This window comes from Musa acuminata, chromosome BXJ1-6 (genome assembly GCF_036884655.1).
Source record: "Musa acuminata AAA Group cultivar baxijiao chromosome BXJ1-6, Cavendish_Baxijiao_AAA, whole genome shotgun sequence".
NCBI classification, from domain to species: domain Eukaryota; kingdom Viridiplantae; phylum Streptophyta; class Magnoliopsida; order Zingiberales; family Musaceae; genus Musa; species Musa acuminata.
The window spans coordinates 4,543,807-4,677,500 of record NC_088332.1 but is presented as its reverse complement, the minus strand read 5'-3'; the positions used below and the strand labels follow the sequence as shown (position 1 = coordinate 4,677,500).

General features: G+C 40.3%; 16 protein-coding genes, 3 long non-coding RNA genes and 1 pseudogene across 33 annotated transcripts in view; 11 read left to right on the top strand and 9 right to left on the bottom strand.

The window, feature by feature from the left end:
* Positions 1–180, bottom strand: part of LOC135677641 (uncharacterized) — a 1,321-nt gene extending 1,141 nt beyond the window's left edge. The window contains exon 1 of one of the 2 annotated variants that reach the window (XM_065190013.1): positions 61–180. In XM_065190013.1, the coding sequence (XP_065046085.1) occupies positions 61–150 (90 nt within the window). In that variant the 5' untranslated portion in view covers positions 151–180. The other variant, XM_065190012.1, reaches the window with a different exon arrangement.
* Positions 181–6,149: 5,969 nt separating this feature from the next.
* Positions 6,150–6,858, top strand: LOC103988215 (auxin-responsive protein SAUR71-like). Its single transcript, XM_009406770.3, has one exon. It carries the CDS (start codon positions 6,214–6,216, stop codon positions 6,673–6,675), a length of 462 nt encoding a protein of 153 aa, XP_009405045.2. The 5' UTR covers positions 6,150–6,213; the 3' UTR covers positions 6,676–6,858.
* A 1,226-nt stretch (positions 6,859–8,084) lies between these two features.
* Positions 8,085–16,967, bottom strand: LOC135675751 (uncharacterized). Its single transcript, XR_010513986.1, has 3 exons — positions 16,254–16,967; positions 10,094–10,199; positions 8,085–8,554 (listed from the first exon to the last, which is right to left on the bottom strand). It is a non-coding gene; the product is annotated as an uncharacterized LOC135675751 (long non-coding RNA).
* A 556-nt stretch (positions 16,968–17,523) lies between these two features.
* Positions 17,524–18,299, top strand: LOC135675750 (large ribosomal subunit protein uL11x-like). Its single transcript, XM_065186217.1, has one exon. The coding sequence runs from the start codon at positions 17,592–17,594 to the stop codon at positions 18,090–18,092; it is 501 nt and encodes a 166-aa protein (XP_065042289.1). The 5' UTR covers positions 17,524–17,591; the 3' UTR covers positions 18,093–18,299.
* A 3,486-nt stretch (positions 18,300–21,785) lies between these two features.
* LOC103986882 (serine/threonine-protein kinase STY13) lies at positions 21,786–28,295 on the top strand. The gene is made up of 3 exons (XM_009405022.3): positions 21,786–21,955; positions 22,131–23,223; positions 27,491–28,295. Exons 2-3 carry the CDS (start codon positions 22,304–22,306, stop codon positions 27,825–27,827), a joined length of 1,257 nt encoding a protein of 418 aa, XP_009403297.2. The 5' UTR covers positions 21,786–21,955; positions 22,131–22,303; the 3' UTR covers positions 27,828–28,295.
* A 2,887-nt stretch (positions 28,296–31,182) lies between these two features.
* On the bottom strand, positions 31,183–37,720 carry LOC135675748 (KH domain-containing protein At4g18375-like). Of its 2 annotated transcripts, XM_065186216.1 has the most exons (8): positions 37,632–37,720; positions 36,429–36,495; positions 34,012–34,506; positions 33,681–33,920; positions 33,315–33,596; positions 33,090–33,145; positions 32,739–32,829; positions 31,183–31,554 (listed from the first exon to the last, which is right to left on the bottom strand). In XM_065186216.1, the coding sequence occupies exons 2-5, from the start codon at positions 36,438–36,440 to the stop codon at positions 33,333–33,335; spliced, it is 1,011 nt and encodes a 336-aa protein (XP_065042288.1). In that variant the 5' UTR covers positions 36,441–36,495; positions 37,632–37,720; the 3' UTR covers positions 31,183–31,554; positions 32,739–32,829; positions 33,090–33,145; positions 33,315–33,332. The 2 variants fall into 2 exon arrangements, with proteins under 2 accessions (XP_065042288.1, XP_065042286.1); XM_065186214.1 differs by lacking the exon at positions 37,632–37,720 and having other exon boundaries at positions 35,905–36,490.
* A 58-nt stretch (positions 37,721–37,778) lies between these two features.
* Positions 37,779–40,497, top strand: LOC135675749 (uncharacterized). Of its 2 annotated transcripts, none has more exons than XR_010513985.1 (4): positions 37,779–38,184; positions 38,519–39,561; positions 39,669–39,754; positions 39,953–40,497. It is a non-coding gene; the product is annotated as an uncharacterized LOC135675749 (long non-coding RNA). The 2 variants fall into 2 exon arrangements; XR_010513984.1 differs by having other exon boundaries at positions 37,797–38,184; positions 39,474–39,561.
* Positions 40,498–40,715: 218 nt separating this feature from the next.
* On the bottom strand, positions 40,716–47,752 carry LOC135675746 (uncharacterized). Its single transcript, XM_065186212.1, has 10 exons — positions 46,525–47,752; positions 45,591–45,752; positions 44,727–45,074; positions 44,024–44,087; positions 43,249–43,466; positions 43,033–43,146; positions 42,850–42,955; positions 42,563–42,774; positions 42,340–42,443; positions 40,716–41,277 (listed from the first exon to the last, which is right to left on the bottom strand). The coding sequence occupies exons 1-10, from the start codon at positions 47,380–47,382 to the stop codon at positions 41,127–41,129; spliced, it is 2,337 nt and encodes a 778-aa protein (XP_065042284.1). The 5' UTR covers positions 47,383–47,752; the 3' UTR covers positions 40,716–41,126.
* Positions 47,753–50,383: 2,631 nt separating this feature from the next.
* On the bottom strand, positions 50,384–53,051 carry LOC135675747 (subtilisin-like protease SBT1.4). The gene has a single exon (XM_065186213.1). The coding sequence runs from the start codon at positions 52,971–52,973 to the stop codon at positions 50,652–50,654; it is 2,322 nt and encodes a 773-aa protein (XP_065042285.1). The 5' UTR covers positions 52,974–53,051; the 3' UTR covers positions 50,384–50,651.
* Positions 53,052–56,401: 3,350 nt separating this feature from the next.
* LOC135677640 (uncharacterized) lies at positions 56,402–57,522 on the top strand. The gene is made up of 2 exons (XR_010514720.1): positions 56,402–56,858; positions 57,155–57,522. It is a non-coding gene; the product is annotated as an uncharacterized LOC135677640 (long non-coding RNA).
* A 9,495-nt stretch (positions 57,523–67,017) lies between these two features.
* LOC135675744 (uncharacterized) lies at positions 67,018–71,466 on the top strand. Of its 3 annotated transcripts, none has more exons than XM_065186211.1 (2): positions 67,018–68,506; positions 69,296–71,466. In XM_065186211.1, exon 1 carries the CDS (start codon positions 67,058–67,060, stop codon positions 68,081–68,083), a length of 1,026 nt encoding a protein of 341 aa, XP_065042283.1. In that variant the 5' UTR covers positions 67,018–67,057; the 3' UTR covers positions 68,084–68,506; positions 69,296–71,466. The 3 variants fall into 3 exon arrangements, with proteins under 3 accessions (XP_065042283.1, XP_065042282.1, XP_065042281.1); XM_065186210.1 differs by having other exon boundaries at positions 67,018–68,562; XM_065186209.1 differs by having other exon boundaries at positions 67,018–68,605.
* A 6,187-nt stretch (positions 71,467–77,653) lies between these two features.
* On the top strand, positions 77,654–85,662 carry LOC135675743 (uncharacterized). Of its 4 annotated transcripts, none has more exons than XM_065186204.1 (4): positions 77,654–78,243; positions 80,309–80,677; positions 80,792–85,389; positions 85,480–85,662. In XM_065186204.1, the coding sequence occupies exons 1-3, from the start codon at positions 78,061–78,063 to the stop codon at positions 85,346–85,348; spliced, it is 5,109 nt and encodes a 1,702-aa protein (XP_065042276.1). In that variant the 5' UTR covers positions 77,654–78,060; the 3' UTR covers positions 85,349–85,389; positions 85,480–85,662. The 4 variants fall into 4 exon arrangements, with proteins under 4 accessions (XP_065042276.1, XP_065042275.1, XP_065042277.1 ...); XM_065186205.1 differs by having other exon boundaries at positions 77,658–78,243; positions 85,467–85,662; XM_065186203.1 differs by having other exon boundaries at positions 80,792–85,662.
* Positions 85,663–88,340: 2,678 nt separating this feature from the next.
* Positions 88,341–92,758, bottom strand: LOC135675741 (uncharacterized). Of its 3 annotated transcripts, XR_010513983.1 has the most exons (4): positions 91,951–92,758; positions 90,324–90,373; positions 88,918–88,996; positions 88,341–88,661 (listed from the first exon to the last, which is right to left on the bottom strand). XR_010513983.1 is itself a non-coding variant. In XM_065186202.1 (2 exons), exon 1 carries the CDS (start codon positions 92,615–92,617, stop codon positions 91,952–91,954), a length of 666 nt encoding a protein of 221 aa, XP_065042274.1. In that variant the 5' UTR covers positions 92,618–92,746; the 3' UTR covers positions 88,341–88,661; position 91,951. The 3 variants fall into 3 exon arrangements, 1 of the variants encoding a protein (XP_065042274.1); XR_010513982.1 differs by lacking the exon at positions 90,324–90,373; XM_065186202.1 differs by lacking the exons at positions 88,918–88,996; positions 90,324–90,373 and having other exon boundaries at positions 91,951–92,746.
* A 566-nt stretch (positions 92,759–93,324) lies between these two features.
* LOC103988213 (uncharacterized) lies at positions 93,325–94,272 on the bottom strand. The gene has a single exon (XM_009406767.3). The coding sequence runs from the start codon at positions 94,068–94,070 to the stop codon at positions 93,639–93,641; it is 432 nt and encodes a 143-aa protein (XP_009405042.2). The 5' UTR covers positions 94,071–94,272; the 3' UTR covers positions 93,325–93,638.
* A 361-nt stretch (positions 94,273–94,633) lies between these two features.
* Positions 94,634–97,510, top strand: LOC135675740 (cytochrome P450 71A1-like). Of its 2 annotated transcripts, XM_065186201.1 has the most exons (3): positions 94,634–94,844; positions 95,841–96,646; positions 96,743–97,510. In XM_065186201.1, the coding sequence occupies exons 2-3, from the start codon at positions 95,981–95,983 to the stop codon at positions 97,379–97,381; spliced, it is 1,305 nt and encodes a 434-aa protein (XP_065042273.1). In that variant the 5' UTR covers positions 94,634–94,844; positions 95,841–95,980; the 3' UTR covers positions 97,382–97,510. The 2 variants fall into 2 exon arrangements, with proteins under 2 accessions (XP_065042273.1, XP_065042272.1); XM_065186200.1 differs by lacking the exon at positions 94,634–94,844 and having other exon boundaries at positions 94,880–96,646.
* A 4,051-nt stretch (positions 97,511–101,561) lies between these two features.
* LOC135675739 (cytochrome P450 71A1-like) lies at positions 101,562–103,372 on the top strand. Its single transcript, XM_065186199.1, has 2 exons — positions 101,562–102,516; positions 102,613–103,372. Exons 1-2 carry the CDS (start codon positions 101,647–101,649, stop codon positions 103,249–103,251), a joined length of 1,509 nt encoding a protein of 502 aa, XP_065042271.1. The 5' UTR covers positions 101,562–101,646; the 3' UTR covers positions 103,252–103,372.
* An 8,307-nt stretch (positions 103,373–111,679) lies between these two features.
* Positions 111,680–113,718, top strand: LOC135586903 (cytochrome P450 71A1-like; annotated as a pseudogene).
* Positions 113,719–113,922: 204 nt separating this feature from the next.
* Positions 113,923–115,843, bottom strand: LOC103986872 (flavonol 3-O-glucosyltransferase UGT89B1). The gene has a single exon (XM_009404995.3). The coding sequence runs from the start codon at positions 115,573–115,575 to the stop codon at positions 114,142–114,144; it is 1,434 nt and encodes a 477-aa protein (XP_009403270.2). The 5' UTR covers positions 115,576–115,843; the 3' UTR covers positions 113,923–114,141.
* A 737-nt stretch (positions 115,844–116,580) lies between these two features.
* Positions 116,581–120,503, bottom strand: LOC135675738 (uncharacterized). Its single transcript, XM_065186198.1, has 6 exons — positions 120,060–120,503; positions 119,401–119,501; positions 118,999–119,096; positions 118,110–118,312; positions 117,862–117,914; positions 116,581–116,966 (listed from the first exon to the last, which is right to left on the bottom strand). Exons 1-6 carry the CDS (start codon positions 120,427–120,429, stop codon positions 116,937–116,939), a joined length of 855 nt encoding a protein of 284 aa, XP_065042270.1. The 5' UTR covers positions 120,430–120,503; the 3' UTR covers positions 116,581–116,936.
* A 3,423-nt stretch (positions 120,504–123,926) lies between these two features.
* On the top strand, positions 123,927–132,518 carry LOC135675735 (C2 and GRAM domain-containing protein At1g03370-like). 4 transcript variants are annotated; one of them, XM_065186192.1, is made up of 10 exons: positions 123,929–124,110; positions 124,275–125,612; positions 126,558–127,814; positions 128,648–128,830; positions 129,619–129,902; positions 129,992–130,108; positions 130,409–130,671; positions 131,022–131,190; positions 131,271–131,543; positions 131,662–132,518. In XM_065186192.1, exons 2-10 carry the CDS (start codon positions 125,264–125,266, stop codon positions 131,854–131,856), a joined length of 3,090 nt encoding a protein of 1,029 aa, XP_065042264.1. In that variant the 5' UTR covers positions 123,929–124,110; positions 124,275–125,263; the 3' UTR covers positions 131,857–132,518. The 4 variants fall into 4 exon arrangements, with proteins under 4 accessions (XP_065042265.1, XP_065042264.1, XP_065042263.1 ...); XM_065186191.1 differs by having other exon boundaries at positions 123,929–124,188; XM_065186193.1 differs by having other exon boundaries at positions 123,927–125,612; positions 131,271–131,517; positions 131,662–131,824.
* The last annotated feature ends 1,176 nt before the right edge of the window (positions 132,519–133,694 follow it).

The window sequence follows — 133,694 nt, the reverse complement described above, 5'->3', positions numbered from 1 at the left end:
CCAGAAACGCCGGCCGGCGGAGTTTATCCCTATTATAGTGCTTAGCGGCTGCGACCGGACCTTGTGCCACAGCCACAAATGGTAGATGAGGGGGAAGAGAAGGCCGACGGGCACCAGCACAGCATCCAAATAGCTCTTCCTCCACTCCATGTTAGCTTCTGCCCCCACCCTCCGCCTCTCTGCCGCTTCTGCTTCGACGAAGGCATGTGTTTATAGAAGAGGCCGATGGAGCAAATGCAAGTTAACGTGGCGACACTTCCACACCACCGAGACGTCATCGTCATGGCCGACAGCAGCAAAATTAGTCAAGACCGATCTTTATCGAGCAAGCATGCATCCGAAAAGAAGCCATTAAAGGCTTTTGTTTTCCCTGTCACGTAATGCTCTACAACTCTTTGCCCTATTAGCCTTTCCTCATCAGATCACAAGAGTCGGACACAACTTTTCCTTTCTCTAATCACAAAGAAACTCGGAAGCAAAAATCTGCATTTTTCACATGGAGGATGCTGGAAAATCCTAAAAATAATCATTCAATCTAAAACATATATTGTGAGTGGATCATGTGTTCTATTTGTGGTCAACCGAAGAACCAAGAACACTAGAAATAATCATTATACTTTGCATTTAATTTTGTTTTCTTCAAAAGAAAACTTCATTAAAGTCACCTTCTCATGGCATTTGCAAATATATATCCTTTTAAGAACATAATAAGACTAATATAGTTTCAATATCTTCATATAAAAGAACCCAACAGTTCCACCATGAAAATGGTTGGCTTTATTAAGGTGGTTTAATATGCACAAACATCTACTTAATCTTCCTTCATGGAAGATGATGATGCCATTGCTCTCCACTAGTGTGAGGTTGGTGTCCTTTTCATTTAGCATTGTTTTTAGGGTTCAAAGTCTAGAAAAGGGAATCCACTATGGATTCCCTCAAGCAAAGCTAATGCTCGACACCCAAATCAAAAGAGTGATCTTGTTGAGTCACCAAGACACCTTATGGGGGTATATGTGATCATAATACTAAAAGTATTCTTCTTTCAAGTAGGTTTATAACTTTTACATGCACCCTTAACCCTCATTGGTATACAAATTTAATGGGACTTTGCCTTTAATGAAGTCCCCAATGGTTTGTCACTACAAGAATATATTCTAAACACTTGAATTAGTTTTTACATCATTATTTACTTTTACAAAGCTTGAAATAGTAACATCCACCTAAGGTTTCTAGATACATCTAGAAGTTTATTTCATGCCACCTATTATGTCATGCTCCTAAAATGATTTTTATACAAGCAAGCAACTACATGTAAACATGTATGCATGGTTTCTAAAGCTTAAACTTCACCCTCTCTCTCTCTCTCTCTCTGTTGATGAGCATATAAAATTAAAGAACTTTTCCACCATTGTTCTTCAAAGTTAGGCCACTAGGCAGATATAATCCTTAGCTTATTGCCTTGTGTTCTTATTAATATGACATCAAAACGGAAGATCTTATGCTAAAATCATCTCTAAATCACAAACAAGGTGGAAATTAGTGGTGACTAATAGAATTCTAGTGGTGTACATCACCAAATGCTAAAGAGTGGACTCTATCCCAAATAGCCAAACTAAAAGTATGTCTCACCTAATTAAAGTAAATATAAAATGATCATTTCCCATCTTCTTTCTTGACCTAAAATATTTAGTTAATTTGCTAGCTTATCAACCAACCAAAGATGATCGATCAAGAAAACATTAGTTCAGTTAATATAATACCATTTTGGACATGTCGATGCTTAATCAAGTGCTTCGTAGGCAATACTTTGGATGTTCCTTTGGATCAGCCACTGAGACCGACAACAAATAGCATCAAAAGACTGTACTTCAAAAAGTAGATTGAATCATATCAGAGTTAAGACCTTAAAATGGACACTAAAATCACTATAAACAAGTCAAAATTATTATTATTATTATTATTATTATATATATATATATATATATATATATATATATATATATATATATATATATATAAGTTTAACTTATTATGATCCAATCTTATTTTATACTTTTAATTCAACAAAGTTAATGTTTACATACCCACTCAATTCCAAAAGGTTTGGAATGCACGAAGACAAAAAGGAGAATGGGATTGGTAGACACTATGACATCGATTTTGGCCACTTAAACACTCGATCTGCAAAAGAGAGCAAACATTTGACCTAAAAATTGGTCGATCTTCTATGTTTAGGTAGCAAGAACAAAGACATGGCTATGTCAACGAGCATATGCCAATCGAATTGGCTAGTCTTTTTGTTCCATGAAGTAGTGCCGTGCCATTGGTGGGAAAGAAGCTAACTCTTTTATATGCCTAGAGGTGGTATTCATGTATGTTTATGTTTTGGTGATATGGAATGATGATTCGAGAAGTAGCTTTATCTCCTAGTGGTGAAGTGTGATTCCCACAATGTGATGTAGTGGTGTAGGGGAAGGACACCTTTTATGAGCCAAGGAAAACACATGGTAACCTAATTTATTGGTTGCATGATGTGTCAAGCATGAAGTTTGTGGAAGTACACATACTACTAGACCACAACTATATTTTCTTAGGGATAGAAGTGTCAAATTCAAACAATAAATTATACGTGCAATTCAAATTAAAAAAAATATATATTTATCTCTCTCTCTCTCTCTAACATCTATCTAATGGTTCGAGTTAAGCCATTGAATTACAAAGTGAGAGACTTGGTATTGCTAACATGATGAATTGACCTCTATCTATTATTTCACTAGCTTTGAATCATTAACTCAAAATACATAAATTTAGATTTATAATAATACATATATGAGATTCTTATTAGTCAATCTAAGTCTTTAGACACTCCCGACGTAGGACTAAACTGATATGTTAACTTGGATAAATTTTGACTCAATATAATACATATCGCTAACATACATCAAATTTAAATACATAACCTCCACCATCTTTATTTTTTTTTATTAATGCCATTGAATCTAAGAATTTAAATATGTAAATTATGTATAATTTGATTTATATTTTTTAAGAAAGCAAGTAAAATGTAGAGCTTGTACTATATAAATACACACCATCATATATGGATCTGGCTTCACATTTAGCTTGGATTGGGTTTTGGGTCAGGAGTAATCTTCATCTACTGTGGTTCTTCTTCTTCTTCATGTTCTCATTATACTCTTCTACCTGCAACTCCTGGCATGTCAGGCAATACACTACCTTTTTCCGCAGAATCACAACACTTGAATGATAGGAAGCACATCAAACTAATTGTTTGAAAGGTGCTGTGTGCAGTCTGACAACTCAAAGAATATAGAGTGGCTTGTTAATCCTGCAGATGAACCATCCTTGGGCTCAAGTTCTTGCAGTTGACAACATAGAACAATGAGGGTTGGCCACTGAGATGATGACTGCCGCTTTGAGCTTTTGTACATGGCTTCATGGATTGAACTCTTCCTTGTTCTTGACACCAAAATGTTGATGTGATTGGAGGAAGAAGAAGAGGTGGTGGGTTGGTGTGGCTTCTCATTGGACTTATGATCGAATTTGAATTGCCTGATTCTAGCTGATGATTGGTGGGTATGATGACTGTCAGGTTGCAAATGATTTATGTCAGTTCCATTGAATCAAGAGGGAAGAACAAAAAGTTGTTCATGATCATCTGAGGTGCCTCAAAAGTATCAATGGTGTAGCAACTCAAGATGGCCTGCATGGAAGAGTGGATATCAGAAAAGTTTCAGTTCATGTCACATGACCCACCTTCTGCTTCACATTTTCTGCAGAAATCTGAAACTTCTTCTGATCAGTAGCTACCAAATCAGCTTTTAGCCTTCATCATGCAGCAAAATTCCTAGATGATTCTTTGCATGAGGATACCATTTACGGTAAAAGAAGTCAGTAGCAACAGTAGAACATTCAACCTTTGGCTGAGAGAGAAAAGAAAGATCAAAGAGGCCAAAATGTTGCAGTGCCCAAGAAAAGCTATCAGTGATAAACAACACCAGGAGATGATAGTTCAGATGATGTGCTCAGAACACTTGAGATGTGCAGCAAGCAGAAACAAAATATGGACACTGAAATCTTAGAGAGGTGTGTATGGAGGTGTCCACTTCTCTGACTCCTTTCACATGCAATCATACTGGCCGAGAAAGACCACTTGGCCTGTTATTATATTACCAAGATCTAATAAGGACATGTGCAGCAGAATCACTGATGCATATAAATGCTTGAGACCTATCTCATTGTAGTTTTCTCTTTATTTTTCTTGTTAAGTTGTCATTTCAAGCCATCTGTTCATTGACATGACTGCAACAACCATCCATAACAGTAGAGAAAAATGAAAAAGGAAAGAAGAAGTTGCAGGTTTTAATGTGTTCAGAGATTAGCAACTGTTTCTTTCCACAACAAAAAGGAGAAGTTCTTGATCCCCTGTTAATTTCTTAGGCAGGACTCCATGACAATCTCTGCTGAGAAGAATACTCTGTGTAGGAAATCCAACTGAAATTAGATGAAGCCTTTGCTGTGTTTCTGAACCATAGAGAACTCCTTAGAATCCAAATGTCCTTGCCAAGATCTTGTTCTTGATCAGAACTAAATACAATACTTCAATTGGATTCAAATGAACCCTGTTCAGGTGTGTGATCCATATGCCAAACTGCATCCATCTCTCTTCTTTGTGCCCAATGACTCGATTCTGTTTTCCAACACATGGTAGATGATGAACACTAAGGTGTGTGATCCATATTCCTACTTTTCTCTTGAACTAAAATCCACAGTTTCAGGTTCTCTCAAAGGACAAATGATAAATGAGTTTTGAAATTGAGATAATTAACTACATGCTTTGATTGTAGCGCGTATGATGTTTAACTTATGAAGAGTTAGAACAACATGCTGAATAGAAACAGATAAACAATCAGCATATATTCAATTCCCAATCAGCTCAGACCAGTCAACATCCACAGAAAGTCCATTTTCATGTGCACCAAAAGTTCTAAAATAATGAAGAACTCAGATTGTTAGGTAAGGAACTGCCCATCATGTAGACTCATGGCTTGGATAAAATTGATCTCAATGGTGTTCTAAGACTGCAGATTTGGTCCCATAAATATATGTAACTTATTTCACACACTCTGTTGATTCAAAAGGCATGAGATATTTGAATAGATCAGAATCTAATTGATCCACTATCAATCTGAAAAAGTCAATAATGACAGCTCTTTTCTAAGCCATTTCCAGTAGAATAATAAGGTTGTTGTAGATTTGATCATTAGCGGCAATGATTAGTGAGCACAAAATTCCAAATTCAGCTTTGTCTGCTTCCACCACTTTGTATCCTACTTAGAGAGTGTGTATTCCATCTCGGACATTGAGCTAATGTAAGAATCATGAACTTCATGATTAATATTTTCGCATGTTCAATCTATCTATATAGCCGATCCAAAATAATTAGGACTTACGACTTTATTGTTGTTGTTGTTGGTGTAGCACAAATGGATGAGAAGATGAAAGGAAAGTAATTAAAATGAGAAGATTGAGAAGCTAAATTATCTCATCAAATTAATTGCTGGACATGAAGCTGTATATGATAGACACATTCTTCCTAAACTTAATCAAATGATTGATATTTTTATCAGCATTAGCATACACTTCACATGCAACTTGACTCTGCTATAACTATCATATTCCTCAAGCGTTCAAACCCATTCAGAAAAGAATAAAAAATGGTACTAATTATCAGAACAAGTTTAGCCTCATAGGAGACAGCAATTAGCTTTGATGAAGGCAGATGTAAAAGCAAACTGAGCACAAACAAAAAATGATGAGCCAAAAGATCAAACTAGCTAAAATTCAATTCCCACTAAGACAGCAAACTAATTAATTGTTCACCAAAGATCATTTAGATCTTCTCTTTTGTTCAAGGATCAGAACAGCTAAAGATCATTGTTAGTTCTGACTATTTTACAGAATCATGGGCTAACAGTTGCTTCAGCAAAAACAATTACTTGAAAGTATAAATGTTTGCAGCATGTGAAGAACAGAAGAAGTATAGATTAAGAAGTACTGATTAAATGTTCCCAACTTGTATATATTGTCGAGTCATTGCCATTGCTGTCACCACCTCCTTCAGAGAAGAAAGGCAAGCTCTTGCTGTCATTTCCCCTTCCAAACATCCCTGAGCCACCAAAGAAGTATTCCATGGATCAAAGTAAGGAAGGTTCCAAGACAACCGAGGGTGCAACACTGCAGCAGGTGCTAAAGAAGTGGAAGAAGCTCGCTGCTGCACCGAAGGACAACAGCAAGAAGAGCATTAAGTTCCTGAAGAAGACGCTCTCCTTCTCCAACGCCTGGGCGCAGTCCACCGGTGTCCCCAAGGGGTTCCTTGCAGTATGCGTGGGAGAGGAGATGAAGAGGTTCGTCATCCCGACCGACTTCCTGCATCACAAGGCCTTCCAAGTCCTGCTTAGAGAAGCGGAGGAGGAGTACGGGTTCCGACAGGAAGGTGTGCTGAGGATACCGTGCCAGGTTGCTGCATTCGAGAGGATACTGGAGATGGTGCAGAAGAAGAAGAAGGAAGGGTTCTGCTACATCAGTCCGGAGGTTGAGGCTGAGATGGCGATGTACCATCTCCATCTCCCTCACAAAATGATGTGCAGATGAACAGTAGAATTCACAGGAAACAAGATCTCATTTGCTTGTTTTCTTGAACTCCTCCATGGAGCTTGTATTTGAGTAGCTTGAGTTGTAATAATCATGGAGAGCGTTGTAGTTTCCGAACAAGATAGAGGTTGGCACAAAGGAAGCGATGTGTGTATCATATGATGCTTTGCTGAGAGAACATGAATCATAATAGCACTAAATTTCTGCTCTTGAGCTCTTCATCATTACAGTATGTGTGTGTGAAGTTGCAGCTGTAGATTTGTTTACAAGGCATGTCCTCGAGACATGATGAACACTTTACAACACCACTTGGGACATCAATATACTGCTCCAGTGAGATCACTCCTTGTCATTATTCTTGGCAAAAAGAAGAAGAAGAAGACCAAAGAAATGTTCTTGCTGTCAATTTGAAGAACTTGGACTTCATAAAGGTGGATGAAGAATGCTCGACATGGGGATGAAGAGATCAAGAGTCGGATTTGGTCTAACAGAAGCTCTCCAACACTCCCCCCTCCTCTGGTCTACAGTTGGTGGTGGTATTGTTTGGCTTCAAACAAGTACTGTTCAAGGTTCTTTCTGTGGATGTTCTCAGGATACAATGGACCATCATCTGATGATGCTTTTGTCTGTATTAACGAGTTTGTGATGTTTAATCTGCTAATTTTGTGGTCTCTATTCACTTTTCTGCATCATATTATTGTGCTAAAATAGGATTAGTTTGTTGCTTTGCAGTCGGACTGATCGATTAAGATTCGAGTCACGAAAATAATTTTATTGTGCTAAAATAGGATTAGTTTGTTGCTTTGCAGTCCGACTGATCGATTAAGATTCGAGTCACGAAAACAATTGAATGCTCACAAGAACCAAAATTGACTGGAGCCTCCTGCATTATTGAATCGTGGCTTGTTGCCAAGTAAATAGATGATATATAAGTCTCCAGTGACTACCCAAAATGCTCTCTGCACTGACAAAGGAATGTATGGAACACATGGAAACTGCATCTTCAAGAATTAAGGAAAGATTACTCTCTGTAAGAAGTAGAGCTTCTCGGAGAACCCTGGTGCAGACCATCATATATGTAGGAAAACCTGCAGCATCCAAATTGCACACACAGAGAACCATCCAATCTATAAACAGTGTCATAGCAGTTTATCCAATCAATAGAGACAGATTATTAGTCTTTAATTGGAAATGCAATTATTTTGATACTCCTGTTAAATTGCCGACAACCAAAGGCCAAGTTGACTGGCTTAGGGCTTGTGCAATCATAAAGTTGTAAGTTTTCAACTCTTGCACAATTGGAAGGGGAGGGGAAAAGAAACAGTCATGGGGTGTGTAGACCTTCAAACTGTTCATGGGAAAAACTGAACATGTAAACCAGGAGCCAAATTTTGGCAAAGATCATCCACTCCAATACAACACGATGAATGTTTATAAGCATCACGATTCGACAAATTAAGCTGCTCTGATTCCGCATCAGAATAAAAAATACTTGGAAAACCTTCTTGTTTTCCAGAGTCCTCGACCAGATCTAGGTACGAAAAGAATGAACAAATGGGATCTCACATCTCCATGACGACAGACACAAAGATTCCTGTATAACTAAACAAAATGGTGGAAACCATCATCCTCAAGGAAATCTTATAAGCTTCCAGTTGGGAAAAACTTTACACTGACGACATCTACAAGGGGCCGAGAGTTCTGGCCCTCCTTCAGAGTTCGTACGACAGCTCTAACAGCCAGCAGCCTTCAGGAAGTGGTCATATGGGCTTGAAGCCGGAAGCCTGAGGCACTGGGACTGGTATAATATCATATTGTTGCCACCAAACTGATTCTGTACGTCTAAATTCAATTTCTCATCAAGGAAAGGATTGTCACTCTGCACCAATAAGCTCGACCTTTTAGTTTGACAGGCCAAAGTATAAACGTTTATTTTCTCAAAAAACAGATAAGAGCTATTAAAACATAGACCGAACAAGACAGAAAAAGAAGTGAACAAAGTAATGGTCATAGATTATGCATAACAAAGCATGCAAAATTATCTAAGATGAATCTAAGATGAATCATGATATCAAATCTGCAGCTCCAGCATTGCCATTAGCTAATGTATTTGCTCACACTGACTGATGGGAAGTTGTTGGTCACAAGCATGGTCTGCCATACCGAAGTGTACCGCCTATATCGGGCGGTACGTACCTGTCTAATGGGTTTTTGGTATGCGGACCGCATGCTACCGGGCGGTACGTCCCAAAAACCCCCGTATCGGATGATACGAGGCAAAATCGGGCGGTAACGGTCGAAATTTCGACCGTTACCATCCGACACCACTCGGTACCGCCCGGTACCACTCGGTAATGGTCGATTTCGACCGTTACCGTCCAGCACCACTCGGTAACGGTGGTGCTACAGTGCTATAGTGTTCCAACGGTCAAATTGACCGTTGGAGCTTTTTCTCCTCCTATTTAAACCATTCTTCTCTCCCCTATTTCATTATACTCTCTTAAACTCTCTCTCAAACTTTCTTTTTCTCTCCTAAACTCTATAAAACAACGATTTGTGAATTCAATCGAGAACAACACCAATATATACCTCAAGAGCTGCCTCGGACAAATATGATTCATGACGATCAGTCTACGATCAACACCACATTGATGCATCAATGGCACACGGTGTATCAATACACTATATCATGGGATCAATTTCATGATTGGGTCCAACAAACGTATCATATTGATATGTATCGGATCGAGGACCCCGATCCACCACCCGTGGAAGCCCGTCGTTCGTTTTGGTGGTAGAACAACAATCAGGTATATCTAGATATGTGATAATTTATTTTATTTGAATTTTAGAGTTTATATTGTAACAAAATAGTCTAACAATTCAACTGATTTTTCTGTAGATATTTCAATCTATAACGAGCTGAAATACAAACCTCGAACAAGACTACCTCAAAGCCTGAAAAAGATATGTGATATTATTTTTACCTAATTTATATTGATTTTGCTAAACTTATACTATTACTATATTTATTTGTAACTTGAAAACCCTATCCTAACTTTTTTTTCTTTTAATTTTCAGGTATTTTGGAGGGATAAATCGATAAAATCGGGTGTACCGCTTGGTACACCTCGGTATACCGGTCGGTACACCCGTATCGTACCGTACCGAGCCCGGGTCGAAACTCCGATACGGTACGGTATGGCGGACCTTGGTCACAAGTATTACCATGATCTCATATTACAACAAGATTGTTTGTTTAAATGCATATTTTGCTAATCTTTTTTAAACAAATTAGTAATCAGGGTGAATATATATGCCTTGCACCGAGGCATCACACCCCTGATCAAAGATACATATATACTGCTCCTTTAGCTCTCAATAAGAAGCTTGAAAGCAGAGGAGAAAGAAAGCTTACCCTCACGAAGCAGTCATGGAACTGCATTCGGATGAGCCCGGCGGCGAGGCCAGGGTTCACAGCCACCGCCATTTGAACGGTTGCCCGCACGATGGACTCCGTGGACCTACAAAAGATCATACACAAAATCAAAATCAACAAGTGGATTTTGCTAACAGAATACCATAAAAAGTACTATAAGATGGCTATTCAAAACCATGTACAGTTCATGTACCTAGACTAAATTACCTACAGTTCAAAACCAACAAGAACCAAATACAACAACCAGAATAGGTTCTCATTTCGTGCACTCTGAAGTCTAACACAAGAAAATAGGCATCATAGTCCCATCAAAATGAACTATACTTGCCACATGAACATCCATAACAACTTAACTTCGCCGCATGTCTATTTGAACAAGAAAGTGGCAATTTTATCCAGATGATCATAGATTATAAATGAATCAAAGATGCATCTTCTCAATTCAATAGCTAAGAACCAAAAGTCAACTAAAAGTGTAGCAATCAAGTCCTGAAAACCACTACTTATAATGGTCCAAGAACTCCTCAAAGCACTCAGACTCGACGGAATGGCCATAAAAATAAATTCACCCACATGCACTACTTTGAGTGGATGGATGCTAGACAACCACTTAATTTCTTGTGTGAAGACACTTCATAGTTGTAGATGAATCAAACTATTTTTGGTTACTGGTCTTGGTATATGTAACATGACACCACCATATAATTTGTTTTAAGACCTTGATTTCTCCACTGGCACCTTCCTCTAAACCTGAAACTTTCAAATCAGCAATTGAATAACTAATTAAAGGTGGTAGCTCTCTCAACCACCGCAAGTTCAAGATTGTTTTCTTCTGGTTTTTCTTCTTTAGTACTTGCATTTTGTTGTTTAATTTTCCTACAATAGTAGGTTTGTTTACTTAATCAGAGTTGGCAAATGAAGCTACAGCAGATACTTCAGTAGATTTGATTCTGGCTGTCCCTGCATTAATTACAATGGGTAGACAACCTGGAACTCTAACTAGCCACATAGTGCTAGATGACTAATGAGACTTGGGTCCAGTTATTCTTCGCGAGCAAAGGAAGTGCAATTCGGAGCGCCAACGGAAAAAAAAAGGTCATGAGAGGCTTCTAGCTGCGGAAACCCACCTAGATGTCCTTGAAGCGAATCTAGACGAACTTTACCAAGGCCAGATAAGGCTCTTTAGGTAGAAAACTCGCAAGAGGAGGCGGAATCTCGGATCGACAAGGTCGAGTCCCGAGTCGATCAATTGATAAAAGATGCCAAAGACTCCGTGCAGCATCTAGACGATATTGTGGTAGATCTCACAGACAAGATCATGTTGCTTACGAGGGCTCTTAATACGGGAGGGAACAACACTCGTATTGCTCCGCCACAAAACTTGAGGGCACCTGAGCCGCATTGCCTAGGGGGTGCCAGGGATGCAAAGGAGCTCGAGAATTTTCTGTTTGATATGGAACAGTACTTCTGAGCAACGAGACCCAATTCTAAAGAAAAAAGAGTTTTGATAGCAACTATGTATTTGGCTCTAGTGGTGAACACGGTGAGAAGAGATCTAACAAGGTCGATGCTTAGTTGACTAATGGGATGACTTGAAGTTGAGATCTCAGTTCCTACCTAAGAATACTGAGTTTGTTATAAGAATAAAGCTAAGACAACTTCGCCAAAGCACTTCCAATTGAGACTACATAAAATAATTTTTAGCATTGATGTTGGACATACAAGACATGTCTAAAAAGGGCAAGTCATTCAACTTCCTCGATGGCTTGAAGCCATGGGCACAACAGGAACTGAATCGAAGGAATGTTATTGATTTGGTCGAGACAATCGCAACTACAGAAAGACTCACAGACTTTGTTTCTACGGAAGACTCTAGGAAGAAGAAACAATCTTCGGGAAATCGCCCATCTAAGTATTTCCCGAGGGAAGGAATCTATAACCGAGCAAAAGAAAAAGAGTTTTTGGGAAGGAATCTATAACTGAGCAAAAGAAAAAGAGTTTTTTACAAAGGGCTAAGTTAAAAAGACAAGGTCCTAAAACTTGGTGAATGCTTCTTGTGCAGAGAACCGCATATGGTGAGGGAGTGCCCATAAAAGCATGCACTCAATGTGACAACTTCAATCCATTGTCGAAGACCAGACAAGGGCAAGGTTGTCGCCCTTAGTTTGAGTGGTTTAAAATCCAACAGCGATAATGAGGAGTCACAAGAACCTCGAATGGGAGCAATGCATTGAGTGCCCACAAAAGCAAGCACTTAATGCATTGACAACTTCAATCCATTGTCCAAGACCAGATAAGGGCAAGGCCTTCGCCTTAGTTCGAGTAGTTTAAAATCCAATAGCGACGATGAGTCGCAAGAACCTCGAATGGGAGTAATGCATTTGTTGAATACATTACGGGGTCAAGTGAGGGAGAATATGGAGACGAAGCAATGAAAAACAAAGAGCAGTGAGCTGATGTATGTGGACATCAAGCTCAATGGCTGAACTCATGCCATGGTAGACACTAGCACTAACCACAACTTCATCACCGATCGTGAAGCAAGGCGACTAGGGACAATGAGGAATCGCAAGGACCTCGAATGGGAGCAATGCGTTTGTTGGATGCATTGCGGGGCCAAGTGAGGGAGACTATAAAGATGAAGCAACGAAAAGCAAGAAGCGGTGAATTGATGTATATGGACATCAAGCTCAATGGTCGAACTCGTGCCATGGTGGACACTAGCGTTAACCACAACTTCATCACCGATCGTGAAGCAAGGCGACTCGGGTTGAACCTAGAGAAGAGCCCAAGTCGGAATAAGGCTATAAACTTGGAGGCCAAGCAGATCTCCGAGTTGGCAAGGGGGGTCCCTATCAAAATGGAGACATGGAGCAAGGTTTTTAATTTTGAATAATACCGTCCCTACCGAGCGATACGTACCGGTCCGCCAACGGACCAATACACGGACCGCCCACTACCGGGCAGTACCGTCAATTGGGGACTGAGGGAGAAGAAAGAAGAGAAGAAAGAAGAGGAAGAAGGGGAAGAAAGAATACAGAGAAGAAGAGAACCTGGAGATCAACGCTGCTCTCCCTCCTCGTCTGTTGGCAACTTCTCATCCGTGCGGGAGAAGAGTCCTCGGCGTCACAAGGAGAAGAAAGGCGACATCGCGACGAAAACGATTTTTTTATCGTTTTTCTACGACATCACCTCGGCGACGTCGCACCGCGTGGGGAGAAGAGAGGCAACGTCGCCTCGTTTTTGTGCGACATTGCCTCGGCGACATCACCCCGCATGGGGAGAAGAGAAGCGACGTTGCAAAAAAAAAAAGATTTTTTGTACTTATATATATATATATATATATATATATATATATACTGAGCGATATACCAAAATATACCGCTCGGTATATAGTACCGTATCGTACCGAGCGAATCTCAAAACTCCAGTACGATACGAAATTTCAATCCTTGACGTGGAGCGAAAGCACAAACATGATAGCAATGTCATTGGACGACTTCCAAGTAATCCTCGGAATGGAGTTCATGCACGCGGTGAAGGTGCCAATGTCATTCCTAAACTCCACCCCTAGACGAAAGGTCATGTTATTCAAAATGTTGGGATCCAAGTGATACTTCTCCACAAGCCTCCACCCGTAGACGAAAGACCAAATTGAAAAAATAAATTCGCTCATTGAGCAATATTTTCAGCAGTACATGAGTGCCAACCAATGAGATTGAGTGAAGTTATAAGACATAACCCAATTCTCCTATAACTTGCAGCGGAGCTTTGCATCCAACAAAAGCCCCTTTGAGATCATTACAGGACAGTAGTTGTGAACTCCACACACATTGGCATTCAATTATACTAGAAGTAGCCTATCGGCATATCACTTTGCAAAAGAATAGCATCGAAATACAAATATTACACGGGTATACTTGAAGAAGGTGGCAAAAATGATGAAGAAGTGAGCTGATATGGGAAGGCGACCACAGGAGTTCAAAGTTGGCGACTTAATGTTAGTAAAGCTCCAACCAGCATCACTTCAGTTCTTTAAGCACAAGGTGCACAAGAGACTGGTGCACAAGTATAGGGGGGTCATTCCCAATCATCAGTAGGGTAGGCAATGTCTCATACAAGTTACAGCTACCGGCATAGCTCAAGATTCACAATGTATTCTATGCGAGCAACTTGAAAGCATACCACTCAGATCCGCAAAATGCCTCCAAAGCCTTGTATGAAAAGTGAGTTGAAGTCATTTTAGCGGATTGCAAGACAAAGTTACCCAGTGAAGTGGAGCAGATTGAGTACTTGGTGAAGTAACGAAATCTTATCAAAACAAAAGCCAATTGGGAGCTCGAAGACGCCCTGCGACATGAAAAAGCAGTCATCAAAGCCTATCAGCAAGCATAGATGAGGGAATCAATTGTTTATACAGAGGAGAATGTCACGGACAATCGTCGTGCACTGCAACACCTTCAACAACAGACCATTCGTCACTTTAGTTTACTTATACACATGTTTGGCAGTGTGTTTTGCCTTTGTATTTGTGTGTTCTTGTTTAAAAACTATGAGCAAGAATAGTTTGCAGGGCTGCAAAGCTACCGCTTACCAGAATAGGCAAAACTAACCCAAAATGCCTAGTTTCACATGCCATGACATATTTTCTACATGCTCCGATGGGGTACGGTGTGAAACATCAACCATCTCAGTACCATAGAACCACCCGGGTGACATAGGGCTGGATAGGGGTTTCGGGTAGTATTGGGAGTTAATTGGACTCGCAAGTTCAAACCTAAAGTCTACGGGAACTTGCCAATGCGCTCAATGCTAGTCATAGGTGTCCAACAAGCCAATCACGTGAGTGATGGCACGTGTGACTTGACACGGAATCTTTTTACTTATTATATTTTGACATTTATCACTTTATATTAACTATTGCATATATGCATGTATATATTGTGATGTCCTTGGATCTGTGCAATGAGAATCGGATCGTGATGAGATCACGATAATGAGATCGATTCACCTTTAAACACAGATCCTAAATAATCCCGGTCATAGGTTCCTCGAGAGGGACATCGTGATAACCGGACAGACTGGTGTACTGTATACCCGTCCATATAACAAAATATGTGATCCCTATCAACCAAGAAACGAATTTACCTGGCTATTGACAAAGTCAAAAAGTGTATGGCATCCTATTATTTGCATTTCATCATGTCTTGATTGATCAAAAAGAGTGTGTATGATGCTCAATAAGCTACTTGCAAACAGTGGCCTGTAAGACATTATCTTCAGATTATAGGTCATACTTCAAACTCAATGTCCTTGATGCTTAACAAGATTATTTAAAACCAATGTAGATAAGATTCTCTAAAGTGAATCACATGACATAGTATCAGACAGATAACCAGTAGTAAAGGTTATAAAGGTTATAAGAATAAATTCAGTGGATTAAGTTCTCTTTGAGAGAATAAAACTAGAGAAAGTAGCAAACATTTATATGCAAACGTTATATATAAAAGATTAAAATCATTCAAGACTTTTGTAACTAATTTCAGAAAAGTGGAATAACAAAGGGTTTAAATCAACTGCAGGAACTTTACAAAATTTACTTAAGAAAATTCCAGAAAATTGTGAGTGCAAATATAGTGAATTCAAATGGTTAATGACTAATGAAAATATGAAATAAAAGATCTTCAAAACAGTGATCAGATACAGTGTAGGTACAATACCTAGAAAAAATTGGTGAAACCCTATTTAAGCAGCACAACACTTTTGGTAGCACAAACATTAATTTAGATTTATATCTATGTTCGTCAGAAGAAGAGATTAAGTAATCGCAATTTCACAATAAAAATCATTCTCTATTCTCTGGGTTTTGACAGAATGTGACATCACATTTTCTAAAATTGTTTACAAAATCCTTCGTTATACATTTTAAAGGCAATCATTCATGATAGACTCATAGTGAGGAGCACTACACTTACCCTAACTGTAATATTTTAACAGTTCTATTACCAATGTTAAGATTACTTTTAATGTACAACTCAAATATTAAACAGGAAACATCCAAAGTGTCACTTCACAAGTTCGAATTTCAAAATTCAGGATCAAATCAAATGAGATGAAATGTGAAGGCCACAAGAATAACCTGAGAGTGGGGAAAAATATCAGCTAGCAACTTCTTGTACCGCTTCACTGGTTGTCTAGATCTGCTCTCAGTGAGGGGCAGAAAAAGCACAGATTCCCGCATGCAGGCAAAACCTTCCTTGACAGCACCCCCATCTTGTACACTATAAGCGATAGACGATAATTTCAAGGTCGTGCCTTTCCAATTCTTCAACTCAGTGAAGATCAAACTTTTTCACTATCCGAAATCACAGGTTCTGGTTTTCCAACTTAAACGGCATTGTCTAACCGCATTGTCTACCTAGATAGAAATCCAGTTTTTGACCAACGAAGATGAAACCAACACATTCGTTCCCGAATAATAGCCAGGACAAATCGAGCTAAAATTAAATAGTCAAGACATTGAAATGCCCATGTTAGAGTCAAAGAAAAATGAGTGTTCTCCAGAAATTTGAGACAAAGATAATGCAGAAAGAACATTGGTCTCCGGAAGCAAATTAGGGTTTTGTTTTTCCTCGATCTAAAAGAACCATTCTGTACCTCATAAAAGGGAACAGATTAGGATAGAATCACAATATTCGACCACGATTGAGAGGAGAAGATCGCGGAAGATGGCGGAAACCCTTAAAGGAATCTGACTACGAAGACGCCGGATCTCTGATCTCCTCCTCCTGACTCCTCGAGAGACGAAAAGAGAAGGCAGCGATCCCCCCCCTCTCTCTCTCTCTCTCTCTCTCTCTCTACCCGGGAGTACGTTTCCGTCCAATAATAACGATCGCAATAGAGAGAAAGTCGCGGACTCGGTCCGCACAGGTCCAGCGGCACGAGCCGAGCTGTCGTGGCCTTCTCTATGTGGATTCAGTAACCGGGCCCCACCCGCTCACGAGAGCCTTGCATGATTGGGTAATCATTTTTGAGTCGATTTTATTTTCCACAAAAGTCTTATATTATAGACTGCTCATTAAAATTACTTGGATAATTCTCCATTGACAAGCTACTAAACTATAATTAAGTTGCTGCTTGATCTCTCTGGTGATAGAGAGATTAGCCCTGCAGATGATTAATTAATTGGTTGAATCTTGGATTAGCTGCCTTAATACTTAGTAAATGATAGATTCTTGATTGATTTAGCTTAGTCAAAATGGTACTAATCATTGACGACTAGTCTACTGGGTTCGATTGCCAGGTGTACAAATCACTATCTACTGGGCTCGATTGGCTTCATATATTGCTTATCGGGCCAAAATACAATGGCCCCAATTAGACTGTCTCTATATATACTGCTGCGTGCTTTCGCTCGGCCTCGAAACCCTAATCGAAGCCGTGTTTCCACTCTCGGAGCTCTTCTTCCGCCGCTGCAATGCCGCCCAAGTTCGATCCGACACAGGTTGTCGACGTCTACGTCCGGGTCACCGGAGGCGAGGTCGGCGCTGCCAGCTCCCTGGCGCCTAAGATCGGGCCACTTGGGCTCTCCCCGAAGAAGATCGGCGAGGACATTGCCAAGGAGACAGCGAAGGAGTGGAAGGGTCTCCGCGTCACCGTCAAGCTAACCGTCCAGAACCGGCAGGCCAAGGTCACCGTCGTCCCCTCCGCGGCCGCCCTCGTCATCAAGGCTCTCAAGGAGCCCGAGCGCGACCGGAAGAAAACCAAGAACATTAAGCACAACGGCAACATCTCCCTCGACGACGTCGTCGAGATCGCCCGGGTTATGCGGCCCAGGTCCATGGCCAAGGATCTATCTGGCACCATCAAGGAGATCCTCGGCACCTGCGTCTCCGTCGGTTGTACCGTCGACGGGAAGGACCCCAAAGACCTGCAGACGGAGATTAGCGACGGCGATGTCGAGGTTCCTCTCGAGTGAGCTCCGTGACCGTCACTATTATCAGTTTAGGTTTTCTCTGCGTCAAAACTTCTCTTTTTTGCTTCAGTTGGTAACTTTCTTGTTCTGAGACTCTGGATTTGTGGGTGGAGTTCGAATGCGATATAATAGCTTTATGAATCGTGGATCTGTTTATGTATGGGTAAACATCCGCTCTTTTTGCAATCAAAATTTGATTTTGGTAAAGAATTCTGGGAATTGTTCGTCGCTTTGGCTGATTTGAGATGAAGTATGATATTTGCTTAAAGGGAAAATATCTTATCTGTCTCTTTTATCGGCATTTCCTGCTTAATTAAATCTGCAAAATTTCAACTTTTGTTCTGCTGTGTTGCAGTCTGCTCTTTAGGAAACTGCAGTGTGACATTGCTTCACCACTAGTTAGACACAACTGAAATGCAGTGTTTTGAGGAGGGTTAGAAGATCATTTTGGATAACTTAAACTCATTTGGTTTTGCATAGGCTTGAGTTTTATGTTTCTTCCCTGTTGCCCTTGCAAAAGTTGCTTCCCAAATCCAGTTAATGGTGTTTAAGATTTCTATCCATTTTATTGAGCCTAGATTGCATATTAAAAAAATTTTAATCTATTGGTATCTTGAATCCTGGTCACCCAGGTTGCAAAAGGAGCAATCTTACCCTTCTTTTGAAAGGGGAAGTAGTCTAGTTTTAGAAATTGTACCAATGAAAAGAGAATATTTTATGTTAATTTAGCTTTTGCACACAGTATATCAAAAGTTGTTGATGAACCTGCTCCCTCTAGCAACAGGCTAAGGATTGGTTAATGCTCCTTTCTCTGTGAACTCTTCAACATCTTTCCTACCTACACCACTCATGACACCACTTCACATTTGGGATAATCAACAAAGTGGCCTTATTTGAATTCTCAGTTTTCCCTGCCCAAGACCACAGCCCAGCTGAAGCATAACAGATCCTTCATCCCAAAACTCTCCCCATCTTGCCTCACAATGACCACACAATGACCAGCCCCCTTCCTTTTTCTTTGTGCATGAGGGACATGTTGAACATCACAAGTATGTTTACTAGCGCTGGTGTCAAAAAGGTTTATGAAATGAAAGGGCCTGGGATTAATAGACATTCCGATTAGTCAAAGTGGGCAAAACTTAGAGGAACTTATAAAGATATGATGAGTGAATTACTATCAATTTTAGTTTAATCATTTTGATCAATTGTTGATCAAATAATGTTGATGGGTTAGTTAGCCTATTAGGGTCTGGTAGAGGGTTCAAATAAGAAAAGATTACTCGTTAATGGAGTCAAAGGACTTATCACACCATATTAGGGTTTGATCTGAGTTATATTGGATCTTGACGATAACGTCAAGTAGTGAAAATTATAATACTTTTGATTATTTTCACATCGAAAATGGATAATTTTAAGATTGATTTATAAGGATCGGATAGATATATTATTGTTAAGTTTAAGTATTTTGATTGATGATTTAATTGGCGATCATCAAATGACACTATCCTGAAGCTCATCAGTTCGAGCCTTGACAATCTAAACTAAAACTGATTCTTCTGCCAGTCCACTCATGTTTACTTCTAAGGCATCTGCACCTAGGGCTATTACTGGAAAGCTAAAAACTTGCATCCAATGGTAAACTTCCATCTTTCACATACTTCCACTTGCCAGGGAACCCATCAAACAATGTATCATGATTGGATGCAAATTCTTTCTAATATTTGAGTTTTATTTCCTCCCAAAACATGATCTTCTCTTTTCTTAATTTAACTATGATACAAGTGCTGCTAACCTTAAACAACACAAAGTACTGCTTAATGACCCAAAAACTCATAAAAAATCATTGACAAAAGAGTACATGTACAACAGAGTAGAGGAACTTCACCATCCTGACAGGAAAACTTGAACAGAAGCAGATGTTACTGAACCAAATAACATATGGAAGTCAACAAACCAATACTTTGGGGTGCAATGCTTTAAACATGCTGAAAGAAGTTTGTCCACCAACTGCTGTCTAGATATTGATGTACAAACTCAGAGAAATTTAGGCTTGTGTTCTATTTCTTCAGACAAAGTTAGCAAGACATCAACTGCTGCACTGACAAGCTTTTTCTCTTCTATATGCAGATATCTACTATAGACTTGTTAAATTGGTATAGAATTTGAAACCTTCAGTAAACAAAGCCATATATTGGTTTTTGGTAGTGAATGACATAATAAACCTTCATGTATCTTTCTAGATCCTTTACTGATAGGAGTCTACTAGTGAATGACATTATACTAAAGAAAACAATTAAATATATGAGAACACCAAGAAATCTATTATTGACCCTGACTTTTAGTGTTAGAATGACATGGATTTAGAAATTGCAGTAGTAAGAAAGGAACAAAAGTTGTAATTCATGGGAGAGGTTGGAAAGTTGCTTTCTTCTGCAAGGCATGCCTTTTGTATTTACTCATGTCGGCAGTAATAGCACCCAAGTTTGACAAGATTGAGGTGACTGATTTATGCAAGAAAGTTTACTCATGCCTAGCAAAAGAACAAAAGATGGGAGTTGGAAGAAGCCATCCAATGATGACCCATTCAAGTTGGAGGCAGACCTCCACAAGAAGTTTGATCCATCTGGTGACTAAAGTATCTTCTTGATCTGGTCAGAAGTCCTTAGTGGATGACCTCAACTCATCATCATATGTGAATAAGTTGACATGTTCATGCCAAGCATCTCCAAGTCCTTTTGACACAGGAACTTGTCCTCAGCATCAGCTCTTCACAGGACAAAATTGTGGGAAATTGAATGGGAAAAGTATAATTTTGTTTGGACTAGTACTACATCAACATATTATTCAACTCATACAAAGGGTTACTGGTCAAGAAGAATTTAACTCTCCTTTTGTAATTATTGTGAGTTACAAAGTAATTGCATGGTCGTATATCCTTCCTAAATCAACTCTACATGCTTTGATTTTTATTGAAATCAAAGCATGAAGACATGTCTCATTTCAATCCTACATCCTCAATGCATAACAATGTCAATTAATTTATATTGTTGCGTGTTGATTGGGTTTTCAGTTGCCAATTTTCAAATAATATGAGAGTGACTAATGCTTGCTTGCAATGTCAACTCTCTACCTATTGCCAGTTTATCCAAGTCAAATATATAACTAAGGTTAGCTCAATGTCATATCAATCCGATCCAAGTCATTCATTAAAATCGTGCGTAGACTGAGATACAGAGTCAACATCATATGGAGCAAATAAGAACAAATTTGACCAGTGTGTGGATTAAGAAAACTACAACCTTAGAGAATCCATAATAATAGCCTAATTGTTCGATCCATCAAGTCGATCCAAACCTGATTTGTGTTAAGTTATATCGATCAAGTCGGATTCGATACATGAAATTGAGGAGTTGAGAGCATAAAATTTCCCAGAAGATAATGAATAATAAATTTAAATATTTCGATTAATACACTCATCTAATACTGAAAGTATCGACCGTTACATTAAGCAAAGCCATTTGTAACAGGCGGTATATTTACATAACAGCACCGCTAATTAGTGATCGTAGCAGTGTCATATAACGGTGATGAGTAGGGACAAAAAGCAGGAAATAAGTATTATTATTATTATTATTATTATTATTATTATTATTATTATTATTATTATTATTATTAAGCTGGAAAATAAAGCGAAAGGGAAAGCAGGCGACGACTTGCTCTCCGACCCAGTGGTCCTCGTCTCCCACCACTCTCTTCTCCTCCTCTTAATCTCTACATAAAAGGCGACCCATTTCTCCTCCACCTTGCAGCCGATCGCGTCTCCTCTTTGGCGATCTCGTGCGCTGCACGATTCCCTCTCGATCGAGGTACGTGTTGCTCGAATCGGTGCTGTTTTGCTCAGATCGAGCTTCCTCGTTCCTGTTTTTAGGTTTTCGGAATCGCTTGGTTCTTTGGCGACTATTTTGTCGCAGATATCGTAAAAGTCGCGTCTTTATTCTTTCTGTGAAGTAGATTGATGTCTATTTCTTATTCTTGTTTCAGATTGGATATTATAGGTGTCGACGAGCTGCTAGTGATGGATTCTTAAGAGTGTTTTGAGGGGCTTTTAGTTTGCTTGGGATGGTTGAGAAGTCCAGTTTTTAGAGGTAAGATCGAGTGGTTTATAGCATTTTTTGAAGATAAGTTGGGCCGTTTGATCGTTGGTTCGGAAATAGATGGCTGATGGTTCTAAATTTGCTGGGTTTATGGTTGGTGGTGGCGGTGGCGGTGGCGCAAATGGTGTCGGAAATGGGTTCTATGACATGGGATTCTACCGGAAGCTCGATGAAGGCTCCAACATGTCTATTGACAGTGTTGGAAGCCTGCAAACGAGCACCGGTGGTGGGTCCGCTCCCATGTCTGTTGAGAATAGCAGTGTGGGATCAAACTCGAGAACTGGAATACTGCGTCATACTGCACTCCGCCTGTTCCCAGGTGCCAACTTCTCGGTGGGGCACAGTGTGCTTCGACATGGCAGAGTGTCTCATGCTATGAATGAGGATGCGTTGGCTCAGGCCTTGATGGACCCCCGGTACACTACGGAATCTCTCGAGAACTATGATGAGTGGACCATTGATCTCAGGAAGCTAAATATGGGGGTGGCCTTTGCACAGGGTGCTTTTGGTAAGCTTTACAGAGGAACTTATGATGGAGAAGATGTTGCTATTAAGTTGTTAGAAAGGCCTGAGAATGACCCTGAGAGGGTGCAGTTAATGGAGCAACAATTCGGGCAAGAGGTTATGATGCTGGCAAATCTCAAGCACCTGAATATTGTCAGGTTCATTGGAGCATGCAGAAAGCCCATGGTGTGGTGTATTGTGACGGAATATGCAAAAGGTGGATCGGTGCGGCAATTTCTCATGAAAAGGCATAACAGATCGGTGCCTCTGAAGCTGGCTGTCAAACAAGCACTGGACATTGCTAGGGGTATGGAGTATGTGCATGGGTTGGGATTCATACATAGAGATCTGAAGTCTGACAACCTTCTTATATCTGCGGACAAATCAATTAAGATTGCTGATTTTGGAGTTGCACGTATTGAGGTCAAGACCGAGGGGATGACACCAGAAACTGGAACTTATCGTTGGATGGCTCCGTATGTGAACTTGTGTCCTTTATGCTTTTAACAACTTGAAATTTCTTGAAGTGCTTATTATAAGACAGTTTTATTCTAGTAATTCATTCATATCCTAGGCTGCTGACACTTAATTTGTCAGGTCATTTTTTGTGTAGATGCACTGTCAAGAAATTGCCCTTCATCTTTTAGAGTGTCTGACTTTGCTATCACCCAAAATTAGTTCAACCATATAGTCATTATACATTTTAGAGAAAATATTGAACTTTGTATGTTTCTATAGAAAAGGTCATACCACCTCCAAGAGATGAAGCATACTAACATAAGAAAAAATTCTATTGAAGTAGGCAACTTCTATATTATGCTTTTGTGAATGATTCCTGACTTTGTGACAAATGTTTCTCTTAGCTCAGTCATGGACAATACATAGCTATGTTTCATATCCAGTGGTTATTGATTATACTTATCGTCAGTTTCCAACATGCAAAAGTCATATTAACGATTAATGATGTAATATAGGGCTGCTAAGCATGTCTCCTCTTGTCATGTCAAGTAAATGTGTGGAAACAATGTTTCAGTGTCGCAAGAATCTGCTATATGAATGAAGTCCTATTGAACTCATACCCGAATTGGTTAAATAAAATAATAGTTCTAAAGCTTAGACCATGGTCTAGTAGTATTAACATGCCATTGGGATGTAGATGGATCAACAATGAAGACAACACATGAACCATAGCAGATTAATAAAGCTTCTATATTAATTATGATATATTGACCCATTTAAATAATTGCTTTGTTGCATATTTATTATTGGACCATTAGCAAGTTTATGATTCAATTATGCTTGCACATATTAATCATTTGCCGCTTGGTTCACTGTTGAGGTGCACGGGCCTCGCTTCACCTCGCCTCGCCCGAGTGCGTAGGTGAGTCCGAGCGCCCATTTAAATCATTGCTTTGTTGCATATTTATTATTGGACCATTAGCAAGTTTATGATTCAATTATACTTGCACATATTAATCATTTGCTAGCTCCTGGTTTTTGGATGGTATATATACATACATGTACCTACATACATATAGATACACACAAAATTTTGTTGAAGCATCTGATTGTTAATTTTATAGATGTAGCCATCATGTGTCCTTGCATGTTCATATGAACTGTCATTACAATGGGGATTGTTTTATACTTATTGATTAATAATTCATGTACTCTTTCCTCTGATGAGCTTGCTCATTGCTTTTATGTGGTGCTTTCATGTGATCAGTGAAGTTTATTTGGATTCATCGTAGTCTGCAGACACATTTATTACACATGAATGCTTATAGGCATCTTTGTTAGATTAAATATGTTGTTTGAATTTCCCTTCCATGTTTTATCACTGATATGTGTAAATAGATTGGAAGTTGTAGATTGGTGCTCTTTCATTTTGTTTGGTTGCCTTTTCATTCAGAATTCCATTTTGTATAGTAAAGTCAGAGTCTTGGTGTTGGTGACAGCTCATTGTAATTCTTATAAAATATTTGTCTGATGATCAATTTGTTTTAAGTGTTTGAGAATTTGGATTCTATTTCGACTCCCAACCTGGTCACACTTATAAAATTATTTGTTTTCATGAAGTATGCAAATACTTGCATGGGTTTAAGCTTTTTTCTTCTCATGCTACTGCTAATGTTGTGCAGAAAATTTGAAAATTTAATGCAGCGACTATCTTTGCTGTTTATATTATTGTTCTTTTACTGCACTTGCATCTTTTAAAGGATCACTGAGAATATTTTTGCTTAAGGTCATTCTTTCTTTTCATTAATTTTCTTGATTGTCCGTAAGCAATTTATCAGGTGGTGTAATGGTTTCTTGGTTGGTCAAAAGATGTGTAGAGGTTGTCCCTCTGAAATTAAGATTTTTTAATAGCAGGAATAGCATCTTTTTAATAACAGAACTGAGTTCGAGCATGTCCTAAGCTGTCCTATCATAGCATATCCTGATAAATTGACATCACAAGTTGTTGTAGACAACAAAGTGAAAGTAAAAGGGAGTGATAGGCATTAAGTGTTTACCCCATAACAGTGGATGTGCTTTAGCAGATTGAAAAGGCTGCATATTGCAACATTATGGATGTTTTTTATCACCTACTGCTTAATACCTGGAAAACCTTGAAATGGGGAAAAGAAACATTTGGTCTTTTATTAGATCTGAATCATAGGGATCTTTGTCTGAACTGAAGGTCTCTTTATGATCTTGTAGGTCCATCTAAGAGGTCTTACCTTGACTTCATAGTTCTCACGATTTCTAGTATTATAAAAATTATTATGCTGTCTTCATGGCAACAATGCTTTATGCTAATCATTTATATGTTAAACACTTCAAATTTTTAGAGTAGTCCAAGGGTGTTCTGGTGTTAAAAATCCATGTGAGCAAGGTTTTAAGTATCATTGTGGTGCCAGTTTTAACAATGCGTCAGATAGGTAAGGTACCAGGATATCAGGCAGTATACTTGGTCTATACTTCTCAATATTGTTGAAGAAAATAAAAATGAGTGGTATACTTAGTTGTATCGAGATGTATGATCCATTGTCTAGTTGGACAGGTATCTGGTTGGTATATAACAGTCCAATTGTGTTTAAACCATGCAGGAAAGTATGTCATGCCCGTAGAGATCAACAATGAGGATTTTGTTTTGTTGAGAATGATTTCACTGCCAATAGAATTGAATGAGGAAAAATGGAGGCAATGCTTAGCTTCCTGCAAGATAATTTGCCAAAGTTGGGGTTTGCTTGCAGAACAACACAGAGAAACCAGAATCATCTGCTAGTATTTTAGATGCAAACATTTCAACAATTGATCTCTGTTGGAGGATCAAGTAGGCTTAGACGGTACAACCGTTAGAAGAAAACTTTTGAATGGCCAGCTTATTAAAAGAGCATTTGAACACATTTTGATAGAATATCCATTTTGATTGTTTGATACTCATCTTCAGAAAATGATTTTCTCTAGGATCACTGACAGATCAATTTCATATAGTCTGAGCCGTCCTGTATGGGACTTCACAATTCTAAGAAATAAAAGCAACATCTGAAAAACTAAGATTGTACACATGGCTTGTCACTAATTGATTGATCATAACTTAATTCTATTACTTGTTTAAAATTTCATTAAAAGAACCAGACACAATATTTACTTTGCCTAGACCTGGACCTGGACCTCCCTTGTCAAGGATGTCGGGGTCTGGATAATAAACAGAACCCATAATCGCTTTTGGATCTGTCTGCTGTGAATGTTATCCTTATGTAATCAAATCTTAAGCTCTACTAGATAGAGGGAATTACATCAGGAGATATTGAAAAAGTTTGAGAAGTTCTCTAGAGATACAGATGAATCTCAAAAGATACCTGAGCCAGTTTTGATTTGGAGATAACAAAAATAGTCAAAGGGGACAATTGAGTTTATGGACAGTTCTGAAATAAACTGCACAGGAATTGTTTAGGGGTGTCCAGTAGCTGACAAGATGGTTTAAGGGTTTTAATCGGGTTGTTCTATGGTTCTTTGGGGTGAATGATGATTAATTGGTGAGATGAAAGAGTATAAATTTGATAGTGAGGACAACTTTTTCTTTCAACTTATCCTTTTGCTAGCAGAAAGGAGAATATCTCTTTCCTTATTTCTGGCTAACTATGCTCCGTGTATATATATACTCCTAGAAAGTCTACCTATTGCCATTGTTCAAACTTCAAACCAGCCAAAACTTTGGATTTTTCCAGGACCACAACAGTCAAAGTTGTATAGTAGTAAAGCACTGAAATACTACCACAGATATGATGGTCTTCTTGTATTAACACTGGTGTGATTCTATTGGCTTCATAACAAGGATATGCATCTCATACCTAAGCTAGTATTTGGTCAAATTTTTTTTAAATAATCCAAATATATGATGATCCGAAGATAAATACTTTGTCTAGAATATTTGGGGGATAATTTTAAGGTAACTATGAATCTCGGTTAATACCTTAAGGATATGTACTAATTACATTGATCTTATTGTAGATCCAATTTACTAATTACATTGATCTTATTGTAGATCCAATTTACTAATTACATTGATCTGGTTCTCATACTAATTACATTGATCTTATTGTAGATCCAATTTAGTAATTGTTAAAAGCTACCTTTTATATTTCCATCTCGTTGTTTCTTTCAACTAATTTGTTTCTATTTTTTTTCTTTTAGTGCTTGCACATAATTGTTTGCTGCTGAATTTGTCTGTTGACCACACCTTTTTGTTCTCAGAGAGATGATCCAGCACAGACCTTACAATCAGAAGGTTGACGTTTATAGCTTTGGCATAGTTCTCTGGGAGCTTATAACAGGGATGCTTCCATTTCAGAATATGACAGCTGTTCAGGCAGCATTTGCTGTTGTGAACAGGGGAGTACGACCAATTATACCACAAGATTGCCTCCCTGCACTCGGCGAGATCATGACCCGCTGCTGGGATGCTAACCCCGACGTGCGTCCTTCCTTCACCGAAATCATCAGTCTGCTTGAAGGTGCCCAAGAAGATATCGTGCATACTGTTCGTAAAGCACGCTTCCGATGTTGCATACAACCAATGACCACTGACTGAGAAGGGTAGCCAGGGAAGGTGACTAGTGCTTGCTTCATGCATGGAAGGTACCCTCTGGACTACAGTTGAATGAATCATAGGAAGTCGTCGAAATGTTGGTTTTGGTTGATTCACCGTTATAACGCTACCAAGTACAATAGGTGATCTCCATCTTGGTCTGATCATGATAGTTCACCTTTCTTTTTGTATAGGCACAAAATGAAAGTATTAGTTTAAGGTGCACGTCACGTCTAGATTGCCTGCTTGACTCGGTGTTGTGACTTCTAAATCAGGTTAGTTTCCATATGCTGTACTGTTGAAACAAGAAACAAGATTGTCCTTATGTGTATTCTCTAGTTTTACCAACAATGTATCTTTGGTTTGTGTGAGCCATAAAAGATGCAATAGGCTGAGGCTTTTAGGATCGTAATTGATGTATTCCTCCGATGGAATGCAATGAAAACCAATATGGAGACTCTGTATTTGCCATTGTTTGTTCTATCTTTAACCAGGCAAAGTAAGAAATCTATGCAGGGAAGGTTTTGGAGATGTGTGCATACGCATTCATTTTTATTACCACGGCAAAGTGGATTGGGACAAATGAAACGCCATAGTAGGGATAAAACAGTGTGGTAGTAACACAGGGATAAGACGAATGCACGTTGCTGTGTGTGTCGTTAATGCCTCTCGAGAGATGCTCACTGGAAGAATGCTGAATCCCATGGAATAATCTCTTTTGGGTGCGATGCGTCATGGACGATGTCGATGGTGGCAAATGATGATGTCGCTGTGAATGAGGAAGAGCAACGTCGATAGAGCTATTGTGAATGAGGAGGAAGAGAGACAATGAGAGGTGAGATAAATAGAGAGGAGAAAGAGGATAATGCCAATGCTTTGTATTTGCGTCGGTGCCATTGCGCAACTCTACATTTACGTTGGCATCGATGCAGTTGTCGAGCGACACCAGTGTAGATGTAGAGCAACGTCGCCCTTCCCCACATCGTTGTTGACGTTGGCACAAATGCAAAGAGACGCTACTTTGCATATGTAACGGCACCGATGCATATGTCGAGCGACACTTTGCATTTAAGTCGACGTCAACACTGACAAAAATACAAAGTATCGACGTCGACGTAGATGTAGATGTCGACATTTACATTATTCTCTTTCTCCTCTCATTTTGCCTCACTTCTCATCGTCGTTCTCCCTCCTCATCCACAACACTTACTTGCAACCTCCAACAACATTATTATTTATCATCATCGAAGACGTAAGTTGAACATTGAAATTATTTTTCTACCTATCATTTTCATACTTTCATCGATAAAATCGACAGCATTAGGGTAAATAGAATTAGATATTTCACTTTCATAACTATAAAGATTAAAATATAAAATTTTTAAATCTAAAAATTGAAATACTAAAAAGATCTAATAACAAAAAATAATGTATAATTACCCCTCTCGAAAGCCGCCGAAATGACAACAACAGCAACAACTAAAAGAAAGCGTTTTCCTTGAGTGGAAGAGCGTCAAATCTCGAATTGCTGCACTCAACCGACGTGGTACGCTCTTTTACATGGATGCTGAGTTCACAAGTGGCTGATGACTCAGTGGCACGTGTGAGACAGCAAAGCGAACACCAAGCTTCGCAACCACTGTCCTATTATGGCGCCATGATTCAGATTTTAATTGGACTCTTACATGAAAGCAGGAGAATGACAACACAGAGAACCCATTGAGGATAAAAAAGGAAAAAAGTGAGAAAGGTTGCCACTAAGGCTATTTTGAGACCTCGTCATGATCAAATGAGTCATACAGAACCCACTACATTTTTATATTTAACCCTACTTTTAATTGGCATTCTGTCTTGTTTGTTACAATTATTATTCTCTTTTGCATGCAAAGTCAAGATTGAGACAGATGAAGCTACAAGCAATGAGGTACCTATCATTTTTGCTATGATGGAAACATTAATGGTTGAAATCAAATGCAACATGACGGAGAAGAACAGTGATGGCCGTGCATTATTACATTACTGGTGGTGCAACGCAGTGGGAATATGAGGTGCTATCATTCATGGCCAGCACAAAAAGAAAAAAAACAAAAAGTGTCAGGCAACTGATCCAACGAGAACATCAACAGAATCGTACCTGTAATCTGCAGATTTCAGAACCCACATGGTAGAACTCTAATCCATCTCAAACAACAGCATAGAACAATGCCAACTGCAGAACCCCAGGGAAAATGACGTGCTCATCAATAAAGTATATGCAAAGAATAAGACGCATCCAACATGCGTGAGACATGATGCTATCCACCAGAGACATTATGCTCATCAGACAACAAATTTTCTTTTCAGGACATTGATTGAGACAAAATTATCATAAATATAAATATATCATTTGCAAACAATTAAGCAACCATCTAAAACGATAAGCTCACAACATCAACTTTTCAACCATCTAAAATGAAAAGTTCATAACAACAACTTTCCAACTTTTTAGCTCTTTTACCTTCTAAGAAACAACAGTTCATTTGTCATCTGAGGTATCAATCCAATAGCCATGCTCGATCAGCATGTACAACATTTATTATTTACATGACTGTCAGTAAAAGAATTCTTCATTATTAATTAGACGACTTCAGCCAACCAATTAGGTTAGTGCTCCTGTCGATGGAACTAGGTTAGCACCAAAGAGACCGCATGAACTCATGGAACAAATTGGGCACTTGTCTAAATTCATTGTAGGCATATTGATGGGTGGAGAATAATGACCTCACCACATGAATAACCACTAGTTTCTACCAGATTTTTTGTTTAGGATACATGAATGACCAATTTGGGAGAACATGAAACCAAGATTAAAGAACAGATAGCAAGAGAAACAATACAATGTACAAAGAAAGAAGAGAACAGGGGGAAGACATAAATGCTATATACAATTCAGAACTGACGCTACAAGAGGATCCTTTGAGAAAAAGAAAATGATAGTTTTGTGATGCAACAAGTATAAAGGAACAATAACATACACACTAACTTATGAACAAGGTTCAGGCGCTGAAGCAGTCAGTAGAACTAAATTTATATCAGTCTCATATGAGAAACATCAAAGAGATTTCGGAAATAAATGATTTTTGAGTTTTAGCACTCAGTTCACTGTTTCAGTGATGAATACCAACAAAGTTCAGTTCAGCAGTGAATAACGTATCAAATTTGACCATTATATTAGCGGATAGACAGTATCTGATGAGGGAAAAGAGACAAATTTGGTAATAAGCATAACTATGCAAGCACGAGAAGTCACCAAAGACTTGTCAGACAAAGGACATTGGCATTGTGCCAATTAAGGACTCGCAAGAATTTAACATCAGAGTAAATCAAGGATTCGAGAAATTTTATGATATAAGATAGGTTCATGACAGGGAACAGTTCTCATGAAGGACAGTTGGCAGTAGACTTTGCAAGAAACGAGTGGACTCTGTTTGGTACAAAAGACAGGAGGAGGAGGAATTGTACCATTGTTCTTCATAATAGACCTAAGGGAATTATGAAAAGCTTGAAGCATCACAAAAGGAGTTCAAAAATTCACCAACTCTGGAAATTGACCGTCATCTTAGGTAGACATTATAAAGGCCTGAATTAAGTTCTCTGCTGACCGCTTCTGATCGGGGGTACCAGATATCCGGGCAATGCGTTCAAAACGGGATGCCTTTGAGTCAACAATTTCTATATGAGCTCCTGATATCTGCAACGATAAAATAAAACAGAATCTAATCAAACAATTCAAGCCACAAGGCATTACAGTTTCTCTATGTAAAAAAATGACTTTTCATATTAAAATGTTTCACAATTTCACTAGTTATAGGCAAGAAAAACATAACCATTATGTCAGACCATGCAATTACATATATATTATATGATTTTCACAGTCCATGAACTAAATCTTTCAAAATTTCATCTAACATATGCCATAAGTATCAACACTGAGCTCACAGAATATAATTTTTGTCTATCATACCAGCTAACATGTTGCACAAGCAAAGACAAACCATATGCCACAAGTACCAACTCTTACGGTTCACAGAATGTAATCATCATCTGACATACCAGCTATCATGTCGTGCAAGCAATATCAAACTATGCAACCATAATTTCCCGTTGGCTGGACATACAACAGCATGCCACATTGTGGAAACAGATATATATATATATATATATATATATATAAATATAAATATATTATTTTCTACTCTGTAACAAGAATAGGAACCTTTTTTTTTGAGGGACAGAGAACTTAGGTACAAATAGAATAAAACTTTAAAGGAGTCAAACTGAGCCACTTGGGTCAGTCTGTTCCACCTTTTAAAATATAACTTACAGCAAAATACTCATATTCTGCAAAAGGTTTAACTCTTGTATCACTTTCTTGTGGGCCAATCACCAAAAGACAAAGTGCAGTAACTAGAAATTCATTCCTACAGTGCCAAACTTACTTTCCTATATATAGTTCTTCAGATGTATGCCGGTATAGAATTGAGCAAACAACAATGAAAATTGAAGTTCACATATCAGAACTGAATGTTAATAGATAAGGGAATCTAACCCGAGGTTTTAAAGATCAGTCTTGTATTGGTGTCTGTAATCGATCAGACTAATAAGATAACGGAATATCAAGTAGCACACCAACCTATACTGCTCGGTACCATGATAAAAATTAAAATGAACTATATATCAAAATGATATCAAAATATATGTTATCAAACACGTAAATATCACCTGGTATGTATCAATATGACTGGAATTTAAAAAAATTGTACTGACCAAGGAAAAACTAAACCATCATATGACCTGTAAAGTGATGATGAACTTCTAAACAATCTAGTAACACAAAGCACAGCTATCATAGTGACCGAAACTTTCAAAACCTACCTTTCTGATGTTGTCAACATTTGTGCCACCTTTACCCATAACTTTAGCCAAGGCATTTGCAGGAATCACTACCTCAATATAAGTTGGAAATCTACAGCAAAAGAAAAGGTCAGCAAAAAACTAAATAACAAACAAGACACCTTGCATATGTATAAAAAATCGGTGCATCATTTTCATAAAAAAATCTTTAATTACAAGAATATAATAGGACAAATGAATTACTAGTTCTGAATCATAGTGAAATTAAATGGAAAGTATATTCCTTAGAAGACTTCATAACTGTCATACAATTTTACAGATGATAAACACCAAAGTTAAAGTTGAGAATTCCAATGGATAAAAAAAACTTACCCTCCGTACGTATTCGATGAAAATGAAGAAAGAGGCCCAAAAGCATTCTCTCCAGCCTTGACAAAGAACATAAAATGTCATCAGAATATAACTCTAGCAAAAACATTAAAATCCATAATGATGTTACTTATCATGGTTAAGGGTAGAAAACTCCATAATAACTTCACCAGTTACGATGAAGGTAAACTAGTTCATAGCAACACTGTGCAAAGAAACAACCTGTACCTGCAACGAGCTGTAATATTACAAATTATTGCCAGAGAATATTCCCATCCCACTCTCAGTTTCAGCTCTTTGGCCATAGTTCAAAGGTGCAAGTGGTGGAATAGTAGGCAATACTGGAGGCACAGACAAACTGCTAGAATGAAGAGTATCAACAGGAGGAACCTTCTGATTGCTGTCCTTTTGAGCATTCTGATTACCATCCTTGTCTTTTAAAGCGTCTTCTCTAAGCCTTAAAATAATCTGCACGAGTGCATCACGCAACTTACCTACCTCTCCAGATACCTGAATGCCCATTTAAAGAGAAGAAAAAGGCATGAGAACAAATAACAAATCTAGTGAAACTTAATTTTAAGGACATGAATGAACCTCCACAAGCTCTTCATCAGATGCAGCACGTTTGGGTTTTTCACCCTTTGAGATATAAATATTCGCCTTTGTACTTTTGCGCATATCATTTATAATTGAACCACTCTTGCCAATAAGACAGCCAATGACTTTTGAAGGAACAAGAAGGCGAATATTAACACTGTCATCATCTTGATCATTAATCTTTTCTTGAAGCAGCAAAACAGCTTCAACTGCAGCGGACTTCACATCATTGGAAGACTGCACAGTTATAATTCATACATCACATACAATAGATAACTATTAGCCATAACAACCAAGAGAACCATGAAAATAAAAGGACAGTTCTAACCTCTTTAGATGTGATGGTGATAGTACACTCATCAGTATCATCCCTAGTATCATCAACGTTGATTTTTGCTCCAGTGGATTGCCTTATGCTCTTTATAGTATTTCCTTGCTTGCCGATGACACGTCCAACTTTGTCAAATGGGCACAGAACTCGTAAGACCAGGTCCTCTGAACGTGCTGGACCACCATATCCAGGGACAACAGGAAGAGTAGATGGATACATTGGCCACACATTAGAAGCATCTATAAATCCAGGAATCTCAGATGCTTGATGAGTTGCAGCTATGACTGGTGGAAAAGATCCAGGAGGTAATATGGTGTCTGCAGTGGGATAGATACTACCAGCTGGAATTATGGGAACATCTGAGGGAATCAATATGTGGGGAAGATCAGGAACTGAGCTATCGAGGGGTATCTCTTCTTTTGGTGAAAATTTATACATGATAGCAGAAACTGTAGTTAGCGCTCTTTTAATTGCTTCAGCATCACCAGTAATCTGCACATACACATAGATGAAAAGATCCTGCCACAGTAAGCATGTATATTCTTGAAAAAATGCACAATAACATGAAATATAGTCACTGCAAACATCCAAGCCTTCTCATCAGTTGGTGGATCAGGCTTGATAACACTCAAAATTAAGAATACTACATTAGAACTTTGACAAAAATCATGATAAGAAAAAACAGGACTTATAAAGTCGATGTAAGTTCTTATTCATGTTGTGTTCAAGGATAAGAAAGATGTCCAAAGCCATGCAGGCAGAAGGATATTTCTTATTGGTCGCAATTGAAGCTCATGCAACTATGACCAGCCTTCTGGATAGAATCTTGAATGAACATGGACAGATTTAAATTGGGCTTAATCAAAGTTAAAATTAAACGAATAAAGGTACAGAGGATAAAATTATTTGGATAGAAAAACAAAATGTTAAGGCTTCCAATTAACAGAACATGAAATATTGAAAGATCATCTTGTAAGAAACCTGAAAACCTAAAAATTCAGTGTCACCATCAAAATGTGGATATCGGTGAGACTGTCTTCTAGCTGACATACAAAACTCAAACTACAACCATAGTCCTATTTGTGAATATTTGTTCAACACAGATCCTCGACAGATGCAAGAATTCAGGCTACATAGGTCCTAGATTCCATTAAAATGGAAATAACTAGAGGCAGGAAGCTGACAAGCTTTTGTGGTTGCAGATAAAAAAAAATCATAAACATAGATAAGTCGACGAGAAATATCACTACCTTTAAAAAAATAAACATGGTTTTGTTAAAACTCAAGCACATTAGTTTGCCATTAATAAATGCTAAGTTTATATCTCAATCTGCTTGTAACAGAAGTCCAGAAGAAACTTAAAATTTGAAAACATTGCAAGTACAATTAGCCTGGTGACTGAACTTCCTAAATGGAACAGAGGCCAAAATGATGTTATCATGCTTCCTAGATGTTCACTGCCAAAAAGAGATGGATGCACACAGGAGTGATGGCAGACTAATAAGTTCAACAAAATGCCAAGTGTTGACACTTCTACAAGAGGATAATGTTTGGAGAAGGTCAGCACTAGTACAATTAACTTTTATCTGATGCTTCCACATCATTTGACATAGAGTTGATTAACAAATAGCTGGCCAACTCTGCTGCAATTTTAGGCCAGACATAAATGATAATTGCATTGATACAACATGTACTGTGCTACTGAAGGGGAGGCAACATAATGTTACAGATTCAACAACATAGTTTAACAAAAAAGGTACATTCAAAATATAATTCTAGTAGCAAACAACATTGCACTACCCTCAAGGAACAAATCACTTGTAATTTTTCAGAAGACAAAACCATCTTAAGGTCACTACTCAACCTCCCATAGCTAGTTGTATTAATTACCTGAAGAAAGTTGTCAAAACTCATTGCACAAGAATGCGTGGCATCAGAGGGATCCTTTGGAGTAATTTTGATGTTTGCATTGGTCTTGGATCTCAGTTTCTTGATGATAGACCCAGACTTACCTATGATATTTGCAGCTTGGCTTGCTGGCACTAGGATATAAACCCCTTCCTTCTGTTTATTTTCAAACTCATTAGAGTTATCTAAAGCATTTACTATAGCATCATGAATCTTAAGCAAGGCATCCTGGGCAGGGCAAAGTGGTCGCAGGATATCTTCATCAACATCAACAGGATTCTTGTCCTTAACATAGCAGTAAATAGTAATAACCCTCTTATCAGCACCAGGAAAAGGATCAACAATTTTGATTTTAGCATTTGTCTCTTGTCTAATGGAGTTTATAATTTTACCACTCTTTCCAATCACACTCCCGATAACACCAAGTGGGCATAGGATACGATATACAACCAATTCACTGTCCCTGGTACCATCATTGTTGATCAATCTTTTCTTCTGCTGCTTACCTTCACTGTCATTATCCCTCTGCTGACGCTTTCCAATATCAACCATGACTTGGAAACAGAAATCAGTCTGTGAACATACAAGATCTTGAGTTTGCATTATAAACCATAAGACTATGAAGATACTTTACCAATGGAATAGCACACAAGATTAAAAGACTACAAAGAGAAAGAACCACCAAGCAGTGCAGAAAAAGATAACCAACTATACAACTGAAAGAGACTAAAAAGTTGAAAAGATGAAAATTCACAAAGCGTTTAAAGAAAATTAGAAAAAGCACATTGTTCAAACATGCTCAGTACTCAAGTGGTCAGCAAGCAACAGACAAATTTGAATAGTTTGATAAACAGCGATCAAATTACATGATTAATTGGAAGATAGTTATCCACATGACAAAAAAACATATATTAACCAATCTACTACTGTATTTAATAAACAAATGCAATAACAGATCAAAAACAGAGGTGAACTTCGTTAATATTGACACCCTCATGAAAAATGAACTATTGCAACTCAAGAAATGAAGTTAACCAGCACACTGACGTTTCTATATGCATTTAGCCTTCGCTAATATTGTGACATGCTATTTGTTGAATTAAAACACTATTCCAGTAAATTAAAATATCGAATGGACAAAACAGAGGCAAAATGTCCATCAGTGTTCGGGATCTCAAATATTACATGAATGTGGTTAATAGATATAGAAGTAGGAAACGTTGACATTCATGATTCTAAAATATCATGCATGTGTTCAGTACATACAGAAGTAGGAATTGAAGGAAAGAGGATAATATAAGAATCAAGAATGGTGGTGATATAAATAAAAAAAAGGATGTTCATCCCGAGAGAAAATGAGAAAACATATAAAAAATCTCAAGACTTCTGCACCATAAAGTAAGGCCAATTCTCAATAAAATCAAAATCGATATTCGCTCGCAGAAGAGATGTCTGAAATATGACGACTAAATAGCTTCCACCAACGTTCTGATAACCAGAAAAAGGCCCCGAATCGAGCAATAAAGATCAACAAAAACCAAGATAAAAACATCTAGGATCGGTAACAAGAACAGAAGAGGAAATCACACGATGAAAGCACACCGTAATCTGGAACGAAAACCCTAACCGTGGGCATCGATGAATCGTCGTCAGCATGAACTAAAATATCCTAACCCTAGGTGATGATTCGGGCGAAGGGGTTGGCGTACCTGCGAATGGAAGAAACCCTAACCCTTGGCAGCGGCGGGAGAAGGGACAGCGCGCGATTGACCGGGTTCGGGATGACTTAAACCGGTGAGGGGTAGCGCATGTTCTTGTGGCTGTAGGTGGTGTGCCGGTATATTCTATTATGTCATCAAACTGTGGAAAGCATGTATCGGCAATCTTCCGTTATTATACGAAATAACTGTCACGTGGGTACGATACAATGACTGTTACTTCCGTTCTCATACAAAATAACGGTTACTATCGGAGCGTTGCAATGACTGTTAGTTGCTCTAAAAAGACCTTGCAGTGGTGGGACCCGCTCTCCCGTGTGGGCAGCCGAGCCGAGCCGCGGTTACTCGTCAGCGCTCCGCCCACGTAACAGAGCTCGACGGACTCCGGTCGCTCCACGCCCCGCCTGTGTCCGTCGATGGGGCGGCGAACCCCGCAACCCTACCAAGAAGTGGACGAATCTCGACCAAACACCACGGTGGTGGCGAAGGGATTGGAGAAGATGAAGATGAAGAAGACGACGGCCGTCCCTATCCCGACCCTCCGGTACTTCACTTTCCCCTCGTCCGCCCCTTCTGCCTTCCACTTCCCCCTTTAGATTGGTAGTACTTGAAACCCTGATTCCCTGCCATATTCACCCGTCTTGACGTGTCAAAATTGAATCTTTACTGTTCTTTGCTGGTAAAAATCGAATCTTTAGTATACCTCCGTTTTTATACTGTTTCTGTGCCCTTCCTCCGACTATATTATTCTATCTGCAAGAATGATCGGTGGGGTTAGAAATATTTTAGATCCATTTACTTTAATGATGTTAGTTTTATCAATAAAAATATGAAAATAAAAAGATAAAATAATAAATTTAATATTCCGATGGTGACAGATGTCGTCGAAGGTGACGGACAAGGTGAGCGCGAGGGGGAGAGAAGGTGGATGGGGCAGAGGCGACCGTGAGGGCTCTGGTTGATGATGACAGAAGGAGGGGTGAGCGCGAGGGGGAGAGAAGGTGGATGGGGCGGAGGCGATTATGAGGGATATGGACAACGATGATAGCAGTGACAACGATAGGGGTGAGCACGAGGGGGAGAGGAGGTGGACGGGGTGGAGGTGATCGTGAGGGCTTTGGCTGGCAACGATAGCAGCAACAGTGAGAGAGGTGAGCATGAGGGGGAGAGGAGGCGACGACTAGAGCCCTCACGGTCGCCTTTGCCCCGTCCACCTCCCTGACATCCCCCACGCTTATCTCCGTCGCTCTTTACTAGGTTAAGCAGTGGCGACAATGAGATGAGCACGAGGGGGAAGAGCAAGGCGGAGGCATTGCTGTAAAGGGTTACAACAACGTGCTAGGCGGCAATAGGGGAGAGGAGGCGGAGGGCGAAGCGAAGGCGTCGAGAGGGAAAAGGCAACTCCACAACTATATCGACGTTAGCTCCAGCATCATCACCGTCTAGTACCATCGGAATGTTAAATTTACTTTTTGTTGATAAAAGTTGATATCGTTAAGGTAAATAGACCTAGATGTTTCACCTTCATAATTATAAGGATGTCAATATAACTTTTTAAAATATAAATACAGAGATACTAAAGGTGGCTAACTAGAGGAGATAATTTGTAATTAACTCCGATCAGTGAGATAGGTAATCTTATTGAATGCTTCCTACTTGAGTTATTTTTGTTGGATTAAATAATTTTAGTTAGTCAATAGTTATGGGTTGTGGTTTGCCAGTCTTGTGTATTAGGGCTTCCTCCGAGCCATGGTAATTGACCAAGGTAAAGCCCTAGTGGAAGCTGTAGCCCAAGTGTTCTCATGCTTCTCTGGTCGTTAATGCCTCTGACAGATTATGAAGAGGATTCAATCTACGGCATACTTCTTCCTGATTACTTGAAGAAAATAACTGGTCAATTATAAGCACTTGGCTACTGAAGGTGAGGATTTGTATGAGATGCTAGATCTTAATGTCCTTGTATGACTTTTTCCTGAATGAGAGGACGTTTTAGCTCTATATGATTTTACCAAGTTCTCTTTTTAGCAGACTGCAGTTATCGGGATGCTTACAATTTTGACAATGGATCACCAACCAGCATTGCCCTGTGGTCACGAATGTATCCAATCTTGTAGGTATGACAATTTTTTCATGCAATTTAAGTGTAACCTCTATATGAGGAAGAACCAAGTGGAAGCTGATCTCTGTTGATCATGAAAATGATATCTTACTTGGTGATGAACTTGGGAGAAAGCTCACACTCTAATGACCTCATCTAATGGTTTGATGACAGTTTTTGTAGTCAACTAACTTCCTTTTCTATATGATTACAGCGAATCTGTTAGCTGTTTTCAGAGCATTCAAATATTATCGGCCGCATTGATCCACCAGACAATCTTGGAAATGGCAATGCCTGGAGAGGCCAATTTGACGAGGTCTCATTTACATTCTTGCATCACAGAAATGTCAGTCTAGTATCAATAAGTGATGACATCATTCCAATTAACCAAGGTTACTCTTGCAACTGTGACCGTTTTCAAGTCACAAAAACAACACATTGATTTATATCGAAGTCTCATGCAATGAATCAATCTTCATCCTTGGATGCGAACAGTTGGGCTTTTTTGCAGTCACTTTTGGAGAGGTTTCAGATTTTCTTCTCATACAGGTGATCCTTATCACAATCTTGTTTTTGTTATGATGCAAACCATATGTTGTAATCTTAGAAAAAATGACCAAAATTGAATAAATATATCATATTTGTAGCCAAGAACCTTTGTCTACAATGTTTGATAGAATTGTTATTTTTAATAAAATATGTTTATATCTTTTTCTACATTTTCTCATATCATTAAATACTAATTGTCTCACATCTTCTAATTTTTCATGAATAAAATCACCACTCTTTTTTCTTAACTAGAAGCACAGTGTCTCTGAATCTAAAATTTTCAACATCTTCATTCCCAAGTTTCCATCTACTTCCAGTGAAACCAAACAGAAACTCAGTCATGTCTCAGTGATGATTTCTTCTCAGTGATGATTTCTTCATCAATATATTATGTATTATGACTTAATAACGAAGGAACTATCAGTTACATCTCCCCACAATAATACACATGTCCTACTAGAAGGAATGATTAGTGATTAGCACATGAGGATCATGACTCATGCCAAGCAATCGGCCATCATATGCTCATGAAATTCCATGTACTACGATATACAACTTCGCCAACTAAGGCTGACTGAGGTCAAGATCAACAATACAAGTCTAGTACTGTATTGAATCTTCAACCCTTGTGCAATCAACTCAACTTTTCATTGAATGATGACTGAGGACTTTGACATCAAGGCAATGTCTTAACATTCATCTTCCAGGATCTTTTTGCTGACATATCCAGGTTGCAGCTCCATTGCATTCAGCTTCTGGTTCTTTTCCCCTTCTGCAACATGCATTCTCCAGTACAAGTCATGAACTATGATGGCCAGATAGGTTATAAACTGTTGACCTTATGATTCTGACATGAGCAATGCAATCATGGCATTAGCAGACTCTGGACCATCATTATTTACACTTGGAATTATATGTTCCGGAGTGACCAATCTAACAAACTCTTTCAGCTCTGTGAAGCTGCAGTGTTCACTGTATGGAACTTCATACCTGCAAAGAGGCAAGACCACCAAAAAAATGTTACATAGACTACACTTTATATACATATTTTACCTTTATGGAATCCTTTTATGGAAAGTGTTTCTACATGTGAACTTTGTGGCAAGTGTGCTAAAACAATGTTGGAATCAAATTTGATGCGCTGAACATGAGACATGATATCCAAGACTTAAAACCTTCTAGTGTTGATTCAAGTTAATGGTGGCACACACAAGTTTGCTCAACCTCTAGATTTCTAGTACAAGAAAATAATGAAACCCATCTGCAGAGTAAAAGGAAAACCCATCATCCAAAACCAACTCATTTGTATGGATTAAGACAATTCCATAATCTTGTCATGCCTGGCCTTAATCTCTTCTCAGTAGCAATTCTTATTGCACATAAGGATCCTTCTTAGTGTATAATAGCAAGAAACAGAAGTTGCATCTCTAAGACCTCTTTTTTAACAATACTAGTCACACAGGTAGAACAAATTTGCTGGTTTGTACACCCAAAGAGCCTAAATACATTCCACTAGCTTGAACAAATAATTAGATTTCTAGAAATTAAGATGTGGATATCTTCAGTTCAGTAGTAATGCAAAGTTGGGGAGTTCCAGAGAGATCATTTCTAATATAGTAATATTCTAACATGTCAACTAGTTAAATTTTTAGTGTCAAACAATGAAGCTCCTATCAAGTAGCCAAACGTTTAACAGTTATACTATATCTTAAAGTCTTACCAACTTTTCCTCATGCAAAAAACATTTTCTGGGGCTCAAGTATTGACATCAGTTGAAGTTTTGACTAATTGAACAAGCATTATAAGGTTCTAAATGGTAGAGAAATCTTGGTACAAGCTTTTTAGCAGCTTTCAGAGAAAAGATTACAAAGTTATCCTGATGGTTTGAAAATAATTTTGTCAATAGGAGCTTTCTTTTCACAAAATTGCTTGTACCTATTATTTCATTTTCTTTTTACGCTTCATGTTCTTAGATTCCCTCATCTCTTCCACTGTCGCTGATATATTATCCAAGCATAAAAGAATTGACACTCACGGTTCAGAAAATATTACCTGATCATGGTACCCTGCTGCCACCTTTTCCCAGGAGTCCTTTTTTTGCCTTTGCCACATGCCCAACCAGTAGGTGAGAAAGCAACTATGAGATCATAGCGAGCCTGGGAAGCAACGAGAGACACTTATGTCAAACCATAAAACATTTCTCATTTTTCTGGTTTGACTTCATTAATATTTCTTCAGTATTCTAGCAGGCACAAATGAAAAAATTATGCCTTACAGAGTATTGATTGGATATGTATCTCATTCGTTTGAAGCTTGCTAGAGTCCACAAAGGAACAACATGAATGTGGCTCTCCATTTCGTTTGCTGTAAACCATTGCATTTCCTCCTCAGCGAGCTCCAAATGCCTCAACAATTGTAGCTTTGCAGCCCCAACGTATATCTTCTGTCTCAATATTTGAGCAACTTCTAGGTACAACCTCTCTTTTCCTGTTGCAGAGAAAAATTATGTTCCGAATAGCATCACCCACATTGGAAATCATGAAAGACTGAGTGAGGCATTACCAATCGTGTAGCTACCAATTAAGAAGAGAGTTTTTGGATTGAAAGCCTCTGCTTGAATTGCCTCAATTACAAACTGTGCAACTGCCTCTTGTTTTGGAAAGTCATACTGCACCATTTGAAATTTAGTCAAGTTATATGATATCGTAATGTATAAAACCAAAAAGAACCAAGCACATGACATACTCGAGGGTTACAGTAGGTGGTGTCAAGGATAAGCGTATGAATATGACATGACTGCAATACAGCATTGTTGGCCATCTCTCTGGAAAAGCGGAAATCTCCCGTGTGTAAAACTGCCTAATCAAGGTTTCATTAAATTGCCAAGCATCATATAACTTTCAAGAAGACAAGCTAAAGCTTCTACTTGAAATATCACTCGAATAGTTGAATATTTCATACCTTGCCATTAGGTGGTTCAAAAAGGATTATTATTGACCCAGGACAGTGGTTTGCATCGAAGCATGTCAAACCAACACCTGCAACAGTGATCTTTTGGTTCAGAGGTAAAATTTGCAGTCTGTCCCATGGCACACCAATCTTCATGTTGACCAAGTGTGCAGTGATTGAGGAGCAATAGATCTTTCCATGGTAGAAGTTTTTGTTGAGACCCTGGTAATCTGTTAGAAGTTTCTGATAAGTATCATACAAATAATAAGATATACAATTTGCTAGAATTTTAGCAAGCTGGATCAGCTCTTTGGCATACAATTGCTCGGTTAATAAAAACTGGTTTGAACCACCTAAGACAGTTTACTTTTAACTAATCTAGTATGCTTAGCAATGCATTTGTGTGTGCACTGAAAAGCATCAGTGACCATTACCAGATTTCATCATCATAGCATGTAATCCCATTTTGGTCAAATATTCTACAAGTTACCAACACACAACACAGAATCGGTTGATTAAGTAAACATATAACTGATGTAATCTATACCTTTTCCTTTTCTATTTCGAACTTTTTACAATGATTAGATGCATCAAACTTCCACTTGAACCATTAATTTGGCAAGGGGAAGCAAATATCTGAAGAAGATAAGAGAAGGTAACTGACAAGCTACTAACTATTAACCAAACAAGCACTCCAGAAATATCTGCAAACAGCAGATTATTAGGCTGATGTACAATCAACATGTATCAACTACACAAAGAGGCTAAAGGATTATAACCAACTCACGATCCATATGGAAGTGTGTTAAAAACCAATGGGAACAATCTCCTCTTAAATATCGAAATGCATCCTGCAAATGAAATAGTCAAATAGTTAGCATTCAGCATACTAGAACACAATGGAAGAAGATTCAAGCACATTATATGCATTAAAAGGCAGGACTAATGAATAATCCATAAATTTTCAATTCTTTTATTAAAAAACTGTACCTTGACAATCGAGCATAATGGTAATACTCCATGTTATTATTAGATTGTAAAGTATGGACCCACTATTAAGAAATTGGACAATGATTAATAGAAAGCAACAATTAGCAAAGAAAACATAACTTCAAGCTCATCAGCAAATGACATGATGGGATTAAAAAAGAGGAAGAGGAAATGCAAAGACAACCAAATTCACCAAGGATATTCTTATATATACCTATTTGTATCATTTATTACATCAGTTGTATAATTTCTCAAAAGTTCATTTTGTGTCACTTATTTCTCATGCTGATATCTTATTGAACTTGTTTATCATATCCTGAGTCCTAATGCCAAAGGAGATGAGATTATTTTGAATACAAGCATGTCTTTCAAACGTCAAAAATTCAATCCATAAACAAAAATATCTACCCGGCATCCACATGCAAGACTACATGATGCAGACAGACCATGAAAACAAGACTATTTAAGAGTATTTACAAAAGTGTAAAAATATATCATACCACTCGAAAAGGTGTCCCAGGTATGCAACACCATGGTGGAATCTCTCTAACTTTTCCCTTACTGACAGTGTTTCTAGTGGGCTTTCTCTTAGGAATTGAATCCTTTGTGATCCTCCCATTTAGTGGTTTGTTGTGATTACGAACACTATGCCTATCAACAACAGAACCATGAAAGTACTCCGTAATCAACTTATTTCCAGAAAAATGTGGTTTTATGTTCTCTACAATTGCTGCACTGGAAATATTTTTGTCTGTGTCTGGAAGATGGTTCCTTCTTCGAAGCTCATTGAGTGCATGGACTATCTTCTTTCTAGGTCCAAGTGCATCTATACCTATGCTGAGCAGATCCTGCAATAAAAAAAATAAGCAAAAAAAATCACTATATTGTGTTTTCACTACAATTAGGACAAGCCAGCGTGAGTTGTATCAGAACTTTACATAGACTGCAAAATTTTTAGAGCTGTAAACTAATTAATAAGTTGCTTGCCTAATGAACTTCAACAGTAATTTGATTTGTTCTGAGAAAAAAGCTGAAAAGTAGCTGTTTTTGCAACTTGGAATATTGATGAGCTTTATGTCCTGCCAAGATTATGTCTTGGCAAGATCTCAATTCATCTAATAGTTTAGCATCATTCAAGTGACTCATTGAACATGAATATTGGTCATTCTTATAATTCAATTACATAAGTAATATAGCTAACCTAACCAGAAAAAAGCAGCATTTGGGTTGATTAAGTAAACTATCATATTAGAAGAGTATCACATCATATTAGAAGAGTATTACATTCTTTAAAAGTACAAGCAGCTTGATAAGAATATGCAAACTATGGAAAGGAGAAATTCAAGTGAATATACATCTCGTACCTCTTCCGTTAAACACTGAAGTGTTTCCCAATTAATTTCTTCCTTTACAAAAATATCTTTATACTTGGACAGCCCCAGAGATTGTAACCATTGAGTAACAAGGCTGATATCAACAACTCCTTCAGATGCATTTGACTTCATCTCAGAAATAGGATCAGCCACCTACATCATGACTTCTTGATCACTGACCACATATTTTAGACATACATACATACATATATATACATACACACACATGAGGAGATCTTCTATCTTATACCTTGAAGAGTTGACACAGATATATGATTTTATATCTTCTTCATGAAAACATGTTTTTATTTAATTCTTCATAAATATGTTATATACCAAACCAAGACAGGTAAATATGGAAGAACTCCATAATGAACATCAAACTGAAAGCTTTATGTTTTGTAGAGAACGTATAGAACAGAGAAAAAGGATAATATTGGAGCAACAGTGAGCCCTTTTAGATCTTTTCTATGTGCCACTAACAAAATCACAGCACAGGAATCATGACTATCCTCCAGAGGAAGAAAATGTTTATGAGAAATCTCCAACTTAGTTTTCTAATAAAAGGCCATAACAGCAAACAACTAAAAATAACAATAACATTCATTGTCCTCAAACCTTTTTATCACTAGGTTAGCATGCAGTAAATTCTGACATGAGAAACATGTACTTGAGGTATTCATGTTCTAAGAACACAACAATAATACCACCTGAAAGAGGTTATTACCCTAGGAGCAAAAAACTTATATGTTCTTAATACATGCTTAATAGCACAATTCTGATAAGACTAGAACAGAAATCATAGACAACTTAATGAGACCAAAGAACAACTACTTTCCAATTTCATCTAGTTCTCTCTCCATGAAAACAGAACACAAAGAGAAAAAAAATTGAAGACTAAATAACGAAGTAATTAAAGATTTACCTCCAAAGTTTCAGCTTTATCTAGGCAATTATTAGTGTGAATCTGTCGCAGTTCATCACTTATATCAGTAATGTCTATCCCACATAGTGGACACTCCACTAAGCCACCTTGTTTCAATTCCGCCGTCTCACCATCAACCTCATTTGCTTCTAGTGAGGCTCCACCGTGTGAGGAACCTCCATCGTCCATCTCGCAGCAGAGATTCATCAGTTCATTAAGCTGGGTGCCTGCATCGAAATCCTCCCAATCATCCACTCTCAAGCAACCACCTTCATCTATGTTAGAGACTGGCTTCGCTCTTGATTCCAACAGCCTTGATTCTATCGATCTGGAATAGTAAGTGCCCTCAGAAATTCTTGAACCGTCACCTTCATTTCCCCCACTTTTCACCACTTTCGGATCAACATACGTCAGAAGAAAAGATTTTTCTTTCTCAACGCCACTTACACCATCAAAATGCACCACAGGGTCGCGCTCAAAATGAATACGGCAATCAGATGTAGAGATAGAAGCTTTCTCCAGTGACCCAGGACCAGAATCCAAGGAAGAGTTCCTCCTTTCCGCTCTCATGCGCTCCTCCCCCACGCACAACGTGCTGGGAACGCTAGTACAGACAGCGATGTATTCCGCGTCTTCAAGATTCTCCTTACCTTCGGCGGAGGCGAGCTTCCGCGGCCGCTTCCTTGGGCGGGCGCCAGTGGAGGACGTCAGTGTTCGCAAGCAAGGATCTTTCCTGGAAGACACGATCCGATTCTGGGCGATGGAGAATGCCTCGCTAGGGTTCTGAAAATCGTCGTCGTCTTCCTCTGACATCGCCATGGTTAGGGTTAGGGTTCGGAGGTTGGGCTTGGAGGCCATGTTGAGAGATCGAAAGAGGCGCCTTTGAGCTCCGATCTAATTTTAGATTTGAAAGGGAGGGAAAAGCGATGAAAGAGGGTCGCCGACTGCCATCAGCGACCGTCCATTAAAAGATGGACGGATTGAAATTGATCAAGCTGTATGGGCTTTTTAGGCCCAACAACCAAATACATGAAGTTAAACTCGGAAGCCCATTAAGACTAGTCTTTCTTCTTTTGAGGGAAACGGTCCTAAGCTCCAAGCAGAAGAAGCGTCGGCGATTTCTCCCGAGGTACGCTTCGCAACCCTAATTTCTCCATCGAAACCAACATCCTCCCTCCCCCAGATTCCAATATCCTTCTATTACTTGCGACGAATCCGATCCCTCGATCTCTCTTTTGCGAATCGAGAAACCGGGTTCTTCGCGGGGCGCTCGTCGAGATAGTGGAGACATCGATACGCCATGGCGGATTTCGCGCCCTGTTGAATGGTTCTTGCTCCTTAATCTGCTTCTTTTATTCTGTGATCGATAATAGTTAGCTACTTTAACGTCATGGTCCCATAATTTAGAAAGTTACATGTGCATCCTTACATTACAAAAGTGAAATATTTTGGTTCATTTACTAACGTTATCAGTTTTACCAATAAAAATACGAAAATAAAGATCAAAAAAATAATTTTTACGTTCCAGTCAGTGGTGACGGATGGCACTGGTGGTGGCAAATGACGTCGTCGTTGGAGGCCACGAGTGATTGTTATAGATGAGGAGCGCAGCAACGCGAGGTGAGAGTCGCTTTGTATTTGCGTCGATGCCAATATAGTTGTCGAGCGACTCTTTCGTCGCACAACATCTATATCAGTGATCCTTTCGTTACTTGACAACTGCATCAACGCCGACACAGATGCAGAGTGGCGTTGCTTGGTAACTATGTTGGCTTCGACGCAGTTGTCGAGCAGCGCCGCTTTGTATTTGTGTCGACACTGATGTATATGTCGAGCGGCTCTCACCTCTCACCGTCACTCGCCTCATCCATAATAATTACCCACGGCCCCCAACAACGTCGTCGTTTGCCACCACTGATGCTGTCCCCCAACACTAATTGGAATGTTAAAATTGTCTTCTTACTTTTTGTTTTCGTGTTTTCGTTGATAAAACCGAACCGATGACATTAAGATAAATGGATCCAGATGTTTCACTTTCGTAACTATATGGATGTCAATGTAACTTTTTAAAATGTAAGGACTAAGATACTAAAGGTAGCTAACTACAATGGGTAATATGTAATTGGTTGAATTGTTATAGCTAAGTGATTGTGGGGAGAATATAAAGTTTCTTTTGCTACAACCTATATAGATTATACAAACTAGAAGATACATATAGATAAGAAATGCATTTGATCTCTTGCTGACATACTGACGTGTTGATAACCTTATCATGTGATACAAATATATTGTCCTGGAAACTGAATGAAGGAATCATCAAATCCAGCCTTATTAGCTTGTCATGAGGAATATAAAATGGTATTTTCTTTTGAACTTGTGATCCTTAGTATATTTTGCTTTGCTTTATCACTTGTGTGTCTCTTGATAGCTCTTTGCATTTTCTGACGGTTGGATCTCTTGATAGCTCACTTGTGTGTCTCTTCATAAAAGGCAACTTCTTGTCTGACATTACATAATAGAGAATTTTTATTGCTGGCCATCTCTCAACATGTAGTTGGATAGACAGTGTGTTCTCTTTCTTTTTCAGCAAATCTTCATTTCTCAATTTTGGCAGGCCTTTAATGCCCTCAACTGGAGAAGTGCAAGGCATGAATAGGTTATGCTGGTTTCAGACAGAAAATTCTAATTTAAAATGTTAACAAATCATTCTGATGTTGTGCAAGTGTGGTTGTGAAATGGCTAACATGAATATTAGTTGTTTGAACAAGTGACGTCAACTTTCTACAATGAAAAAGATGATTGTGATCATTGTTCATTTATCATGTGGTACCCACTTTTATTTTATGGATATAAAAGGTGGGGAGCTTAAGAAATTGTCACAGAAGAATGTCTTTCTTGAAATAGTTCTACAGAAAATTTCACTTGTAATTAGTTGTAGCATTGTTCAACGAGTTAAAGAGATTGTCCAGACAGCACAAGATTTGGAAGACAGAAATATTGACCATTATGAAGTTGTAATAAAAATCATTTGACTTGGAATATTGATATAATGACCAGTGTAACCTCTTAAATGGTTTCAGGATGACCCTGTGATTGCTATGTTAACTTTTAAGAACATTGCTTTTCGATTTAGAGATGGATATTTTCTTTTATTCAACAACTTTTTTTCTTTCATCTTCCTTGCTAGTTTATTTTTTCCTTGGAATTTCTTTCTTGAACTTCAGTAGATGAAATTACTGGTTGCTTTGTTGGAACTCATCAAATGTATAACTGTTACGAGGTACCTTGTAACAAAAAAATGGAGCCTCTGTTGTTTTCTTCTCTTTTCATTGTGGTACAAAGAAATGCATACTGCATATTGGCAGCTACAGAGTAACATATCTTTTGCACTTTGTTGTCTGGTAGATATAATCCAGCATATATTTGCATCTGATAAGTAGAAAAGAAGTGGAATTGTGGCAGGCTCTCTCTTATTTGTTCAATGATAGATTGTGCACCACTTGACTCGGATATGATCTAACCAATGGTCTTTTAGGGGCCTTTCTCAACTGATGTGGGACATGTTCCAGTGCTGATTGGCATGCATGGTATAGTTCTTGCATCAAGCATCCTGAAAGCTACTCCATTATGGTTTAGAATGCTACAATGGTTTAGTTTTTTCCATGTTAATTATCCAAATGCTCATTTTTCAGTGTGTCATTTCCATGTTAATAATCTTATATCACTTTTACCACTCGAGGCAGAACATCTTTTTCTTTCACATGCCGACTTGAATCAGCTTCAAAATTGTCATATCTGTCTCTGCTGCACTATAAGTGAGTTGTGGATTTCATGGCATACTGCTCACTGCTCATCTGTCTGCCACAAGAAACAGTCTGATTTATAGCAACAGAGCAAATAGAACTCGTGGATCCAATTACAGTGTTCATCTCATGCATTTAGCGACAAGCATTTATTTGATGTAAAGATACAGGTTCAGATTCAGATCCTTAAGCTTCTATTTGACTGTAAATTGTTGCAGAGCTTAAGCAGCTTCTTAATGTAACATAATTCCTTTCCATAGAGCTGAACAAGTTTTTTCTGCTTCCTTGATCAAATGCTTCTCAGCTTGCAGAGGAATCTCCTGCTCAAATGGAGGAAACCAGGCTTTGGTCCCATGTAACTGCAATGGGACTCCTCACGTCATGATCACCGTCGCTCCATGAGATGGAGCCGTAGGCATAAGATCCGGCCACTGCTTGACTCGCCAAAGAGGTGAACGTGATCTCGTACGACAAGCTCACGTTGACGGCGTCGAACACGAGCGTGCTCGGGGTGACGGTAACGTCCACGCCGGGCGGGCTGGAGACCCGCGCTTCGTATGCTGCCGCCGCAGAGGTTCCGACGTTGCGGACTACTCTTTTGTAGGTCACGACATCGCTGTTCGACGAGAAGATGACGGAGAAGGCTGGGTAGTTGAGGTCGCCGGGGCTATCCAATGCGGCAGTTGAACAGTTAACGCTTATCTCGTTCCTGGTGAAGACAGCGATCTGCGCCGGGCTGTATTCCATCGCGCAGAGGAAGGCGAGGTAGTCGTCGACGTTCGAGTCGTACACTAGACCGGGGTCGAGCGCGCGGTTCGGATCCACGTGGCCGGCACCGCGAACGAAAGGTGTGGACTCCGCTTCGGTTGCCAAGTCCTTGATGGTCTCGCCGGAGTCGTCTGAGTTGTAGGCCGTGGTCATCAGGGCGGATTTGATGGCAGCTGGGCTCCAATCTGGATAGGCACGGCGGAGCAGGGCGGCGATGCCGCTAACATGGGGGCACGCCATGGAGGTGCCGGAGATTATGTTGAACTCGACCCGCCTCGGATCGATGTCGAGGTCCGTTGGCCCGTTCATCCCCGTCCACCCGGCCAAGATGTTGACGCCGGGGGCGATGACGTCGGGCTTGAGAATCTCCGCGACGCGGAAGTTTGGCCCCCTGCTCGAGAAAGCGGCCACCTTGGGGGCGGCGGGGGACGCTCCGATGGCCGTGCCTCGGAAGACGATGGTGGCGGTGGGCGAAGGCTGCGACTTGATGTAGTCCGTTATCTTGCTGCCGGACGTGTGACTGACCATCGTGGCCGGAATGAGGTGGGAATCAGCGACGAGTTCCCCGCCGCTAGCAGCGTCGTTGGCCAGAATCATCCCGGCCCCTCCGGCCAATTTCACCGCGCTCCCCTTCTCGACACGTGCATTGGTGCCGCGCTCACAGAGGACGATCTTTCCGGCTACTACGGCAGCGTCGAGGAAGCCCGGAATACAGAGACGAGACCCGCTGTCTCCGGCATACACCAGCGGAAGATAGGTCGAGTTTATTGGGTCTCCGGCGTAAAGAGAGGCGCCGCCGTATGTGCTGCCATCTCCGAGAACCACGTCGGCCGGGAACTCCCGGTCAATGGTTGAAGCGCCCACGGTGAGGATCCACGGGGCGATGTTGACCGCGGTGCGCTGTCCGGGGCCCGAATTACCGGCGGAGCATGAGACCACCACCCCGTGGCGCGCGGCACCGAACGCCCCAATGGCTATCGAGTCGCGGTAGAACGAAGGAGCATATCCGCCGGCGCCGACGGACAGTGAGATGACGTCGACTCCGTCGGCAATGGCCGCGTCCATCGCGGCGAGTATGTCCGAGTCGTAACACCCTCCGGCCCAGCAGATCTTGTAGGCGGCGACGCGCGCCTTGGTGGCCATCCCCCGGGCCTCTCCACGGGCGTATTGGTAGAACCCGGCATCGGAAACCACGGCGCCGGCGGCAGTAGAAGCTGTGTGGGTGCCATGGCCCTCGGTGTCTAGCGGCGACTTCGACTCCTTGGTCTCGTCGATCGGGTGGCCCATGGCGGCCTCATAGCCCTGGTAGAAGAACCGGGCGCCGATCAGCTTGCGGTTGCAGGAGGAGGCGTTGAAGCCGTTCCCCGATTCGCAGTAGCCCCGCCACGTGGAGGGGGGCGGGGGGAGGGAGTCATCAGCGAAGCTAGCGCGGGAGGGGTAGATGCCGGTGTCGAGCACGCCGACGACGACGTCGGAGGCGAAGGAAGAGAAGGGCCAGAGGCCGGTGGAGGTGGAGAGACGGAGGAAGACAGGGGAGCGGGTGGTATGGGGGTGGCAGAGGCGGTCTGGGAGGACAGCGAGGACGGAAGGGAGGCGTCGGATGGCTGCGGCCTGGGCGGGGGTGAGGCGGGCGGCGAAACCGGACGCGGCCCGAGAATAGGCGTAGAGGAGTCGGGCGGGTTGCCGGCCGGGTAGGGAGCGGAGGGTGCGCGCGTACCAGTGGGCGTGGGACGGGGACGAGGCCGGCTTGCGGGAGGGGGACAAGTGGACGATGTAGGTAGCCTGCGCGTCGGTGTCTACCTGCGCCGTTCCCAGCAGCGGCAAGATGAGGAGGATGGACACGGCGGGGAAGAAGGACAGGCGAAACGACTTCCCCATGGATCACGGAAACGGGTCCGAGAGAGGCAGAGGACACAGAAGATGGAGGAGGAAGAAGAGGGGAAAGGTGGGGGGTGGCGAAGACAGATCGGCCAATGGGATAAAATGGGAATATATGGACAGATGGGTGGTTTTCGGGTCGGGTAATGAACCTTATTTACGGTATGGACCATTCGGAAGAGCGAACGCAACGGCAACGTGGCGTGGCGGTTCGGTAGTTTCTTGATGGAATAAGGGCTATTTGGGGTAGTGGCGAAAGGACCGCAAAGATTCCACGAGGAAGGGGGGGTGAGGCGGAGTGGGTTTGGGAGATCATCCACGTAGGATGTCAATTATGGAGCTTTTAAGAATTGTGGGGTCCATGTACTTTTAATGCTGCAAAGGAAAACCATCCACAGCCGTCCATTGCATCTCATCTTGTCATCTCAACCGTCCGCATGATTTCTTAACATCATAGTGACAGTTGATCGACGGTGATGGATCGTCCCTTTGACGCTGACTCATGCAGGACAGGGTGCACAGGATCGGGATGCGGGGGTACGTGGCAGTGGATCGCGTGACCGTTCATTTAAAACGTTCTCAAGGAGGCGACCGACGGAGGGGTCCACCGCGTGCATGATTGAGCTGGCGTAGCGATCCTACTCGCGACTTATCGCACGATGATGGCGTGGGGACATCGATTAGAACACGACATGGATTAGTTTATGACACATACGGCACATTCACCGCTTAAATAAACAGCTCGTGAATACATGAGGGATTAAAGATAAATTGAAGTTATATTAAATACATTAGTATGTCAACGTAGAGTAAGTAGAGATTGTCTCGATCAGGATTCAACGTGGAGTAGCCCAGTCGCCCAACGAGCACTCTTTGCGATGATGCTCTACCCTGATGCATCGAACGATCCAAGACATTTGAAGCATGTTTTTTCTTTTTTTTTTAGACAAAAGCATCTTATATATATTTTACGAATAAAAATATTTAAAGCGTATGATGCATTCTACGTAGATATAAGCGTCCACGTTACATGATATATCTTACATAGACAAAAATATCTGAAGTGCCACGTACATCCTTTATAAAAAAACATATTTTAACATCTCGTATATCTTTCACGAATAAAAGCATCTGAAACGTCTGATATATCATTCATGGATAAAAGCATTCAAAGTGTCTTATGTGTCATTTGCGAGCATAAACGTCTTCATTGCGTACTGCATCCTTCGCATATAGAAGCGTTGGAAGTGTTTGATGCATTCATGGACAAAAGCATTCAAATCATATGATGTATCTTCCGTGGATATCCTAATGTGATACATCCTCCACAAATGTAAGCATCTTCACGTGATATGTCCTTCGTAGATAAAAGCACTCAAAATATTCAATACATCAAAGTATCCAAAGTCTATGCTGATTCCTTTATGAATATAAACGTAAGCATTTTATACATCTTTCATGGACAAAAGCATTCCGACGTCGATGCATCCTCCATGGATAAAAGTATTTGAAGCGTATGATGTGTCCTTAGTGGATATAAGCATCGTTGACATGTGATGCATCCTTCGTAAATAAAAAGCATATAAAGTGTTTGATGTATCCTTCGAAAACAAAAGTATCCAAAGCAAGCGTCTGATGCATCCTTCTTAGATAAAAACATCTAAAGCATAAAATGCATCCTTCATGGACAAAAGCATCCAATGTGTCCATCGTGGGTTAAGCATTGAAGATTGTATGATAAGTCCTTTTTGTGTAGACATCGAAAGTTTTTCTCGGGCTAAGCATCGAAAGTTGCTCGATGTGCTCTTTTCGGGCTTTGCATTGAAAATCGCCTGATGTGTCCGTCCCAAGTTAAACGTGAGAGGTTGTCTGATGTGCTGATGACTAATATGTTATGACAACACATGATTTGTCACGACCCGAGCCTGATGGGCTAACTGGCCTATCAACTTCGTTTGATCTAAACCACTGACCAAAATGCTTAAGCTGAAATGTTTAATATTGTCCACTTTCTTTTGTTTCTCAAAATATTTTCTCTAATTAAATCGACTATAAAAATCCTTTGCACCATAATAATCGAGATCGGTTATTATTTGTTTAAAATTCTCTATTCTATTCTAGGATCGAGTTGCGTGAGACCCTATTCGACCTCGATCTTTATGCATATTAACATTCGGACCCTATTCGACATCGATCTTTAGCATATTAGCATCCAAATAGCTTTTGAATTTGTCTCAATCCGTCTAGGCTTCTTGTGCATACAGGGTCAAACCAAATTGGCTTGATCCATGTGAAGATCACCTTACTCGTATCCATCGCATCACAATCTAACCTAGATAGCATCATGATCCCGTGCTAGAAGCAACTCTTGCGTGCAAGTCCCATCGTAGGTTATGAGACAGCACTCAACCGTGAAATAAAGTGCAGTTATGTTAGAGACAGAAGGAATCATTATATTCTTTATCGGTAGTTGACATCTTCACAGATTTAGTACACATTAGTGAACTAAAATTGATTTGAATGGCAATCAGCAACTTAGAAGGATAATTTCTAGTTCTGATGGATAGACGGCGCCATTTGGGCCCACCGCTTCCGTCCTCGTCGATTGGATCTTTTAAGTGTGTTCTAAGAGTACTCAGATAATGCCTACAGCCAAAAAAACTAAAACTTGAAGTAAGTGTCCAACTTTGGTATATAAATCGGTTCATTGATAATAAATTAGAGATTAAAAAAGGGTATTATACCCACATAGCCTCTCATATATGCTAAAAGAATGGGAAGCTCAGAGAAGAAAAGGAGAGCAAAAAAACTATTTCTTCTTTCTTGGTAAAAATTATTCTTTTTGTATTTGATTTGAGAAATCATATGGTGTCTTATCTTATCATAGTTGATGGAATTGGATGGCATTTATTTAATTGGATAAGCAGTTTTGGAAGATACAATTTTCTTTAGATATGTTTGGGGATAATCTGATATCACATCACACCCCATCAGCTATCACATCAGGTTGACATTATGTATGTCGTGCTAACTTGATATCTAACATTTTAAACATCCGATCATCTTGACACATTGGTAGGAATCATTTTACATGTCTCATTAATATGAGTCCGCTTCAATAAATATACTAAATAATGATCATGAATTAGTTACGATCGTTAAAAAAGTAATCCAACGAATTAGCTCTCCGATTAAAAATAATAATAATAATCCAAGTTAGGTAAACTATATAATCTCTCTTGAGTAAGTCGAGTTTATGATTGAAATATTAAAAAAAATTATTGAATATGCCTTCGCAATAGATTTTTGTATAATCATTACTAAATCCTCTTATCTTCATGTACCAAATTTATGGTAAGCTTAGACGTTGAATTCAAGTATGACTTTAAATCCTCGACGTATTAGAGGATCAAAATATAATTGCCTGAAGTATTGTTATTGTTGTTAGGGCTTCTTTGTCTTCTGAACAAACGTTATTCAGCTAATAAAACAGTAAATTTTACGTCCAATGCCTTAATGGAGATTAAAATGTTTGCCTTTTTCTCAAGGAAATAAGCTAATCAGTATCACTGCCATTACGTGCCATGCAAATTCCACGGCCACGTTTGCTGACTTCCGAACGCTCTCCCCTTCTTCTTCGTATCCACGTGCAGTGCAGACCTTCGTTCATCGGGTAAGCAAGCATTGGATTCTTTCGATCTCCTCCTCCCCCTCTTTAACGCGTTGAGCGCATCGTATCGATAGGTATGTGAGCAGAGAAACGAGGAGATCAGCCTTGGAAGGAAGATGAGCAGCCTTCTTGCCCGTGGATGCCGATCCTCCACCTTGAAGTCGACGACGTCCGCTGCGCTGCCTGCTTTGGGCGACTACGGACGCGGTCGCAGGGTAAGTTTCCGCCGCCTGCTGCGTGGTTCCATCTTGCAAGATCTGATGAAAGGGTACCGCGTACAGTAGTTGTTTGGGATGGGATTTGATGCTGGATTCTGCTCTCATCTCAGTTGCATGAGATATGATTTTAGTTTGAATCTGTTGATCCATCTGATCTGGTTACCTGATACCTGCCACGGAAAAAGATGTGGTAGATCTGATGGTGTAGCGAGAAGGGAAGAAGATGATCGACTCCGTATTACGTTACGAATTTGTTTAATCATGTACGTCCCCCCCTCTTCCGCCGTTTGCAGTACTGCGCGGAGAAGAAGGATGAACCGCAAAGAGTGGTGGAGAAGGCGACGTCGACGGCCGAAGAGTTCCTGCGGCAAGCCAGGGAGAAGTCCGAAGCAGTCGGCGAGAGCGCCAGGGAAGTCGTGGAGGACGCCAAGGAAGCAGTTCTCGGCGAGTCAGAGGAGAGGAAGCAGCAGAAGGTGGAGAAGGGAAACTACGATAAGATCGTGAGGGACTAATCGGGATGTGTGAACAGTGCTTGTTCGAGGTGGCACGTCCATCCAAATAAAACCGCGCTGCATCTCATGGTTTCATCTGATGTTTGGGTGCCCGGAAATATTATTACACTTGTTTTTATTGAATATAATGGATAGTATTAAATCGGATAGGAATTAATTGAGGCTGTTGCGGTCAGATCGGAATCAAACCGGAAATCAGAAAAATTCCGTCGGATCTCTTAATATTTTGTCCTCCTCTCTATTTCTTGTAAAATGTATAAAAGGCTTCTTTACTATAGGAGAAGGAAACCTAAAATATTGTCTTGGCAGCCCCTCTTTTAAGCCATTGTTCGGCATGGTTGATAAGAATTATTTGGATCACTTTCTTAAATGGGTACCATATATAACCTACAAAAGTCGAAGGAAACCTGTAATTCCAACTACTGATTGCTTCTGTTTCATAGCTGTATATATATATATATATATATATATATATATATATATATATATAATATATATATATAATATTCAATTAAATGTATAATCCAATCGGTAAACCAACAATTCAACTAGTGATGCAGTGACATGAGGCTAAGATGGACGATGGTTGAGTCCAGATTAGATAACTATGCATAAAGTTGGTCAAATCAAAGCCTCTCTAGTGATAGTAGAGAATGCAGAGGCCTTACGATGCACAATGAACACAAGGTTACAAGCATTGCTATGTTAGACTTGTCTAAAACTTCATAACATATTTGATCTAAGGTATCAAAGTATTAACCAACACACTTTCCAAGAAAATGCACCGAAAAACTGTACCACAACAATTTCAAAACAAAAGAAGAAATTGTACCAATTAGCAGAATATGGTCTTCATTTTGAGAATATAAAAAGACGAGCTACCAAAATAAAAGAAACTTTGGATGGGATATATATATATATATATATATATATATTACCCCACCAAGGTAGGGTTTGTTCACCAAAATGCCAAATGCCGGCCTGTGCGCATGCCTCACCTATATGCATCCACCTGGTTTAAAGACTATCATGCAGCAACAGTTAGAAACCCTAAATGATCAATCAAATATACATGATAGCAAATGTTAGTTCTGACGAACACTGCCCATAAAAAAAACACAAAAGTTGGAAACCCTAAAAGATCAATCAAGATACATGAAAGCAAATGGTTCTGACAGCCACTGTCGTAAAAAAAAACCAAAAGAAAAAGAGCATATAGAAACCAGGTTAAAATTGGAGTATTTGTGCACATTAATCCTATGAAGGAACCACCATACCTTGTGAACTTAGTGTGCCCTTAATTTTTGTGCAGATATACAACATACGAGTAATAGCAAAAAGTATAATGAACATCTCCTACCTTTGTCCCTTGAAAAAAACTCTTATACAAGTTCATCATCTGTGACTCTTGGGCAACTCTTGAGGAATCTGATCTCTCTTGGACCCAAATATTCCGAGAGCCTTGTGGCATATAATGACTGCTTGCCAAGACCTTCACTTAGTACCATAACATGTGGGTTGAATCACTTGACACCAACAGATGTCATGAGATCTTCGTACTCTGCATCTGTTTCTGTTTTCCTCATGTTAGTATGATTTTCTTCTGCCTTTCTAGGTGCGGATGAAACTGACGTTGGTGAGAAAGGATCATAAATCTGATTCCCTCCGGCATTTGATGAGGCTACACCAGCCATATAACCAGGATGGTTAGCACCCAACTGTTGCATCGGAACGGCTGGACTGTTTGGTCTGTTCACAGGTCGCAACTGATTCTGAGATGTTTGTATGATGGGCATAGACCAGGCAGGCATGCGAGGTGGATTAGATGATTGGGCAGCCGAGGAAAAGCCTGGTCCCATTTGACTTGATGGACCAGTTAATCGAATGGAGTTTGTATCTGAGAATGCTGGAAGGTTTGGAGGAGGCCGTACCATGGTCAGATCAACTGAAAAAGGAACACCCGAGGAAGGTGGCAGGCGAATAGGAGCTTGAGATGGATTTGTTTGATTGACAGCTAAAGGCCTAGGAAACCCTTGAGTGTTGATGGATGAAGCTGAATTTTGCAAAGCTGGTCTGAAAGATGGGGGCTGAGGTGCAGCAACAGCAGTCATCTGTTGTGCAGTCTGAACATTGGGCCTTCGAGGTGTCGGAGATGCAGGAACTTGTGCACCAAGTGGCCGAAACGTAAAATCAGCAGAAATTGGGCGTGGAGGTTTTGGGACTGCAACGGGTGGTGTGGTGATGACTGTATTTGGTGGGTGGGTTACATGTGAGAAACCAGGCATGACTCCAGAAAGGGAGATGGGTGTTACAGGTGCTAGCTGAGGCAATGATCCTGGTGGCTGCACTGGCATTGAAGATTGTACAGGAGCTTTCGACGGAAGCGGTATTTGAGCTTGCCCCAGTATAGTTAACAAAGGATGGGAAGGAGCAGATGCTTGAGTCATGGCAGGGTTAGATCCACCAAGTGGAGCTGCACTTTGAAAAACAGCAGGTGGACGTGGCACTGGAGCTGGTATGCCTGGAAGCATCGGCATTGGTCTAGGTGCAGGTGAAGGCATATGTGGAGGTACTGGAGTCGATGAAGGCATAGGAGTCGACAATGGGGCTCCAGTTTGCAGAACTGAAGTAAACTGTGAGGCACTTGGTCTGAATGGGAAAGCAGTTGGAGCAAAATTTGTCGCTAAAGGCCTATTGGTTTCATTTGTAGGCATATTTGGTTGTAAAGGTAGAGTGCCAATGGCTGCTGGAGGCCTGCTGACATTAGAAGGCACATTAGAAGCTGTAGCAATAGCTGGTGATGAAACAACCAGTGGAGGCCTCATCAGTGGAGCTGATGAGGGAAGCAAGGCAGGCCTTTGTAACAATGGGACAATCTGAGGTGCAGTAGACCATCCAGAATTTCCAGCAGGAGGTAGTGTAGTTAATGGCCTGCTGGTCAATGATGCGTCTGGAGCGATGGCCATTGGTTGTGGACTCAAGGATGCTACATGGCTTGAAGCATGCACAGCTCCTGAGAAAAGTGGTTGTGAAGCAGCAAAAGAAGGCACATTGGAAAGCATATTAGGATAAGCTGGAGGCTGCTGACCAGTAAGATTATTACGTGGTGGAGCTTGATTCAAAGGTTGCTGCATAGCTTGCATAGGAAACTGAGATCCGGAGTTTACAGCTGATGAGCTACTTTGCATTGTGCCAAAGGTATGATGTAGTCCACCAAAAGGACGCGGAGGAAATCGGACAGAGTTGTTGGGCAAAGATGGTACAAATCCAGAAGACAGATGTGACTGAAGATTAGGTGGGGCAATTGGGAGCCAAGGAGCAGTAAATGGCTGATACTGCAGTGGACTAGGCTGAGCAGTCAGTAATATGGGCGGTGCAACACCTTGATTAACATCAGCTGTAGTCATGATCATGTAGCTCGAAGACATCTCCTTCAAATTCACATCAGCATTATCTAAATTGCTGGCGACGAGAGAAGTCGAACTGGTGGAAGACACAGCAGCGGTACCCTATAAAGCCATGAAAGTGTAGGCTGAGCCTATAGAACTGGTCCGAAAGACAAAGGAGAATTCTGTTAAAAATATTTAAAGCAGCAAACTCACAGATACTGGAGTGAACAGCAATTCAATCAGTGCAACTGCTGTGTCAACTTTCTCATATGTATCTGCTGAGATATTAACATGTAACTCCTCATAAGCATCCACGGCTTCGCTTTTGTCTGAGTGAGTAATTTCATGCTGAAAATTATCATAGCAAGTATAAGGGCAGTCTTTCGATATAATGAAATACAGTTGCAATTCTATCATCCTTAAATGAAAACGAACATAAATTTCAAAGAGTAATCACAATTAAGTTCAAGCAATAGTAATGATACATAAAGATTATTCACTGAGCATAATGATTGACGTAAATTAATTACTAAATGACTCAAACAAACATGTTAAGCTGGGGAATGACAAAGAAAGATCAAGTATGGTTTGTCACAGAGATCCAAATAAAAGTCTCAAAAGTTCCTTTTCTGATATAAATCACATTACAGAAGTTGTAAAAGTTAGAAACATATACTAGGGAAATTTTTCAAACATGACAAGCATCATAAAATTTAATCAGCATGTGGCGCAGGATTTGTGAATCACTAGATGGACAAAAATGATGAAACAAAAAGGAACAAAGTCAGAAAAGAAAGCTGATTTATCAATTACTAATGAAATGGCAGGTTACCAATAATGACAAGAGTGCAAGGGATTTACTCTTACCTGGCATCAAGTTGAAACAAGAATGATCTCAGACATGTAAATAAGAAAAGATGTAACAACTAAAATAAAATTTTGAAAATATAAGGTGGAAAATATAAATTGCAAGACTTCTTTTGTAAGGTCTAATGAGATGCTGAAATTATCATTGAAGAAAGAAAAGTGAGGCCAGTATGAAAGCACAACAGTTCTAAGATTGCGAATTCAGGAACAGAGAACTTTTCAGAAATCAACATATAGATGATATACTACAGAATATAAATTGGTTAGCAAATTTAAAATTAAATGTGCTTGTTCTTAAAAAAATAATAGCTTCAATTCACCTTCTCCCCTGTGTCCTTTTTAGTTCCATAAACTCGTACTTTAGCTCCTGTTTCCTGGATTCAAATAAATAAAGGCATTACAGACAAGTACTATATGCATAATTTGATGCTTCAGATGCCAAAAGGAAAAAAAAACACACAAATGCCAAAGGAATCTATACTTCTTCCAGTCGCTTCTGAGTATTGCTTTCAGGTCCCAACAGTAGTCCAACAAAATTGTATCCAGGATGCACCTTGATCTGCAAATGCCATAAAAAGAAAACAGAGGAATTAGGTAACATGGAGAGACATACCTAATTATATCCCCACCTCCTTTTTTCTCCAATACCCTCTCTCTCTTCCAAAAAAGAAACAAAAAAAGAAACGAAAAGATTGCCAAGAAAAGATAGCTATGATGCTTAGATTAGCAACGATATAGGTACCACTTTGCACCTTAAGAAGCAAACAGCTGCACTGACAAAATAAGGGGCAATGACATTACCACTGTCACCTTCATGGCTTAAAATATTAATTTTTTGCACTTTCAAACATTTCCATAATTGGCTTTTACACACCTTGAATCTCAATAAGAAAAGAGAATATCACCAATCTGATCGACAATTTGTCACCCTTTTGTGCTAGAGATAATATTTTTACTTGATCAGCAAAAGATAAGCTAGACTTAGCTAAACATAGAAAGTCACAATATGATGATGCTTTAATAAATTGCATTTATCAATGTGATATGAACAAATTCACGTGAAGAGAGGGATCAAATAAACTATAAGAGAAAACATTTTTACTTTAGGTTGTCCACTTGTTTTGCTGTATGGACTGTAATCCAACATATCTTCTGTCTTAACTCTGCATCTAAAATTTCTAACTTAAAAGATTCCTTTTACATCATCATAAATATTGTATATTAAATTCCAAATATCCAAAGTAATATTTCTACAGAAGCAGGGGACTGCACTGCACATTTGTTGTATACAGGTACATATGCAGAAAGTTATCATTACATAACACAAAAAATAAGTAACGAATTTGACACAAATCAAGAAAATTAAAAGGGAGTATAAACTAATAAACATTTAACATACCAGAAAAAGCTAATAGCTTTTCAATAGTATGACAGAAATGAAAAGTTGTAATAAAAATATGTAGTAGTCTGAGGAGTTGCACGAGGAGACAACTTGAGGGAGCAATTCCAAAATAAGATGAAGAGAGCCGAAATGAAAAAGAGAGAAGAAATAAAAAAAAATTAAGACAATATTTACCTTTACCAGACATAGGAAATCACCACATATGCAGTAGTCCACATGGAACATTAGGTGGATACTGTCAAAAGCACCCAAAGCAAACACATGCAGACACAAAAGCAAACCCTGATGGTTGCTTTTTAAGATGCTAGCATTCATTTGGTAGATTTATATTGACTGCTGTGCACATGAAGAAAGAACCAGACATGCACAGTGCATACTGAACATGGATAATTTAGCAGCACATCTACTCATGTTTTGATCCTGAGCCTTCTCTCCATCATATCAAGAACAAGATACATTCACATTCGGAAACATTTTTGCAACATGCATAAAGCATACTTTGAAGCATAATTTAGCACAACATCAAATGTTTTGCAACATGCATAAAGCATATTTTGAAGCATGATCTGGCACAACATCAAACATTTTGCAGCATGCATAAAACATTTTCGAACATGATTTGGCACAACATCATCAAAGAGAGGCCATAGCATGTAAGCATTAATCCTAAATAAATTTGCCTCATAAGTACTAAGAACAATTAAGATGACAGCAGCACAGAGCAAAAAATGTATGATGGAATGAACTTACAGGAATGGGGATGTCTGCTTCTTTCAGTAATGGCTTATAATCAGCAGGAGGTTTGTATGAAGGATTCAGACGTAATATTTCACCTGCAAATAAAAATAATCATATATGAAAGATGCAACTTACAACTCTAAAACAAAGGAAAAGAAAACAAATTGGGAAACATAAAATAATTACCAATAACTTCTCGCCTTTCCAACTCCAAAAGCTCTAGCTTTGAGGTCAGCATATTCCACGCTAAAGGTTTAGACTTAAGAATCAACAAGATAGAAAGGAAAATCAATACAGTTGTCAAATATAGAGAGCCCCTAAATGGAATAAGCAGAAACCAAATTATGGCATCCTCTACACATCAGCAATTACAATTAGCAGAAATTCGACCAAGAGAATAGGGAACAGCAACTGCTACAGGATTGGCAAAGTAACTCATAGCAATTTGCCCCTATAAAAAGGCCAGAAAAATTCTTTATTTCAGTACCTCTTTGTCAATCTGGTGGCTATCTGAATCATCATCCAAATTCTGCTTTATTGAAAGAGGGCTTTGATTATCTTTTATCTCCAAATGCCCGTGCTTCAGCTGCTGGGTAATTTGCTCCAGTCGAGTCTGCTCAGGAAGTAATATCACTTAATGTAACCTGGAAGTTCAAGCTTCCTATGAGAATTTTTTTTCCATCTAATGCCTGAAGAAAACAGTTAGAAGTCTCCCCTAAACAAAAGGTGAGTGGGGATTTCTTTCATTTGAAGCTGAACTATAACAGTTGCATCTCAATATTTGCAAATCTTGACAAGTAGTATAATGTTGAATATCTCATAATAACAAATACATTAGTATGGAATTGCATGTCAGCTCAATCAAACAGATTTATAGACTAGTAGAACTTGATACATGTTCACAGAAGCATTACTATGAAACAAGAATCACAGTCATTGTAAGACGACAGGAGTTACCAAACAAAATATTTTACAACCTTAAACAACTTACCTGATATGCTAAGGCTCTTCCTTTTCTGACAGCAGCATCCAGTGTAAGATCAGGTCCCCACTTTGTTTTTCTCTGAACTTGTTTAGTTGTTTCTTCCTTAACAGAATTACCACCTTCCAATTTCCCCCCCCTTTGGAAGATAGGAACCAATGAACCAGACAGTTTATTTTTTGGTATAACAAATCCAGATTTTGCTCCAAACATGGAGATTTTAGGACTGTTTGCTGATGTAGACATAGATCCAGTATATTGCACACGGCGAGATTCAGCAGAAGCTGATGGATCAACTTTTGCAGCCATGGATGAGAGTAATTCCAATGTAGCTAATTACCCTGCAGAGTCACAGAGGAGGATAAACTCAAAAACGGTTAAAATATTCAACCACAGACAGAATACATACTTGAGACAATTCACGAGTGTTGAAATAGCGATGGGAACTTCAGGAATTAAGACGTGTACAAAATTATTGAAGTCATTAAGAATGTGGTTACACAAGCTCTTCATAAAACTTTGGACAAGTGTACTCTCATTTTTCCACTAATCTGAACTATTGTAATACTTAGCAACATCACATTGTTCATCCAGGCTACTTCCTTCCATACCTAGTTTCATACAGCTAAAATCATCATATGAAATCCTTGAGAGTTTCAAAGAAAAGAGAAGCCCAATAGAAAAGGTAATGATACAAAGAATATTCATATCCTAAACCACCCGGCTCCAAAATGCCTTAAAATCCTAAAGACAAAGGATGGGAATCTCCAGAAAAGGCTCCCAGTTCAATTTTTTACATAAATGTTATTATCAGAATGTCGAGAATCTAAGCTCCACATAGATTTTACTTCTCCTAGTCCTGGAGACTTCAAAGATCATAAAGACAATTTTCCTTTAGACACCATACTCCATTCTGTGTATACTGGTTTTGTTAAACTTGATTCTGTTAAAAATGGTCTTGATAACATGATGCTCTACGAACGTTTCAAAATCAAATATTAAACAAAAATTCTACCCTGTCATCTATGCAAAGAAATATTAAGAAATTAAAGGGAATGCGTAGATCCCCTTAACAACTATGTAAAAGAACAAATTCTTTTATTCCACACTCTGGATTTCGAGTTATAGTAGGTATTTTACCCTGATATCTTTGGGTTAAAGGAAATATTGGACCTGAAAAAATTCATTGAAATTAACTGAAGTTTACCAAGTACAAGTGAAAAACCACAGATCTAGGATACCTCTTCCAATTGCATAACTAGGATACCTCTCGCACGCATCAACAAGAGGGAAGAGAGATCAGAGGTGGGCCGCCCCTAAACGTGAAATCAACAACAAATAACAACCAGTTTGGTGAAGGCGTATGATCGATCGAAGAGCAGGAATGTGGCGATGGAGCACGCTCAGCCAACGCAGAATGCTTGGTACTGAAGGATGATCGGGCTGACGAAAACCCCGATCCAGAGCGGTAAAGAGAAAACGGTGGTGGGCGGGAGGCTGGTGACTCTACAAAAGATTACCGATAGTCAACGCGTACAAATCCTCTACAAAAGCATAAAAGATACAGAGAAACAATCGAACAACATGAAAGAACATTTGAAAACCTAGGGTTCTCTGTCGTCACGAAGGATCCTTCCCCTATTACTTACTTCACATTCCCCGAGATCCTCCACCGCCAGATCGGTCCAGGGAAAGATCGAGAAGAGGAGGAGAGCGACGCAAAGCCGAGGAGAGGAGAGGCGGCGAGGCAGCGAAGAATATAGGGTTAGGGCTAACTGAGTACAGGCATAGCAAAATAAGTTCTCGGGTATGGATTGCTACACGTAAATACATATTCAATTAACGCAATAATTAATTTTATTGTATTTAACTGCATCAAGAAAATGATTTTTACTTGTCTATCCTCTCAAAAGCTTGAAAATAATAATGCATTTGCGCCAATAATTAAGATATGGTTCATACAACACCAATAAATCATGTTCTAAGAATCTCTACCATCACAACAATAAGTCGTCATAAGCTAATCTATTTCTATATAAACTTCACACCTTCATTTTTAAGATTCAAATAGTTTATAAAATTAAAATAAAATATAGAATATTTATTTTAATTAAGAATATTATTTTTTTGATAGCTCTTCGTTATTTTATTTATCCCAAAATCTTTTTTCTTTTCTTTTTTTTGCGTATTTAGCTTATGTAGCTAAATCGAAATGTGTGGTCGGTAGCGCGACGTGGCTATATAAATGGACCGGACCCGAGTCCCGATTCGTGGGTCGGATCGAAAAGCATTGAGCACGGGAAAGGATGGCGTTCTCCCCGTGCCGCCTCCTCCGTCTCGTTCGCCGTCACCGGACCCTCGCCACCGCTGCTTCCTCCTCCCGGGCCGTCGCCGTGTTCTGGGACCTCGATAACAAGCCGCCCAACACCATCCCGCCCTACGACGCTGCCGTCCGCCTCCACCTCGCCGCCGCCTCCTTCGGCCCCCTACGCTTCTCCGTCGCCTACGCCAACCACCACGCCTTTCGCCACCTCCCTGCCCCCGTCCGTGCCGCTCGCGCCGAACGCCGTGCTGCCGACCACCTCGAGGCTGCGAAACCCTCCCGTGTCCCCTCCTACCTCTGCCGCGTCTGCGGCCGCCGCTTCTTCGCCCACGCCAAGCTCGTCAACCACTTCAGGCAGATCCACGAGCGCGAGCAGGAGAAGCGCCTCCGCCGCATCGACTCGGTCACCGGCGGCCGCAGGGTCCGGCTCGTGGCCGCGCTGTCGCTGAAGATGGAGAAGTACAAGAAGGCCGCGAGGGAACTGTTGACCCCCGAAGTCGGGTACGGACTCGCCGACGAGCTCCGCCGGGCTGGGGTTGTGGTCCGGACTGTCGATGACCGACCGGAGGCGGCCGACCGGGCGCTGAGAGAGCACATGGTGGAGACGATGGATCGGGGGAAGGTTGGATGCTTGGTGTTGGTCTCGGACGATTCCGGGTTTCTTGGAGTGATGAGAGAGGCCAGGATGAGGTGTTTGAAGACGGTTGTGGTGGGGGACGAGGGCGACGGGGCATTGAAGAGGTACGCAGATTCAGCGCTGTCATGGAAGGATGTAGTCTCGGGCAAGGCAAAGGAGGAGGCGGCCAGTGCAGTGGGCAGGTGGAAAGATCGGGATTTACTGAAGAAATTAGAGTGGAGGCATATGCCAGAGGAAGAGGAAGGCGAAAGTGATATTTTTGATGATGACAGTGACGCTGGGGATGAGGAAGATGGGTGCCTGGGCTTGGTGGGAGAGAGAGATAAGAAACCTTGGTGGAAGTTGAATTCAGATTCAAATGATCTACATTAATAAATCATCTTGAGAGGGGTTATCATTCATACAAGAAAAGCACTAATGTAGTGTATGAGAACTGATTTCTGTCGAGGAATATGCACTTCTCAAGTTCTCCAACAAAGAGATCATTTAGAAATACTGGATAATTGGGGTAAGGATGCAATAAGGATCATCCTGAAACGGGTTGCCATCTGTAAAGAGAAACACTGATGTAGAATGTGGGAACTTAATTGCTGTGGAGAAAGATGCAATTCTTGAGTTTTTTAGCAAAGATATATCCTTCCAGAAAGACTGGGGGGAGGTTCGGATTTCATATTTGTGAGTAGGTTGCAAATGCGGACTTCTCTGGATGTAGTTTGTTGATAATTTGTTTCAATGATGCAACTTGACCTGTTCATCGGATTACCATCTTGTGGTAAAGGGGGGAGAAAACTGCAGGTTTGATAATCTAATTCTATTGGAGGAGTTGATTTCAGCCAGCAATGTGTTCACTGGTGCTGACCAGCTTTTGCACATAAACTTCCTCTTTCTCTTCAGGTCACTTAGGTTCTTCTTGAACTATATGAGAAAATCAACCAAATGATGTGTATCTTGTCTTTATTCCGCTGTTGCATAATTAGTTTTTGGCTTCAGTCCATATAATCTCTTGGCAATGAACAGTCAGTGATTAAGAAATGGGGTGTGGCCCATATAAGACAAATGTAAAAAGGGATCAAAATAAAATACAATTTAGTGGTCATGTTATTGGCAATTGTACTATGGAACTAAACAATTGCAGGAAAGGAAAAAACTTGTTCTTTTCACATGTGCTATTCTTGGTAGTAATACTTTCTTGTTAGCATATCAGGTACTTATGGGATATGGAATGTTATCATGTCTTTATCTTATGTATTATGATAAAGTTGACCATTTTGTCAAAATGCTAATTTCATTGTACATTGAAAGCTGTGATCATAGTTTAAACATATTTTGTATCTATGTGTTAAAGTGATAAAATGCCTGCCATGTATTTAGGGATGCACTTGCCATGAAAAACTTTCAACAATTCACTGACCTCTGGTATAGAATGACACTAACTTTCCTTTTTTTTTTATGATCTCTAGTTTTTGCCAACTGTTTCCTGGCTTATGTTGATTACTCACACTAGATGTACAATAAAAGAGCTCTATCTCACTTTTGCTTTTACTAAGAGAGTACTGGCTTATTAATCTCTGACATTTGAAACAGGTACTTTTTCAAGCTGACATGCAATAAGAGGATGTAGAAGATTCAAATCGACTTCATCAGAGGAAGGAGGAATAGAACCTTCGATTAATGGAGAAATTTTGCCCTAAATAATCCTCAAAGTTGGAAAATATGTGTCTGGTTGAAAATTGTGGAAATTATTCTGCTCTATTTGTTCACAAGAAAGCTAAGTTTTATATTGAATATCAGAAATATCTTTGCAGAAAAATTCAGCTTCTCGTTAAAGCAATGTTTCTCACAAAGAATCCCTCAATCAACCAGTTCATCTTCTCTCATGTCAGAAGAACTTTGTTGCTTTTTTCCTTTCCTAAACACACACTAATTGCTGGAAATACTGCCTGAGTTACAGTGACTGTTTGTGCTTTTCCCATAATTTTGAATGCTTCAACTGTTCTAGATTAAAATATTGGCTTAGTTGATTGATGTCTTGTCCTTATAATCAAATTGGCTAATTGTTACTACCAGCCTCTCTGCAAGTATATTGAGGCAAATCTTGGAAGATTTTTTGGTGCCCTGCAAAGGGAGAAGCATAAACATGTATATTGTGATTTGTCTTTTTATCATGGAACAATATTACTATTTTGGATACTGTCCCTAGCATAGACTACACGAAAAGAAATCAAGTAGGAAGTTCCACTATACTTCATTCCCATCAATTCCTAGCAGATATCTTCCTTTTGTTGTTGTCCATGACTCCATTCCACCGTATGAGCACATTACCAACCTATTCTTCTTTTCCTCTGTTCTGTTATTATGTAAATGTGTAAAGGTATGATTAGCAAAACTGATGGTTGCTTTACCGATAGCCTGTAGTAGTCATTCGTGTAGAAGTCCTCTCGATCATTGTCATTATTGACTGTACCTTCAATCTGGGATCATCTGCGATGCACACAACACTGGACACACAAATAAAAGCATTCCCATGAAATTGTTAAAGAAGGTTGATGGTAGAGTGTCCATAGAAGATTTGTGCGGTATTTCTGACCATCAACATGATGCCAGCTCCTTGAAGGACACAGACTAATAAGGAAGAGTTGGTAGGATTTATTTAATGATTTGTAATAAAGCATTACGTGAAGCATTCAGAAAATTGTATCAAGCTAATCAAGAATTTGGATAAAGGGTGAAATAGAAAACTATTTCAAAGTTACAAGCAAACTAATGGACTTAGAAATGTTGAGATCTTTTGTTGTGTTCTATAGTTGATTTACAAGTAAACTAATGACTAATATAGGATGCTTGTCTGTGTAATTGATGGTCTAGAATAGATAGGTATAACTGGTATGATATTGACTTCAGCAACTTTCCAGTTTTTTAGGAAAATAAACAGGAACTGCCAAGCTGACATTAATTGCTTTGAGAGATTGAAATGGACAAAACCAACCGCAAATAGGACTTGGTCTCTACAGTGTACAAATTCTTTGTGAACTTGCACCAATTTCTCCGATGAATGTAAGTCAGACCCAAGTATTAGCTCACTCTGATACCTTGATATCCTTTTCTTTTGTTCATTTCATATGAAAATCAATCTACAAAGCATACTTTCCTTGAGTCAGGCCCACACCAATGTGTCTGACAGATATAGCTCAAGAAATCTATTGAAGCTACTGATTGCTTCTTGCATTGCTTTTATTGAAACTGATATGAGAATATCCTGGAACAACATCTTGTATTTCTTTGTGACCTTTTTTAATGATTATATTGAACACATTCTTCAAATATACTGCTTCCATATATATTTGGTCCTTCAGAGGATCAGTTGTCAGTTATCTTCCCTCATTTTGTTGTGTGTGTGTGTTGATGGTGAATGACACGATGAAGGTGATGATTTCGCTAAGCCCAACACCACGATCTTGAGCCTCTGTTGCAAATATTTGTGTAGAAAGCCAGAAATGAAGCTGTTTTTGTGGAATTGAACCAGTGAACTCTACACGGTATGGATCTCCAGTATGACCAAGGATCTCCCAGCTCAGTTGAACTCTAAAGGCCATTCTCTCCAAAGGCAGACTTGGGTTTGTTGAGACTTGGTTGAGTTGGCATAACCTGAATTTTGATTATTCTTACATCAATTTAGGTGATAAGAGTGTTCTGCATTCTAAGAAGTGTTGATGGTGTGCTCATCTTTGCAAGGTGTCCTTTGAAAAGTCCTAAAATTTGTTCTCTTATGTGAAGCCTTGGCACTCAAGGACATATTTCAGCAGGCTCTTGATGAAGGAATCACATATATTTGGGCCAAAACTGATTCAGAAGTTCTGATTCAAATTATAGACCATACTTGTGCACCATGGCAGATTAGCCATGAAAGATATTTTTTTTTCTTTGAATTGCTAACTAAAACTGGGATGTGTGGATCAAATCAATGGATCTGATAACATGGCACATTGTTAGTGTAGAAAGATCATAAATTTGGATCTTCTATTGGTCTTAGCACTTCCGTGAAATTCACTGCAGGAAAAAATAGTTGATTTCATGAAGTGCTTCATGGTTTGACCACAAAATCCATACTTCAATATTCCAATTTTAGGATTTGCTGTAAATACAATAATCAACCGTTATATTACTTCTAATTTCTTCCCACTGTTTGAGAGAGATTATAGAAGTGGACATGAGGAGGATTTTACACCAAGTTTAAATCACCCAATAAAGGATTTGATGCACTTGAGATTCAAATGCTTCTTGTTCATGCTTGTCTATACTTAATCTCTGATATGTGCATGACTGTGTAGTAGGCTTTTCTATAGAGAGCAAATCTACCAAAGCATCAAAAGCCTTAGCAGCATCTTTTGGTGCTCTACAGACAAGGCGTACGGAGTCCCTGGGACACTGTTGGTGGAGCCTTTCTATGATATGTTGCTTGCAATGAAGGAGGAGAAACTTCCTCGAGCTCATATAATACCAAGGTACACTCTTGATGACAGAGACCACTGTCTCAGATTCAGCCAAATTGAAGTTGGTAGTGATTGGCACTGTCTCAGATGCAAGTAAAGGTAATGCCCAGTATCATTAATTACATCTTTTGCAAGTTCTAGATCATGATGTTATGATGTGCCTCATTTTTTCTGAACTTTGCTGATCACATCATGGACTGTAGCTTTATCTTCACAATGATATTCTCTTCCATGAGATGGGTAGATCATCTCATGCTGGAAATCTGATCTTTTTTTTGTCTTGAGAACTGCACAAGATGTTCAAAAGATTTAGCTTCCAACTTCTGAGATGCTCTCCAGAGAAGGATGTCAGTGTCGGGCTTTCGCTGCCATCTGCGTGCCGCTCCTTAGCTGATCCCTGTCCTGCTATTTTACCTGCATCACCTAAAGAATAGAAAAACCATTGAGAACACCCTCAAACAGCTGACGGTATTAATTTCTCAACTCTTCTGATGCATTTTATTATATTGGCCCAATTCATTCTTACAAGTCCTACAGAAATTCTTACACAATAGATCTACCTGATTGTTTGATATATGCTGCAGGTCTTATTACTGTTTTCTGATCAGTTCATCCTGCCTCTTCTTGAGCTTCTCATACTTCTTTGCCCTCAGAGCCACCATGACCTCTGACCAAGAAAGGATCAGCAGACTTTCACTGTTAGAATACATTTGAAAGCTAAACAAGCAAGGATCGCAAATTCCATTGTGGAATCAACAGATCAGAACTTTGGGAGGTGATGAGCCAATACACTTGGCCTAGCATGAGCAATTCCTGCTGCTCCGCTGTGACACAGAGCGTGATGAGGGCAACGTGGTAGCCCAGGTTGTTCTTCATGACCTCTGCGGCACTCGTCTGCCAGTAAAGCCGCTCCACCCTCCCTCCAGGGTGCTGGATCACCACTGCCTCTGATGCTTGGCAGTTCCCCATCCTCCTTCCTCTCTGTCAATGCAGGAATGGAGAAGCTGCAGCTTCCGTTAGGTTGAAGTCTCAGAACACTTGGATATATGGTAGTGTGTGTCATGCACGGAATGTAATGCAGAGCTAGAGAGAATGCTGAGGCAAGGGAAGCATACATGGTTGGTGGCATGACGTCTCACTTGCAGCGGGATGAGGGAGTTATCATCTACTGCTTGCAGCAGCAGCGGACAAGGGCATGAGATTCTTCTTGTCATGGGTGTTTGTGGGCTGGAGAAGTCACATTACAAGGAAGAAGATAAGACACTGAATCACCAATAAAGACAACCTCGTTGCTCTTTTTCTACTCACCAGCTCATGGGATGGAACTTGGGGTGTTATGGAGTGTCAAAAGCTGTGCCCTTACTGTGATCATATTCATGGCCCACTGTTACCTAAATAGAGATCGTCTTCTTTGTTCATATTTCTTTGGTGTTGCCTTTGGGCATCAGGTAGCAGTATGTATGTGCTCTTTGTTGCTCCTCACCATCAGTGTTGCTTCAGGACATGCTTCTCGTTTCAGAGAGTCCACAAGAAACCTTAGCTCTGGGAGGTTACTTCAGCTCCATGTTCATTTTACATTATCTGCATGGTTGAATTAAGTATGATGTTTTAAGTGTTAGCTTGTTGGACTGATGAATACTGTAAGTTATAATTTGTCTAAGTTTCTTTTCCTTGGAAACAATCCTTCCTAGTTTTGAGGTCTCTTCATTTGGTCCACAATCCACATGGCCATCAAATTAATCAGAGGGCATGTGAAGTGTTGGAGTAATCACACAGTCCAACCTCATGCCCACTCTTTGTTCCAACGAAAAGCCAACATGAGTTGATGACCTAAATATGCCTCTCTTCCACAAAGTTCCTAAGCATGTTGTAGTTGTTTTGTTTAACTAGAGCATGTGGGTTCTCTTTTCAAACACCCTTTTGTCATAATTATGTTCTTGAGAGAATAGAATCCATATCATGCTTAAGTCCACTTGGATTGGATTCACATCTTTGTTTTATTCTAAAACCATCGAGTCAAGATAATCCATGATATGTTTTCATCTCATGTGCAAGATCTTAATCTACATATTGTTTCTGAAAAATAGTAACATGGCTCTTCAAGATATCTCATCATCCATAGTTGTGACTTCTATGTATTATTGGATTAATTAGAATGAACCTTGTCCCATTATAGGACATGGATGAATTATTATGTTTGTGTGCTGTTTCTAAGCAAAGTTACAGAAGATTTAGTAGTTTATTTTGGTCTACAATGTTGTTCAGACAGAGGGACAGTAGCAAAGAAGGTAGAGAGATTGTGAGCATGAGAAGAACTGCTACAAGACACCAACACAAAGGAAATGGACAGACTTGCAGTGTCAGTAGGAAAATGCTTTCCTTGTTGATCTGCTTTGCTGGTTTAAATGCAACACAAACACAGCCTGTGCCAAGTTTCAGGTATGGTTCTTTGTGATGGTCCCTTATGGCCTTCATTTTTTGAGAGTAGCAATGCCTATCTGCAGTCTTCTTTCTCTCCTCACCTCTTTTTCCAAATTCCTTTGGCTGAGACAGGCATGACTGGGGACTCCATAATGCATTCATCTCTGCGAGTAGCTCCATTATTACTGGCTTGCAGCTGCCACCACAAAGGTCCAATTGCAGAAGAAGGATTCTTGAATATCAAAAACAATAGAATGAATTGATATTTTGATTAATGTGTTATCCAAACTGGATGCTTTGATGGGTAAAAAGACTAATTTCAGCAATTTATGTGTGTAATTTTGATGATATAATTGGATGGTTGGACTGCAGACAAGAATAACATGCAGTGTTCTAATGGATAAACAAGTTTCTTCTCTGCATCATTTTCCAACCACATCTCATATATGAACTGAAAGAAACAAGATGTAGATTAACTTGTCAACCTTGTGAATAGATTCCACAAGCAGATGTGATTTCTTCTTCACTCTTCTTCACCACAGGGAGTTCTTCATCCTCAGCAGTAGCCTTTGTCTTCATCCTCAAAAGGTCAGAAGGAACTGCTCAGCTGAAATAACAGTCACTGACATTGTGTCCTCCAAAATGAAGGTGTGAGATTACAGCAAGGATTTTAGTGATGGAAGGATGTGAGTGACAATTCATACATAATCAGCAACTTGACTTCTGGAACGAACATCTTCAGGGAAGGGTAGAACAAGTTGATGATGTTACAAGTTGTCATGCACTCTTGTTGGATGGAAGAAACCTACATGAACGGCATAGTCGTTTATCAATCAGGTTGACTTGATATGTTTCTACTCAATTTGGTAGAATTTGACTTCACCCTTGTTAGGTCAGCTCAATGAATTATGATCGAGACATTGTCCTCTTGAGTTTCATGCTGTGTGATGATGAGAATGGTGATGTTGACTAATCCAATTTGTCATATTCTTTTGAACTCCAATTTCTTGTTTCTTAGTTTTCTCCATCCATTATTGTTTTCCTGAAACATATGTAAACTGACAATTTATCTGTCAGTAATGCAGCAAAAGCCTAATGACTGGCTAAGAACTGTAAATGTGTTCCTCAACATCAGACTAAGATCTTCATCAAAGAATCTGCAGAAACTCTACTGACCACAATGAATCCAATAAGTTGTTTGAGCTGCTTTCAAGAGCACATCCTCATGCATCTGCTGAAACTGGTACTCCTACATAATTAGGTGTCAAATGCATGAGCAGATCCTTGACAGTGACAGACTGCAGTGTAGCTCATCTGCCTCCTCTGCTATTTTGTTCCTTCTCCTTGCCAACTTGTGGCCCAGAATCCTATCAGCGAAGATAAGAGCCTGTGGATCTCCAGAGGAAGAGAAGTGATTTACAGCAATCACTTTCAGACAAAGAAGCTTGCAATGTCATGATCAACATCACAGAATTGGAAACAGGATAAAAAATGGACTGATTTCGATATTAAATGGTCCCTAAAATAGACTGTGTAACAACCATCAAAGCCACGAACCTGTCTTCCTCTTCAATCACTTCTTCCATCGAGCTAAATGTCTTTCTTAGGAGGATTTGATGGACAATTCCAGACCTTGGGCTGCTTCTTGGAAGATCAGTAGTCACTTCGTGAATCCAAACAAAAATCTTGCTGGCAACGCCGAAAATTATACGAAACTCAAATGGTTAATGGAAAAATACCAGCTGGTGTCTTGTGCAGGGGTGACCAAAGGATGACATGAATGAGCTAAGCTAGTTCTTCATATCTGACTGTTATTTGTGCCAGGATAAGCACATCAGAGATTTCTTTTCTTTCTTTCTACCCATCTTACCTTTTCTTTTTATTAATAACATATTAACTCTTGTAGTTAGTTATTTTAAGATCCCGATCTATTTGTGCCAGGATGTCGAGTAGTCGACTTTATTAATAATATCGAGAACGTTTTCGTTCTCGACTTTATTAATAACATATTAACGTCGACTTCACGACGTTAATGTCACTCTATATCTATGTCGATGTCGACGTAGTTGTTGAGCGAGGGTCACCTACTCTGATGTCGAGTAGTCCCCTCTTCTCACCACCTCTCTCCTCATCCACAACAACAACTTGTGATTCTCAATAATGTCACCATCATCACCAATTGAAATATTAAAATTATATTTATATTTATATTTTTCATATTTTTATTGATAAAATCGATTATATTAAAATAAATAAACCTAGATGTTTATAATATTAGATAATATTAACCTTTTTTACCATCATATATATTTTTTTGTCAAGAACGAAATAAGTGAAAAAAAATAAACTGAAGTATTGTCTTGGATCTTTCAAAAATTTCTGAAAAAAAGAATCTTTCATGAGAAAGAAGCAACATATTGAAATGACAACATAATGAAATGATTCATCATCAAGAAGTTTTGTATCTGAAGATTAACAACCAGAACATCTACCAGTATTAAGTAGTGTTTTGTATGAAGAAGGATTATAATTGTAAATTATTTATCCTTATTAAATCAGCCAATGATTTTTATTCTTATTATGTATCTATCGATTGCAATATTGAATAACAGTGATCACTATGTGATGTTTAAAGCAATGAAAAAAATATTATAATGGATGCCATCAACTATTATAATAGTCACAAATAAAAACAAAAATAAAAGAAAAAATGAACCAAATCCGACATAAAATATGGATCCAATAGACTTATCGAATCGGATATTAGTTTTAATTCTGCAGGTAATTTATGAGACCTAATTATGTGAGTATCATATAATATGTGTATTAGATGCTTATAACGGGAATCAAAACACCTCTTAATTACGTACTTAGCGCTTTAATCATCACCATGTCTTGATAAAACAAACCCGACCCGTTTACCCGGCGCGCAGGTTAGCTCAAGCCGTGGTAGGCGCACGTTAGCTCCGTTCTCGGGCATCAACTAAACGGCACCAACCCCTATCTTTTTCCTCTCCCGTTACCCAAAGTACACCCGTCCTCTCTCTCTCTCTCTCTCTCTCTCTCATCAGATCGGGGAACCCTCGACCAAAATCGCTCTCCAAATCCCTTTCATCTCCCAATCCTGGGAACTGTTCGTGTTCTTGGGGCGATTGATCGATCGATCGATCGTTCGGCGTGGTTGTCGAGCCGGAACAATTAGGGTTTGCCCTGGCGTGCTGATTGGGGGATTCATCCTGCGGATGGGCGAGGAGAAGGCGGATCTAAAGACCGGCAGGGTGTGGGGGGTTTTGTGATGTAACAATTTTGGTTTGGTGGTTCTCTTTTGTCGTTTCGTAAACGGCGGTGGTGAGAATATAGACGGGTCGGGGTGGAGGGGGATTTGATGGTTCGAGGCGGAGGGGTCGGAGACAACACAACAGGGGAGGATGAAAGGCTATGCATGGGCGGGAAGGTGAGGAGAGGAAACGGCGGCCGCACATGTGGCCGGTCCCTGCGCCCGGTACAGCTCTATCAGCATCGTCAGCAGCTCATCCTCCTCCTCCTCCTACTCTAGCTCAGCCGGACAACGCCTCCTCGGAGTCGGATTCCCCTCTGTCCTCACGCGATTCGTTCCTAAAGGTGCCTTCTTTTTATGGGTTTCATCCGTCTTTTGTATGGTGCATTAGGGGAAATTTTGGCCTACGATTGATTAAGAGGATTTAGTTATTTAGTGATATTGTTTTTGGATTTATGATGTTTTTAATTGTATTGTCTCAATTATGTAGTTTCTGTGCGGGCTTTGTTGATTTTTTTTTTGGTCTTTTTCCTGTGATTATCCGTTATTTTGTTTTGGTTTTGAAGCGGTATACTTCATTTTTGTTAGTTGTTTTAAGTTTTGTGGCCTTCTTTTTTCCATGTAATTCATACAAGGAGCTCATGATTTTTTGCCAAGAGAACTGCTAATCAAGCAACTATTTTTCTTCAAAAGGAGTTCTAGTATTTGTATGCTTTTATGTGTTATGACATCGACATTAAGGATGTTTTTCTGGTCAAGGACAATTCTCGGGCACAGATGGCCGTGCCTAATAAGCATGTTACGCCAGGTGGCTTCTTTTGGGACTTGATGCTCAATATGAAACTCAAACTTGTTGGTAAAAAGTATGATAAAGTTATGTGAACGTAATAAGTGTTGAGATTATTGTTTCAATAATAGATGTCTGGATTTTGGTGTTGGAAACACATTTGAAACATGATTTCTCATAGTTCTGATGATACACACATAGTTCTTGGTCTTTATGGTTATTGTTTTGTGACTTATTTGCCTATACTTCATGTAGATACCTTCCAGTCTCATGTTAATTCTAGGAGGATTCAACCTTTTAGTTACTACTAAAATTTCACTAACAGCTTTTTTATTTAATGTTTGGTAGGTGTAGGTTTTGGAAATATTCTTTGCGTTGTTCATGTCATGTGGAAGTTGGTTGCCGGTGAATTATATGCTTTTTCAGTTATTAAGTTGAGTTCATTGATGGAACAAAGCTCGCGGGTGAAATTTCTAGGTTCCACAACTTATTTTGCTCTATGAATTATTCATCCAGTTTGGGGTTGTGCTAACTTGGTTTCTTACAATTAGCTTCTTCAGTATCAGCTTCATGTGAGCCACAGGAGTTGAATTGTAGTTTTAGATTATCCTGATTCATTTGGAAAATACGACTTGTAATTGTTTATAGGCCCTTCAGTAATTCCTTTATCAATGCACATCTTTGCGTTTATACTAGGTAACTAAAACTTTACAAGAATATAGCTTCTTGATACAATTCTATATTCTTACATCTGAAATTGGTCTGCTAATAATCTCTTTTGCATTGGTAGCTGTTCTTGCCGTATTTTGACAACCATGCTTGCCGTACTTTTGACAATCATTCTTGTTGTACTTCTGGTTGTTGTGCTGCTGTTGTTCTCTTTGTGCAGAACCCCGAGATACCTGGTCGTGCATCAGCATCTTTTTCTGTGGTCAATGTTTTTATGAACTTTTAAGTTATAGTTGTAAGCACAAGGGTTGCATTATTATGGTATGAATTATTTTTCTTTATCTTTGCTTTTGGCATGATCTTCAACAGAATTTTTTGTGCTAGACCAATAACTGAGGGAAATTATTTGCATAACTAGAGTTAAATTATTTGCATGGCATTCTTCTTCTGGTATTATCTGAAATATCTTTGATTACTTAAACTTAATGATTGTTAACATCAGAAGGAACATTCTAACATTGGTACACGATCTGCATCTTTCTATTATGTTAATTTTCTTTTCATTTAAAATAATTATAAAAATGTAAACTAACCTGTTTCAATATATTATATTCTTATCTTGACCTTATTTTTTATATTAATGTTTTATGATTCGCATTAATAAAGTTAGATCACATTTTGTTAGTATAGGTGGAAGTTGCATATGAGTACCGTACTTTGATGTATTAATAGCCGCTTGCTTATGAGGTGAATGAAAACATTGTTCTTCATGCTGTCTTAGTTGTCACAGTTAAAAAAATATTTGTGTTAGACAGTATCTATTTCTTTTGTGTGGGGTATCTTAGTAGTTGTTTTTTGTAATTACTCTATTCTGTCTATTCTTTTGTCCCTATGGGAACCATCTTACTTTCTTTTTTTCATCTGGAATGGCCTGTTAATTTTCTGCACTTTAGGATGGGCGTAAAATTCGAGTTGGTGATTGTGCTCTTTTTCAAGCTGGCAATGCACCACCTTTCATTGGAATAATTCGTTGGTTTACAAAAGGCAAAGAGGATTACCTAAAGTTATGTGTTAATTGGCTTTACCGACCTGCTGATGTTAAGCTTGCTAAAGATGTATTACTTGAAGCTGCTCCAAATGAAATTTTTTATTCATTTCACAAGGATGTGATACCCGCAGCTTCATTGCTTCACCCATGTAAAGTTGCGTTTCTACGAAAGGGTGTTGAGCTTCCAGCTGGGATATCTTCATTTGTTTGCAGACGAGTATATGACATTACTAACAAGTGTTTGTGGTGGTTAACTGATCAAGATTATATCAATGTGAGTTTTGTGCTGTCCTAATGGTCTGGCTCTATGTGGCATAAACTGCTTTCTTTTGGTGTTTAGCCGAGGTTAATCATTTGTTACATTTTATGGTTTACTTGTTCTCTGTAGGAACGACAGGATGAAGTAAATCAGCTTTTGGACAAAACTCGACTAGAAATGCATGCAACAATTCAATCCGGTGAGCGTTCACCTAAATCACATAATAGTCCGACAAGCACACAACAGCTAAAATCTGTTTCAGACAGTGTACATAATACCGGCTTTTCTCTCCCGTCTCAGACCAAGGGGAAAAGAAAGGATAGGAGTGATCAGGGCACTGAGCATATCAAGAGAGAGCGTTCTTTTCCTAAACCAGATGATGGTGATTCTGCTAGCTTTAAATGTGAGAACATGATAAAAGCAGAAATAGTCAAAATAACAGAAAAAGGTGGACTTGTAACCACTGAGGGGGTTGAGAAATTGTTGAACCTGATGCAACTTGATAGAACTGAGAAGAAAATAGATGTTGCTGGTAGGGTGCTGGTTGCAGATGTGATTGCAGCCACTGATCGATATGATTGCCTTGGCAGGTTTGTGCAGCTTAGGGGTGTGCCGATTCTGGATGATTGGCTTCAGGAGGTGCGCAAACCTAAGGCTGGTGATGGTAGTAGTCCCAAAGAAAGTGATAAAGCTGTTGAGGAATTACTCTTGGCTCTTCTTCGTGCACTCGCTAAACTACCTGTGAACCTTAATGCTCTACAGACTTGTAACATTGGTAAATCTGTGAATAATTTACGGAACCATAAAAACTCAGAGATCCAGAAGAAAGCCAGGAGCCTTATTGACATTTGGAAGAAACGGGTTGATGCCGAAATCACAAAGACTGATGATGCAAAATCTGTTGCACCGAGCCAACCTGTTTGGCAAGTAAAGCCAGGATCTTCTGATATTTCTAATGCGGGAAATAGACGTGCTGGATCGACTGAGGTGGGTGTGAAGAGCCCTGCAACTCAGACTGCATCATGTAAAATTATGCCTGGTAAGCCTGGAACATCAGATGCTGTTGTGAAGTCATCTTCAGTGACACAAGGGTCTTTGAAAAAGGGATCAACTCTGACAACATCTACTGCAGTTGTCTTGAAGGACCCACTTTGCAAAGCAGCCGCTAACATTGGGAGTGCAGAGATGCCGCCAACAGCAGGCAAAGAAGAGAAGAACAGTAGTTTAAGTCAATCTCAGAACAATAGCCAGACTTGTTCTACTGATCGGGCAAAAGTTGGTACTTCGTTGAAGGAAGACACAAGGAATTCAAGTGCTGGGTCAATAAATACTGCCAAGGCTGTCGGCTCATCTCGTCACCGAAGATCTAGCAATGGGGTCTCGGGAACCAGTAGTTCTGGAGTTCAGAAGGAAACTAATCTGGGTAAATCTGGTTCCCTCAATAAGACTACAACTTTGGAAAAATCATCACTATCAGGATTGACATGTGATAAACCAATTGATACACCTGCTGTAGATAATGGAAATAATCAGAGACTCATTCTTAGGCTTCCGAATCCTGCTCAAAGCCCTGCACAAAGTGCAAGTGGAGGTTCTTTTGAAGATCCATCAATTTCAGGCAGCAGAGCATCATCTCCTGGGGTCTCAGACAAGCATGAGTACAATGATCGTAGAACAAAAGTAAAGGGTGATGTTTGTCCTAATACTGCTACAGATGCTAATACAGAGTCTTGGCAGAGCAATGATGTCAAAGAACTGGCAGTAGGAGCTGGAGGTTTTATATCACCTGCTGTTGATGAAGAGCATGTTGGGACTACTGAAGATACCGGGAAGGCCGCAGAGGCTCCAATAGCTGCATGTTCATCATCTGGAAATGACAGGGGGGTCTTCTTGACTGAACCCAGGACAAGGGGATCTTTTAGTTCTATAAATGCCTTGATCGAAAGCTGTGTCAAATACTCTGAAGCAAATACTCCTTTGGTTGTTGATGATGATATTGGGATGAATCTACTTGCTAGTGTGGCAGCTGGAGAAATGACCACGTCTGACTTAATTTCTCCTACCAGCTCTCCTGGAACTTCGCCTGTGACAGAGGATCCGTCTACGGAGGCCAATCCAAGGTTGCCAAGTGATGATGCAGCCCAGAGCCATTTTGAGTCAGATGAAGTTGTCGTTGCCGATTCCAATAAGCAAGAGAACAGTGTTGCTTCTATCTTAACTAAGGATGCCTCATATCAGGATGGTGCAAACTTTTCTGGAGACAATGGAATTGCTGTCCCCTTGCAGGATAACAAATTGATAAGCGGTCATGCGGAGAAATCTTTTGCTGCTCTGAGTCCTAAAACTGAAGACTATTATGCTACATCTGAGCTGAAACTTGAGGGAGAAAGAGATCGGCATTTTTCCATGTCCAAACCAGTTAAAAGGGAGAAGCAGGACAATGATAGAGCGTTTCTGCTTGAGGAACAACGGTTAACAGATGAGAAGGTTCTAGACTGTCATACAGATTGCAAGCTTAAAGAAAGAGGCTTATCAGCAGATGGAAGCATGCATGTTGAATGTGCTTATCAAACGATTGGAGATGGCAATCCATGTAACTCTGAAATTGCTTGCAAAAATGGATGTGATTTTGACCTTTCTTCTTCAGGGATTAATACAGAAAAGCTTGTTGTTGAGGAGTCTCAAATATGTACTACCGGAAAAGAAACAACCGAGGTTGTAACCTCATCTGACCAGCAGCAACTTCTGATAACAGATGATAGAAGTGGTGATGCTGTTATGTCATCTCATGATGTGCCGTGTCCTGAAAATGCTGATGAATCCAGGACTTGTGTGCCTGGTAACATAGGGGGAAGTCACTTGGAGTCAAATGATAAACAGGTAGATAACAGCCTCAATCCAAGTAACCTTGATGAATCAGCTAGACCAGCAACTGCCTCCGACACTGCTGGGGTTGAAGATTTGAAAGTAACGGAGGCTCATGAAACTTCTCCAGTGGGATCAACCAGTCAAGAACCACCATCGAGTTGTACGAACCAAGATACTGGTTATCAATCAGAGGCTGCTGGTTCTAGGTTATCAATGGGATTAGCCAGTCAAGAAACACCATTGTGTTGTATGAACCAAGATACTGAGAATCAATCAAAGCCTGCTGGTTGTAGATTATCTGGGATTGTTGGAGATGGGAGGGAGGATCTTGCGTCATCTTTAGAGGCCTCTTTATTGGCTGTTACTGCTGATTCAGATGTTGCCAGTAAGCTTGACTTTGATTTGAATGAAGGCATCCCTGGAGATGATGGAAACAATGGTGAGACTGCTGTTTCAGTTGCAACATTCTGCTCCACGGCAATTGATTTGCCCTGCCTGTCTCCTTTTGCAAATCCAATGTCAAATGTCTCACCTGCTCCAATAACAGTAGCTGCACCAGCAAAAGGGGCTTTTGTTCCACCTGAAAACTTGCTTAAGAGCAAGGATGAGCCTGGATGGAAGGGTTCAGCTGCTACTAGTGCTTTTCGGCCAGCGGAACCACGAAAAGTTCTGGAGATGCCACCAAGTAGTCCTGACATGCCACCATCTGACTCTGCTGGGAAAGAGTGTCGTGCTCCACTCAATTTTGATCTGAATGAACCCGATGAGGGAGTTCTTGAAGACATGACCATGCAGAGCTTTTCTAAGACCACAGGCTTTGAGCTGGGGACAGAAAGCAATCTTGATGTACCCCCACAGATTTCTGGAGGACTTGATCTTGATCTAAATAGAACTGATGAAGGTACAGAAAATGGCCAGTTCTTAGCAAGCAGCTCCCATAGACTGGAGGTGCCACTTTTGACTGTAGGACCAGCATTAACAGTATTACCTAGTAGGGAGGCCAATATGTTAAGGGACTTTGATTTGAATAATGGACCCATCCCTGATGAAGTTTCCGCTGAATCTGTAACCAGGAGCCAAAATATAAAAAACATTAGCAGTATGCCCTTCTTATTTCCAGTTTCCAGCATCAGAACCAACGCTGCTGAGTTAGGAAGTGTATCATCATGGTTTCCCCCTGGTAGTTCTTATCCTGCTGTTGCTATACCATCCTTGACCAACAGAGAGCAGCCTTATCCAATTGTTGCAGCTCCAGGAACCCAAAGAATTTTGGGGCCGATTACTGCTAGTGGCCCCTTCGGGGGTGATGTTCACAGGGGAGCAGTGCTTTCATCATCTCCAGCCATGGCATTTACTCCTGCTGCAGCATTTCCTTATGCTGGCTTTACTTATGGGTCCAATTTTCCTCTTGCATCAACTTCATTTTCAGGTGCACCGACAACCTTTGTCGATTCTTCATCTGGTGCTGGTTCAAGTTTCCCTGCGATTCCATCACCACTTGTTGGACCTGCTGGTACTGTTTTATCCAATTATCGAAGGCCTTACACGATGAGCTTTCCAGAGGGTAGTACTAGTGGCGGATCTGACAACACTCGGAAATGGATCACACCAAGTCTGGATCTCAATGCAGGTCCAGGAAATGCAGATATAGATGGAAGTTCCTGGGCATCGAGACAACTCTTGGTGACAACCTCCCAGGCTTTCACGGAGGAGCAGGTGAGAATGTATACAGTGCCAGGTGGGGGTTTGAAGAGGAAGGAGCCTGAAGGAGGTTGGGATGCCGACAGATCTGCCTACAAGCAACTCTCGTGGCAGTAAAGGGATCAGGAACAACAATTCGTTAGTAGCATCTGATTGCGGTGAGCTATCATCTTTATTATGCGAAGTGCGTATGTTCATGACACGTGCTATGTTCTAGATTATATCAGATTTTCAGCTTTGTTTCACAGGCACAGGTGTTCTTGGAATCCTTTATATTGCCTTCGCATCATGCTAAGTTAAACAACGCGAGCCCACATGCATCCTGTTTCCTAAGGATGAGGGGAAAGTCTTTGAGGAATGCCGAAACTTGCTCTATTTCATGTAATGTTGAGACACGTGATGCCTCTCTGAAACAGATTTTCATGGATTCAGCGGTTGCTTTGGTTAGCATTTCTTTAGCACGTTCAAGCATGTTTCTTGAGGATATCGATATCAGATATCCGTCGGAGGATGGCGACATTGCCTTGTCAAGTCTTTCTTATTTACCACATCTTCCACAGGAGCCACAGCAATCAGGTCCTTTTCTTCGTTCGATGGGTCTGCGGCCGTTGATTCCCACAGCTCAAGATGCCATCTGCCTTTGTTGCTCCACACAGTAGCCGAGTACTGCTACATTCATCGATAACATAGTTTGCATGTCAGGGTACTTCCATCTTTCCTGTGTTGAATGCCAAACACATTAGCATTGAGCTGTGCAATCATATAATTCCTGTGTTAAAAGAGTTTCGCCCCATGAAACTCAGATGGATCAATTGGCAACCAACAACTGCGATGGCCCAGAGTTGTGAAGCCAGAGCATGTTTCTTTCTTTGTTCCTAACCAACAAAAAAAAGGCGACTCTCCTCCTGTGTAGTTTTCCAGTGTTGTAATGCCTGCTGCTTACAAGCGTTTTGGTGCCATGTTTTTTGTTGGTGTGTTCTCATGTTGGTGATGTGCCCATCAACTCTTTTACAAGCGTGTGGTCTAAGCAAATGTTGATTGATTTATCTGATGAGCAGTTCGATGATAGCACATCTTTCTCAACAACAGAGCCTCATTAAACAAGAGGCAAAAGTGAACGAACACCCTGTAACTGTGAGGACCAATTGGCACAAAGCTTCAAAGCTGTCAGAGAAGCCATTGGCTTCTATCAATCAGATCGCTTCCGAGTTCACATCACATGCGAGCCGCACGGATACAGCAATTACCTGACGGTACGCGTGCGTACATTTTGTCTTGTAGGATCTTTCCGAGCGAGGAGAAATCAACTACACAAATCCAACTGTCTTTTGTCGATGCACGTGAAGGCGACGGGCAGAGATTTCCATGAGAGAGAGAGAGAGAGAGAGATTGGTGTCCATCCTTCGCTCTCGCGTGCATGCACGGGCAGCATCTGACTCCATTCCCGGCTTTGCTTTGTTCACGCGACCCACCGATGACACCGAGGCGATGACATCGCCCGAGAAAGGACATGGTGCCCGTGACGATCATGTCCTTTCCCTTTTGCCATCAAGTGAGATGACACGGGTTCGGACCGCCACACGAAGAAGATAGGGAAAGAGAGGACGGACACGTTCTGTTGCGGTTCATATCATATTGTAGACGTAGATTTGTACCGTAAAACCTTGTTTCTGAGGAACTCCTCCTTCCTTTGGGGCATCACAGTGGTCGTTGCAGAACGTCAAACGAGAGGAGGGGATCATCGTTGCATGCCACCAAAAGCTTATGAGGTGGAAGAGGATGAGCATGTCTTCAAGTGACGATAAGGATTTCTTGTCTTGATACTGCAAACACTAAGTTGATCATGGAACAGTGAGGAGACATTTAAGTGGATGATAAGAAACTGGCAGGTTGACAAGTGCTTGAAGAGCACGATATGAATTAGAGAAAGAAAGAACTATGGATTGAACTCATCGCTTAGTGTTAGCCTTGAAGTCGGCCGTCAGCCCGATCTATCCCTACTATGGATCGCACACAGTCTGATCTGGTCATATGTCCGAGTCTCGAGGCAATTTTTTTTGTCTTGAGACAGCAAGTGCACAAGACACTTCTGATACGGAGTTTTAAATATTTAAAGAGATTCTTTTTGTGACTCCAACATCGTAAAAAAATAATCTTACATATATTATTAATAATATCCTTGGGTGAGGGTGATGGTTGGATATGTAAGCTATCGCCAAGTGAACAGAGAAAAATGAAGGTACTTTACATGTATGATAGGAGAATACGGAGCTAATTATATGTATTATCTCATGTAGTTAGCTATATTTAATATTTCAGTTCATACATCTTAAAAAATTATATTGACATCCTTATAGTTATTGAGAGTGAAACATCTATATCTATTTATCCTAACATTATCGATTTTACTAATAAAAATATAAAAATAAAAGATAAAAAAATAATTTTAATAATGACGATGTCATTGAGAGTTATTTGTGGCTATTGTAGATAAGGAAAGCGACGATGAGAGGTGAAGGTCGTCATGCATCTACATCGATACAATTGGCAAGCGACTCTTTTATCACTCTACATCTACATCGACGCTGACACAATTATCGAACGACAAAAGGATTGTTGACATAGATGTCGAGTGGCGTTGCTTAGCAACTACATCAACGTCGTCACAAATGTATCATTCGACATATGCATTGATGGCCCCTTCACCTCTGAGCAACTGCATCGACGTAAACGTTGAGTGACCCTCACCTCTTATCATCGCTCTCTTCAGCCCCAATAGCCACCCACAACCTCCAACAGCCACAATAGCCACCCACAACCTCCAACAGCTCTACCATCTATCACCGTCGATATCATCCGCTATCACAAATTAAAATATTAAAATTATCTTTTTACCCTTTATTTTTATGTTTTCGTTGGTAAAACTGATTGCGTTAAACTAAATAAACGTAAAAATTTCACTTTCGTAATTATAAAGATACTAATATAATTTTTTAAAATATAAAAACTGAGATGCTAAAAATAACTGACTACAACTCATATATACATACATACATATACATGCAGCATTATCTCATGTCTAGAAAAGACAGATTGGCAATGGAACAAGTGAAACATAAATCTAAAATGGATTTCTTTTGCCAGTATACTGAAACATCTTCATAAATGAAAAGACAAAAAGGTTAAGATTCCGGTCCACAGAAAACCTAGCTAAGACTAACAGTTCATACTTCCAGAAGCAGAAACAAATAGTAATCTGTAATATCTTGCTTCAAAACTCCAAGAACATTACACACACATACATCTCTTTTCATGGCCTTGAATAAATAGAAGTCAGTATCGCTGAAAAAACCGCGCCATATTAAACAGCGAATTTGATATCCTTTCAGCACTTCCATGACAAATAGTTGACGCCATCTAAAGGAGAAACCTGCCAATAACAACTAGTCAGACAAAATTATTGTACCTACACTTCCAATTCACTTGACCTAATGAACAGATATTAATGCTTAGTGACATCATCAGTCATGAACAAATTACAAACCACATCCATTCTACTTCAGGGGTAGAGATGTCTTTTATCTTACGTAGATGCAAGGAATATTGGCAGTGTGTTACACATAAGAACTTTAAAGCTTCACAAATTAAGGGACCAAAACCACAACAAGGGACAGAAAGAGAAGTACCTTTTTTTTGCTATATGATACCTAGGGTGCCAACTCAGAGAAAGACTATCCCATTAACTGAATACAACATACCAAACTCCTGCACATTGTTGCAAGAATCTTATTCTACAAAATTGACTATCGTGAAATCTGTATGAATTTGCAGTGATATAATAAGACTATGACAAAGTTGTTCCGGCCACACTTTCCATTTCACTACAAAAAATTATTGGTGATATCTGAGCCAAATTGAGGACACAAATTGGGTGGATTTCTGATCTTGAAGCATGGATGAGGAGCACATCAATGTAAGAATAAAAAAAGAAGAAGCTGATTGTGGAATTACAATCTATCTCCTGGAGTAGCAGAAGTACCAATCCTTTTTTTTTTTTTTTTTTTCAGTGATGGAAAGAAGATACATTAAAGGAGAGAACAAATAGGTCAAAAATTCAGAAAAAGAAAAGCAATGTTACTGTTGTATCAAGGTCCATGCTCGTTAAAATAAAAAATAAAAAATATGCCAAAAGATTACTTTTTAAATGTACAAAAGTGTAGAAGGTATGAATTTTTAAATAGATAAGAAAAATGGACGTAAAAGGTAAAACCCTGTTGCCTACAATCAGACCAGCCAGCATGAATGGTGTCTTGCAGCAGTGTGATGACATCCAATATTAGGTTTCCCTTAATCCTTTGCTCATCCTCTTCCTCAATCCTATCCCTCTTCTCCTTACACTTTCTGTTTCCTCTTTTCCTCCTCCCATTCCTTTCCTTCTTCTTCCTCTGTATATCTTATTGCAAGCGATCAGGATCCAGTTGCAATGGGTCTTACAGGCTGGTCTCAGTCAGAAACGTATGATTCAGGCCTACTCTTATCAACACCACAACCATGGTGGGTGGAAATGAGAAATCAATTGATATCAAACTGGAATCCTCATATCAAATTTCGATGGACTGGTTCCGGTGCGACATGTGATGGATTAGACCCAATTATCTAATGTTGCAAATCATGAAAATATTTGTCTTTTACGTGCCAAAGTCAGGATACATTACTGGGAAGCCTAATCGTTCATATAAGGAGACAGGGAATATTTATGTTTATAGAATTATTTTTCACGATACAATGTTGATCAAGCTAGCCAATTGTATTAAATAATCATCAATATTACAGAACACTGTTAGGTTCCAATTTTTAAATGATTGACTCATAAAATCACAAGGGAGGAATAAGATCACTTAATGCAATAAAACTATCTTTCTTTCTAAGATAAGCCAATGAAGATCAATCTTGCAACAGGATTGAATTTCTTTTCAAGCAATCAAGTGCAGAGGCCACTAAAAGTCAAAAACCATATCATTCATAATCAATTCAGCACTTGATTTTTTGAGATCTAATTGATTTTGTCCAATGTAAGAATCGATGTGGTTACCTTTTGAAACACATTCTTGCACATAATCCCAAAATTTTGAACAAACACACCTGAAATTACATAGTTCAAATATTTATGCGTTTGAAGTATAATTCCACAAATTAGGCCAAAATTCCATTTGAGATTCAAAATCAAGTTGACACAATGGAAACAACATCGTGCTACTCATCAGTGAAATTGAAGGTTATACACAAAACTCTAACTGAGAACTTACTTGTAACCATGATTAACAACTAGAGGAGAGGAGGGTAATGAGAAAACAGATTAAGAAGTTTGAGAACAATAAAAAGTTCAATTTATACTAGAAAGATGAATTCACTATGGAAGATACCATGTTCATAGTGACTAATGTTTAAGAGCAAAAAAAGCTTGACTTAGATATGTATATGGTGTAGAAAATCAAGCACATATACGAAATAAAACCTACATTCCATTTCTTTCACATAAATACAGTGTAGCGTTTCCACTACACTATGCATAGTGCAGTAAAATGTAGTGTTTCCACTATAGATGATCTGAAGTAGTTCTTTTCCATCATCTCCAATTTTGCTAACAGCCGAAAAGATCTAATCTTTTAACGTAAGTGGGACATTTTGGTCATGTGGTGCATAGTATTATCTTAATCAAGATTAAAATGTCAACAATAAATAAAATCAAGCCCATTAGGCTCCAAAAGCTGATGGTTGCAAGATAATTATGATTATGATATTTTGTAATGCACATAAAGTAAATTCCCAAAAGCTTTTGCATCGGAACAAGTTTAATTTCTTTATATACCTCGAAATAAGGTTTAAGAATATTACCATCATGGTCTCTTCATGCTCTTATTTATGTTGCTGAGTGTGGCTTATTAATGATTTGCATTAACAACTTAACCTGTTGACATGATGTAAGACTATAATCAAGAACTTAAGTTGTAGACTATGATTGCACAATATGCACCATGTCCTCAAGCCAGTCATTAAGGATACATTGTCCTTTACCAACTAAGACAACAAAAATTTATTCCATAGACAAATGATTCGAGCACAACCCAAAAGAGAACGATCATTAAGATGAAATTCTGCAAAGTTTGAAGTGCAATAAGATGAAGACAGAAATCAAATCAATGTTAAGTTTGAGAATCATTCAAGAATTCCAGCCTACACATCTATCTGTGATCTTAACAAGCTCAACACAGCACTGTGCTATTGCATCGACCAAAAGGTCCTAGATCAATTAAAAAGGTGAAAGTACCAAGAAGACTTTAACTTGAATACCATCTACGCATAGAAGGATTTCCAATATAAATTCTGAGAGATAAAATGCAAAGCCCAGAAAAGATTATTACGGTACTTCTATAAAGAGATTAAATTACCCATCACTGATCTACGTTTGTCTTCCAGTTCAACACTAACCAAGATAGGATTTTGATTACTGTTAAAAGTTGGAAATATAATACAAAATTCAAACAATTATACCATACTATTCGTAGCAAGAGCGCAATCACTGATGTGTTATAGGCTTGAAGATCAACAATTATAATCTCTATCACATCAAGATAGGATTTTGGCTCCACAATGCAATCACAGACAAGCAACTACGAAGGGGAAGTGGGATTATGGGGGGGAAAGAAGAAGTGATGTACCTCAAGCTTCCGAACCACTCCCGAGGGGGAAGGAGACGATCTCCTGCACGGGCGAGAACTCCACAAGGCCGATGTCCATGACGTACCCTGACACGGGCAGCTTGAGATCCCGGAGAATGCAGAAGGCGTCTGCGATCCTGCTCCGGGGAACGTCCTGGGCGACGGAGCAATGAGGCACCCAGGAATCGGGGCGGAACTCCTCCGGAGCCTCAACGCCTTCCTTGCGGAGGGTCTCGCAGAGCTGGGAGTGGAGGTGCAGGAGGGCAGCCGAGGGCGTGGGGGCGAGGAAGAGAACGCCTGCGTCAGAGGAGGAAGAGGAGGAGGAGGAAGGGAAGGCACCGACGGAGGAGAGGGTGAGGGGGAGGGGATCGAGGCGGGCGGCGAGGGAGCGGAGGGCGGCGTGGAGGCGAAGGGGATCGAGGGTGGGGACAGAGAGGAGGGTGAGGTGGGGGCGGGCGGCCATCTCGATGAGCTGCGTGCTGATCTGCCGGCGGGCGAGCACGTTCCACGCCTTCAGCACTTGGTTCTCCAGCGCCGGGTCGAAGTACAACTCCACCGCGTAACCCTGCTGCTGCCGCCCCACAGCCGCAGGAGGGACATCCGCCTGCGGCGGATTCGTCGCCGGAGTCGGTGACGGCGTCGGCATCGCACCCTGTCCCTGCGCCATCGATTCCTGACCTCACCCACCGCGACCGCTGCTTCGCCTCCTCTTCTTTCTCCCCCCTTCTTTTTTCCTGTCTCTAAAACTCACCTACCGCACCGCTACCCGCGTAAACGAACCGAAGGCGACAGCGGAGATCTCATGTGACCCCACTAGTATCAACCAATGACTAGTAGGGTAAGCGCGGGTTCTTTGGCAGAAGGGATGGAGAAGATGGGGTTTTGGACCAGTACAAGGGTTTCTGACATTGGAGATGCGCATTAGATTTGTAATTTAAATATGTCCAGTTCTCACTTACTGGCAGTTTTGCAAATTTACTGTTTTGTCTTTAATTTGTTTGTGATAAATATTTTGAATCTCCTAAAATTGCGTCTGAATATTTTAATTCTCCAATTCTTTGTTATTTATATGAAATCCCTCTGACTCGTTCCTATTCCTACGGATATTAGCTAACATTAACATCTTGCTTTTCTGACATTGGTGGCTAAGCGTACAGCTAATGCGGAAACATGTGGTTATGGAACGAAAAAGCAACATCCAACCATCAAAATACAATGGTTTCGGAAGCTCATGCATCAACGTCGGCCGGGAGCCCGTGAACGTGATCAGCTCCATATAGTATGCAGATCGATAGCCAACTCAGCAATAGAACACGTCGATGGATTAATGAAGCTATAATATAATTGTATCGACTTTCATGCAAAAGGAAGAAGAAGATAAATCGTTTATGATTTCACGACTTGTACAGCTACTTCTCGCAATCAGTTGATACGACCAAGCAACCGCTGATTAATATCAATCGATATACCAAAACGACATTTTATAATGTTACACACATTTATATGTGTGTGTATATATATATGTATATATATATATATATATATATATGTATATATATATTTATATTTATATACTTTCAGTTGAGAAAAGGCAAATAGAGACCGTCACTAACGTGCGCACACCAACCTGTCCCCGGAAACTCCTCCGTAGGCCGGCGAGGGGCGGAGCGTAGGAGATCGATGGGCGACTAGGCCGATGCCGGCGGGGAGGCGAACCGGGTGGAGAAGTCGCGGTAGCCCATGTACTCCTCCTCGGGGCACTCCCCGTGGCCCTCGTCGAAGTTGAGAGCGTAGCTTAAGGGGTCGTACTGGAACCTCGCCGACGCTACCCTCCATCCGCCGCCGTGCCGGTGGCGCCTGAAGTGGCGGATGAAGGCATTCCACCGCGGCCTGGCCACCAGCTCCGACCACTCACGCACCCTCGTCAGCGCCGCGCCAAACACCCGGCTCCACCACCGGCCTTCGTGCCGGCCGCCGACATCGTGGATTTGCTTCCACGACTCAGCGGAGGAGGAGCCGGGGGTGGACCAAGGGGTCCAAAGGCAGTCGAAGTAGCGGCGACGGCGGGGGGCGAAACTCTCGTCGACGATGGGCTCCAGGCGTATCTCCTTGGCCTCCATGGATGACCCGATCCGATCGGAGTAAAAAGATCGATGGACTCGGTTCGGTCGGGGGAATTAGGGATCCGATGGAGAGGGGATGAGAGGAAGAGGAAAGGGAAGGGAGGAGAGAGGGCGAGGTTGGTTTTGTCGAGAGGGAAACCGTAACCATTCGCTTCTCTTCTCCTCCGTCTTCGTCGAGACACACGAACGGTGGGCTGTGGTGCTTTCCTTCATTAGGTGGGTATTTTAAGTTCTTGTACTTGTACTAATAGTAACAATAACAACTATAACAACATAAAACAATAAACCGTTTATCTAATTAGAACGAAGGGCGGGGCCATTTAGTCTTTTCATTATTTTATTTATATTTATTAATTTTATTGTATTTTTGGGCTTTAGGCGTCCGTTAATCGCCCGTATTGGGCTGTCTAATAACAAAGCTAAAATTGGGATCGACATGCTAGCTCACACTTGACACGTCCACGTCACCCCTGATATATTTTTGCCACCTAAACATCACATCTCCGACCCACCATCACTCAGGTATGTACACCTATATAGAAACCGAAAGGGGATTGGTGGATCGGCTTCGAAGAAGATGATGAAGGCGAGGATGGAGATGGTCTTTCGGCGGAAGAGATGCTGCTCCAGAGGAGACGCGTCGACGTCTTCATTGGGAACAGGGGGAAACTCGATCATGCATACTGGGGTTCCAGAGGCTCGCCGGAGATCGTCCCAGAACCCGGCGACGGAGGAGACGCGAATTAGGGCCTCAACGGGGTCAATCGCGAGGTATTCTTCTCTTGGAGGGCTTTTTCGTAAATATATATTCTCTGTCGTAATTTGAAAAAGGAAATTGTTATTGGCAACCCTTTATTTCCTACGAATCATCTTAAAAAATAATAAAATATAATTTAACTAAATACAATCTCTCGATTACTGATCATATCCTTATTTTTCACAACCTCAATTATCATTACGACAGAGTGAAAGAAAAATATAATTGTCGTTATTTCGTAACTTTAGTTATGTTCAAGAGATATACTGGAAGACGCTGAAAGCAGACGCAAGTATGTTGAAGTAGATTGGGCCTCGTTGGGCTATAAATGTACAACTGCATCTTCCCGGCCTGTCAAATTAACAGCATTAGATCATGTATGAAATTGATGATCACATTCACTTAGTTTTGTTTTCTTTGATGGTCTCCCAGCCACTCACAACACACACTGTTCTTCGATCCATGATATGTATTATCATTTTGCAATTTTGGTGGAGAAACCATGTAGCTGACTCATAGTTTTATGTTATTTTAATTTGTTGGATTGTTGGAAGCCTTATATCCTGATATAAATCTAAAGAGACGAGGTTATTTAAGATGCTCACTACATTTAAAATCTTGAATTATTTGTTTTGATTGAGATTTTTCTGTGGCTTTTTCAGAATGCTTGTTATGTTCAGTTGTAGTCTCACTGTGGCTACTTTTTGACCAGTGAATGCAATGCATATTCATGTTTGTATGCATATATCCATGAGAACATATAAGTTGTTGTGCAGGTAAGCTTGGCCTTTGCTAAGATTCTTTCATGAACCCGAACGAACGGATGTCGCCAATTCGAATTCGATTTTGCTTTTTGATGTTGAAAAGTCGGAACCGTGTCAATTCCGGAAGCATGACTAACAGTGTTTGCGCTGCTTCCTTGCGTGTGCAAGTGTAGTGCTCCACAATGGCAGCTCTTCACATCTCTCTCCTTCTCCTCCTCCCTCTGCTCACATTACTTCTCTTCTCAGGTAGGAGGAGGAAAGGTAACGCAGCATGGAAGCTCCCACCAGGGCCAAACACGCTCCCCATCATCGGCAACCTCCACCAGTTGGGCCGCAGCCTCCTGCACCAGTCTCTGTGGGAACTCTCCAAGCAACACGGCCCTGTCATGCGCTTGAAGCTTGGCCATGTCCCCGCCGTGGTCGTCTCTTCCGCGGGGTCGGCCGAGCAAGTCCTCAGAACCCACGACCTCGAGTGCTGCAGCCGGCCTCGCACCATCTCCACCGCGAAACTCTCCTTCGGCGGCTCCGACGTGACCTTTGCCCCGTACGGAAGCCATCGGAGGAATCTGTGGAAGGTTTGCGTGGTGGAGCTCTTCACCACCAAGAAGACCACGTCCTTTAGACCAGTGAGAGAGGACGAGGTCCAGAGAACCGTGGAATCGATCCGTTCTCGTGCTCCCAATTCGGTCATCGTCAACCTGAGTGTGGAGCTGCTCTCTCTTGCTGCCAATATCACTTGCAGGACCGCCTTCGGCGGTCGCTGCCACGACGGTTTCCACCGCATCACCAAAGAGTGTCAAGCAATCCTTGCCGCCTTCTTCGTAGCAGACTACTTCGCCATGCTCGGGTGGGTGGACGTGATCGGAGGAACGCAAGCCAGAGTTCAAGATGTCTTTCTTAAGCTCGATGTTTTCTGCCGACGACTCATAGATGACCATCTCGATCCAAGGAGGCGGCTATCCGACGATGGTGAAGACACCTTGGATGCTCTGCTCCGCCTCCGAAAGGACGACAACAATATTACAGACGCTCACATCAAAGGAGTACTCGTGGTGCCGTTTGCCGCCCTCATCAGCATCACCTGCACTTTCAGCATCGCATATAGTCAGTCATACACTAAGCTAGCTCAGTTCTTGACGATTCCGTAGGACATCTTCGTTGCCGGGTCCGACACATCCGCGTCGGGGGTAGAGTGGGCGATGACGGAGCTCATGAGGCACCCGGAGAAGCTGAGACGGGCACGAGATGAGGTGAGAGGCTGCGTCGGGAGGAAAGGGAAGGTAGAAGAGAGTGACCTCCACCAGCTCGCGTACCTCAAGTGCGTTGTGAAGGAGACACTGAGGCTGCACCCTCCCGCTCCACTGCTTGTTCCGAGAGAGACGATGGAGCACGTTAAGCTGGATGGATATGATGTTCCTCCCAAGACAACGATCTATGTAAACGCATGGGCGATAGGGAGGGATCCCAACTCATGGGAGCGGCCGGAGGCGTTCGAGCCTGAGAGATTCATGCGGAGCTCTGTAGACACGAATGGGCAAGACTTCAAGTTCATACCATTTGGCGAAGATCGAAGGATTTGTCCTGCTAAGAACGTTGGCATGGCAACGATGGAGCTTGCGCTGGCCAACCTCTTGTATTCTTTTGATTGGGATTTACCAGATGGGATGAAGAAGGAAGACATCAGCATGGATGAAGCGCCTGGCATTGCTGTGCACAGGAAATTTCCTCTGGTTCTTGTGGCCACCAAGTATGGTGGAATAGATGTGAAAGATAAATCTGAATGTTGATTCTTCTCTGAAACCAAAAAAAGAAGGCTTAAATCTATGTTGTACGAACAGACCTCACCTGTGGGTTATACAGCAGTCTTTCTCATGGTGATCTTATTAAAATGATATTGTCTTCATGTTTCGATTGAACCGAATCATGATCAGAAATAGTATTATCACATCATTACATATTATATATATATATATATATATATATATATATATATATATATATATATATATATAGGGAGAGAGAGAGAGAGAGGACTGAAGCAGCAGAATTGAAGTGATGATGTGGAGAGGAATCACGATAGTGGCATAACCATATCCTCTGGAGCACTGCACGAGCTCCCCTCCACCGCCACCATCTCTATCACCCTTTATTGTAGCTCCACTACTCGATCCCTCACCTCCTGTCACTCTCCACCACCAACTCAGTAAGTGCCCTTGCCAGCTTCTCCGCTCTAGCATGACCTCTACGCTACTCCTCTCCACCCTAAGAGATACTGCTTTCTCCTCCGCCAATGGCAGAACTTATTTTGCCGATTGTCCAAACCCGAACATTTCTAAGTCTCATCTTGCCTTGATCTGGTGCTCCAACTTGTCGAGCCGAAACTGGAGTCGGCCCAACTTGTTGTAGTAGCATTCACTCTAGGTCATCTCATTCTTCAACTCATCTCTCTCTACAAAGGAAGAGCACCAAAAAGAGAGAGAGAGAGAAGGAAGGAAGGCTTCTGTCAGCCTCATGTATAGGCCCTTTGCCAACCTTTCGTGCAACATGCTTCGACTCCAATGGGTGACCTCCCTTAGAACCTACTAGGGCCGACTCATGCCATTGATGTTCCAAGATGAAGCGACCACACCCTCCTTTCCCTTAGTCACCCCATCATTGACTGACTTTCAATGATAGTGATAGCAGATAAGATTTTTTAATTATACGAGGAAATCTCTCGATTCTGTTGAGGAAAATCCTTTATTCCGTTGAGGGAAATCCTCCCTCTGTATAAATAAGAGAGACACATGTTAATGTATTCAAGTTTCTTTAATAATTCTTCTTTATCTTCTATTCTTTCCAATATTGTATCAGAGTAGAACGAGGCTCCACGGCCATTGAAGCTTGCCATTCACCACATCCTTTACCTCTGTAGAGCAGAGAAGGGGGTAACTCTTTCCCGCCGGACTTACTTCCTCGTCGGACTCCCCTCTTCGTCCGCTGTACGATCGTCCACTGTACGGCGCGTTATGCCTTCGCTGCTACCCTAGCCACTACCGTGACCACACCTAACGTCAGTGCGACCATAACAATGAGGGCCTGTTTTAGTGCAGTCGGCTACTCGCCCTCGGTAGTGGATCCCTCTCTAACCCCTGCCTGCTCATTCCCTCTTCTCCTCTATGCGGCCTTCTTCTTCACCGGCGCCACTTGCACCAACCCCAGGCTCAGGTTGTCTGTCGTCATAGCATCGTCTTCATCAGGCTATGATCTGTATCAATCGTAGCCCGTTGCCTCATTGTCAACTATCGATCCTCAGCTCCTGCTAAGAGCAAATCGTTGCAGCTTCCTCCTCTACTGTAACTTTATCTTCTATTGTAGGATCGCTGTAGCTACCTCATCTACTGTAGCATTACTGCTCCTCTACTGTAGCTTCCTCATCTACTGTAGCATTACTGCAACATCGCTGCAATTTCCTCCTCTACTGCGGCTTCTTCCTCTACTATAGCATTGCTATAGCTTTCTCCTCTGCTGCAGCCGTCGCAACAGTAGCAACGATATGCTCTTGCTCTACTCACGAAGCCTCTCGCTCATAAACTGTTTGTTTTGCACCGATCCAAGATTGGTATCCTTAACAGGAGCACCATTTTGCGGGGGCATGATAGTAGGAAATCTCTCTACTCTGTTGAGAAAAACCTTCTATTCCGTTGAGGGAAATCATCCCTCCTATTTGTATAAATATGAGAGGGACATGTTAATGCATTCAAGTATCACCGGATAGATCAAATCTCAAACTCGTTAGTAGGTTGTGGGATGTCAAGAGCCAAATCTTGTTAGATTTCATGCAACCACCAAGGTCATATGCCTACTTGCAAAGATACCGATGAAGCCTCACACAAGCGACTGCATGTACAAATATTTGGAACATAAGGCCAAATCATTCTACAGCATATTTTGATGATGTGCGAAGCTAAATTGAACCCATAGCATATTTCAACGACATGCAAGGCTGAATCAGCCCGTAGCATATTTTGATTTCGTACAAGGCTGAATCGGTTCATAGTGCATTTCAACAATGTGCAGAGCTAAATTGGCCTATAAGAGTAATAAGAGGGTGAACAACTAAAGTGGTCAAATGTATAAACGATGCCGATTAAAAAAAAAAACTTTATTTTGATTAAATCCATTTAACATAAAAAGGGTGTAAAGTGGATTGTGTAGCCAAATAAACAAACAATATAAAGAGAAAGCAGAATATAAATGGCAAAGAAGAGATCATACCGGATTGGGATGAGTGGAGTTTTTATAAGCCCCAAATGGATTCCAATTTGGAGTCAAAATGATCTCATCCGGATTTTCAAGGTACCAAGGTACCATCGTAAGTACTGGACGGTACCACCACCTGCCAGTTTGACACTAGACGACACTAGTGCTTGACACACTGACACTGGACAATACCATCGGTCAATCTGGTAGTACCATCGCCTGACATAGTTTGAAAGATTGTGTCAAGCGATGGTTGGAAGACTGTGTCTAGGCGATACCACCGTCTGACACAATCTAGGAGACTGTATATGGATAGTACCATCACCTAGTCTGGGTGGTACCTTTGCAAGACCCTACTATAGGACATTGAATGGGTGAAACAACAGGCTCAATTCAGTCCCGATTCAGGCCCAATTGGTCCCTAATTGAGTTTGACATTGTTTCATTCCAATACCAACTCAATTAGATCTAAACTAACTCGATCTAGACAAATTATTACAAAACACAAATCATATGTTGTCCGGCATGTCATTGGTTCTTCTGGCACTTCGTCTGATCCTTTGGTGCATCGTTCTCTCCTTCGATGTATTGCCCAATCAGCATATTGACTCTCACAACTTTCGATCTCTTTTACACAATATCCGATCCTTTAGCCCAATGCCCGAACTCACTGCATGAAGCCCTTCTACTGGCACGTCAACTGATCTTTCAGCCCGATGTCTAATCTCCTGGCATGTTCAACTCTAGCCCAACGTTTGATGTCTCTTACTTCAATCAATCCGTTTCTCCTTGATCGAAGTTAGTCCTACGTCACTCAAAATGTATATTAGATTACAAACTCATCAATTGATTTCATCATCAAAATCTGAGATTTAACAATCTTTCTCTTTTTGATGATGATAAACAATTGATGACGAAGTTTAAACTAAACTCCCCCTATCAATATGATATAATTTCAATCGTGAATTATATATAATACATCATATTATTACTTATATCATAAGTTCAAGTAGTAATTTTTATCTCTTATTGAAACGTGCAAGCTAGCAATTCTTATTTCTTGTTGCAATGTGTAAGTTTACAAATTTTGTTTAGATTGTAAGATAACAATTTTTTCTTCCTTTTGCAACGTGCAAGTTTAAAAGTTTTACATCTTGAGCTAACAATTCTTTCTCTTCCTTTGTTATTATCAAAAAGAGGAATACAATGGTACAAAAATAAATTACATCAATTTTTAGATCATAACAAATATTAAAAATAACGATAAGTTTGCATCAATATTTTAATCATAAAAAATAAAAAATTATAAGTTGTTTTTGACAAATCTCTTTTTAGTAAATAACAAAAAAAATCATAGGAGATTAAATAGTGAATGATATTTAAAGGCAATCTTATGTTATAAATTCTGAAAAATCAAGAGAAAATTTTAAATAAATATTCTAGGAATCATAGTGAACGATATTGATTTTTATCATGTAATCCGATATATCATGTTTTTATCCTTATGAATTGATAACCTGAACCCGAACGAACTGATGTCGCCAATTCGAATTCGACTTTGCTTTGTGATGTTGAAAAGTCGGAACCGTGTCAATTCCGGAAGCATGAATATGAGTAGGCCTTGATATATTTCTTTGTGGTGACCTCATCTTTTGGCTAGAAAGTCTTCGGTGCGATACCATAGCCTCTTACTTCACCATCGGAAGCCCACACAAATCAATCAATCACTTCCATTCTACACAACCACAGGATCAAACCCCAAATAAGCGTTTGTGCTGCTTGCTCGCGTGTGGAAGTGTAGTGCTCCACAATGGCAGCTCTTCACATCTCTCTCCTTCTCCTCCTCCCTCTGCTAACCTTACTTCTCTTCTCAGGTAGGAGGAGGAAAGGTACCGCAGCATGGAAGCTCCCACCAGGGCCAAACACGCTCCCCATCATCGGCAACCTCCACCAGTTGGGCCGCAGCCTCCTGCACCAGTCCCTGTGGGAACTCTCCAAGCAACACGGCCCTGTCATGCGCTTGAAGCTTGGCCATGTCCCCGCTGTGGTCGTCTCTTCCGCGGGGTCGGCCGAGCAAGTCCTCAGAACCCACGACCTCGAGTGCTGCAGCCGGCCTCGCACCATCTCCACCGCGAAACTCTCCTTCGGCGGCTCCGACGTGGCCTTCGCCCCGTACGGAAGCCATTGGAGGGATCTGCGGAAGATTTGCATGACGGAGCTCTTCGCCACCAAGAAGATCACGTCCTTTAGACCCGTGAGAGAGGACGAGGTCCAGAGAACCATGGAATCGATCCGTTCTCGTGCTCCCAACACGGTCGTCATCAACCTGAGTGAGGAGCTGCTCTCTCTTACTGCCAATATCACTTGCAGGACCGCCTTTGGCGATCGCTGCCACGACGGTTTCCACCGCACCGCCAAAGAGAGTCAAGCAATCTTTGCCACCTTCTTCGTAGCAGACTACTTCGCCATGCTCGGGTGGGTGGACGTGATCAGAGGAACGCAAGCCAGGCTTCAAGATGTCTTTCTTAAGCTCGATGTTTTCTGCCGACGACTCATAGATGACCATCTCGATCCAAGGAGGCGGCTATCCGACGATGGTGAAGACACCTTGGATGCTCTGCTCCGCCTCCAAAAGGACGACAACAATATTACAGACGCTCACATCAAAGGAGTACTCGTGGTGCCGTTTGCCGCCCTCATCAGCATCACCTGTACTTTCAGCATCACATATAGTCAGTCATACACCAAGCTAGCTCAGTTCTTGATGATTCTGTAGGACATCTTCGTTGCCGGGTCTGACACATCGGCGTCGGGGGTAGAGTGGGCGATGACGGAGCTCATGAGGCACCCGGAGAAGCTGAGACGGGCACGAGATGAGGTGAGAGGCTGCGCCGGGAGGAAAGGGAAGGTAGAAGAGAGTGACCTCCACCAGCTCGCGTACCTCAAGTGCGTTGTGAAGGAGACACTGAGGCTGCACCCTCCCGCTCCACTGCTTGTTCCGAGAGAGACGATGGAGCACGTTAAGCTGGATGGATATGATGTTCCTCCCAAGACAACGATCTATGTGAACGCATGGGCGATAGGGAGGGATCCCAACTCATGGGAGCGGCCGGAGGTGTTCGAGCCAGAGAGATTCATGCGGAGCTCTGTAGACACGAATGGGCAAGACTTCAAGTTCATACCATTTGGCGAAGGTCGAAGGATTTGTCCTGCTAAGAACGTTGGCATGGCAACGATGGAGCTTGCGCTGGCCAACCTCTTGTATTCTTTTGATTGGGATTTACCAGATGGGATGAAGAAGGAAGACATCAGCATGGATGAAGCGCCTGGCATTGCTGTGCACAGGAAATTTCCTCTGGTTCTTGTGGCCACCAAGTATGTTGGAATAGAGGTGAAAGATAAATCTGACTGTTGATTCTTCTCTGAAACCAAAAAAAGAAGGCTTAAATCTATGTTGTATGAACAGACCTCACCTGTGGGTTATACAGCAGTCTTTCTCATGGTGATCTTAGTAAAATGATATTGTCTTCATGTTTCGATTTGAACCGAATCATGATCAGAAATAGTATTATCACATCATTACATATTTTATTTATATATATATAATGGAGAGAGAGAGAGAGAGAGAGAGAGAGAGAGAGAGAGAGAGAGAGGAATGAAGCAGCAGAATGGAAGTCATGATGCGGAGAGGAATCATTCCCATTTCGTCGACTCTGTCACATCTTTTTACCTAATTAGGATCGTTGGCATGACCATATCCTCTAGAGCGCTGCACGAGCTCCCCCTCCACCGCCACCACCTCTAACATCCTTTATCGTAGCTCCACTACTCGATCCCTCAGCTCCTGTCACTCTCCACCCTCCACCCTCCACCACCAACTCAGCTAGTGCCCTTGCCAGCTTCTCCCCCTCTAGCATGACCTCTACGCTTTCTTATCCGTCAATGGCAGAGCTTATTTTATAGATTGTCCAAACCCAAACATTTACTGTAGATGTGTCAGGCTTAGGTCTTCGAGTTAACCTAAACCTGATTGATGAAGTCAGAGCAAGGGATCTTCTCAAGAATTTAACGTACAAATGGTTCGTAGCAAAGTCATATAAAGCAAAGGTCCAACACTTTGGAATTAAGATGGGAGACTTGGTTTTGCATATGGCCGAAGTTAGTGATCCGACTCTCACCATGGAGAAGCTTGCACTCTCTTGGGAAGGATTATACTATATATCCTAGAAGAAGTTTAACTTGGGATTTATCAACTCCAAACTCTTGGGTGTTCATATGTCTCTCGGACTTGACACACTTCACATCTCAAATTTTATAAATATTTTTCTTTTATTAATAAAAGCATATACAACATTTAATAAATGGGAGTCCTTACATCAAAATTGAATCGGCTCATAGTGCATTTCGATAATGTGCAGAGCTAAATTAGCCTATAAGTGTAATAAGAGGGTGAACAAAAGTAAAGTGGTCAAACACATACTTCGTAAAAACGATGTCGATTAGGATAACTTTATTTTGATTAAATCTGTATCGAAAATATATTTAACATAAAAAAAAGTGTAAAGTGAATTGTGCAGTCAAACCAGTAAACAATATAAAGAGAAAGGAAAATAGAAATGACACAAAAGAGATTACATCATATTTATAATGATTCGACCGTCGTGATCTACATCCACTTTCGATTTCTCCTCCATTGAGACCATCAATGTCAACTAACAGTTTTCTTTCAATGGGCAAAGGCCAACTACCTTTTTATAATCATTTTCTACTTTTCACATGTTTAGAAGATAACTTTTACAATTCACTCACCCCTCTCTAAATCAACACTTAGATCTAAAGAAGATGAATTCTTACAAGATTACAATAGTGCTTTCTCCAGTTCTCAGTTTGTGTATTAACCGATCAAGGATGAGTGAGTTTTTATAGGCCCAAAATATATTCAAATTTGGAGCCAATACAATCTCATCCGGATTTTCGAGGTAATGGCAGTATCATTGCTAATATTGGGTGATACCATCATCTACCAGTTTGACATTGGATGGTACCACCGTTTGACACATTGACACTAGGTAATACCACTGCCTAGTCTGGTGATACCGTCGCTTGACATAATTTAGGAGACTGTGTCTGGGCAGTATTACCGCCTAGTCTGGATGGTATCTCCGCCAGACCCTACTATAGGACATGGAATAGGCCAAACAATAGGCCCAATTCAGTCCTAATTCAGGCATAATTGACCTCTAATTGAGTTGACATTGTTTTATCCCAATACCGACTCAATTAATCTAAACTAACTCGATCTAGATAAATTATTACAAAACATAAATCATATGTTGTCCGGCATGTCGATGGTACTTTCGGCGCTTCGTTCGATCCTTCGACGCATCCTCCTTTCATTCAGCGTATTGCCCAATCGTCATGTTGACTCCCATAACTTTCGATCTCTTTGGCGCAATATCCAATCATTCGACTCGATGCTCAAACTCATGGCACGAAGTCCTTCTGTCGACATGTCAATCGGTCCTCCAGCCTGACGTCAAATCTCCTAATATGTTCAACTTCGACCTAACGTTTGATTCCTCTTGCTTCAATCAATTTTCATCTCATTGACCGAAGCTAATCCTGCATCACTCAAAAGGCAGATAAGATCACAAACTCATTAATTGATTTCATCATCAAAATCAGAGATTCAATAATCTCCCCCTTTTGATGATGGTAATTAATTGATGACGAAGTTTAAACTAAACTCCTCCTATAAATATGACATAATTTTAATCATGAATTATATGCAATATATTATATTATTACTTGCATCATAAGTTCAAGTATTGCATCTAAACCATCATACATAATAAAATTTTAGTTTACCATATATGATCATCATCATACCTTCTCTCCATTTATCATCAACAAAAATGAGAAGTGTAAGTAGCAATTTTTGACACATGCAAGTTCTACTTCGATATAGAACATGCAAGCTTAGTAGGTTTTAGAGATATGCTAGCTTTGCTTCTCTTTTAATATGCGTAAGATAGTAATTTTTGTCTCTTATGGAAGTATGCAAGCTAGTAATTCTTGGTTTTTTTTTAATATACAAGTTTACAAGTTTTGCTTTTTGAGATCGGTAAAATAACACTTTTACTTTAGATTGCAAGCCAACAATTTTTTCTTCCTTTTCCAATATATAAATTGGTAAGTTTTGCATCTTAAAATAATAATTCTTTCTCCTTCTTTGTTATTATAAAAAAAATATAATGGTACAATTTTTTTTACATCAATTTTTAGATCATAACAAATATTAATAATAATGATAAGTTTATATTAATATTTTAATCAGTAAATAACAGAAAAAATTTTTAGGAGATTAAATAGTCAATAATCTTTAAAGGTAATCTTATGTTATAAATTCTAAAAAATCAAGAGAAAAATTTAAATAAACATTCTCTTTGATTTTTATCATGTAATCCGATATATCATGTTTTTATCCTTATGAATTGATCGGCTGAACCCGAACGAACCGATGTCGCCAATTCGAATTCGACTTTGCTTTTTGATGTTGAAAAGTCGGAACCGTGTCAATTCCGGAAGCATGACTATGACTACGCCTTTGGCTAGAAAGTCTTCGGTGCGATACCATAGCCTCTTACTTCACCATCGGAAGCCCACACAAATCAGTCAATCACTACCACAGGATCAAACCCCAAATAAGCGTTTGTGCTGCTTGCTTGCGTGTGGAAAGTGTAGCGCTCCATGTTGGGCTGATGGCCCATATTCAGCCCATGTGGGCTTTATCAGCCCACAGCTCACACCCCCTCTTAACCTAACCCTAATTAAGATTAGGGGGGTGTGGTGGCTGCGTTTTAGAGGCAGATTAAAACTATAAAAAGGCAGCAACGAGGCAGATCTTTGTAGCGACGAGATTCCAAAGAGAAGAAGGAGAACAAGGCAGAAGAGGAAGAGAAAGAAAGGGAAGAAGACAAGGACAACGCAGAGAGACTGTTCACAATCATCTAGCAGTGTTCTCATCTCAGGTTAGATCAAATCTACAGTAGGCTCTTGCTGTGATTACTTGGGAGGTTTTAGATATTGTGGGCAGTAACGTGATCCTTGTATCCCAGTTATTCTCTTATGGTTGTTGCTTGGGTTTTGGGCAAGAGATTGATATTTGTATATTCATTATTCTCATAGTGGATTATCTCTAGTTTGCCCCGTGGTTTTTACCCTTCACATTGAAGGGGTTTTCCACGTATATCTTGGTGTTCTGTTTGATTGTGTTTCCATTTTATTCCGCTGCGTATTTTGGTCTTCTAGTATTTGTTCCTATACAAAGGTTATTCCTGTTTATATCCCCATCAACTGGTATCAGAGCGGGGTTTTGGTGATTTAATTTTTGTATTTGAACATGGAGGCCAGTAATATTTCTCGCATGATTAGTTTGAATGGAAATAATTGGATGATATGGAAACCAAGAATGAAAGATCTCTTGTATTGCAAAGATTTGTATGGACCTTTGCAAGGGGATAGTGCAAAACCTACAACTATGATAGATGATGAGTGGAAGAGGTTAGATCGAAAAACAATTGGATTTATTAGACAGTGGCTTGATGATAGTGTATTTCACCATGTTTCTACTGAAATTTCTGCATATTCTCTTTGAAAAAAATTGGAAAGTCTCTATGAAAGAAAAACAGCTGGCAACAAAGCTTTTTTGATCAGAAAACTTGTGAACCTAAAATATAGAGAGGGTGCTTCTATTGCTGAGCATTTGAATGAAATGCAGAGTATTACTAACCAGTTATCCTCTATGAGAATGTCTCTTGATGATGAGTTGCAGGCATTGTTACTTCTCAGTTCATTACCAGAAAGTTGGGAGACACTGGTGGTTTCCCTTAGTAATTCTGCGCCAGATGGTATTGTCACTATGAGTCAAGTAACAAGCAGTTTGTTGAATGAGGAGTTGAGAAGAAAGAGTTCGGCAACATCTCAGAATGATTCACAGGCACTTATCTCAGAGAACAGAGGAATGTCAAAGTCTAGAAGCAGTTCACGTATGGGTAGGAGCAAGTCAAGATCAAGAAAAGATATTGTTTGCTATAACTGTGGTGAGAAAGGACATTACAAGAACCAATGTAAGCAACCTAAGAAGAACAAGAAAAAGGGAAAAGAAGTGGAGTCTACAGAGTCAAAGGATAATACTACAGCTACAGTGCAGGGTGGTGATTATTTAATTTTGTCTCCTTCTGATGATATTTTTTCTTGTGTGTGTCAGGATCTTGAGTGGGTGATTGACACAGGTGCTTCTTATCATGCTACACCACGGAGGGAGTTTTTTGCTACATACAGGTCTGGAAACTTTGGTGTTGTCAAGATGGGCAACTATGGCACAGCAGACATCATTGGCATGGGTGATATCCATTTAAAGACCAACCTTGGCTGTAAGTTGGTACTTAAGGATGTGAGGCATGTGGTTGACTTGAGGCTAAATTTAATTTCAGTTGGAAGACTAGATGATGAAGAGTATGAAAGCAGATTTCACAGAGGGCAATGGAAGCTCAATAAGGGTTCTCTTGTTATAGCTAATGGAAAGAAATGTCATACTTTGTACAGGTTGCAGGCTAAAGCTTATGGTGAGCAATTAAATGCTACAGAGAAAGACTTCAGTATGGAGTTGTGGCATAGGCGATTGGGACACATGAGCGAGAAGGGGCTGCAAGCTCTTTCCAAGAGAGAGGTATTACCAGATCTCAGAGGTATACATCCGAACCCTTGTATTGATTGTTTGGTTGGTAAACAACATAGAGTTTCATTTGCTAGTGCTGCTTTGTCTAGAAAAATGCATGCCTTAGACCGTGTTTATACAGATGTATGTGGTCCTTTGAGGACAAAAACTCCTGGTGGATCTGTTGATGTTCTTGGTATAAGTGGTGCACTTTATTTTGTCACTTTTATAGATGATTTTTCCAGGAAAGTTTGGGCTTATGCTTTGAAGACCAAAGATCAGGTTATTAATGTCTTCAAAGAGTTTCATGCCAAGGTTGAAAGGGAGACAGAAAGGAAATTGAAATGCATAAGATCAGATAATGGTGGTGAGTATATGGGATTGTTTAATGACTATTGCAGGTCGCATGGGATCCAACATGAGATGACAGTTCCTGGTACACCTCAGCATAATGCAATTGCAGAGAGGATGAACCGCACCATCATGGAAAGGATCAGATGTATGCTTTCACAGGCCAAGCTACCCAAAAGGTTTTGGGATGAGGCTTTGAGGACTGCAGTTGATGTGATCAACTTATCACCATGTACAGCCCTAGATGGTGATGTTGCAGAGCATGTATGGTCAGGGAAAGATGTTTCCTATAGGCATTTGAGAGTGTTTGGTTGTCGTGCATTTGCACATGTTCCAGATAATGAGAGGTCCAAGCTAGATGGTAAGTCTAAAGAATGTATTTTTCTTGGTTACTCACATGATCAGTTTGGTTACAGGCTTTGGGATCCAGAAAAGCAGAAGGTGTTCAGGAGTAGAGATATGGTCTTCTTTGAGGATCAAACCTTTGAGGATTTGAAGAAGAAGGCACCAGCCAAGACTTCTATAGAAGGATTAGCAGATTGTGACCCAGTTATTCCTCCAGTATATCAGGGTGATGGGGGAGATGTGCAGGAAAATAGTGTAGAGCCTGATATTGATTTACCTGCAAGACATGTTGAGCAAGAAGAAGTAGGAGAGCAAGTTCCCGCAGAACCTCAATTGAGAAGATCTTCTAGACAACGTCAACCTTCCAGAAGATACTCTACAGATGAGTATGTGATGCTTACTGATGCAGGTGAACCAGAGAGTTACCAGGAAGCAGTTGAGAGTGAGCAGAAAGAGAAGTGGTTAGTTGCTATGCAGGAAGAGATGGATGCTCTTCAGAAGAACCACACTTATGATTTGGTGCTGCTACCAAATGGAATGAAGGCCTTGAAGAACAAGTGGGTTTTTAGGTTGAAGACTCAAGAATATTGTTCTCAACCAAAGTACAAAGCTAGATTGGTTGTGAAAGGCTTTGGTCAAAAGAAAGGTATTGACTTTGAAGAGATATTTTCTCCTGTTGTTAAAATGTCTTCTATTCGTGTTGCTCTTGGTATTGCTGCTAGCCAGGACTTGGAGGTTGAGCAGTTAGATGTGAAGACAGCTTTCCTTCATGGTGATTTGGAGGAGGAAATTTATATGGAGCAACCAGAAGGCTTCAAAGTCAAAGGTAAAGATAATTTTGTCTGCAAGTTGAAGAAGAGCTTGTATGGGCTAAAGCAAGCTCCAAGACAGTGGTACAGAAAGTTTGATTCATTTATGACAGAAAATGGATACAAAAGAACGACTTCAGATCATTGTGTGTACATCAAATGGTTTGGTGAGAATTTTATTATTCTCTTACTTTATGTTGATGACATACTTATTCTTGGAAAAGATATGTCTAAAATTGACAGGTTGAAGAAGGAACTGAGTGAGTCTTTTGCAATGAAGGACATGGGGCCAGCAAAGCAAATACTAGGCATGCAGATTTCTCGTGACAGGAAAAACAAGAAGATTTGGTTGTCACAGGAGAAATACATCGAGAAGGTATTGGAAAGATTTAGTATGAGCAATGCTAAGCCAGTTGGTTCTCCTCTTGCAGGTCACTTCAAGTTGTGCTCAGAACAGAGTCCGTCAAGTGATGAGGAGAAGGAGAAAATGCAAAAGGTTCCTTATGCTTCAGCAGTTGGAAGTTTAATGTATGCAATGGTATGTACGAGGCCGAACATCGCATATGCAGTGGGTGTTACTAGCAGATTTCTTGCAAATCCAGGCAAAGAGCACTGGGCAGCAGTGAAGTGGATTTTTAGATATCTCAGAGGGAGCTCTAAGGTTTGTTTAAGCTTTGGAGGTGGACCACCTGCGTTAACAGGTTACACAGATGCAGATATGGCAAGAGATATAGATACGAGGAAGTCTACTTCAGGTTATGTACTTACTTTTGCAGGGGGAGCTGTGTCATGGCAATCCAGGTTACAAAGGTGTATTGCTCTCTCCACCATAGAAGCAGAATATATTGCTGCTACAGAGGTATGCAAAGAAATGTTATGGATGAAAGAATTCTTACAAGAATTGGGGCTGAAACAGGAAAATTATGTGATGCATTGTGACAGCCAGAGTGCCATCCATTTGTGTAAGAACCCAATGTTTCATTCCAAGTCAAAGCATATAGATGTCAGATACCACTGGATTCGAAATGTATTTGAAGAGAAGCAGTTGCAGCTTCAGAAAATCCATACAGATGACAACGGAGCAGACATGTTGACGAAGACCTTAACAAAAGAAAGACAGGAGATATGCCGACAGTTGGTCGGTATGGCTTCACATTGAGGAGTCATGGGACAGCCTCCCTTATGGGCTGAAGGGGGAGGTTGTTGGGCTGATGGCCCATATTCAGCCCATGTGGGCTTTATCAGCCCACAGCTCACACCCCCTCTTAACCTAACCCTAATTAAGATTAGGGGGGTGTGGTGGCTGCGTTTTAGAGGCAGATTAAAGCTATAAAAAGGCAGCAACGAGGCAGATCTTTGTAGCGACGAGATTCCAAAGAGAAGAAGGAGAACAAGGCAGAAGAGGAAGAGAAAGAAAGGGAAGAAGACAAGGACAACGCAGAGAGACTGTTCACAATCATCTAGCAGTGTTCTCATCTCAGGTTAGATCAAATCTACAGTAGGCTCTTGCTGTGATTACTTGGGAGGTTTTAGATATTGTGGGCAATAACGTGATCCTTGTATCTCAGTTATTCTCTTGTGGTTGTTGCTTGGGTTTTGGGCAAGAAGATTGAGATTTGTATATTCATTATTCTCATAGTGGATTATCTCTAGTTTGCCCCGTGGTTTTTACCCTTCACATTGAAGGGGTTTTCCACGTATATCTTGGTGTTCTGTTTGATTGTGTTTCCATTTTATTCCGCTGCGTATTTTGGTCTTCTAATATTTGTTCCTATACAAAGATTATTCCTGTTTATATCCCATCACTCTACAATGGCAGCTCTTCACATCTCTCTCCTTCTGCTCACCTTACTTCTCTTCTCATGTAGGAGGAGGAAAGGTAACGCAGCATGGAAGCTCCCACCAGGGCCAAACACGCTCCCCATCATCGGCAACCTCCACCAGTTGGGCCGCAGCCTCCTGCACCAGTCCCTGTGGGAACTCTCCAAGAAACACGGCCCTGCGCTTGAAGCTTGGCCATGTCCCCGCTGTGGTCGTCTCTTCCGCGGCGTCGGCCGAGCAAGTCCTCAGAACCCACGACCTCGAGTGCTGCAGCCGGCCTCACACCATCTCCACCGCGAAACTCTCCTTCGGCGGCTCCGACGTGGCCTTCGCCCCGTACGGAAGCCATTGGAGGGATCTGCGGAAGATTTTCGTGGCGGAGCTCTTCGCCACCAAGAAGTTCACGTCCTTTAGACCCGTGAGAGAGGACGAGGTCCAGAGAACCATGGAATCGATCCGTTCTCGTGCTCCCAACACGGTCGTCATCAACCTGAGTGAGGAGCTGCTCTCTCTGACTGCCAATATCACTTGCAGGACCGCCTTTGGCGATCGCTGCCACGACGGTTTCCACAGCACCGCCAAACAGAGTCAAGCAATCTTTGCCACCTTCTTCGTAGCAGACTACTTCGCCATGCTCGGGTGGGTGGACGTGATCAGAGGAACGCAAGCCAGGCTTCAAGATGTCTTTCTTAAGCTCGATGCTTTCTACCGACGACTCATAGATGACCATCTCGATCCAAGGAGGCGGCGATCCGACGATGGTGAAGACGCCTTGGATGCTCTGCTCCGCCTCCGAAAGGACGACAACAATATTACAGACGCTCACATCAAAGGAGTACTCATGGTGCCTTTTGCCGCCCTCATCAGCATCACCTGTACTTTCAGCATCGCATATAGTCAGTCATACACTAAGCTAGCTCAGTTCTTGACGATTCCGTAGGACATCTTCGTTGCCGGGTCCGACACATCGGCGTCGGGGGTAGAGTGGGCGATGACGGAGCTCATGAGGCACCCGGAGAAGCTGAGACGGGCACGAGATGAGGTGAGAGGCTGCGTCGGGAGGAAAGGGAGGGTGGAAGAGAGTGACCTCCACCAGCTCGCGTACCTCAAGTGCGTCGTGAAGGAGACACTGAGGCTGCACCCTCCCGCTCCACTGCTTGTTCCGAGAGAGACGATGGAGCACGTTAAGCTGGATGGATATGATGTTCCTCCCAAGACAACGATCTATGTGAACGCATGGGCGATAGGGAGGGATCCCAACTCATGGGAGCGGCCGGAGGCGTTCGAGCCTGAGAGATTCATGCGGAGCTCTGTAGACACGAATGGGCAAGACTTCAAGTTCATACCATTTGGGGAAGGTCGAAGGATTTGTCCTGCTAAGAACGTTGGCATGGCAACGATGGAGCTTGCGCTGGCCAACCTCTTGTATTCTTTTGATTGGGATTTACCAGATGGGATGAAGAAGGAAGACATCAGCATGGAAGAAGCGCCAGGCATTACTGTGCACAGGAAATTTCCTCTGGTTCTTGTGGCCACCAAGTATGGTGGAATAGAGTTGAACGATAAATCTGAATATTGATTCTTCTCCGAAACCAAATTATTGACTCGATTCAGTTTCAATTTGGGTTGAAACATGATCATAGCAAGTGCTCATCTCAAGAATTTAGCTTACAAATGCTCCGTATCGAAGTCACATAAAGTAAATGTCCAAAACTGTCGAATTAATGTAAGGGAGTTGGTTTTGCATAAGGCTTATAAGGTTAGTCATATGGGTGATAGAATTCTATTGCGATATCATGTAATCCGATATATCATATTTTTATCCTTATAATTTTCACTTACTTTCTTCATACGATATTTTATTGTTGATGATATTATGTTGGATCTACAAAATTCCGGACAGGGGAGATGTGGTCGTGCGCGTCTCAACTAGTTTTGAGAGCCGCCTTCTTGGCGGTAAGATTTTTTTTAGCCTTGTCATGATCACCACTTGGTTAGATTCTTTTGGCTAAGCATGAATGTTCGACAAACAAGTCCAATGTGATGTGATGTGCATCCATTCAGCTGCTGCTACGTTCAGGGCAGAGGACAACTCACATGTGACGTTCTTGTCCTGCTAACAAAGTTGGGAAGAAGGAAGACATCGGCAGGATGAAGAACCTGATATTATTGTGCACAGCAAATCTCCGCCGCTTCTTGTGGCCACCAAATTTGGTGGAATAGAGGTGAAAGATGAAATGTCAACGTTTGATTCTTCTCCTCATTGATGTTGATTCTTCTCAATTGTGGTGTATTTACTCAACTGTGACAGTTGGATGGTCAGCTCCTCCAGAGCTCTGTACGAGTTACCCCCCTCCGCCACCGCCTCCACCGCCCTTCCCCGTAGCTCCGCTACCCGATCCCTCACCTCCTGCCACTCTCCCCCCTCCGCCACCGACTCAGCCAGCGTCCTCGCCAGCTCCTCAGCGGCTGGCGTGCCCTCTGCGCCGCTCCCCTCCCCCACCCTGACAGCTACCCCTATGTCCTCCACCAGCAGCTTCGCGTTCACGAACTGCTCCGCCTCCATCGGCCAGACCAGCAGCGCCACCCCCGCCGTCACCCCCTCCAGCACCGAGTTCCACCCGCAGTGAGTCACGAACGAAGCCACCGCAGCGTGGCCCAGGATCGCCAACTGCGGCGTCCATCCCCGCACCACCATCCCTCTCGCCCCCTCGAACCCCTCCGGCGCCGCCGCAGCCCCGCCGAGCGCCCACAGGAAGCGGACCCCGCTCTTCTCCAGCGCCGCCGCGATCCCGCCGATCTGGGTCTCCGTCGGCGTGTACTGGCTTCCGAAGCAGATGTACACCACCGACCGCGGCGGGCACGCGTCTAGCCACGCCATGACCTCCTCCGCCGGGACGGAGCTGCGCCCGCCGCGCCCCCCCACGGCTCCTGCCGGGCGGATCGGCCCCACAGCCCAGACGCGGTCGTGGCCGTAGGACCGCCTCAGGTGGGCGAGGTAGTCGCCCTCGAGGGCGTCGAAGGTGTTGATGACGGCGCCCCAGCTGGCGGCGTTGGCCAGGAAGGAGTCCCTGGCGAACTCCCAGTCCGGGTCGCCGGCCTTGTAGCGGCGGTAGACGGAAGGGAGGTGGGAGAAAGGGAAGGAAGGGACGGACGTGAGAGAGGCGAGGGTGACGGAAGAGGAGGAAGCGGCAGCGCCGGAAGGGGGGGCGGGGGGCATCTGTCGCCAGACGTGGTCGAGGACGGAAACGCCGAAGGCGCCGGAGGAGTAAAAGACGACGCGGGGAATGCCGAGGTCGGCGGCGAGGTGGTGGGTCCAGCCGATGAAGAAGTCGGAGAGGAGGGCGAAGGGAGGGCAGGTGAGGGAGCGTGCCCAAGAGACGACGGCGGGGCCGAGAGAGGAGAGGGCGTGGATGAGGGCGGCGACGGAGTTGCCGTGGGAAAGGTGGCGGACGTGCTCGACGCCGGGGGCGAGGGTGGAGAAGGAGAAGGGGAGGACGAGGGGGAAGGCGGAGGGGGTAGCGGCGAGGAAGTGATCGAGGAGGGGGAGGTTGGCGGGGGTGACGACGACGGTGAAGGAGAGGCCGGGAAGGCGGAGGGATAGATGGTGGACGAGGTCCAGGAGGGGGATGAGGTGGCCCTGAGCGGGGAAGGGGAAGACCAGGAGGTGGTGGTCGTCGCCGGTCGTCGACATCGGTGGTGCGAACGGAGGAAGCCAAGCCCTTTAACTTGTTGGGGCGGAAGCCGTCGGGATCGCACGTCATGCATTCATCACATGATGTGACCTCCATTTAAAATAAATAATTTTATTTCTATATTAAAAAACATAACACGTGATTTAAAAAATAAATAATTGTATTTCAACATGTGACATGTTATGATTATTTTTTTTTTTTTCTCGTCACTTTTAACTCATACGTCATATCACGTATTGTGTTTTTCATCAATATTAAGACAAATAAAATGATTTTTTATTTTTAAAATTATAAAAAATCATAATATAATTTTTTAAATATAAAAAATATGTTAACAGAGTCTAAAAATAGAAAATAATCTATGATTAATCCGAAGATGATAACGTCAGTACTAAGACGTCATGGTGACAATCATATTGTTCATATTTACTTTTATGAATAATATGAGGACCAACTATAATGAACTTAAAGAGTATTAATGGAGTTGAGTATAGCACAAATTGTTGACCAATCAAGTTATCAATGTACTAGTCAAACTGTTCTTCATTTCTCTGAATAATCTTACTTATATATACAATACTTTTTATTTCTTCAATAAAAAGTATCTAACAAATAAATGAAAAGGATCCAACAAAATAAAAAAAAAATGTTGGATTTACATGTTAAAATAAAGATGTTGACTTGCAAACATAAATAAAGCCAAGATTGATGGTTGATCAACTCAAAATGCGAGCATTAATTTGTAAATAGCCTCAAGAACTCTCCATGTCTCAAAAAAAGCCCACCTTATAAAGCAAGTTTAATTCTAACTAAACATTTAACGCAAACACAAGAAAAAGGTTCCCTATTTAACTATGACCAATCCATGAAGCTCTCACTTTGCCTTCTAACTATTGACTAAGAAAAAAGAAACATAAATGCAAAGAAATAATGGTCATGGATGACAATCATGGCTAACCTAATTTTCCTTGATCCAGATTGAACAAAGAGAGCATGGTCGATCAGATGCAAAGCTTAAGTTCACAGCTCAATGAATTACTTTGTGCCATTACAAGTAACATAAAAGCTAAAATGTCATAATCAATGAACAATACGAGCTAGTCTTGACAAAACAAGATCATCATTATCTTGGCAGGAAGGAGAGAAATGTCTGTATCTGAGATCTTGTACATAGAGACAGAAATTTGATGAACTCACAAATAAAGGAATCAGAGATGACGTACAGGGAATGTGGCCTTCTCGACTCTGAGACAGCATTACATTCTGAGCAAGTAGGTGCTATCGGCAAGAACTGTGCAAGTTCAACATTATAGTATGCATGAAGACAGCTGCATCACCTTTGGTTGTTTAACTTGACCGCTTAGATTTTGTCAATGTCACTATCTAAGCCCTGCATAACACAAAAATTTCAACTGAGCAGACAAATACACATCTTATTCTTCCTAACATAAAACCATACTAATTCTCGCAAATACATGTTTTGCATCTTAGTTCCTTTTTTATTGTTCTCTTTGAAAATTTATAGTGTCACTAATTACTTTAATCCTTTTTTAGAATAGCTTTGAATATCTCCCTTAATCTTACAATTTGATATAAAAAAAAACTCTTGTTCCATTTATCTACATCTTTTCTATCATCAAAATTATGTTAAATACAACCGATCTATCTCCTAAACCTTTTCAAACTACAAGTATACAATTAGCTTTTTTCAGTCGTAATTTAATCTTCTTTGATACTTCTTTTATCATATTTGTTCTAATCTCATGAATAAATCCATGATTTATAAACTTCCCACCGTCGTTTTAATTTAACACATAATCAGCATTAAAATGTTTATAAAAAAATAACACAACAACAAAGGGCAAAAGATAGTTATTGGTCATATAAAGGTGTGATAAAATGGAAGACCATATTGGTCATGCTAGCAAGTAAATAGCCACAAAAGACCATGTGAAAATAAAACCAACTATTTGTGACAAGTTTGCATGAGCAATGCAAATTCAACAAAATGAGATTAAATAGAATATGATGGGATAGTAATTCGATGTAATACATAAATACTATCATTAATTAGAAGCTGAATGAATATTCAGATCACATGATTTATATCATCATAGCATTAATCTCATCTATGAAAAAAACATAACAATGTCTTTTCCTTTAGTTTCTTGTTGGATCGCAAAGAGCAAGAGTTACTCAAAGCAACCAGACCGTCATATGTTACAGTAAAATGGACACTAAAAACTACTGAATTTCATGTGTTGGAAATTTGTGAGGTATCTTACCGAGGTGCTCCCAATCTTATTAAGATCATCATCCAAACCATCATTCCCATCATCTGTAACAGCATAAGATTATTATGAGGCAGGAAGTTGTAACTAGTAACTACTTTATTCTAGAAGCGAGAAAGACGAATTGTAGAGTTACTCAAAATATGAAAAGACAGCGAGTCCATTGAGGTTGCAGAAATATTTATTATATATTTTTAACCATAAATTATGATTAAAAAATGTATAAATGGAATATTGCATACCCAAACCCTCATCATCACTTCCAAGATCTCCCAGAAGGAACACATCCAAGTCCTCTACGGTTGATGAGGTAGTAGTCTTTTGCAGTTTTGTTTCTTTTGATTTTGCTGCAGTAGCTGAGACAGCAGTTGGATTTTCCTTGATTCTATCAACTTGACTTTGCTCTGCTTTTGTCGTCAACTCTTCCATATACTGTTTCTCATAGCTGATTTATTGTAAAGACAGCTAAAGTCAGTATTGGCTGCCTGCTTCCTTTGCCCCATTGAGAGCTCAGGTTAGTGTCAAACAAGCATACATCTCCCAGAAAAAACATTAAAGTATATATAAAATTCTTGTAAATAAAACATGCATATTCCAGTCCCAAGACTCAGCTTGAACAGTCGATTCAGTGCTAAGTATAACAGTAAACTGGAGGGAATGAAGGCTAATCATAACATGATTTTCTGCATTTAAAGGAGAGAGACAACCATCTAGTGAAAGCAATCCGAAATCTGAAAAGGAAAAGAAAGAGCATGACACACCACTTAATCAAACTACCATCCAAGACTTGTCAGTAAGCATAACACAAAGAATTCTGACCATAAAAGATTTTCTTTCAAAAGTAAGTTGATCCAAAAGTCAATCCTTGATTAGGAAACAAACATATTTCCAATATAATTATGTATAATCTGGATCTGTTAACATCCTTAATGGACAAGTAATTTCAGCCTTTTGTTTGATACCGAGCCTAATTGGGATATGCAGGATTTTAAATGTTATCAAATATTTTTTATGGAATTTTCTACTAGTCCAAAAATGCTACAAAACTGACTGTCAGTTTATATCCTTTATCAACATAAGAATTCTAAAATTTGGATGGTATCAACAGGCTACAGAAGAAAAGATACTTACGGAGCCACATAACTGTTTATGAGAGTAAAATATATCCGCCAGAATTTCCTCTCCTTCATATAGCGTGGGCATAGCTCATATCTGAATGTTGATATTTCCTGAAACATTAGATGTAAATTATCCAGTCATAATCTTATGTTTAACAAAAACAGAAGAAGAAGAAGAAGGATGGCATTGCTGACATTTCATCGACAAGATTAGCATACACAAAGGGTAAGTTAACTATGATCAAGTAACATAAGTTAACGTCGTCTTCACATTGCAGTACTGAAAGATTGTGAATTAATTAACAGAATTGGTTCTTTCAGAACTTCACAAGATGTAAAATGAGAGATTCAATACAAGCCAAACTATTGAAAAAATTAAATTGACACAAGAAATAAGTTTAACAGAATGAAACACCTTCACTGTCGACAGAACAAGTGTAGCATGCCTTGCTTGCCATTCATTAAGATCCTGCCTCACATTTGACACTGTGGGAACGTCTGACATCTCTGGTTCATCTACAAAGAAAACACAAATGTAGTAAGATTAACCTTGAAAATTAGAATTAAAAGATAATGCATATCTTCTGAGGAACAAATTAGCAACAAGACCCTACATAGGCTATTACAGAAAAATAAGCAACAAGGTAATCCAGAAAACTCATTACACAGAAACACAAACACATCAATAGAACAACTTCAGATGCCACATAAATTCCTGAAACATTTTGTTATAACAGCGTAACAACAAATAATTGAGCTATCAATTGCATTCGGAGCTATTACAGAAAAATAAGCAACAAGGTAATCCAGAAAACTCATTACACAGAAACACAAACACATCAATAGAACAACTTCAGATGCCACATAAATTCCTGAAACATTTTGTTATAACAGCGTAACAACAAATAATTGAGCTATCAATTGCATTCGGAGCCCATAATATTATCAAATCGATCATGTCAAGTCCGTCTCTTTCAATTAAAACTTCAATCAAGAAGATAGACAAGCGTGAAATGCCAACACAGATGATAAAATTGAGTGAAACAAGGAGGGAAGAAAGGATCTAGCGCGCACCTTGCACGGGGAAATCCCTGAAAGTACTGAGATGGATCCCCTTCACGAACTCTCTCAGCTCCTCGGTGACCCCAAACCTCTCGAGATCCGACCCGGGGTCGGGAGCGACAGCCGCATTGGATCCCTGCCCCAAGGTGGAAGGGATCGGGATGGGGATGTCGACGGCGAGGGTCTTGATCTGGTCAGCGGCGCGGAGGGCCTCGGAGCGGATCAAGTCGGCCTTCTTGGAGGCCTCGGCGGCGATCTCCTTCGACTTCTTGGTCGTCTCGGAGACGAACTCCTGAGAGATCCTGGCAGCGTCCCTGGTGAGATCCTGCGACCGCTTCGCCGCCTCCTCGGCTAAGCCCTTCGCCCTCTGCCACAGATCCATGCCCGATCCGGCGATCCCCACCACTCCCCAAGACCCGGAAGAAGACGCGACCAACGTTACATCTCTCTCAAGGTAACTAATTTACGCATTTATTCGTATTCCAGAACTATAAACTTACATATACGCCCTTATAGTTTATCTAAATCAATAAATACTCTCTCTATAAGACGTATGTTATCCAATATGCTATTTCTATATTTACAAGGATATATTTGTAAATTAATGAGGACAAATACATGTTCTTCAAAATTCACAGGAGAAGGACGGGATCTAATACAAGACCGTATTGTAAGAGAAATTTAGTATGACACTTGGAGGGTGGATCCGATGTTTATGATGTATATATATGTATATGTATATGTATGTATATATATATATATATATATATATATATATATATATATATTTGCATATATATATAAAATCTAGTAAGGTTGATCTATTGGGATGTCCCACACAATGGAGTAATGGCAATGGAAAACACTAATAAAGTAGTCCAAATTAGCATTAAACTATCAGATATAACACTAATAAATTCTAAACAACTGATAGATTACCAATAATTTAATTCTATTAGAATCTGTAAGGATGTCAAACAATTCAAGATATGGAAAACAGAATCTGTAATCAAAATTTGAGTTCCTGCCCAATTTTTTTTTTCTGAGCAAAACATTGTCTATGATCACCACTGAAGCCAAAACTGGAGGAATTTACATGGCAATGATCTCTGTCTAACTGCTGAGCAGCTTTATCTTTATGAGTTCTTGTGACTCTAAAGATCATAGACATCTAGGAAGCCTTCATTCATGCTTAAACTATAGGCTAAGATCTTGATATAATATTTAGAGAACACAACTGAGTCTGTAGATAATAGCAGCTGTATCTATCAACTTCAAAAGATCTATGACAGATCTTGATATAATATTTAGAGAGAAATGTGTTCTCTTTTTCAGAATGAAAACATTTAAAGAGGATTGTTAAAGCAATTCCATCTCATTCAAGGAGACCAGAAAGAAAGAGTTCATTTCTGAGCTTTGAGCAGCTCACAAGTACTCAGTTGAGAAAGAAAACTAAACAGGAAAAGAAAGTAAAGTCATCTCCTTCTCATATTACTTCAGTTTCCACTAAGATCTTTTCCTAAGCCTTCTCACAACTGAAAGAAACAGAACTCTTCCAAACCTAATATCTATTGATCTACCAAGATCTGCAATGCCTCCAACATCCTCAAAAATCATCAGAAGTAACAAAGCTCATAGAGATCATAAAAAGAAGAATTAGAACAGGAAGATCTTTTAAGTAAATACCTCAAAGTCCTGCCTCCTTTTTCTCCTCCTCACCAAAAGGTCAAAACTTCTGAAGATATCAGCTACTTGAGACAAATCTGCTGCCTACTTCAGAAGCCACTGATTTAAGTTAATCTAATCCTATAAATCACATCAAATGAATCACTGATCCAACATGCATAAACCCAAGTTGATAATAGTAGATCTATATAATCTTATAAACCAAGACAAATATACTCTCACCTTGTTTTAATCAGCTACTTTTCTGCATGCCTCACTTCATGTACCATGGGAGAAATACAATTAATTCTTATTCCTCCAGCAATATCATCTCTGCACATAATTTAAAATGAGAAACAAAAGAAAATACAAGTTGATGAAGGCTGCATAACATTTACAGGGGAAGAAGAAAAATGATGGCATGCCATGTTGCAGATACCCAAGAACTGTATCTTTGTTTGTGCTTCTTTCCATGATATTTCTTCAAGCCCTTGCCTTAGCCTTGCATAGATTTCAGACTGTCTTAACCCTGGTTATAATAATTCTTCTTCCTCAAACAAAATCATATCTACACATCAAGAAAAAAAGTGGCACAGAAGGAAAACACAAGAGAGGCAATTGTTGGGGATGGATGATACAATGAGCAAGCAAATAATCTTTCTCCAAGATATGCATAGGAAGAGAAAAACTTGTGCAGATCATTACTTGCATTTTGTCCCGGAATTAGTTGACCCATATGAAGAACCTCAACTGCAAGCTTGGCAAAACTGTTCTTGAATCATATCACTGTGCCTTTATGTGCTATTATGCCCTGCTCTCATTTCTGTGGATCAGCAGCTGTGCTGCTCCAACAGTGATATACTTGATGTCTTATCTATACACTTCTTCCTTCTCTTGATACTAATGCTTTGTAATCAAGATCTTTCTGGTCTGATGAAATGATCAAGCTAAGATAGACTACTGGAATCTCTTTCTGCCTCTCTTAGCTTTGATAATTTCATCTATGAAATACTTGGGAAACAATATTTTAGAAGAAAGAATCAACCAATGCTCAATTAGGCAAGCTATTAGCCACATACTGGATTTCATGAACATCCCTAATTTTCAGGGAATGGAGGCAAAAGAATAAAAAACTGGAAAATATCTATTTTTCTGGTTGATGTCTACATCCATAGTGATGTGGTCAATCAAATAATTCTTGGTGTATCAATTTATGAAATATTTTAATATGAAGGATATCATTGTATATTTTTTAGAACAACTTGTGATTCAAGTTTCTATACCATTTTATAATGTGCTGTTAGCCACTTTCTTCACACAATTTTAGGTGGAAGAGATTATTTGATGATAAATAAAGTATAATATAAAACTGTGCAAAAGAATATATATATATATACACACATATATGCTAATATATTAATAGCATTCTGTGCTTGATGAATACCTCATGTAGTTGAACTGGTCAACATCTTTGAGCCTGAATGAATCATCAAAGAACTGTCCTCTTATACCCCATAGCTGTTTCTGATCAAGATGAGGTCTCAAATTGGAAATGGTCCAAAATAGTTGCTTAATCATGACATAGCTTTTAAGACTCATTCTGCAAAGTCAAATCAAGTTTTGACTAAGTTGTGCTATGTCTCCTCCACTTTATTTTTTTTGCGAGCATTCATCATTCTGCATAATCAGATATGTTGAACTCTAGCAATTCAAGTCTCTTTTTATTTGATTAAACATAAATCTAAAATATGCAAAAATAATTTTGGAGCCATTAATATTATTTTATCAACTTCTACTCTACTATCATCTTCAACAAGTTCTCGTGTAATTTGTAATAAGATATTATTAGTCGACAACTATGGAGACACTCGATTTGATATTGATTTCGAATCTTGATGCATATCGATCTAGAAAATCTCTAATTATAGTAAAATATTTTTTTTGAATTATATTCGATTTGAAGAATATTTTTTATTGACTTGACAAAGACAATTAATCTATTATTTTTTTAAAAAAATCTATCCCAAAAAGGATATAAAAATTATTATTGTTGAGATTTTGTTGTTTGCCAATCCAATTTTATTTACATAATAAAAAAAAAATTGAGGATAGCATCAGATAAGCAGAATAAAATTAGAATACTATTCCTTTTTGTGTTGAAGCTTATTTTAGCATTTGTGATAGAGAAATATGATGAGGTGTTATCCCATTTGGTGTTCTTCTGAGGTTGTCCAAAGCGGCGCCGTTTAGCAACCAAAATGGAAGACGTCGAGTTCACGAAGGCTTCCATCTCGAAGACCTCATCAGATTACTCCACATGTTCAAACAACGAGTGGCGGAGGGACCGCCGCTGACGCGCCCGAACAGTTGGAGACGAAAGCCTTCGAATCTGATGCATGTTTGTCGTTGCCGCCGTTGACAACTTCTTTCTTTCGTTTTCGCAGATTAATTCGTTTCTCTTAGTTCCAATCATGCGGTCCGTCTCCTTTACGGAAGGCGATGTGAGTTATCTTTAATTTTTTGTGGTGTTTTTATGCCAACACTAATTTGGAGTTTGACCAGTTGGTGGCAGTCCGATTGGGAAGCTTCCTTGATCTGTCCTGCTGTGTTCGAGTAGGTAATTATTTACTCGATCGGTTGTTTATGGGATTAGACGGGAGAAAAAAGGAGCAAATTTTGGTCGTGATGATCGCGGAGGATTATTTTTATGGAATCTGGGAGTCAACACGGCGACGCGTCCCAATTGGATTAGATGAGGTAAAAAAGGGGTTATATAGATGGAAAGGAAAAATATTAGTTTTTGATCAACAGGGATTAACTTAATGGGATTCGGAAGTCAACAGGGAGAACGCGGAGAGACGGAGGGAGCAAAAGAAGAGGAGGAGACTTCTTCCCTTCCCCTCTCTCTCTCTCTCTCTCTCTCTCTCTCTCTCTCTCGTCGTCTTTAATGCATCCCAATTGAGAAGCTAGGGTTCCCTGTGGCTGGACAAAATTCGGGTGAAAGGCTAGGTTTTGATTCCCATATCGATCACATCTCCCACCTCCTTTAGGAGACACAAACACTGTTCTTGTTCTTCCGCTGCTTTTCTCGTCTGATTTGGTTTGGTTTCTGATCCCCACCGGAGAAGTTCCTCTGGATTTCCATCTCGCTCGATGCTGCTCTTTGTTATAGATTTTGATATCACTTTGGATTAATCCTTTAGGAGGCCTTTGTTGTGTTTTCTCGGATCGGATGGGGCAGTTAAAACAAAGGTCGTCATAACGTTTGCTTTCTATACTTTGATCTACCTTTCCATTTCATGATCCTCTTTGCTTTTCGTTGACTTCGTTACTTCATTCATTCCCAAGATTCCATCAAACTATAAACTGTTCGTGAAAATCGCATCTTAGTAGTCCCACATCCAGTTCTTCTATAGCATCTTTTCAGAACAAATCAAGATTTCCCAGAGTTGGTGTATATTGCATTCGATACTGTACATTGTGGTACTTTCAACTCTTTCTCAGTGTGTCCGGTAGTACCTTAGTTTGGTGTAGCTGAATAGTTGTTTGAAATGAGGCTCTTGGTGCATGTGATTGAAGCCCGGAACCTCCTTGCAATGGATCTCAATGGCCTGAGTGATCCGTATGTAAAGTTACAACTAGGAAAGCACCGAGCTAAAACAAAGGTGGTCAAGAAGAATCTGAACCCTGTGTGGGATGAAGAGTTTAGCTTTCGAGTTGGAGACCTCAATGAGGAGCTCACAGTATGTGTTTTGGATGAAGACAAGTACTTCACTGATGATTTTCTGGGACAGGTGAAGGTTCCGCTATCAAAAGTCTTGGATGCAGAGAACTTGACCCTTGGAACAACCTGGTATCAGCTGCAGCCCAAGGGCAAGAAGTTGAAGAGCAAAGATTGTGGTAATATACCACCTTTTCATTTTCATTCATGCATTTTGGAAATTGAGAATCTGTTACAATTGCTCGGCATGTTATTGATTTGAGATGTAATTTATGTTTATAATATAAGGCCGAACCACATACCTGTTGGTTGATCTCAAGGATGACCTTATCTAAAATTCTTCTCATCTCAAACAGATATCCAAGCTCATTGGCTTTTGACCTTTGTGAATTAGGTTTCTGCATGTGTTTTGAACTTTTAATTAGAAATATTCTTTCTGCTCATGCAGAAATTTTCCCTTGGTTTAGGTTGTCATCTTGATTCACGATTCTTTTGAGTGACCCAGTTGTAAGTCACACAGTTGTAAGTTACCAACCTTGGTTTATTCCATCTTCCCAATTCAATTTGTTGACCATGACAACCTACCTATATCTGGAGCTACCTAACTCGATTGAAAAATTTGTAAACCAATTTTGAGGATTTTAGAGCAGAGGCATCTGGATGAAAGGGAATTTTTTGGATGACAGGGATTTTATCCTTCAACCTGAATGTTAATACTGGATGCTCAAGTCAGTATGTTAATGCTGGATGCTCAAGTCAGTAAGTGATCAGTGTCAATCGGGTTGTTTTTCCTGGTTAATTGTACAATCGTTGCAAGCTTATATTATTTGCACGCAAGTGGACTGAGATATGGTTTGATACATATTTAAGATCATCCAAATATGTATGAGGATGTAGAATTAAAAGCTGTGCTGTATCAATAAATACTCCATTGCATTTTCTCCAGTAAACAAATCCTCTTACCATATTGTGGCATTAATGCTTACTTTGGGATGGCCTTCATTTCTTTTTTTCTTTGCTGAATGGAAGTATGATCGAAAACTAATTTTATTATAAAATTATATCTTTTTTGTACTCATATACCAGTTCAGATCCAAGTATGTCTTTGTGGCTTCATCCTGCAGGAGAAATTCGTCTAACCATATCTATGAACCAGAAGAATACCGAAGAAGCATCTGCTGGCACACGAATCATTTCTGATGATCTTGCATCAAATTCGGATAGATCAGGCGAGTTAACAAAGGGAAGGCATTCATTATCTTCAAATGATGATACAGAATCAGCTGCTGCACCAGCGCTTAATGAAATGGATTCTCTTAAGGAAGAGAAACCAAATGCAGGAACTTTTGTGGATCGTCTGTTTCAGTTATTTGGTGGGAAAAATGTAGAGCCTACATGTTCTTCCACTAGGGATGTTGATTATTCAGAAAAATTGCAAGATGTACCAGCGGATGAAGATTGTGAAGACCAAATGGTTGAAGCATGCGCCGATCTCCCATTTGATGAATTATTGAAAACTATGGAATCAAAGGTTCAAAGTGAAATGCCTGCAAATTTGCCAGGAGGTGTACTTCTTGACCAATCTTATTCTGTTGCTCCAGGTGATCTAAACTCCTTTCTCTTTTCACCGAGTTCAAATTTTTGGCAATCACTGGCTGAGGTTCAAGGAACCACTGGTTTTCAAGCTGAACCTTGGAGACTTGAAAATGGTGGGGAGAGCTTGAAAAGAGTTGTTACATACACAAAAGCTGCAACTAAATTAGTAAAGGCTGTGACAGCTACAGAGGAGCAGACTTATTTAAAGGCTGATGGGAAAAATTTTGCTGTTTTAGCAAGTGTGAGCACACCTGATGTTCCTTTCGGCAGCAGTTTCAGGACAGAGCTTCTCTTCTGCATAATGCCAGGGCCTGAATTGTCTTCTGAAGGACAATCGTCTCGTCTGGTAATATCCTGGCGCACGAATTTCCTACAGAGCACTATGATGAAGGGAATGATTGAAAATGGAGCAAGGCAAGGTTTGAAGGACAGCTATATACAGTTTGCTGAGTTGCTCTCCCAGAGTATAAAACCGGTTGATTTAAAAGAAACTGCATCTAGCAAGGAGCAGATCCTAGCTTCTATGCAAGCTGAGCAGGAGTCAGACTGGAAATTGGCATGTCGATTCTTTGGAAATTTCACTGTCATATCTTCTGTCTTTGCAGTCTTATATGTTCTTGCCCACCTCTTGCTTGCAAATCCTAGCACAATTCAAGGGCTTGAGTTCCCTGGCTTAGATCTCCCAGATTCAATTGGTGAGATTGTCGTTTGTGGGGTTCTTGTTCTACAAGGAGAACGTGTTCTAAATAGGGTCGGACGTTTCCTACAGGCAAGGAAGCAAAGAGGTAAAAATACTTTTATTTACTTTTGATTGTTTTTTTGTAGAACTATCCTGTTTCAATACTTGATTCTTGGTAATAATGGTCATGGTTTCCCACATTATTTTGGTTCTGAAAGCAACCTCAACTTCCATAAATTCATTTAATATATGAATGCTTATTATCCAAAAGTTATTGCAGTGAAATATAAGATTCTCTCTTCATTTTATACAGTAATCCCTTTATATTTAGCTCAGAAATAACAAAATCAACATTTCAGGGTAGCACAGTGTTGTAATTCTAATATATTTTTTGGATTATATATATATATATATATATATATATATATATATATATATATATATATATATATATGCCACAGCAACTTTCCAGATCATGTTCTCTAACTTATTATCGATCAGAGATGTACATTATACAAAGATTTGCAACATTATTCTGTTTTTGTACAAAAGTGTGTAATTGTATCACTGTGCCACAATAATGTAAGCTTTAATGGATTAACTTTTTAGGAGCTCTGACACCGTCTGATACCCTTTGGACATGCACAAACCTGGTATTGTTGATGCATGAACAGTGTCTATTTAATTGTTCATCATGATAATTGTGTGGATTAAAGCCCTCACTTGCACTGTCACCTTTATGAACTTAATCTTCTTATAATTAAAAACAAGGTCTTCTTCTTCTTTTGACTATAGCCTTTGTTTCTCAGGCAAAAAAAAATATTATGATCACTTGCATCTTTCTACTTTCTGAACTCATCTCATCTAAATTCTGACCTGTTTTGCCATTAACTGGTATTATCTTATGCTCTAGGAAGTAACTTATTGTTATTGATGCAGGCAGTGATCATGGGATCAAAGCACAAGGGGATGGTTGGTTACTAACTGTTGCTTTGATTGAGGGTAGCAATTTAGCAGCTGTGGATTCAACTGGATATTCTGATCCTTATGTTGTCTTTACATGCAATGGTAAAACAAAAACAAGCTCAATTAAGTTCCAAACACTGGATCCTCAGTGGAACGGTAATCATTCAAATAACTTGGTGCCTGATTTTGTTATTCACAATCACATGACTAGTTGTTCAACATGAACAACTGCAACAAGTCAGCTTCTGTTGTGACATCAAATTAGAAGCCCACATGTAAAATTGAATACATGTCAGACTACCAGTTTACACATCAATTTGCCACTAAAATTTTCATTAAACAATGAGTTGGCTAAATCTGCCTTTAGTATATTTATGCTCTTATACCAGCATTCTTTTTCTGTTCCCTCAAGATTTAGGGAGAGTTGAAATTGAGTTGAATAATATCCATCTGAATCCATATCCTTATACAATCCTGGTGTATTCCTCATATGTCCAATTATGGTTACATAAATTTGTATTCCTCATATGTCCATATTCTTACTTAGATTCCGGTATCCTGGATATGAATGCTGATACAGGTTCAGTTTCCATGTATCCAGAAATTCTTAGTCATTGCTTGATGCTGCCATGTCCTTCGCATTGCAGTCTTGCAATCTGTTTCTGAGTAATAATGACTATCCAATCATATAAGGCAACTTTCAAGGATCAAATTACAATTTGTCAAAGTTTTGGGAAGCTTTACCCTTGATATGCAACGTTTTATCAATCTGTCTGAAGATTTTGGTTTCACTCACAGAACTATTAGATGGTCCATTTAGAGTATGCATAGAATGAAATGATAGAGAACACTGATGACAGGGTGATCAACGTACATCCCTAATAAACTTTGCTTTTGATTTTCAATAGAATGTTTGTTGTACTAATTATCTGTCAGTTCCGCAGAAATCTTTGAATTTGATGCCATGGATGATCCCCCATCTATGATGAATGTGGATGTTTATGATTTTGATGGACCTTTTGATGAAGCTACATCCCTTGGTCATGCTGAAGTGAATTTTCTAAAATCTAATTTATCCGACCTAGCAGATGTTTGGATTCCTCTTCAGGGTAAGTTAGCTCAGGCATGCCAGTCTAAGTTGCATCTGAGGGTTTTCTTAAACAATACACGAGGCAATGATGTTGTCACAGAGTATATATCAAAAATGGAGAAAGAGGTTGGGAAAAAGGTAAATTTTGATTCTGTATTAGATATCGCTTCATTGATTTAAACTTCAAGTTTAGTATGTTTACATGAACTGCTCATTTCAACATGTAGATAATATTGAGGTCTCCACAGACAAATTCTGCTTTCCAGAAGCTGTTTGGTCTGCCAGCTGAAGAATTTCTGATCAATGATTTTACTTGTCACTTGAAGCGCAAACTGCCTATGCAGGTGCTTATATTTATACTTACCTTTGCACTTAAGCTCTTGTTTAACTTCAAGTGTAAACTTCATTTTCTTCTTTTATATGCTTGGGAAATGACACTAGGATTTTGAATGATTACAACATTGTGGATTTTTACTAATTAGTGCAGTCTTAGTCAGAAACAGTCTAGGGTTCACAAATCACTATATTATATTGAAACATTTGGACTTCATTCTTCTTGGACAGACGACAAATAGTGTGACAATATTTGCTATTTTGATATATTTTAGTTTTTGTCTAAAAGTCTTGTTTCATTTTCTTCTCAGGGTCGCCTTTTTCTCTCTCCCAGAATAATAGGTTTCTATGCAAACCTTTTTGGACATAAAACAAAGTTTTTCTTTCTCTGGGAAGATATTGATGATATACAAGTAATTCCTCCATCATTGGCAACGATGGGGGGTCCATCTCTTCTGATTATTCTCCGGAGAGGCAGAGGCATGGATGCAAAGCATGGAGCTAAGGCACTTGATCCAGATGGCAGACTTAGGTTTCAATTCCAGTCATTTGTGTCATTTAGTGTAGCCAACAGGTAATTTTGGTCTAAGATTATGTTATATAGCATTTTATGGATAAAAACTTGTCTAAGATATTACATAAAGTCATATTAAGAAAATCATTTTCTTACTTTTCTTTAACTTTGTGTTAATCAACCATCAGTTTCTCAATTTAGATCTTTTGCATGCATTCATCTATTGAGATTCAATATGTTTTCCACTTAGTCTTCTGATTTATTGGTTTGGCTACTGCTTGACATTTAAAAGTCACATTTTCTTTTAGTAATGCTTAAGAGTTAAATGAAATTAGGAATGTAGATTGTAGGTTCATGTTCTACATCATCTCATAATTATGAATTGAAATTGCCACTGCAATGCCCAACAGGACAATCATGGCACTGTGGAAAGCAAGAGCCTTGAGCCCTGAACAAAAGGTGCAGATAGCTGAAGAAGAATCAGGAGCAAGAACTTTGCAGGGTGAAGAGATTGGATCTTTCTTAGTCTTAGAGGATGCTAACATGTCAGAAGTCTTCTCCTCTGCTGTTGATGTTGATGTAAGTTGTTTTCCTGTCATCTACACATTTTTATTCTCAAGGTTTGAGAATCTTCAAAATGACCTTTAACATGCTATCAGATCAACACACTGATGGAGTTATTTGATGGAAGTTCATTGGAACGAAGAGTAATGGAAAAGGTTGGTTGTGTTGACTACTCCGTAACACCATGGGAAGCAGTTAAAGGAGATGTGTACCAAAGGCAAATTTATTTTAAATTTGACAAGAATTTATCCCGTTATGGGGGGGAAGTGACTAGCACCCAGCAAAAAGCTCCTTTACCCAATAAAAATGGATGGCTTGTTGAAGAAGTGATGGCCCTCCAAGGTGTGCTGCTTGGGGACTATTTCAATGTATGAATACTTTTCAGAAACTAAAATATTTCAAATCTTGACATATCTGAGAATGTGCTCTTCACTGGTGCTTTCTCTGAACATTTTTGTGATCACCTGGTTCTTCTGTGGCCTGCAGCTTCACTTGAGATACCAAATAGATGATCTGTCCCCCAAGTTGAAGGCATGCGATGTGCACGTATCACTGGGGATTGCATGGCTGAAGAGCACCAAACATCAGAAGAGGATAACGAAGAGCGTTATATCGAATTCGTCACTTCGACTAAAGGAGATGTTCAGTAAACTTGAGGATGAACTCACACAACTAAAATAAACCACAACGGTATGCTAGTACTCATAATGTACATTCCCCAGGCTTGCTTAACATGAAACATAGTATAGCTCTTCAGTTGCACTGATCTGTTGCATGTAAGGAAGGTCGGTCAGAGATGCACATAGCATGCGAGAAATGGTAAATGCATTGAGATTAGCATCGAGCCTTCCTTACTCGATTGCAGAAAGGCATTGAGGTCATGATTGGTAATCATCTGTAGTTAACTAGCCTCTACATTCACTAACTTGAGAGAACTCGATCATAGAGGAAATGTGGTATGCCATAAATTTAGTCAGTGGTGGAGTCGACACTAAAGAATCAGTTCATTGGCATTGTTTGGACTTTGTACTATAATTTTTAGGTTTTCTTTCAGTTGACAAATAGAGAGGTCTGTAACATGGGATACCTATTACAAGTTGGCATCCATGGCAACTAGATCGACGAAATTGCAGTGGAATCCAAATCTAAAGTTCTTCCGAAGCTGTTAGTATTCTGTGAAGTATATAGAGAACTACCTTCACTGTTAAAAAACTATATTGTTCAGTTACATATTTGAGAATTCTAATTGTTTGTTATCAACATCACAAGAAATTGATTCTTGGAAGGACTTCTGTACATCTTTCAATATGTTCTCAATAAAACAGCCTGCAATATTTTAGACAGTGATTTGCTCTTTATGAATTATGTGGATGTGATTTATCTCATTTTTTGGACATCTCACCTTGATGCATGCATCTAACACAAGGTCGAACTGATTATGAGTAATATGGACTCCACCATTAGAATCATTTCTAGCTTTCTTATGTTCTTGTTCCTGCAATGCTAAATGATTTTAATGAATGAGAAGCAATGCTGTAAATGACTCAAAAGGGTTTGTGTAGATTAAATGCATGCAATTACACACTTTCTCACATGATTGTATATCACTCTCTTCTCGCATGATTGTTCATGTTGCTTATCCGAATACATCAGAAACCACATGCAAACTGGTGGTGATTCTTTTGTAAGTGAGCAATATACTCCTATAAATCCAAGGAGTTGACAGAGTTTCTTTGTCAACTCCCTGCCATTTCTTGGACAAGTGTAAATATCTTACCTCCCCTAGTTGTAAGCTCCAGTATTTTGATATGAACATTTCAAGTATGAATTGGAGACTTGATCTGATAGCTGACTTCAGGTTGAGTGCAAGATATGCTACTGAATGGATAACAACAGCCATATTGTGGGTGGAATACTGAAAGCTGAGAGTTCTCTTGCATCATGTCGAGTGAGTGTGCAGACTAGAGAAATATTTCTAATCACAATGTCTGTTTGAAGAAATCCTTTGGTGACACAATAATAGTCTTTGATTAGGACTCCTTTTACTTGCTATTTTCTGATTTTATATTTGGTTAGTTGTACTTGAAATTGATTGTAATCCCATCTGCTTCACTGCTCCTCTTATTAGCATCAGTTATTAAAGGGAAAGTTCAGCAACTGATTAGCTACTGTTGTGTTATTTATCTTGTCTAATAATTCCTTGGAACCATTCTTTGTTACATGCTTGATAACAACCATCTTTGCTCACCTCACTACTAACAAGTTATATTTGCATAGTGGTTTCAGCTGGATTTTACTGCAAATGATATGAACTAATATTTACCATTATCAAACTCCAGATAGAAATACCAAAGAAATGATCAAATGATTGGAAGAGTTGACCTCTCACTACACACATGTATATAGTTGTCTTTATGATCCCTTTAGTAATAGCACAAGCAAAGATAGATCGATAGGGCTGCTGTTGTCGGCTAGCTTATCTAGTAAAGATTTTGACAGTATATCATAAGGTTCTTCGG

Bases quoted from the DNA above. Each gene is read 5' to 3' on its own strand.
- LOC135675748 (XM_065186214.1), bottom strand. From the start codon at position 36,474: ATGGTTGATATTGGAAAGCGTCAGCAGAGGGATAATGACAGTGAAGGT. The intron at 34,507-35,904 runs GTAATTAATACA...GTGTATGTGCAG, and splicing joins GTTTTGACAACTTTCTTCAG to ATTACTGGTGATGCTGAAGC. The intron at 33,597-33,680 runs GTTCATTCATGT...ATGGGCATTCAG, and splicing joins CTGATGAAGAGCTTGTGGAG to GTATCTGGAGAGGTAGGTAA.
- LOC135675740 (XM_065186200.1), top strand. From the start codon at position 95,777: ATGGCAGCTCTTCACATCTCTCTCCTTCTCCTCCTCCCTCTGCTCACA. The intron at 96,647-96,742 runs GTGCCGTTTGCC...ACGATTCCGTAG, and splicing joins ACATCAAAGGAGTACTCGTG to GACATCTTCGTTGCCGGGTC.
- LOC135675741 (XM_065186202.1), bottom strand. From the start codon at position 92,617: ATGGCGCAGGGACAGGGTGCGATGCCGACGCCGTCACCGACTCCGGCG.
- LOC103986872 (XM_009404995.3), bottom strand. From the start codon at position 115,575: ATGTCGACGACCGGCGACGACCACCACCTCCTGGTCTTCCCCTTCCCC.
- LOC103988213 (XM_009406767.3), bottom strand. From the start codon at position 94,070: ATGGAGGCCAAGGAGATACGCCTGGAGCCCATCGTCGACGAGAGTTTC.
- LOC135675744 (XM_065186211.1), top strand. From the start codon at position 67,058: ATGGCGTTCTCCCCGTGCCGCCTCCTCCGTCTCGTTCGCCGTCACCGG.
- LOC103988215 (XM_009406770.3), top strand. From the start codon at position 6,214: ATGGATCAAAGTAAGGAAGGTTCCAAGACAACCGAGGGTGCAACACTG.
- LOC135675750 (XM_065186217.1), top strand. From the start codon at position 17,592: ATGCCGCCCAAGTTCGATCCGACACAGGTTGTCGACGTCTACGTCCGG.
- LOC135675739 (XM_065186199.1), top strand. From the start codon at position 101,647: ATGGCAGCTCTTCACATCTCTCTCCTTCTCCTCCTCCCTCTGCTAACC. The intron at 102,517-102,612 runs GTGCCGTTTGCC...ATGATTCTGTAG, and splicing joins ACATCAAAGGAGTACTCGTG to GACATCTTCGTTGCCGGGTC.
- LOC135675746 (XM_065186212.1), bottom strand. From the start codon at position 47,382: ATGGCCTCCAAGCCCAACCTCCGAACCCTAACCCTAACCATGGCGATG. The intron at 42,775-42,849 runs GTAATGCCTCAC...TCTCTGCAACAG, and splicing joins AATTGGTAGCTACACGATTG to GAAAAGAGAGGTTGTACCTA. The intron at 42,444-42,562 runs GTAAGGCATAAT...GTTGCTTCCCAG, and splicing joins ACATATCCAATCAATACTCT to GCTCGCTATGATCTCATAGT.
- LOC135675743 (XM_065186204.1), top strand. From the start codon at position 78,061: ATGCATGGGCGGGAAGGTGAGGAGAGGAAACGGCGGCCGCACATGTGG. The intron at 78,244-80,308 runs GTGCCTTCTTTT...TCTGCACTTTAG, and splicing joins CACGCGATTCGTTCCTAAAG to GATGGGCGTAAAATTCGAGT. The intron at 80,678-80,791 runs GTGAGTTTTGTG...TGTTCTCTGTAG, and splicing joins CTGATCAAGATTATATCAAT to GAACGACAGGATGAAGTAAA.
- LOC135675738 (XM_065186198.1), bottom strand. From the start codon at position 120,429: ATGGATCTGTGGCAGAGGGCGAAGGGCTTAGCCGAGGAGGCGGCGAAG. The intron at 117,915-118,109 runs GTATGCAATATT...ATGCTGTTACAG, and splicing joins AAGTGATGATGAGGGTTTGG to ATGATGGGAATGATGGTTTG. The intron at 116,967-117,861 runs GTAAGATACCTC...TGTGTTATGCAG, and splicing joins ATAAGATTGGGAGCACCTCG to GGCTTAGATAGTGACATTGA.
- LOC135675747 (XM_065186213.1), bottom strand. From the start codon at position 52,973: ATGGGGAAGTCGTTTCGCCTGTCCTTCTTCCCCGCCGTGTCCATCCTC.
- LOC135675735 (XM_065186192.1), top strand. From the start codon at position 125,264: ATGAGGCTCTTGGTGCATGTGATTGAAGCCCGGAACCTCCTTGCAATG. The intron at 127,815-128,647 runs GTAAAAATACTT...TTATTGATGCAG, and splicing joins ACAGGCAAGGAAGCAAAGAG to GCAGTGATCATGGGATCAAA. The intron at 129,903-129,991 runs GTAAATTTTGAT...TTCAACATGTAG, and splicing joins AGAAAGAGGTTGGGAAAAAG to ATAATATTGAGGTCTCCACA.
- LOC103986882 (XM_009405022.3), top strand. From the start codon at position 22,304: ATGGCTGATGGTTCTAAATTTGCTGGGTTTATGGTTGGTGGTGGCGGT. The intron at 23,224-27,490 runs GTATGTGAACTT...TTTTGTTCTCAG, and splicing joins ACTTATCGTTGGATGGCTCC to AGAGATGATCCAGCACAGAC.